Source organism: Mytilus californianus, unplaced genomic scaffold (assembly GCF_021869535.1).
Source record: "Mytilus californianus isolate M0D057914Y unplaced genomic scaffold, xbMytCali1.0.p SCAF_1, whole genome shotgun sequence".
Taxonomy (NCBI): Eukaryota; Metazoa; Mollusca; class Bivalvia; order Mytilida; family Mytilidae; genus Mytilus; species Mytilus californianus.
Window position 1 is genome coordinate 12,338,209 of NW_026262581.1, and position 105,932 is coordinate 12,444,140.

At 32.3% G+C, this 105,932-nt stretch overlaps 2 protein-coding genes across 3 annotated transcripts; one reads left to right on the plus strand and one right to left on the minus strand.

Annotated features, from left to right (window-relative positions):
* The first annotated feature begins 1,381 nt into the window (after positions 1-1,381).
* Positions 1,382-64,624, plus strand: LOC127700695 (prickle planar cell polarity protein 3-A-like). The gene is made up of 6 exons (XM_052204329.1): positions 1,382-1,734; positions 3,352-3,440; positions 35,652-35,835; positions 57,681-57,932; positions 58,796-58,999; positions 60,523-64,624. Exons 1-6 carry the CDS (start codon positions 1,660-1,662, stop codon positions 61,903-61,905), a joined length of 2,187 nt encoding a protein of 728 aa, XP_052060289.1. The 5' UTR covers positions 1,382-1,659; the 3' UTR covers positions 61,906-64,624.
* An 18,014-nt stretch (positions 64,625-82,638) lies between these two features.
* LOC127701940 (uncharacterized) lies at positions 82,639-100,964 on the minus strand. Of its 2 annotated transcripts, XM_052205949.1 has the most exons (8): positions 100,833-100,964; positions 95,821-95,944; positions 94,731-94,807; positions 90,492-90,578; positions 89,268-89,339; positions 87,993-88,122; positions 83,754-83,904; positions 82,639-83,269 (listed from the first exon to the last, which is right to left on the minus strand). In XM_052205949.1, the coding sequence occupies exons 1-8, from the start codon at positions 100,861-100,863 to the stop codon at positions 82,847-82,849; spliced, it is 1,095 nt and encodes a 364-aa protein (XP_052061909.1). In that variant the 5' UTR covers positions 100,864-100,964; the 3' UTR covers positions 82,639-82,846. The 2 variants fall into 2 exon arrangements, with proteins under 2 accessions (XP_052061909.1, XP_052061982.1); XM_052206022.1 differs by lacking the exon at positions 89,268-89,339.
* Positions 100,965-105,932: the final 4,968 nt, after the last annotated feature.

Genomic DNA, 105,932 nt, shown 5'->3' on the forward strand with positions numbered 1-105,932 from the left:
CATAAAATAGTAGGCTTCCCTAGAGTATAACCTGGGACTAATACATGCATATTAGTCCTAATTCTAACCCACGAATCAACAAACAATCAGAATACCAGATAATGGAAATACATACATACTGTATAATTTTTTAAAAACTTTATCTTTAGTGGCTGTACCTTAATTGATATATAAAATTCATATATGTACCCTTTTAAATTTGGAATAACAAAACAAATCATTATGAGATATTTCTTTGAAGATTTAGGCTACTGTGTGCTATTATGGAAGTTCTTTTTTTTCACTTAAGTATTTCTGCTGTAAAAAGATAAGACCCAATTCAGTGGTCTGTCAAATTGTTAAAATAATATTAACAACAGTTACTGTCAAAATCTAAAAGACGTAAATTCGGCATGTCCAGTCTGATTTGGTGGGAAAAGGGACATCTATCTTAACAGCAGGCATGTAATATTTTTGGGAGGTTAAATTTTTTTGTGTGGTCTTACGTGCTGTCATATATTTCCTTTGCACTTTTGAGAAAAAATTAATAACACAATATGATAATTGTTTGGTGCTTTAAAAATGTATTGACCAGGTGTGTGCGTGTGTTTGTTTGGGAAAATTTTAGATTTTATGGGACCAACAGTTTAATTTTCTGTGATTTGTATCGGCGAACGAGTTATAGGCTGCACCTTCTAATTGTTGGTACCACATAGGTCCCAGTTTAATCAGAGACATATACATGTGTATATATGTATCTGGTTTAATGTAACCGCGGCAAATTGGTCCAAAATGTAACATAAAATAGAAGCGAACACTCAATCGAACAAGAAATTTCATCCCAACCCGAGACATATAATATCTGAGATCAAAGTTAATATGTATTATACATCTGTGTTCGAACTTGAGACTACATAACACCTGAGACTACTATAACACATAATGTGTTGTAGTACTAAACCTACACATGTATGGGACTATTACCCTAACATACTAGCACAGGTACATGAAAAATGCTGGTGATATTTATGTTTGTGAAATCCTCAAAAGAAATAATAAACAAAACAACCTTTTCCGAAGAAAAAGACACCAACAGGTCGTCCTAATCCTTTTGTTAAGTCACTTTTTCTCACGGGTTGATTGGGGGAGATTACACCTTTTTAAATGGTAAAATTCTTTTTAATATAACTAATTAGACATCAAAGACGTTATACACTACTAAAACTCAAACGGATTAAAAATTTCACATTTCTTGTAACTTATAATCGGTTTTGCTTAATTAGTAATTAAGAACTGCAATCAAAGTGTAATCAAATGAAATCCGATAGTTCCCAACAGCTGGAGAACTCATCCTAATGTGACGTGCACCTTGTGGGCGGAGTCAATATTCATGAGCGTTTAAAATTATCAAAATCTTTTCCACTGTCAACGGACAACCATTGAAGACGAGGATATTTTATTCACGAAGGATTTTAATATTTAATTTGGAATTAATTATCAATTTTAATTAGTGAATTGCATTGTTTAAAATAACTTTTAGTTAGGAGTTTTCAAGTGTAAAAGGGGTGGGCTTGCTATTTGTGAATATAAGCGGCGTCCACATGTTGGACAAAACATTTGTTTGTGTTTAAAAATGTGAGTGCTATTTGACAACATCTTCCAAGAAAAGAGAAACTCAGGATGGCTGCTTGTGGTGGTCATTCCCCAAGTTTAAGTCCATCTTTCATGGTAGATGAAAAGGGATGTTACAATTCTGTAAGTAAAGTATTTTTTATGTTCATTGTACAGCAAAGTTTAAAAAAAAACAACAACGGGCACCTGCAACGATCTTTTATTCCTGAAATTACCATAATAGAAATTAGTTCATTATGTTGTGTAGATCTGATGAATTAAATTATTTACCTTTATTTTTCATAAAAATCCTTCGAACCCTTTTTCATAAGATTTAAATTTTAAACGGTTGTACACAAGTCAACAACTCATAAAACATGTAAAACCAACCATAGGAAAAAATATCCTTTTTTTTTATACTGACACTTAAAAGGATTCCACTTAAATGATTTATTAAGAGTTAAGGCATATTGACTCATTAAGGGAACTTTTCCCTAATCCAAATTGTTCAGCAATCATATATTTTTTTAATTTTGACTTTTCAATTAATGAGTTCATACATGTGTACACATACAAGATGCATATATTCATATTACAATATATTAATAGTTTCTGCTTTTTCATTGATATCTCAAAGAACATTATTTATATATTTTTAATTAGTTAATTAACTAACAAATGCAATTTTGAAATTCTGTCAAACTTCATTGATAACGTCGTGTGAGTTGAGATACCTTCAACGGCTTATATGAGTGTTTCACCGAAAAGCTAAAATGTAAGATTTAATATAATTTTGAAAACTTATCATAAAGTTGCCCAACTCTCTACTTTTCATATGTATTAAAACTATTAGCAGATAAATGAACAATATAGCTTTTCATACCAATTTTATGTTTTTAGCAAAGTTTTCTTTATCATATCATATTAAATATAATTGTAAGACTTACAACTCCTACACGTGCATTATTTGTCTATAGTTCTGCAATATCTACATACAGTTTTTGTACATGAAAGTATAAGTACATATTGGAGTTTTTTTCAACAGGATCAGGACCATTAATTCTATAGAATTTTATAACCACCCTGGATATTCCTGTAAATTTGCAGCCAAAACGTTGTTAGATATAAAGCAAGAACATGTACATATTGTGTTTCTATACAGAATCTTGTTTGATGTACTGCATATTATTGCAAGATTCAAGCAATGCAGTTGTTGTAATTTAATAGAAAGTCTGTTATATCGAGCGGATCTAGTAACAGCCCCACTTCACTCTTCTGTCCCTTCATCCATCCTGTTTGCAGATACACCATGTAGCTTGAAATTGTTCAACATTCATTGTACAAGGAAAACTTTCATTAAACTTTTCTTGTTGTCTATGGACGGGAAGGACTTTATATTTGGTATGCAGCATGATAATGTCCAGTTCTAGTGTGTAAGCAATTTTTACATTAGCTGTTACATGCGCAGCAGCATTGCAGCCACCAGTCCTGCTTGCTGATAGTTAAAAATTTTACAACACTCATTGTACAAGGAAAACTTTTGTCATATTTTTTGGTTTCTTTTTAAGGGAATACTTAATAATTTTAAGTTGTAGCAAATAAGCAATTTCTACTTGATTATCAATGAATAGGGTCAGATAGGTTTTAGGTAATAATTTTTAATTACAAACATGTTAAAACAATTCAGCACAGCAACAGTACATGTGTTAAGGAATTTCCAAATATAAAAGATTTTCACTCTACTTTTTTTTGTATTTACAGGGTCCCCCTTTAGCACATCGAATAAAAGCTGGGAGGCCTTGTTCTAACTGTCCAAATGTATGTCCTGGGTTTGAGCTGCATTATTGGAGGTAAGTCAGTTGTATTTTAGGCCAAGACTTTTATAGTTATTGCTTTGACTACTGTTGAGCTCCCCTGTGAAGATGTTCTATAACAGGTTTTTAGTTCTTGAACTTTGTAGAACTTTTCTAGAGCATCAATTGCAAAAACTGTTTTGAATAACTTAGAAAGTTCTTGACATTAGTTCTAGAACACAATTTGTTCTTGATTTCAGGTTCTAGAACGTCAATGTTAATGTTAACATTGTACATAAGGATGGAACTTTTTAGTTTTTTCATATTTATTGAAGTCATTTTGATGGGGAAGGGTTACAGCGTTGTAATAATTTCTTGTGAAGGCAGATTTCAGAGAAATGAGTCTCATGCATGACAAGTGGAATTCATAAAAACACAATGCATTATTAATTGAACATGCAATAAAGTGTAAGAATATGCCACTGTCTCAAACAGCATAGATTTGAAATGCACTTGAATGTAGAACTACAGGTATGTTAATTAATAGATTGCAGTTATAAGCTTAAGGTGCAAATTTATTAGATACATGTATGGTGTTTAATCAGTACAGTTTGTTAGTTTAGTTGTGGTTTTAACAGTTTATTCATTCATGTTATCAATGCTTTCTGACATTTAAATTTGGGTACAAATTTCATTGTCAAAAATCATTGTCAGATTTTTTTCTGAATAAACAATTCATTTAAGATAATATTCAAGGGTCTAGTTTCCAGTTCATAAAGTTTACTAAAGCCACAATGTAAATCAAATATTTTTTCTTTAAATTTGGGAAATGTTTAGTTAAATGTAACTAACTAAACATTTGTCCTTTTAGAATACAATATACAATAAGAAATGTTCAAGAATGGACCAGTTCTACTATTATATATTTCTAGAACAAAAGGAAGAAATTCACCAGATTGTGTGACCTCACTTCATTTTGCCATGAAAATAACTATTCAGTTTGACCACATTCATGTAGACATTTTCCATCAATTAATGCAACCGATTTCTTAAATGTTTAGTGATCAGCATTTTTTATACATTTAATTAAGCTACTTATGCAAAATAGTTGATAAAATGTTTAAATAGAGATTCACAAATATGATGAGCCTTTGCTCCATGTTGAAGGGATTATTATCTTTAAAGACAAAGAACAGCAATGAAAGGTCTGTTTCTTTGCCAGTTGTTTTTTTAAGTGTATACAAATTTGTATTTAAATGTGGCATTACATTTAGTATTTTGGTGGAAACGGGGTACCCCTCATGAGTGTAACGAATACTTTTTTTTTTATAAAATGTGAAACATTTTTCTCTGGGCAGTTTAACTAAAAAAATGGATTGACAAATTATGATAAGAACTTTATACAAAAATAAGAAGATGTGTTATGATTGCCAATGAGACAACTCCCCACAAGAGAACAAATGACACAAAAATTAACAACTATACATTATGTAGGTCACCGTACAGCTTCAACAATGAGTAAAACCCATACCGCATAGTCAGCTATAAAAGACCCTGAACTGACAAATTTGAAACAATTCAAACGAGAAAACTAACTATGCACATTTGATGCTACGAAGATCTCTTTCTTATATATATATCATTTCACTTCCTGTCCTTACACAAAAATCAAATCAAACATGCTCTGAAATGTCTGGAGTCGTTTAAAAACAAGACTTACGACTAAGATTGATCGTAAGTCATGAATAATTCAATATACTTACAATCAATCTTAGTCGTTTGGTTTTTTTGTGAAACCGACTCCTGATGCCTAACTGTAAGTTATATACAATACTGTAAAAAAAAAAAATAAAACCTGAATTTGAAATTCATAATTTGATTTAGAAAATTGAATCTCCATGTTTGACATGTCAACATGTATGTTTTAAGACCAATGCATACATGTAGATTTTTGATTTGTTTACATTTAAAGTATTGAATCAATGAATATCTCCAAACTACAGGGGTTCAGGGAAATTGTCATATATTTGTTTAATTTATTCAAGTAATGTCTCTTTCTTTGGCAGGATTCCATCTGTGTAAAATCAACAAATTTTGACTGAAGATTTATTAATATACCTGTTAATGTGTTGGCTTTTTCGCAGTCAATTTTTTTTAAATTCAAAAAGGTTTTAAACCCTGATCAATAGTTTTATTACACCCAACTATTTTCAGGGTAAATTAATACTTTGTAAGTGCAGTTTTGATAGCAAGGTTTTCAAGGTTTTTGAATTTGATCAATACATTTATATGGTTCTCTGATTGAAATTTATGTAACTTTTAAAAAACCGTATGTAATATCTTTTAAAAAAACCCTATGTAATGGTTATAATATTTCCTGATGTAACATAAATTAATTTTTCATTCATATACATACTGTTACAAAATGTATATATGTGGTAAAACACTATAAAGTTGAATGGAAAATATAGATACACAATTTTCCTTAAGTCCATTACATAGTGTAAAGGCAATCGCAAGATACTAAAAGTCCAGTCACAAAACACAATGCTTTTTATATTGCACAGTTGAAACGAAAACTAAAAATTTGCATTGTACTTGTAAAATTCTGGAAGGCAATCAGTGTATATATATATCACTTTATTTAGAAATACGATAAAATATAATTAAATCATAACATTATGTGAACCTTTGCCACTGGATTATCTTTGATTGCGTGACTGATGTTTGTGAGCAACAAGAAATCCAGCTCAATTGGTAATACTCTGAGAACCCGGTTCAGAGTTCAAACAGGCCTGGTCTCAATCATTTTGAATTCATGTGATTCCTTCTGTTTTTTGTTTGTTCGTGTTTTGATAACGATATATATAATTTGAACATCGGAAAAGTTAACTTCTGTTGTCTATAATCAATCTACTGTATATCAAATTTGTAAATTGACAAAGAAGTTGCAATGGCATTTTTAAAAGCAGTATAAGAAAGGGATAACAAGGATTTCTTCATATATATATAGACATGATGATGATGTGTTTTAAATGAATTCTTTATGCTTCAGAAATGTATACAAATATGCTTAAAAATTACAAATACACATTACTGATGGGAAATTTTACAATTTGTACATTTACATCTTTCAACAATGAAGTGTGAATGTCATAATACCTTGTATACATGTATGCTTTGACACTAAGTTTCGTTATTTATTGATTTACCTAATTTGGTGATGATTTATGAATATCATTATAAATCAATATAAAGTTGTCAATTACCACACAATACCTAAAGGAAATATCCAAAGTTGTCACTTTGTCATAACCAGATGTTTATTTTAATCTAAAGTTAAGGACATACACTCCAGGTATGGTCAATCTGTTTTGTTATGGGACAGGAATTAAAAACTGGTTTACTTTCTAAAAGAAATTATCATATTGATGTTTTAAACGTGGGATAATAGTCCCAGCTTTAGATAAGGAAACAACTGGTGTGTAAGTACAGTGATATTACATTGTAAATGATACTTGTGGCTTGATTTTTAGTCCAGACAACTAATTACAACAACTTAGAATATTTTAGGGAAGCATTTTCCACTCTAGAAACCACTAAAAGCTGCACATAACAAAATACTTTAATTAATTCTCATGCAACATGCAGCTAATTGTTTCTAAGGGCAGTTACAGTCAATTATAAAATGCAAGGAGAAAATTAAACAATAAAACACATGCTAAGTCTTAAACATGTTCATGTAAAAGTACTACAATATGATAAACCACATGTGGATTGTTGAAAAATAAATTCCATTTGATTATCCTCATTGATAGGGAACACTTAAATGAATTCCTACCAATCCATAATGTCCTTGGTAGGCTAGATGGGAAATTAATACCACAGTGGTACAATTAATGGAAAAATGTTAATGGTTTTATAATTGTTGTAGGTTACCACTGTTGATGGCTTGACAATTAACTTTCTACTGTTTGTACTAGGGTACCAAGAGTAATTTGTTTTCTACTGTTTGTACTAGGGTACCAAGAGTAATTTGTTTTGATAGTAGTCATTTTTAGGGATAAGAGTATTTTTATCACATTACATGATTAAACCTGGACATTCAGCATGTACTTGTTAAAGCAGCTTAGCTACAAAAAAGTTAGATATTATAATAGAAAGACAATTACCTTAATTTTAGTCTAACCAGTAAAATAATAACTGAATTGTTTTTTTGCCTCAGGATTTGATAAAAATTATCTGCAAGGCTTATTGTACTGCTTGTCTTTGTTTTTATTTACCCAGAGAAAAAAAACGTTGATTATATTAGCCTTAATGTTCAAATTATTTGTACTTTTAAAAATGACCAATGAAAAAGTAATACTAAAGTCTTTATTTTTATAAGAAGTCACTTATCAAGGATTAATATGTATATCTAATTCAAAATATTTTGAAAGTAGTAAAAATAGTGAAAATACACACAATGTCAAACTGACTTGTCCCTAGGCCAATTAAAGCCAAATCTTGGATGTTTAATGGTATTATTACTGGACTCAGGTGTGAGGTTGTTGGTCTATTAAGACATTTATAGGACATAATCATACTATTTTATGTCTGTAAATTGTATTATCTCTTACTTATGTCTTTATTTTCATTGTTGTCATACATATTGTGATGTTTATTGTCTGATAAAACTTTGACTTGGGGTCAGGACCAAAAGCCAGATTTCAAATGTGCAGTTGAGTTGTAGGTCTGTCCTTCAAAAACTTTAATGTTGAATGTAATAAAAAGATAATTTTGGCATTGAAAGGTCTCTTGTCCAGATCAGGCACTCAAGCCCAGAGATAGAATGCAACAAGATAAGTGGTTTCACATTTGGATATTATAAATTTACTACTAGACATCATTGGTCAAGATTTATTTTTCAACCATGTGTATAGAACACACAACACAAACTCTCAGATCTCATGGCAAATCTGGCATTTCTTGACAGACACATTCAAGGGAGTTGTGAATTAATAGGAAACAAATTACGGATAAAAGTTAAGTTTTTTTTCATTGAAAATGAGTTCATTTATGGCTGGACCTTTACAAATCCTGAAAAAAGTCATTGCTTGGTTTTGAAAGGCAATGCATGCTCATTCTCTGTTCACATGTCAGAAATGTGGCCAGATTTTCTGTTGAATTTATTCATAACAAGTCTACACCCAGGGTTATTGGGAGCTTGTCTAGATGTCTTTTTGAGGAAACATTTTGTTTTTTGGGTTGCTGTCTCATTTACATTTACCCCATATCACTGGCCAACATCTCATTTTATTCATTAAGGGATGGAATACAGAAAACAATATTCTTTTTTTTTAAAGAAGTATAATACATGGATAAATTGAGATGGTAAATTCCTTTAGGGATTGGAAACCAGAAGAAAAACAAGACTACAAATGTCAATCATGAAGATGCAGCAAACCAAATATAAAATATTTAAAACATATACTTTATTAATTCCCACAAGTAATATTCACAAAATGTATTACATAATATCATAATCTGAACAATCAAATGAAATTAAGCTTCCATCTCAAATGTAACATAATTAATAGCTTTGTTTGTATTCTTTGTGGAGTTTCATTAAGGATTATTTTGTCACTGGTCAATTTTTATCAGAAAACTCTTACATTTTGATTCTCTTGTCATTCAGAACATGCCCAAATGTAAAACATTTCATTGTGTATTTTTTTTTATAAATAAATGTCTTTTGGCCCAAGAGGAAAAACCCATTAAGACCATTTAAGTTAAGCACCATTCTCAGATTACCACTTATACCAATTCCAAGAAGGTTTAAAATGAAATTTTCCTGTTTTTTTGTTTAGAGAAGCTTGGATTATGGTAACAACATTTACATGATTGACAACTTGCTCAATAAATTGTCTTTGGTAACATTTATAAATCTTACATTTAACTAGGAGCAATTTTTCGACAGAAAAACATATACAGGAATGAATCTTTCAGAAGAATTAGACCACTTTAATAATCACAATTTAGGATTTGTAGCACAGATTCAGATTGACTTTTGTGTAGGCTTCAAAAAATCTTTGTACAAATATCATTACCATTCCTTAAAGCCTCTTTCACTCTGTTCTTAGTGCATTGTAGCATTTGTTCAGGTAATTATATAGAAGCAGCTGATTGTGTCTAATTACCAATATATTACATGAAAGGGTGGGCACTACCCAAATGTATCAACACAGATGTTATAAGGCATTAATCCTATGTATATTTATATACTTAACATCCAATTTAACTTTGCTTAATTTAAATATTTATAGTATACATCCTCTCAACCATACTTGAGAAGCCATTACACAAACATTTGTATACTTTTCTTAAAGACCCAGCAGTAGTCCCAAACAAGTAAACTGGTTGCTCATTTATCAATGATTTGGCTATCAATGGAGGACCTTTTGAAGTGTAGATTATAGAAAGAATATGCACATACATGAATATTCCATCTTGTATCTAACTATCCAATACTTAGATCACAACATTTTTTTGAATATTTGTTGTATTCAGAGAAAATTTTGAAGACTCAGATTAAATGACATGTAATGCAAAACAAAGTATCATTTTATACATACAAGAAGATCTCCGTTATTACCCTCTAAACTGTTTACCTGGAGAAAATTTTATTAAATTTGTGGATTGTGTCAAGATTCCCATTGTTAAAAAGTTTAATATTGACACTATCATGAATGGGAGTGTCAGTCATAAAAAGCACATTTTAATAGAATTTGGTCATAATGCAAAAGTTATGTAATGGGAAAACTATGTCTCTTCAAATAGTCTGACATTCCTTAATTTTAAGATTTTATGGTTTTGTAATTAGTAGAATATGAATTTGTTTGGAGTACAGGAAGTGCGATAAGAAAAGATATTTGGTATTTTTTAGACGTCAAGCTGTTCAACATGAATTGTCTCCTCCAAGAAAAGAAGTGAAGAATATACTTTTCTGTTAGAATTATCTAGAATTGTTAAAAAATGTACTGGTTTAATTGGTCCAGAGAGATCTCTGCTAATCCAGTACACTTTCATTCATCTTGAAGTATAAGAAATTCTGTTAATTTATTCATATTCTTAGATTTTGATTGTACCAGACTTAATACAAGTCATGCAAGCCAGATAGAGGATTGAACATGCAATTTCTTTAACAGTATACATGTTGCTTCACTGCTCCCCTGACCTGGTAGATATATAACCGCCCATTATTATCTGCACTAGTAGAATACTTCTTTAGTTCATTTGGTAGAGAATGTGCCAGGCGTCCTGGATTCCACTACTGGCTGGTACAGTGCTAAATTTAGGATTGAAGCTGACCTGCTTTACTGATACAATGTAATTTAAGGTCTAACACAGTGATAAACATGCACATTGTTGCTTACACTATTTTTTTAAAATGACTGTTAGTAGTATGTCAGATTTGAGTCGAAATTCTTAGGCTTCCAAATGGTCTTTTCTAAAATGTCATTGTTTTCACCAGACATAACTGCCTTATATGATCATCTAATAGAAGGAATTCACTGATACATGTACTTGTCAATACTTTTACACTGTTGTCTGTAAAAAAATTAATCTAAGATGTGCTTGCATGTGAAGTTTAGAGAGTTTTTACTTTTAGAACCATAGAAATTCTATAATCGCTCAACATTCTGCTGATGAAGTGGTAATTATTACTAGATACCTGTCCAGAAATTAGAGAAGATATTGTGGTTAAGCTGGTAACTAATTGGCACTTGTCTGTTCATTTGTTTGGTTATATTCAATTATTATCATTTTGTATTGTGGCTGACCAATGAAAGATGAGCTCTATCAGTAAACAATAACAACTGACCAATGATAATGTTGATAAACATTGTTAGGGTAATTGTTTCTGTGTCTAGGTGCAAATTACCTACATATTATAGATTACATATTTTGTTCAAGCTGTGGCACCGACAGCAAAAAAATATTTAACCTTGTGTTAAGGCTACACATTCCAGGGAATTGCCAATTTCACAATTTTTTTGCCTTGACTGTTTGTTTTTTGAGTAAAAAAATTAAAAAATATAAAGCCTTAAAACCAATGGCAAGTTTGATGTCACCTGACAGCAAAGGTGTGAAAACCAAATGACAAAATTCAACCAAACTGGCACACATTCTTCAACAGAACATGGAAGTTGTGCACCTATTATTTTGTGACTGCAGGCGACACACGTCTTCCCTGGAAGACATGCACATTTACTCTTATTTTCTGTCAAATTTTAGGAAAATGCAGAAAACCATTGGTTTACTTGTAGATGACTCTTTTTTGATGATATAAGGAGAAAAATGGTCCATTGTGGAGTATACATCAATCAGATTCATAGCAAATTCCAGTTACCCTCAAAATCTTGTTATATATTGTATTGTTTGGTTAAGTCATCAAATTGACATTTACCACAAATCCTATTTCAATCATCTGCTGGATATACTATGATACTTGTGAAAATAACATGTATTTTTTAAAAACATAAGCAAATACCAACATGACAGCTGACCATTAACACCAATAAATTGTATCTGCTTAACTGCAAGCTGAATTGGAAATTGCATTGGGACATTGAAACATGTACATGTATGTTTATAAAAAAAAGCTTAATCCAAATCATAAAATTAACCATTGGATCAAAAGAAAATACCATAAATGTTTATTTATTACAGCCCACAGGTTTGTCTTTTTTCTTTCAAAATAAGTTAATTCTGAATATATAAGGAGAAAATATACATTTTTTTTACCTGAAGAAAGGTTAGACAAGGTCGTATATCAAAGAATAAACAAATCAGACTAATGCCCTTCAGTTTACATACTGTAGAAAGGATTTAGTTTGATCTTTTTAAGTCTGGGGGTTGTTTTTTCAAGTAAGTTAAACATATTTGATGAGAAGTATTTCCTTAGATATTATTAATGCATATATATATTTATATATATGTTGTAATATATTGGGATATTAACCCTTCAAATCAAGTCCGTTATCTCAACCATACTGTGTTAATGTCCTAAAAAATTCTTGTGAATGAATATTTTATGATTCGGATAAACAGCTTCAATTGTGAATAAAATGCCATTAATAAATTCCATTTGAAAAAGTTGTTTCAAAAATTTTTAGGCAATTGGAAAAGATTTAGACATCTTCTATTAAAGAACATTAAGATTACTTAGGGCTTAGTGTCCTGCTGTGAATTAAGACTTTTCCCTTTACAATGTGGTAATAATCATTCTATTGGACACTGGATTTGTGAAATTGACAATTTTGTAAAGATTAAAGGTTGGGGAGTTTTGTAAAACTGTTACTCAACCAGCATACCACACACATTTACATCTTACTGCTTGTTTATATATGCTACACTGTTTAACTATAGTTTGGAGAGAAGTCCCACTGACTAGATTATCCAACTACATACCCGTCCAATGCCACAAGAATGTGTAGTCCTTTAGTTCTGTGTATGTTTATATTTTCATTGTTTCTTGTATTTACTGTAGTTATACATTTCACTCCATTTAAACCATTGCACAAGTAACTTTCTCTTGAAGTGTTGAACATTTTTATTTGTATGCAGGTTGTTGTTGGTACTCTATTTATTTTTTCATTTTTCTCCTGAATTTTGAAACAAAGACTTGAAAAAGAGGTATTTGCAGCTTCTTCTTAAAGTAAGTGGCATTTATGAGTTATAGAAAAGACAGGTTGACAGAATAATGTGTCCTTGTAATATTACATTTCTTCCTGTTACATCAGGCTTCTGATTGGCCAAGTGGTCTTAGTAGTTCATCTACTGTATCACTGAGCCTGTCAACACTGATAGTGAGTTTGAACCCAGCATGTGGCAGGTGCATTTGACTCCAGTCGGAATTGACTAGGATTGCCAGTTATCCTGCCACAGGTTGGTGGTTACCTCCATGTACTCTGCCTTCCTCTACCAATAACAGCTAGCAGCCTCAATCATAACCAATAGTGCAGAAAGAGGTGACACCAACAATCAATCAATCAGTCCTGTTACATGTCTTCTTGCAGACTGTTATCTTGAGAAATTATAACATGTTAAAATCTGCCTCAGCTTTTTGATATATTTACTCTAAATGACTTAAATATTTTATTTTAAACTTATCAATACACTGTCAGATCGTCAACGTAATTGTACTGATCTTTTGTCACCAGGTCTTTCAACCTTTGCACATCTGAATGGGGTTCCAGTATCATTGATATGTTTAAAATCTGCCGTAATCAGTTCTTAGAATCTGTTTCTTTTATCGTAGTATCTAAATAATGTGTGAAACTCAACATTGAATGTATTGTCATTTCTGTTATGATACTAATTTAACAGATTGTTCTAAGCTCTCGGTCTTTATTAAATATCAGAGTATCCAGGAGACGACATTACTGATGTTTTCCTTTAGTATTACTCTGTATTTGACTTTCCTTATGACTTTCCTGTGTATAAGGTTTATTATCAGCTAGTCAGTAATAAAAGATTCAATGAAACCTAAATATGCTCAAGCTCATCAAACAATTATTGTAATTTAAAGATATTTCATAAAGTATCAGTAAAACTATACAACACCCAAGTATAGTAAAGGTAAAATGACATTGACCCTTCTGAGTAAATATGTTGCATTGAGGTAGAGGATCAAATTACTTTACTGTGTATATATTCAAAAGATTTTGTCCTTTTACAATACCAATTGCTAAAAAGATTTACGCAATTGCAGTTTGAATTCACTTCTACAAACTCGGATCAGCTGGTAGATAGAGGTGAATTAATAATCAAACTGCAATTTTGTAAAACATATTGTGAAAGGACAAAACCTTTTGGATATGATTCTGTGCTGATAGCTTTGACTAAAATTTTGAAATATTGATATTTGGATAGATAACGAAAAATAAAAATATTGTGACAATTTTGTTGAGAAGTTTCTGGTAGCAGTTGAGTGTTGACCTTTTTTTGTTTGAAGAAAGGTTTATCTCCATACAATGATTATGTCATTAAAGGTGATAATCTCTGTTATAAGGTAAATCTAACCAGAGTAAATACATTTTATCTCTTTGTAAATATTGTGATGAATTTATCCAAACTTTCCCATTCTATAGTAAAGTTAGTGATTCAGTCGCCCCATCGATGTTTGAAGTGGTTTGGAATTTGATGAGAAATTCCCATTCCCTATTTTGTACAATAGACAAATCTTAGTTATAATATTTGTTTAGACAACACTGAAATATTGTGAAATACCATTATCTCAATATTTTTGTATGACAGTGACTGGTTCACATTTAGAATTCTGTATTTTTTTGGTCCAGGATTGTCTTGTTTATCTTTTTTTGGTCCTATTCTTTTGGTATTCAGTAGGTACATGTATATGTGTAGGCAAAGACAACAATCATCATGTGCTAAACAGTTCATTTCAAAAATTTTATGATAAAAAATAAATTCTAAAAAAAAGAGAAAAAATGAGAATTATTTTTTTTCAACTATTTGGTATCTGGTTGCATTATAGTATAAATGAGATACAATTGTAGCAAAATAGTTTTTAACATTATACAAATTAGGACAAGATATTCAATATAAAATAAATGTCATTTTAATGTCTCAATTATCATTAATTATTATATTATTATTACTAAAATAAAGTTAATTGTTATCCATCATGACATGCCAAGTTTGTTCCCAATCTTATCAGATTACAAAATCTGCAAATTTAAAGATTACCTTTAGTATCCTGAACTTATTTGTTGAAATTACCTTTCAGGCAATTAAAGATATAATCATGTCAGAACTAAATGTCCCCCTGTTACACTCAGAACCTGTTTTCATGAACTATTTTGACAATTTGTTTCTAATTAATTCTTTGATACTATCAAAACGTTTATATTGAATGGTCATTTTTCCCTTATAAGAAAAATCAGATTTGGCAGAAAATTGGATTTTTAATAGGTCAGGCAGATAGGTGAGGAATTAAATTGACATTGACTTAAATCAAGGTAAAGTACAATGATTTATAAACATAAGGATAATGGAATTGGGGTTTAGGGTGCCATCAATCAGTGATTTTATTTGATATTAGCTGTACTTATTTATTGTTTTTTTAACACATAGCTTTTTACCTTTTAACTTATTAAGACCAATGTAGCTAGCCTGGCCAAATGAGTTTGCTCAAATTCTATTTAATTATCCTTTAGTCATATATCAGTCCTTGTTGTGTACAATCCTTATAAAGTATGAGAATTTTGTACCCTGAAGTTTGAAAACAAGCCAGCCATGATGATGGTTACTATTTATTATAGTTTTGAAAATAGTAAATTTATAATAAACTGCAGTGGTAAAGTATTGAAAATTCTAAAATCTTTTGTTTATACTACAATAAAACAAGTCATAGACAGTTCTGAAGATTAGCACTTTACTTGTAAAATTGAAATCTTATCCTAATGATATTCCATCTTCTCAAGAAGATCCATTCATGTAACTCTGATTTGTTCAGATTCAATGCAGATAAGATTTAATAAGTTTATATACAAAGTTAAAGCTTGATTTCATTATATTTAATTAGACCCACAGCCATAATCCTTAGCGTTTCATGGAAAACACATGGATACAAGATGCTAATCTTTGAGTCTTATCTTCAGCTAGACTGTTTAGAAGTACATAGCCTCTGGATGGAATTTCATTGCTTCACTTCCTTTGATCAAAAATCAATCAACCTTATACATGGCTATAACCAGTACATAGGAATCCCCTTGTCTCTCAGGTCTGTGGTTTTATGACCAGCATTAAATTTCGTGTTAAATACAGGGGAGGTAATATTATGACTGGGTTTTGGTAATTTGAGGGTGTTGGGTTTCATATCAACCAAATGATTCAAGGCAGTAAGGTGGTCCGTTTTATGACCCTTAATAACAGGTTACAGTGCAGATTAAGGGTATATATGATCTTTATATTAATTTGAAAACAGTAGGGTTTTTGCTCATGTGAAATCTAACAAGAGTTTAAAGTAATAAATTGCAGAGGCCTTGTGTACTTTTTGTTAAAAATAAGTTCATGGTACATTTATTATATGTTATATACAGGTTTTATGATTATAAAATTTACTGTTGGTACATATACATATATAAAATGTTAAATTTCCAACTATTAAAATACTAGATTGTAGAATTACAGAATCAATGTGAACAAGAAATGCTGTACAAATGTAATCAATATTTAAACAGACATTTTAAGACTTGGGAACATTAAAACAAAGTAGTTTATTTGATTTTAAAAGCAGATAGACAGAATTTTTTTTCGTGTGGTTTAGATATGAAATTTACAGGTGTTCCAAGTTTTTTGGGATTTTCTTGCCAAATAAATGATTATAGGAAGCATGTACAACTATCTGTTCATAATCCTTCCTTTCTCCTGGAAATAATCCTCTTTTATCCTATCTGACACTTTAATGACAACTTGATTAGTAAAATTCCCAAAATAAATAAATTTAGTTATTTGGGAAGTTCATGCACCTACAAGTGAAAATATCCTAAATTATTTTTGAAAGCATTGCAAAAACTGTAAATTGTGAAGGATTTTACTATATGATGTTGTTTTTGTATAAATTCTCATTCATGTTTAAATCCAGTTGCTGTAACTCTTGCACTTTCTTCTGTGTTGATCAATGGGGATCTCCTCCTTAGGAGATAAGAAAGTATGAGGGTAACACCTATTATTAGTTTTTAGAAGGACATTTGTAGTATTATTACTGAAAGTGGTCATAAAATATTAGTACATGTACTGATATAATACTGTATACAAACAATCTATACATTGGCTATTTCATTTCAAGTGACCTTTATAAGAACACTAAATTAACCAGGTCAATTGTGGGCATAAAGTTTTATTAATACAAAAAAAAAGTGGCAAATAAGATCACAATACAAATACTGTTTTCCTTTTGTGTTAATATTTGATAAAAATAATTTGGCACTTTTACAGCGACTTTCTTTACATGTCATTATAATTATTGTCAAAGGTTTATTGGGCTAGGTTGGCTTTTCCAATTCTTTTTATAATTTATAATTCTTTTGTTGATTTTTTTAATGTAGCTTTATTCTGTCATATATTTTTCATTACACATTGAAAATTTAAGCTGAAGCTATGGAAATGTTAATTTAAACAGAATGCACTAAGCAGTTTCAGTTCACAATTGTTTTTGAAATAAATATGACCCAGTGGCGGATCCAGAAATTTTCATTAGGGGGGCCCATTGACTGCCACAAGAGGGGGCCTGCTTAGTCATGCTTCAGTGATTCCGTAAATAATCAACCAAATTTTACCCACAAAAGGGGGGCCCGTGCACCCTGGCCCGCACCCCCCTCTGTTACCAGTATGTTTTAAAACTTCTACCATATAATCAGTGATTTTGCTAGCGCTCGTCACTTTCGTCTTTTACGAAACGATTTTCGAAATGACGAAAGTATTTCAAATCAATTTCGTCACGTAAATTTGGAAAGTGTAAAAATTTTTTCGCATGAAAATACAATAATTCTACCTGTCTTCATGTTTCTGACAAGTTTATGACCCTCAGCTAATTAATGTTTATATGATATAATCACATTATACATGTAACATATTTTTCAGCCTTTCTTATGTGTTTTTGATAAAAGTTGATGAATAAAAAAAGAAATAACTAGATCTTCCATTCATTGTCATCAAAAAGATTTACGCATTATTTGAAGTCTCAAAGTTAGCTATAAGTAAGGAAATTACTTTTTCGTCTTTGATTATAATATATCACCATAGAATGATATGATGGCCAAAATACTAAAGGATGGTATAGTGTCAACATTTGACTGGACAATAGCTATAGATTTCTGTGAAGCAAAAAAAAAAACTATGAGTGCTCATTGTTACCATAATAGCTTTTTTATTATTTCAAAACTTCACCTTATAAAAAGTCCACCTGATAAAATAAACTGGTTTCAAGTTAATATTTACTTTTTAGATACTGGTTTGTTCATTTTAAAGTGGTTTAATAACATTACCCTTTGTAATTCAAGTGTCTTGAATTAAAAAGATTGACCTTTACAAAAATATTCAAAAGATGGCACTATTTCAATATTTTGAGTAGAAAATTCTTTACACAAAAAACACTTTTGTTGTTCACATTTTTAACTCAAAAACTGGTTGATATTATCTTTGCATTAAAATATGTTTACAAGATAAAAAAAGTCAAATAAATGCAAAGCGAAGGATCTTGGTGTAATGTTTAATTACTGTGGATTCATCATTACTTGTTGTATACCAATTTTCGTTGATTTTGAGAGTACAGGTAAACCACAAATTTGAATGTTCAACGGAGTACAAATTTTCTATAGGCTTCTAAGCAGACTTAGGAAAAACTACGAAATCAAGTATCCACGAAAATACAAATTTTCTTTAATCCATGAAAATACAAATTTTCTTTAATTCATGAAAATACAAATTTTCTTTAATCCACAAAAATACAAATTTTCTTTAATCCACGAAAATTGGTACCCACGAAAAATAAATGAATCGACAGTATGGTTAAAGACTTTAATGGCTGAGTTGCAAAACTTATGGAAATGTAACTTGAAATGCCATGATCTAATTATAAACTATAATGACAATCAATAGTCATTGATATACTTCAGGGATGATTTAAATGAAAATAAGTACTTTTCATCCAGAATGTTGGAGGGCCGTCAGTGGCCGAGTGGTCTAAATAGTCCCAACTACTGTATCACTTAAGCCTGTCAACACTGAGGTTGTAAGTTGATAACACAAATAGGAACCCTTTTTTGAGAACAGTGCTAAAAATGTACTTGTTCTGACTGTCAAAACCAAGTAAATTTTTGGAAAAAATGGTGATCGCATTTTGTTTGCCTCCCAATCAAAATATTATCATCATACATCCATGATGATCCTCTATACCATAAGGTTGATTTGCATTTCAAGTATTTTAACTTTGTCAAATATTGCTTAGAGGTGACATACTGTAAAGTGTTTGGGTTTTTTGGGGGGATATTAAGTTTTGTGATTTCATAGGACATAACTGTTCACAATTTACTATTTTCACTTTTTTCTAGTCCCGCCCTGGCTGTATATTTTTAGATCAAATCTACACGAGGGACAATTTTTTTTTATCATCAAAGCCCTTACGAAAATTTCCCACTTCACTGTATGCATCAAAAAGAAGCAGTGCAGATTGACTTTTCATGTTTATAAAGGGAATGGGCTAAAAATTGAGGCTGTCTCTTTGTCCACAATAAACCACTTTGAGTTCGTTGCATTTCCGTCAAAAACTTTGGTTTTAGTGAACATCATTCATGGGTTTAGGGGCATTGTCACTGTTATATCTGTATATTTATGTTATGTTTACTTTTATCTCCATAGGAGCTGGAGTTATAATATATTATCAACCAACCAAGTTTACAGTCACTTCCTTCCCATGTTGAGCAAGCAAAAATATAATGCTATATTGACTTTTCATGTATATAAAGGGAATGGGCTAAACATTGAGGCTGTCTCTTTGTCCACAATAGACCACTTTGAGTTCGTTGCATTTCCGTCAAAAACTTTGGTTTTAGTGAACATCATTCATGCATTTAGCGGCATTGTCACTTCCTTCCCATGTTGAGCAAGCAAAAATATGATGCTATATTGCACAAAAATATTTCAGCAAATTAAATTCTTATGACTGATAATCAGCACTGCTGTCATTAGGAAATTGTGATTAAGTACCTACGGAAGAAGCATTATTTCTTGTTTATCCTGTATAATGACGATCACTTGATGAACTTTAATAGTAAAGGGATACAGGGCCCTCTATCTGGTAAATGAAGTTATAAAGGCACACATAATTGACGAACTTTTTTTTTCCAGTGAAGGACATTACTGGAAAGAAGTCTATTGCTTTTGAAATTGAAGTTTCTTGCAGTGTGATTTTGATTGAAAATTCTTTATAGTCCTGACATGAAGATACAAGTGTAACATATAGATTTCCTGATACATGCTGCTGTACTATTTTCATCAACCGAAAGACATTCCTATAACTTGTATAAATAAACTGTCTGATAATAAGAAATTATTAATGCTCCAGACAGACTACTTTTTTAATGGACAGTTTGTCAAAGTCACATGCTAGTTTGATGTTTTCAACAACCAGAAAATTGTAGTTGCAAGGCACAATTCTCTGGCAAATTTTCACCCAATCCTTTCTATCAACAGATGTATTGTTCCCAGTCTCTGGTGAATATACAGTGAAAATTTTATGACAAAATGTTTTCAGGCTGTAAGCCAATGAAGTTCTGTAGGAGTTAGGATCTGTGAAAGACTTGGGACTGTATAGTACTGTATCAGTACCCAATAGCAGATGTTTCCTATATGAAGCAAATCTCTTAGTTGATATGATGTGCTGAAAAGCAACCCATTATTTTTAGTTTGAAGGTGATAAAAATGGGAGGTTTTGTTGATAATCTTCATTTTTTACTTGACATTTATCTGAAAAAGTAACAGAATTCAGTTACCTGTTTTAAAAAATAACATTTTTGACTATAAATCATTATTCTAAGTTTTATGTAATGTTATAAATAATTCAACATTTGAAGTTAAAAAAAAATTCAGACAGTTTTTAGGTTAAAATAATTTCACCCTTCTATTACTTTATAGGTCTTTAGTAGTATATGGAAAATGTAATTTTTATACCACTGAAAAAAAATTTTGGGTTCTAATAATGCTATGATGTCGGCGTCGTCGGCGTCGTCCGCAGACACATTTGGTTTCCAGACAATAACTTTAGTTTAAGTGAATGGATCTCTATGAAATTTTTACAAGAAGGTTCAATACATGAAAAGGAAGGTTGGGATTGATTTTGGGGGTTATGGTACCAACAGTTTAGGAATAAGGGGCCAAAAACAAGCAATGTTCTCCCCAGGGCCTTTTCACACGCTAATGTGATGCTATATTTCTTGAATGTGATGCTATCTGAATTGGTTTTCTTATAGATTATGTTATGGATGTGATGCTATAATTTTTAGAAACAAGATGGTATTTCCAATTTCCCTGATTGCCAGGATGCTAAATGAAATATCTAGGGAGAACACTGACAAGCATTTTTGTAGTTTCCCCACAACAAATTGTGTGTACGTGTATGGATCTCTCTGACATTATACCACAAGGTTTCATATCACAAAGGGAATGCTGGGATTGAGTTTGGGGGTAATTGCCGCAAACATGCAGGAATTAGGGGCAAAAAAGGGGCCAAAAACAAGCATTTTTCTAGTTTCAAGACAATAACTTGTGTTTAAGTGTATGGATCTCTCTAAAAAATTGTACTACAAGGTTCCATACTACAAAGGGAAGGCTTGGATTGAGTGTGGGGGTAATTGCTCCAAGGGGGGGTTCAAAAAGTTTGTGGGGGGATTTTTTTCCCAATTTTTTTAAGGAGTTCATATTTTTTTTCTTCAAAATTTTTCAAATTTCAAATTTTTGAAAAGTTTCAAGAAGAAATCTTCCATTGCACAGTATTGAGCAATAGATTTTTAAGATCTTTGACTACATTTATTTTTTTTGTCAGAAACGTATATCATGTCAAAAATTTGATCACAATCCAAATTCAAACAGTGTCAAGCATGAATATTGTGTCCAAAATTGCCCCAACTGTTCAGGGTTCGACCTGTGCGGTCGTATCAGGCTGCGCTCAGCGAAGCATTTTATTAATTTTTAAAGAAGTTTTATGTTGATATCCCCTCTCTTCATTGTTCATAATAGTGAGTTAGAATTCTGTTTTAGTCTGAGTGACATCAGCTTTAACTTGTCAGCTATAAGCCATTTGTCTAGTTTTCTCTGATATAAACATTAAGTCTATTATAAAACATATATAATTTACTGAAACATTGATACATAAATTGAAAACAGGGATTTTTCCAAACAGTATTTAATAAAAAGGTGAAATTGAAGTGAATATAGGAATCAAATTATTATAATTTTTTGTTTGCTTTGATGTATTTTGGTTTTACTGGCTGATTTTTGTTTTTTTGAAATGTACCTGTACCAATTTCCTAATTAAAACCTTGTTAAATCTTTGAAAACACATCAGTTTTTGTCAGAGTTTCTGTACAAGCCTAAATGTCTGACTTCTTAGGTTCAATAAGAATAATTAACCATCAGCGTCATTTGGTGATTCAGCATTGGAAATGTACATACTATTTTCACTTGAAAGAATAACTCTGAAAAACAACAGAACAGCTGCAGTGCTTTTTTTTCAAGAGTATATATGTAATGTGAAGTGTGCAGCAGCATTTATCTTAAGCATTTTGTTGGTACTTCTAAAGCAGTTAGTTTTAGGTAACTGCTAAAACATAAACTGACAGTGCCATTTGTCGGGTTTATACAGATGCAGGCAGATTTATAACTTATCTATTTCTGCTCATCAATTTGTATTTTAGCAGAACAGACAAAATCTGCAAAAATCATTTAAATTACTATCACTTCCTCATTACTATGGAAACAGATTGGGAAATCTTTTACTTTCAAAAGTGTTTGAATAAACCAAAGGGGATCGACAGACACACATTGACTAATTCTTGCACAATTACATATCTAATTCTGGCATAGAAATCTGATTGTTTCAGAAGAGATGTTTGTTTGGCAGTAGGACAAAGACCTGTCATCCATGTCTGTGCTTATACAATTAGGAATTGCACAGATTTGCCTTATGTCTGTCAGTCATCCACAACTTAGATAAATACAAGTCATTTGCTGTTTTTGATGTTGTGATTTACTATTCAGAATTTCCAAGTTCTCCTCTGTTTGTCCTTCTGGTCAACCTTTCATATCTGTCCATTTCTTTTAGACAAGATGGCTGTCCTTTAAGAAAAATGGCAAAGGTGTTTTCGTCTTAATAATAACAAATTATATGTATAATGAAATTTCATGAATGCATAAAGAAAGTTTGATACTTATGCACAAGGAACATTGTGTATAAAAAGATATGACTTAACTTTAAGAATGAATTAAAAAAAGTGTATTTGAAATCTTGAATGCATTTTATATTTATATATATATATTTTAAAATGAGGACTTATTTTTTTTGCCAATATATTAACCTTGGTATTTACTTTGAACTATTTATCAGAAATATTAGATCATTATCTATAAAAAATCTTTTTGATAGATTTCAAGGATATTTTTTAGATTGAAATTTAAACTTTTTACATCCACTGTTTATTAAGAATGTAAAATCTTGAATTTCCTGCATGTTACTTTGTTGGATGTGATGAAAAGATAGATGTTATTTTGATACATCTTCCCTTATCAAATAAAAACAACTCAATTTGTATTTAAAAAAGATTGTTGATAAGATTTTGTCAGCAGATACATGCTGTTGTGTATTACCCATTTATTATGGCAAACCCTTGAGAACATTCTTAATTACAAGAGACCCAGAGTCTGAAGGTTTTGGTGCAGTGCTTTTGTGTTTTTCCTCAGTTGTTGGACAAACAGTTTAATGTCTAAGATTCTATAAAATATATATTTACCTAGAGGCAGCATCTGTCTAACAAAAATAAACGATGATACTCTTTTTTTTGTGGCTTTCTGCTTTAAGTAACATGGGTGTGTTCATATTCATATTTAAAAGTACAATGATTCTGTGCCATTCATTTTGTGGTGTTCATTGAGAAGTATGTTAAAGCAGCTGGCATTGCAAGACTTCTCTTGAATAATAAAAGAAAAAGGATATTTCATTCATGAATAATAATTTTTTGGCATTGATATTTAGGTCTTTATACATATTTTATGCAAGAAGAAATGTCAGGATCCAGATCCAATCCAATGAAATAGGTAACACAGTTGAGTGGATTAGCTGTTATTTGGTAATATTTCTTAAATTTGATCAGTCTGATTATGTTGAAACTGCTTTGCCTGTTTTTTATACGACCGCGGTCGTATATTGGTATGACGTTGGCGTCGTTTCGTCGTCGTCATTGTCGTCCAAAGACACATTGGTTTTCGCACTCTAACTTAAGTTTAAGTGAATGGATCTCTATGAAATTTTACCATTAGGTTCAATACCACAAAAGGGAGGTTGGGATTGATTTTGGGGGTTATGGTACCAACAGTTAAGGAATTAGGGGCCAACAAGGGGCCAAAAATAAGCATTTTTGTAACTTCCAGACATAACTTGTGTGTTAGTGTATGGATCTGAGTGAGTCTCTGACATTGTACCACAAGGTTCCATATCACAAAGGGAATGCTGTGATTGATTTGGGGGGTAATTGCCTCAAAATTTTAGGAATAAGGGGCCAAAAAAGGGGCAAAAAACAAGCATTTTTCTAGTTTCATGACAATAACTTATGTGTAAGTGTATGGATCTTTTTAATATTGTACTACAAGGTTCCATATCACAAAGGGAAAGCTGGAATTGAGTTTGGGGGTAATTGCCTAAAACGTTTAGGAATAAGGGGCCAAAAATAAGCATTTTCTAGTTTCCAGACAATGACATGTGTTCAAGTGTATGGATCTCTCTAAAATTGTACTGCAAGGTACCATACCACAAAGGAAAGGCTGAGATTGATTTTGGGGGTAATTGTCTAAAAATTTTAGGAATTAGGGGCCAAAAAGGGGCAAAAAACAAGCATTTTTCTAGTTTCAGGACAATAACTTGTGTGTAAGTGTATGAATCTTTATGAAATTGTACTACAAGGTTCCATATCACAAAGGGAAAGCTGGGTTTGAGTTTGGGGGTAATTGCCCTAAACGTTTAGGAATTTGGGGCCAAAAAGGGGCCAAAAAACAAGCATTTTTAGCTCACCTGGCCCAAAGGGCCAAGTGAGCTTTTCTCATCACTTGGCGTCCGTCGTCCGTTGCCGTTATCGTCCGTCCTCGTTAGCTTTTTACAAAAATCTTCTCCTCTGAAACCACTGGGCCAAATTTAACCAAACTTGGCCACAATCATCATTAGGGTATCTAGTTTAAAAAATGTGTCCGATGACCCCGCCAACCAACCAAGATGGACGCCATGGCTAAAAATAGAACATAGGGGTCAAATGTAGATTTTGGCTTATATCTCTGAAACCAAAGCATTTAGAGTAAATCTGACATTTGGTAAAACTGATTATCAGGTCAAGATCTATCTGCCCTGAAATTTTCAGACAAATCTGACAAACTGTTGTTGGGTTGCTGCCCCTGAATTGGTAATTTTAAGGAAATTTTGCAGTTTTTGGTTATTATCTTGAATATTATTATAGATAGAGATAAACTGTAAACAGCAATAATGTTCAGCAAAGTAAGATCTACAAATAAGTTGTCATGACCAAAATTGTAAGTCGACCCCTTTAGGAGTTATTGCCCTTAATAGTCAATTTTTAACAATTTTTTGTAAATTTTTGTAATCTTTTTCAAAAATCTTTTTCTCTGAAACTACTCAGACAAATTTAACCATACTTGGCCATAATCATTATTAGGGTATCTAGTTTAAAAAATTCTTCCGATGACCCCGCCTTCCAACCATCATGGCCGACTTGGTTAGAAATAGAACATAGGGGTAAAATGCAGTTTTTGGTTTATATCTCTGAAACTAAAGCATTTAGAGCAAATCTGACAGGCGGCAAATATGTTCATCAGATTTAGATTTATCTGCCCTGAAATTTTCAGACGAATCCGACAACCCGTTGTTGGGTTGCTGCCCCTGAGTTATTAATTTTACAAAAATTTTGCAGTTTTTTGTTATTATCTTAGATATCATTATAAAATCTAATACTTTTAATTATGATTTTAACCTTATTTTACATGATTTCCAAAGCATCAGTAAATACAGGTGAGCGACACAGGCTCTTGAGAGCCTCTAGTTCTAGTTTCCAGACAATAACTTGTGTTCAAGTGTATGGATCTCTCTGAAATTGTACTGCAAGGTACCATACCACAAAGGGAAGGCTGGGATTGAGTTTGGGGGTGATGAATCATAAGGGGGTTCAAAAAATTTGGGGGGAGGGATTTTTTTTCTTCCTTTTTTTCCTTTTTTTTCTGTAAAATTTTCCAATTTAAATTGGTTATTTCTTATTTATATATAAAAGCAAATAATAATGATATGGTTTGAATAGGTAAATTAAAAAATTATAAGTTCTTACACCACATTCATTGTGTGTCAGAAACCTATGCTGTGTCAAATATTTAAACACAATCCAATTTCAGTGTGTATCAAGCTTGAATGTTGTGTCCATACTTGCCCCAACTGTTCAGGGTTCGACCTCTGCGGTTGTATCAAGATTCGCCCAGCGGAGCATTTTATTTTCTCTTATTGTGCTGATATACATGTATATTTTACACTTATAGAGTAAAGGAAAAGGCTAAATCCTGGTCATTAACCTCCCTTTCACCCGTCTCCTTTACTTAGTACCACAGTACTGTACAGCTGTGTACATTGATAACTTTACAGGTAACACAATTGACTGTAATTTATTATGATTAAACAAATGACTGCCATTAAATTACTATAATTTTAGAAAATTAGTAACATGTCTGATTGGTAGACAATCATTTATCAAATTGTCATAAAGTTTCATTGATCTTAGTGGTGTAAATGTGACACCTAGTAAATTCACACCTTTTAAAAGGTGTTACACCAGTTTAAAAAAAAGGCTATAATATGTAAGGGTATATCCTGTCACCTAATTCTATTCCATACTTGTAAATGATGATATATATATATCACCTGATTCATGGAAAGTTTGGATTGCTTTTAAGGATTTTGATAACAGGTAATTTGTAAGGTTTCTGAATTTCTTAGGAAATGTGGTTTTAAATACCCTTCATATAAATCTGCAGAATCTGGCATTGGAATCTGGATGTGAGGTAAGTCACTGAATAAATGTATAAGAGATTGTTTTCATTTAAAATTTGGATGGTAGGACATTCTGTTATTTCACTGAAAACAAGAAACATTTTAATTTTGTACATTTCTAAGTCTACCAGGTAGCCTTTCAAGTTTTTTCTCAAGGGTTCAAGTCTCAGCAGCTTTTTTTCTTCAGATATTTATTATTTGCTGTTGTTGTTATTGTTGTATGGTAGCATCCTATTTATAACTTTTATGTTTAATAAACAGAGAATTTGATTTTGGATTATGATTTTGACTAATGTAGGAAATGGAGAATTAACAGCAGCAGGAAATGACTACTTCTATATACCTTATTTCACCTGACTTATACAGGTGTAATCTCTGGTTATTTAGATAATCTTTGTACAATTGTTGCATTTTATAAGAAAAGGAAGCTGATATGAGATAACATGTTTTATTGTTATTCTGGAGAGATGATGGAATGCATCTTAAAGTACAAGAGGTGAAACAGTGATAGTACTGGCTATTTGTAAAAAACAGTTTTCAGTTAAGTGTATCAAGCAGTGAATCAGCCATGGTTATGGCTATTGGAACAACTATTCTAGAGTCTTTAGCTTTCAAAAAGTACAAAAGAGTTGAATCAGCTTTGACACAGGCTACTGATACATCAGTTTTGGCACCATTACCTTTAAGGTGGGTTTTAAGAAAAAGTCTGTATTTAAGCCACTGTGTTGCCAAATGATATGTAAGTTGGTATCAATTTCAATTGATTTTCTCTCCAGCATTACAGTAAAATGTTTGACTAATAGGTCTTATTGTACTCAAGATTCTGAAATGTACAGGAAACTAAGAAAAATAAAAAGGCTCAATTAGAAGAGCAATGGATACACCTTAGAAGTTTATGACCCTTTTTAGAGGTATATGACTGACAGAAACTATAATTTCAAATATAGCAAGAAGTAAATAGAAAATCGTGACTACTGCCATAGAGAATATATATATATTGCTGTATGGGTCTGCTTATTTCAAACTTTACTACGCAAATTCTAAAACCAACACATTAATTTACACAAATAAACCAATTAATGCACGTCTGGTTTCTGCAAAATATCATTGGTATGATAGACAAATTTGTTTATTAAATACCAGCATTTCCTGTAGAATGCAATGGAAAAGAACTTTGCAGAATGATAAAAATGCATGTTTGATTGAAATATATAAATATTGCATCTTACAAAAATAAATATTTTGATATTTTTTCTGGATTTTGTTCACCAGTGACAGATTCTTATAATAACAGATGTTCTGTAGCATTATTGGTCCATGTTTTTATATAGTGTTGTAATGCTATTGAGTTATTATGAAATGTAAACAGAAAAATAAAAACGACATGACACAGACTTAGAATCTCAACTAACTATTTAAACATTAGTGCTTTCTTAAAGTCAGATATTTTGTGCCTGGAGGCATTAGAGTTTGAATTACGCAACAATTTCTGTGATCTCCAGGAGTTTTGGAACAAAATTTTGAAAATTAATTTGAAATATTAGTATAATAAAATCATCAAGAATTTGTCAAATTGGATGATACCTGTCTAAAAAGAACCCATACTGGTAACATGATATCTTTATAAAACAAATTTAGTATAAGAAATTTTATTGGGAAATTGAGGGCTATAACTTTTAAAAAAAATTATGCTGGTACACTTGTGAAATTTTTTATTTTATGAACATGATTTAAGCTTCTAAATTACCCACATTATTTTAATTCTGTTTCACATGAATGTGTTTAAAGCATTGAGGAAACTGACTATTACAAAGAGTCAACACTGATATGCAGATTTATCAGAACACCCTTAAAGGTTTGGTTAAGGGAGAAGGCATCTTTGTACATTTTGTATTTGTATGCAGTACAGCTGTGTGTGTGAGAAAGAGAAGAATAATTATGGATGTAGTATGACATACCCCCAATTCAGTGATTTTGTTTGTCTCATGTGTCTGGTAAGTCTATGTATTTAGTTGACATAATGTTTAGTGAAAGGACTTGCTGGACAAACGAACTTACCCGCCAGTATCATATATGCTTATTTTTCTGCTCACTATAAGATTTTTAATAATTCCCATTCAATTTAGGAATGGGAAACTTTTTTGGAGATTAGATGAACTTCTAGTACATATCATTTCCAGAGGCCAAGAATTTTAAAGTGTAAAAGTGTGTTCAAACATAAATTTAAGAAATCATAGGAAGCAATAATCTGATCAAGCAGTAAACTTTAACTTTTCTTAATTACTGCTTTAAGAACTATAGCTTCATTCAGATGCAGTGTGCATATAATGTAAGGTTAATACATGATAAATTTTCGATAGAACAAGATAGCTTTGTATAAAGGAATTAGTTTCATTAAGCTGTTTGATTCAGGAACACCCTAGTAGATTTTAAGATACTGAGTTTAGATAAAGAGAATAGTGTCAAACTTGTTTTTGTAATTTAAGTCCAATTTGTAATATTTAGACAACAAAGGTTAGCAATCTGGGGTCAAATCTTAAATGGTGACAAATAGATAAAACGGAAGTGACAATGATGTTTACTGAGATAATAGCAAAAGGAACCTTGATGACTTCTAATTTAAGGGAAAGAAATGAGGAATTTGATCTCATTTGTGGCCTTTTATCCTCTGGCTGATAGGTAGAAAACAAAAAGTACATTTATTAAGAACACCTGAATGCCACTTTTCACCTGGTAATGAGCAGATAATTACATCAACACCTTTATGATTTATTAGATTGTACTTTGTCTTCATTTGTCTCTTATTAGGTAACCACTGAGTCCGCCTGGGTACTGTCAAATTATAAAGTTACAAACCATACTGTTGTTGTATTTCAGGATTGCTCACAGTCTTGTTGATGTAAATCATAAAAAACACCTCTACTAATTCATATTTCAACCTTTAACTTTTTATATAATCAAAGTACTGAAGTACTGAACATCGGATGACCACAAGTTCTTGAGGATGGTCAAAAGCACTTGTCTCAGAAAAAAAAACAACATATTTCTTTACCTGAAACTGAGGTTAATGTACAGAGATATATTTTTTTCTAGACAAGTGCGTGCGAGTATGATGAATAAATGACAGGAAATTCAACTTCACCGTAATAACTATTATATTGTAGTGATACAAATCAGTATACACTGATTTGTTGTTATATATTATATTAAAATAACAGTTACATATATATATGATTTGCATCCGTTTGTATATCATTCTATTCTACTGTTCTAATAATAGTGCAATGCAAGTGCATGGTGGACACTTTTCTGTAAAAATTCGATTTTTCTAAGATTGGATACGAGTAGGCATTCATATTTTCCCGCAAAAACAATTACAGAGTTACCGGTCCTGTCGCAAAACGTTCTTTGAGATATTCTTCCGCATGCTTTAACACAATTTTTCGGTACGTGTGCATTGATATTATCAATGATTTTTTACTTATATATATATATATCTTAACTACAAAACATTTTCACATTATTAATTTATGTTGTAAACAAAAATATTTTTATCAGTATTCATTGAAGAGATGTATTTATATCAAATGACAAGGAATGTTATTTTGCACTCGTTTATGTGCGCATATTTATCATGTTTATAGATCGGTTACAAACCCAAAACTAATTTACATAATGGAAATCTAGGCGATAGCAATACATCGGAATGACCTAAAGGTCATCGCGATGTAAAAATGCTTTAATTAAATGTGTAAAATACAAAAATATGTTGATGGAAAATAAAAAAATGGTTGATAATCAATAAATTTAACTGACGTGCAGTAATATATTTGACATTTTAAAATAACAATACTCTTTCATAACAGTTTACCCATTACATAAATTGATGTCATCATTTTATTTGGCAGCAGTTGGTTTTGTGTTTTGTAAACCAATATATGCTTTTAGTGGAAAGTTTTATCAGGACTTATTCTAGAAACCAATATCTGCAAGTTTCCATGCATGTTTGATAGCTTATTGAATATTCTTTCTTGTGTAAATGGAAAGACAGAAATTGTTTTCAGCCTTGTTAGTAGATCAAATCTCGGTTTAGATCGGACAGAGAACAAACTCTTTACATCACATAGTGTTTGTTTTACCATTAATTTCCCTGATAAGCCTATTTGTCATGGAAAATTGACGAATTTCCATTTATTTATGGAATTTGTAATTCCAATTTTCTTCACAGTTTTGATCTATATGGAAAATTAGATGAGGATGTATGAATCATACAGAGTTTATAATATTAAAGGAAGTTCCGTCTATTTTGTGTTCTAATTTCTATTTTTTTTTATAATTGTTTTACAGACAAGACTTCATTTTGACTCCTTCATGTATGTTGATGTTTATTCCATCAGCAGAGTGTTTCAAAAAAAAAATTTAGTCTTTTTTCTTATATTTGTTAATCGAAAAAACCCTTATAGTCTTATTTAATCTAATTGATTTATAAAACTATAAAAAAAAAAAAAATGAAGGCAACTGCTCATATTCATTGGAGTACAAGCACGAAATTGACTGAATACCTTTGCTTACAGAAACAAATGATTCATTTGTTCCAATTACCATTGACATTGAATTTCTAAACTCATTTGACTACATATAATGATATTCAAAGAACTAGAAAGATGAGATAATAAATCCTTGTATACAAAATTCATCTGTGAAATTTTCGGAAGCAGAAATTTAATTCAGCAAAATTTGTCAAGCAAAAGTTATGAAGCACTTTAATCAATGTTTTATTTGCATATTCTATGAGGAGTTTAGGTTTATTTCCCTGATTATAGATTCCAATCTTCTTAATGACAGAAATGACGCCTCAATTTTCTATGAATATTAGCCTTAAATCTTGGTTCCATTAACCCTCATTCAAAACAATGGTTATATGGTAAGACTGCATTAAGTGGCTTGATTGATGAATTTCATTGAAATCAAACACATTGTAGAATGATGAGACTTAGTCTGCTCTTAAAGCTGTTGGAATCAACAGTTGTATTTCTATTTGCCAACCCAAATTATCAAGTAACCAAAACAGAGATGATTTTTTAATTTAATAATCAGCAAAATGTAATATTAAATATAGTCAATTCCATATATGAAACTGTTTCTCTTGGGTTAATTTCTCAAATTTAGAAGTTGGCCTTTGTCCTTGTGTTACTGTGCAGTTAAAAGGAAGAAGTTGTTAGATGATTTTTCTGGAAAGCATGTTTAATGTTTGAAGTACATTTAAAGGCAAAAACTATGTACAAGGGTGTATTCGACTTAGCAGTGATTTTACATGTAATTAACGATTGGAAAAATTATAAAAATCTGTCTGAATTCATTGAAAACTGTACCACACCGGGATTCACATAATAGAAAAGATAAACAGAAGTTTGAGTACATCATATTTTCATATATTTATGACAGGTGGCGTTTTGTTTGGCAGAAAAGTAGACTTAAATCATTTATTCAATAATTGTTCAATTGAAAAGGATGGAAATGTTTAAAGAGCTCTTTGGAGAGTGAATTCTTTCATGAGAAACTTCAGTGTGGCATATTCTTATTTCTATTTGCCTGTAGCTTTTCATAAAACATTTGAGAGTAATACATCAAAATACATCAGACTTAATTAAATACAATGACTGCAGTATTTCATAATCTGTGTTTGTACGAGGTGTAAATCTGATGTGACTTTGAATTATAGCTAGAATAAAATTCCATTTTCAAGATGTATAACATTGATTCATCGTGACTTGGAGCTAGTTAATTTTTTGTTGGGTGATACAATATTCTCTTCATTTTCTAGACTATTTATTGCATATTTCTCAATAGACAAAAGCTTATAATTTCACGTAATTGCATAGATCACGAATTTAATGCAAAACAGAGAAACGTTTTATTGGTTCGATGAGTTTTTGGGTCTCATGAGACTTGGTAAATACTGATTCTATACTTACGTTGTGTTTTCTATGCATTATTCATTGCTCTTACATTACCAGTGGCTGATCTAACTATCCAGATCATTAGCCATAAGTTATTAAGTTAAAGCATAGAAACAAAGGGATGAGGGAGTTATTGGTTTACTGGTTCAGGGTCACAAAGGTCATTCTCAGTTTGAGATCTTCAATCCAATGAGCAGTTTGAAGTCTGAACTTGAGTAGTTCTTTAATTATGCTTTTATCAGTTTGATAAACCAAGAACACAACTTCTCCTTTTATTCATATTCCAATGACATGCTTTGAACACAGCAAGGACTGGTAGGGCCAGTTGCTCTGTGTTTGTTTCACAGTTCACAGGGTTAAAATCAAATCGATGTTAAAACGTTCCGGAAATGGAATGTTTAGAGTACCTATGATATACTTTTAAACATTTTTCACCAATTTTACATGTTTCCATAAATTAAAATATTAATAATTACATTTTGTATATAAACTTTTCATGTTGCTAGAGGTCGAGATACTGTCTTCAGTGAAATAGGTAAAGCTCTAAATGGCCAAGAGTCAAGAAGTTAAAAACAATTTTAACAGAGACTATCATAATCTGCCATCATCATGAAATTCTCCAAATGACAAAATACATTTAGATATAACCGAAGACAAACAGTTGAAAAGGTTCCAGAAGAAATTTGGATATCAGTGTATTAAAACATCAATATATAAATTACAAGATTTACAAGAGATGTACTGGTAGACAGTGGTGGATCCAGAAATGTTCAGTCCATATCCTCATTATTCATGCTGTTGAAGGTTGCATTTTATTTAAATTGAATTAAATTGATCATGAATTATCAGTTTTCTGAATTAAATTTCTGGGGTGGACCACTTCCTTAAAATTCTTAATTATTATTTCCATGGTTGTCATGCTTGTAAAAAGCTATTTTCTGTCCAGGCCAGTCATGTTTTGAGTGGATGAAATTTGCTATGTTTTCAATATTCTTGGAATTCTATCTGTAGCAAAGTGATTTTGTTCAATTAGTCCTGTAGACATTTGGCCTTCAGCAGCTACTCATCAGAATAAGATCTGAATTATCACTGGTATTGTAGATCATCAGTGTTGTCAGACAGAGAGCTATTAAGATTGAAGTGGCCAACTGTGTTGGTCAGACTATTACATCCAATGGGGGGTCAGAACATCTGATGAAGGAGAAGTGTCAAATAGACATTGAATGATATTGTACCATATTTCATTCTTGAAAATATCAGGTTCATTTTGTATACTAAACTTAAAAAGGGTCCTAGATCACATGTTTTTACTTTGTTTGCCATTGAATTTTTTCTGTGATTATAATTTGTGAAAGATTTATCATTTTATGAGAAGTTCCAGAATAAATGCACTGAAGGACTCATGGTTAATTTAAAACCTCAAAATAATGGTTCTTATGCATAACAAATATACTGTAGTCTTGGACATTCTTTGGCAGGTTTTTTATTAGATCTAAATGGTAAAATTTTATGATGAGTCTTTTCCGGCCTGCTGTATATCCTAGAAAATTAAGAGTCGGATTCAGATATTGAAATGCTAAAAATGTTCTAAAAACATTAGTGTAATGACAAAGTCTTTTTCAATTCATCAACAAAGGTAACCTTTTGCTGTTGTCCGTACATTTGAAACATTAAGACTTGATGGCATACACGATTTGAACAGAATGTTCACATTTCTTTTAAAAATGTCTTCTCAGTACTTTAAAGCTGTTTGTATCTATCAGATTAGACAAATAAGTAAACACTCTGGAGACTGAGAGACATGGAACCTCATCTATCTCTTTCTGAACCATTTTCTGCTGATGTTGCATTTAATCGATTATGGATATTTCAGTATATGAGATAAGATGAGGTTCATTTGCATTTTAAAAGTTTTTCCTTTCAGATAAAATGATTTTGTCTTTTGGTAAGTTAAAGGATCTTCTGTTTCCTGCCTTTCATTAAAGGGGGAAATCTCCAGGGTGTTATTGACTTACAGAAAACTCTATCTTTTTTTGGATTAAAGAAATATATGGATATTATGCCTTTTCATGTTACATAGGAACCTTTCCTGTAAAATATGAAATTACGTAATACAATATTGTTACATGGTAAAACAAATTATTATGTATTGATTGTTTCTGTGGAGAAACAAGAACTGTCATATATACTACTATTATAATTATGAAAAATTAAATGTTGGAAGAAGTTAGCATGTGAGGCGGATTTTAATATGTGTAAATTATTCTGATCCGTAGAAGCATTCACACGTTAAATTGCTGAAAATGCTGTAACTTGCATATGAAAACCATTTAGGGTATGGTTTATTCATGTTTATTACAAAATCTCTGTTCCGATGAATTTCAAACAGTTTTATCCTATTCTTGATTACAAAGATTTGTTCTCTTATTATTGTAGAAAGATTTGTAAACACTGCAAATGTCCACCAGAAACCCACGATATGACAACAGGATGTGAGCAGGATCAAACATTGAATCGGTTGATCCACCATGATGCCAAACGTAATTCTACCTCAGATGATGATAGTGGATGTCCTCTTGAGGAATATACATGGGTACCCCCAGGACTCAAGCCAGAACAGGTAATGTCTATGTAAATTTTAACTCTATCTTTTAATTTCTTAATTATGAGCTTTCAAAAATGATTATTTTGTATAGTAGTTTGACCTATTAAAATATGTGGTACGATTGCCAGTGAGACTGAACTCTCCTACAGAGACCAAATGACGTAGAAGTTAACAACCATAGGTACTGCCTTCACAAATGAGCAAAACCTGGACCGCATAGTAAGCTTGAAAAAGCTCCAAAATGACAAATGTAAAATATGATATACAGCAACAAATGATAACCACTGAAATACAGGCTCCTGACTTGGGACAGGGACAGACACATTCAGAATGTGGCAGGGTTAAACATGTTTGCTGGCGTCCATTTATGTCTAGAATGTAAGAAATACTTAGATTCGCCCAAATTGAAGAAAATATTACTTCAGTGGTTTGTAGAAAATTCCATGCCATGATCTTTTTGGTCAGTTTGTGTTAAGTCAATCGTCCAGTAAAACATGGTGTTTTAAATATTGAGCATAAGCATGCATGTATCTATTCGTTTGTCTTGGATGTTTAGGGAAAATCCCTTTTTTGACCAGTTAGAAAAATGATAGTATCAGAAACCTTTTGCAAACTGGACCATATGTTTAGTGTTTCTTTTAGGTTGTCAGGTTTCTGTAAAATTTATGTATACTGCCCATCTACTTTTATTGACATGCATGCCATATGTGTATATATAAATAATAATGTGTTTAGAAATTATAAAAGATGAAATAACTAAAATTTCCAATAGGTTGCCATTTCGTTTTGACATTTATGATTGTTATGACATTTCTCTTTTTGGAAAATTTACATATGATATGACTGGAATGGTTATTTTCAGTTTCCTCTGCAGAAAATTAATCTTTTATGCACATCTATAGTCATATCAGTAGAATAATAAACTAAAACAGAAACATCATTCTAATAATAGACTTAAACAAAGTGCTTTTAGAGATTCCAATAATAGACTTAAACTGAGTGTTTTAAGTATAGTTCCATTAAACTTTTAAACAAACTGCTTCAGTGGTATTGTGGTAGTGCATGTGCTCGCCTGAAGTGTGGAGATTGTTGGTGTGATACCAGCCTGTGTCAAACCAAAGACTTCCTTGCATGTTAATTTTTTCAGATCACCATATTAATTCAGTTTATTCCATTCTTCGTCTTTCTGTCTATGATTTGATCATTATATAGGTTTTTATTCCAGTCATGAAATTATACAGAACTCTTTATTGCTCAATTTTCTGACAGAAAAACATCTGTTTTTGGGAACTATAAAAGAAGTAATGACCAAAAAGAAAATCAGAATTCTTGTTTTTTCGAGGTTCATTTGATGCAAAATTAAATTTTATGTATACAGCTATAATAGAATAGCTTTTAATCTAGCGTTCTATCTTCAGGAATCTTAATTAATGTTTAAAATAAAAATACAATCAAGATTTAAAATTTGTTGAAGTGTGAAACTAGTTGATTCTTTAAAGTTATATATCATGCAATGTTTTTATAATTTCAAAGAGTTAAGTCCCCTGATGGTGATTTTGTAGATATTTTGATGAATATGACTTGACAGATATTATGGGTATTAAATTTTTCAATTAACTTTATATACACAAGATAGGTATTACATTTAGGCAGTCAAAATATAAACTCTTATATACAAGTGTGGTGCAAAGCTATTAAAGATGTATTTAGCTAGCATTTTTGGGACAGATTTGGAAAATTATCTGCTAGAAGGGGGTTCATGAATATGTCTACTAATAGTGTTAATATACTGGTTTAGAGGAAAGCCTTTACTTAGTGTAAATTCAGAAAATATTGTGTGCATTTATTATTGCGATTTGTGAAGAATGGACAAAAATGCTAGTTTAGAGGAAAGCCCATACTTAGTTGTCTGACTAAAACAAAAAAGATATCTCAAACCCATCCCTCTCCCAACAACATGCATACACGTCACCCCCTCTCCCAACCACAAGCATACACATAATAATTTAGTTCTTAGGACTTGTTGAGCATGGCAGTATGTAATTATATATTGAAAAGATGATTAGTTGGCAGAAAGTCATAATGCAGTCTGATATAATATTTATTGTCTGTGAAGATATAATATTAGAGAGAACCCTTTGAGTGTGATCAGGGAATTTTGGTTTTTGTCTCACCTCAACGAAGTCGAAAAAGTGGCCTCACCCATCTGAGTCCTGGTCTATTGACTTTGAAAATTTTCCTTAGTTTACATGTTAAAGTTTGTTACAGTTAAAGATGAACCACTTAGTCATTATATATGTATATGGTATGCAGTTTAAGCAGTTTTAAGTCTCATTTCCATGGAGATTGTATTGCATCACCACTCAGCATGATTTATTGATGAAACTTTTGCATAGTTCACATGTTAAGGTTTGTTTTTAGGTCAGTTTAAGGGGAACCACTTATAATAAGCCAATGGTAGTTGATATGCAATTGTATTAGCATTGGCATTTCTCATTTCCACGGATGTTTTTTGGTCCTCCACCTTCAGTCATTGTTCATTGACTTTTTATGTTTTGCATAGTTTGCATTCAAAGTCCATGAACCATATTCAAGTGTTGTCACTTTAATTTCAACAATTACATTATACTATCAAAATAACATAAAGGCGAGACATATCTCAGTGTCAATTTTATTTTGGTTCTGTTGGTACTTTGTCCCTTTTTTGATTTAAACTCACCAATAATGAGTCATTTATAGACGAAACACCAAACGCGTGTCTTGGGTTGAAAGTTTTAATCCTGGTATCTATTATGAGCTTATTTGCAAAGATGATGATCATCAACTTAGACTAAGCTATTTAGTTAAGCTTTCTAAGAGTTGTTTAAGCTATTTAGTTAAGCTTTCTAAGAGTCGTTTTCCTTTTAAGAATATAAATGGATGATTCTTGAATTGAACACAACAAGATTTTCTTCCTCTTTCATGTAAGCCATCATTAGCCCGATTATATGCTTTGTGGGCAAAGAGAATAATGATAAAAAATCTTTGAGAACTTATTGTATCTTTGATGCTTTCCGATCATAAACAAGTAAACTCTTAAAGCTGTTAAAGTTACTAATTCATTGCATTATAAACAGCACAGACAAAACATAATTTTACTTTTATTCTAAGCATCCATGTGTTGTGATGATAATGAATACCACATTCTCTCATCTTCAGTTTTGTGTATTGCAAAAAAATTAACTAACTCAGCGTGATCGTAATTAGAGGTGTGTTCGTTTAATCACATGTTGTAATTCCCAATGTATTCTTCTTATTATCTCCGTTTGTAAAGTAAGCAGATTTTATGAGTCTATAATTGAGGAATGAAGTTAGGGATTTTTTAGGTGTTAAAAGGAATCTTCTTAGCTCAATATTTCATGATAAATCAAGCAGCTTGTCACTCAGTTAGGAAATCAGTTGGATTTTTTCATAGTTTATTTGTTTTATTTATTTATTTATGGAGATAATATGAAATTTATTATAATTTTTATTAAATTTTATTTGCACCAAAGGGTCTATAAAAATGATTTGTATGCCATTTATAATGATTATGATTAACCATGATAAGGTCTTTATGTTTAAATTAGAAAATGCAGAGTAGTTTTTTGTAAATATTAAATCTACAACTGAATTAGAAGTAGAGAATATGAATTCTTGATTTTCTTGTAGCATTGATTTCTTTAAGTTACTTGGTAAAAGGAGTGGACATTATATTGGAAAGACGTCAGTTTTGAAAAATAAAACCTACATTGATGGATTATCTATATGGTCATGTTTTTGGGTGCATTTTAAATCACTGGTCATAGTGTACCTTGTTGTAATGGCCTCTTTAATTATATAATGCTCTGTATCTGCCTTCAGCAATTGTAATTTTGAAACAATAATTAACTCTGACTGTATATTGACCAGCACATACAGTAATGTGAAGATGATGTGCTTAGGATGGTATGATCAAGTATCTCAGTTTAATGTTTTCTCTGTCCTTGAACTTCAAACATAAGTCCTTTACCAACTGTTCTGACTGTATATCATACCATCTGATGATGTTGATGGTGTTAAAGAGGTTCTGATGCTGTATAATGATTACAGATCATCATCTATCTTTAAGTTCTTCTAAGGCAAGATACAGTATTTAAAAATTGATTTCATTTCAGATTATTTTGAATTAACCCCAAATTTAACTGGCTTTAATATAACTTTTTGGTATTATGGATTAAAGTATTAGGGATGTTTTATAGAACAGATACAGTATATGTATTTAATCATATAATCTGCAATACAGAGTTCAAACATGTTGTTTCCTAATAGTTGCTTAGGATGGGTAGGAACAGTACTATGGCAAATTTTGTTTCATTTCTATCATGGCACACTATTATAAAATGTAAAAAACCAAACAAATGGACATTAAGATAAAAATTTCAATGAAAATATCATGAAAATCTTTTGATTGTGGTCAAGATTTATGGATGGGTGATTGAACTGCAAACAATCAGGTTTTCATTTTAAGGACAGATGATGAATACACATCCACGTACTGATGCTATGCATGTAGTACATATTCAACATTGTACATGTATCATAAATGAGTAAATTGTCATGTACATGCTCTTATTAAAGCATTCACAAAATAACATTGACTTGTCAGATCTGCACACCTGGTTACTAATTAAAGATTGTTAGGATGCAGATTAGAAAGCTTTTGCTTAAGATGTAAGTGTGGTATGCCCTGCCTGTGTAAGTCAATCACAATGTCAGAAATGTACTCAACAGTTGTACAGATATCACATGACTTTGATCCTCCTTACTAACATGATCAGATTGATTAAAATCAGGACAAACAAGGTCAATGATGGGTTATACTGGGATATATGGATTTATAGCATTGGTACTTGGGAATCAGATAAAAGCATGAATTCCTCTATGGATTTGCAGAAATAGTCTTATTTTGAGGAGCCATTGATCTAAGTCATGTTTTGTGTTATGTATGTTTAAGTACCAAAAACATGGTTTTAAGACTATTATTTCACATTACAGATATTGTATCCTCTTTTTCTTAAGTTAGTTAAATTGGTTTAGAATGAAGTGTTCTTGTTGCTGCTAAAACTCTGTTCGTTATTTCTATAACATAGAAAACTTTTATTTAAATTGTTTGTTTAAGCATTGTAAAATCTAGTCTTGCAAGCAAATTCTATTAGCACTTGGATATATCTCTAAGTTAAAAAGTAAATGTATTGTATACTAAGTATAAGTGGAGCAGAAATTTTTACTTCTTTTGGAGGTGCTTGAAATGGCATCTCCAGTTTTTATACGACAGCAAAAAATTTTGCGGTCGTATGTTGCTATCACGTCGTCGTCCGAAGACATTTGGTTTCCGGACAATAACTTTAGTTTAAGTGTATGGATCTCTATGAAATTTAACCAAAAGGTTCAATACCACAAAAGGAAAGTTGGGATTGTTTTTTAGGGGTGATGGTCCTTACCGTTTAGGAATTTAATACTAAGGGGCCAAAAAGGGGCCCAAAACAGGCATTTTTCTAGTTTCAGGACAATAACTTGTGTATAAGTATTTTGATTGCTCTCAAATTGTACCACAAGGTTCAATACCACAAGTAGAAGGTTGGGATTCATTTTGGGGGTAATTGCCCAAACCGTTCAGGAATTAGGGGCCAAAAAGGGTCTAAAACAAGCATTTTTCCAGTTTTCAGACAATATTGTGTGTTTAAATTTTTTTTTCCTCAAGATTTAAGAAATTGTAAATTTTCCAAAGAAAATTTGGGGGTCACAATTTATTTTGCTAATTCTTTGTATATAGTCTGAAAACAGATTTACTGAGTATTGTGCAACAGCACAGTGTATTGCACAACACCAAGAAATCTTCAGTTGAATATAAATTCAAATTATATAAACAATTTCAAGTAATTTGACAACATTTGTTCTGTGTCATAAACCTATGATGTGTCAAATATTTAATTACAATCCAACTTCAGCCCTGTATCAAGCTTGAATATTGTGTCCATTTTTGCCCCAATTGTTCAGGGTTGGACCTCTGCGGTCGTATCCAGCTGTGCTCGGCGAAGCAGTTTATTGTGAGATTCAATTTATGCACAATTTAATTTTTATGCCCCCGCCGTGGCATAGGGGGCATTAAGTTTTACCCTTGTCCGTCTGTACGTATGTACGTACGTACGTACGTACATCCGTACATCCCAAAATTGGTTTCCGTTCTCTAACTTGAGTTTGCCTAAACCAAATTTTATGAAACTTATACACAATGCTTAACACCACAAAATATATATGTCAGTTTGGAATATTTCAAATTGCAAGTAGGAAAAAAGTAATGATTAAAATGATTGATTTTGACATATATATTGATGATTTAACTTAAAGGTGTTTCAGGTGTTACTTTATTAATAATGAATGTATTTTAATTGATTTATTAGTCTATTATTGCTAACCACATTTTTTTGTTACGTCAACAGATCATTTGATTTTTTTATCTGCAAAATCATTGAAAGACAGCTGTTAATAAAAAAGGATCTGTATACTTCACTTTAGTTGCATTGCAGCATGAATGTGAATCTTGTCTTGTATCATGGTAGTATGCCCTCCTCTAGTGCCCAGAGGTCAGAAGTTTGATCAGAGGTCATTAGTTTGAACCTTGATCTGATTAAACTAAAGACTTTAAAGTTGTGTTTTACTACCTAAGTTTCACCAAACTGTTGGCAGTTAACCCAAATAATTCAGTCCCTCCCCGTAATCGATCTCTCCTTGCGAGGGCCTGAATTCCTAACACGATAAAAACTCTTCACGAATCCTTGATTGTGATTGGTGCCCTGTAGAAGAGGTGACCAACCAGCAATCATCTCAATTTTATCGAGATAGGTAAATCCCGAGCTAATTCTGAATGATTGTTTGAAGATTTTCATTGTCTATGCATTCAGGCATTAATAAAGTAATCGAAGATCAGCGGAATATAACGACTAATTATTCGGGTTAGTTGGAAGTTAGGACTTTATCTAAAGTAAGGAAAGTAAATCTTTCTGAGGACAAGCACTGGTGGGCAATAAGTGTTACCTTGTTAGCTTACACTTAAGTCTTAGTATGTACTTCTAGTACAAAGCAGCATGTAATTGTCTTGAAAAACTAATGTATGTACATTTTTTTATGCCCCTGCCGTAGCAAAGGGCATTAAGTTTTACCCTTGTCCGTCTGTACATACGTCCGTCTGTACATCCCAATGTTTCCGTTCTCTAACTTCAGTTTGCTTCAACTAAATGTTATGAAACTTATACAAAATGCTTATTACCACAAAACACAGATCAAGTTTGAATTTTGTTGGTGTCACTTTAACCATTCTAGAGTTGTGCCCCTTTACAAATGGAATAAAATGCTTCGCTGGGCGCAGCTTGATACGACCGCAGAGGTCGAACCCTGAACAGTTGGGGCAAGTATGGACACAACATTCAAGCTTGATACAGCTCTGAATTTGGATTGTGATTAAATATTTGACACAGCATAGGTTTCTGACACAGAAAGAATGTGGTCTAAGAACTTCAATTTTTTTTAATTTACCTATTATGGTCCAATGTCCAAAATCAAAATACATGGTTAGATTCAGCATATCAAAGAACCCCATATATTCAATTTTTGTTGAAATCAAACAAAGTTTAATTTTGGACCCCAACTTGAACAAACTTGAAACCTGGTCCCATAATCAAAAATCTAAACACATGTTTAGATTCAGCATATCAAAGTACCCCAAGAATTCAATTTTTGTTAAAATCAAACTAAGTTTAATTTTGGACCCTTTGGACCTTAATGTAGACCAATTTAAAAAACGGGACCCAAAATTAAAAATCTAAAAACACGGTTAGATTTGGCATATCAAAGAACCCCAATAATTCAATTTTTTATGAAATCAAACAAAGTTTAATTTTGGACCCTTTTGACCTCAATATGAACCAATTTGATAGCGGGCCCACAAATAAAAAATCTAAATACATGGTAAGATTCAGCATATCAAAGAACCCCATATATTCAATTTTTGTTGAAATCAAACAAAGTTTAATTTTGGACCCCAATTTGGACCAACTTGAAAACTGGGCCAAAAATCCAAAATCTAAATACATGTTTAGATTCAGCATATCAAAGAACCTCATATATTCAATTTTTGCTAAAATCAAACAAAGTTTAATTTTGGACCCTTTGGACCTTAATGTAGACCAATTTGAAAACTGGACCCAAAATTAAAAATTAGATTCGGCATAATAAATAAATAAATGTGATCAAAGATTTTACAAATCTAATGCGCCATACTGTGCAATTAAAGATTACTTCTTGAAATTTTTCAATATTTGAAATTTGAAAAAAAAATAATATTTGAAGAATAATTCTTTTTAATTTCTGAAATCTGAAATGAGAAAAAATTTGTCCCCCACAATCTCTTTTTATCCCCCCCCCCCTTTTTCCCCCCAAATTTTTTTTCCCTCAAGATATGGTCATAATCTCAATTCAAATTTCCAATGGAGTTGGCAACCATAATTACCCATTTAAATTTACCATAGTGCTAACTTAATCTATTTTATAATAGAATTTAAAATATAGTGTCAAATCTTTCATATGGATTTTTTTGTAAAAAAAAAAGGTACAACATTTGAAGATATTTTTACTGGTCTTCCTTTATAAATATGCATTTTTTTAAACATAATTTAAAAGCAGTGTAAGGGAAGTAACCAAAATGTTGTATTTGGATTACCTCCCTTACACTGTTTTAAATTATCTTAATTGTTCATTTACCATTACTTTATACATAATTTAAAAGCAGTGTAAGGGAGATAATTTCAATGATGTATTTGATTTATCTCCCTTACACTGCTTTAAATTATGTTTTGTACTAAAGTATTTGTCCGTTAACCAGGACAACCTTGTTTTTCCCTCTTTTTTGCCCCTAATTCTTAAACGGTTTGAGCCTTAATCCCCCAAAGCAAATCCTAACCATCCCTTTGTGGTATGGAAACTTGTAGTATAATTTCAGAGAGATCCATACACCGTTCCACAGTTATTGTCTGGAAACTAGAAAATGCTTATTTTTGGCCCCTTTTTGGCCCCTAATTCCTTAACTGTTGGTACCATAATCCCCACCTTCCTTTTGTGGTATTGAACCTTATGGTAAAATTTCATAGAGATCCATTCACTTAAACTAAAGTTAGAGTGCGAAAACTCATGTGTCTTCGGACGCCGGACGACGACGACGCCAACGTCATACCAATATACGACCACAAAAATTTTTTTGCAGTCGTATAAAAATTGCAGAATTTCGTTTTTGTTCTCTAACTTATGTTTGCCTCAACCAAATGTTTTGAAACTTATACAGAATACTTATTACCACAAAACTCAGATCAAGTACAACATTGGGTAGCGTCACTTTTAACTTTCTTCAGTTTTGTCCCTTTATAACTTATTATGATATGCAAGCGGGGGCATCATCTGTGTCCCATGGATACATTCCCCATTTATTTACTTTTTACAACTGGAAATTAACCTGCAATCACAGTCAATAAAATATTACATGAATGTTAACTGCAGAAACCACATGTCCTTTAAGTTGATTTTATATTAATTAGAATAATTCTGATAAAAATTTCATGTAATTAAGAAGAAATAAAGTTAAAGTATATTTAAACATTTGAACAAGACTATAGTGTCCAAGAAGAAACTTTATAATGTAATTAAGATTCCTTATACAGATAATGTTTTAAAGAAATCCCTAGGGTAATACTTGCTCATTAAACTTGCATGCTATTCACAGCTTTTGTATGACAATTACTATGCATTAGTATACAATATGTTTTCCAAATTATTAATAGCTACTTAGGGAGCTCTTATCTGTAGGAAATAGGTTTCTGCAGCAACAGTTTATTAAAATGGATAAAAGATTGATTTAACTAATTAGATGATTGCCTGTCCCTGTGGATACAGGAAAGATTTTATTAATTTGATGGAGAACTTCTGAAAGATTCATAAAAATATTACGGATTCTATCATAATATCAGTTTTGCCAGGGAGACAGGAAGTTGCACCTTCTTGCATTTCTGGGTTTTCTAGATGTTTATTTGATTGCATTCGAATAGTTGGCAGAAGAATAATAAGTTTTGACATGCAGTCAGGGAAACAATGTGTTTTATCTCTGTTTTCACAGCTCCTAAGGGTATTCATAAACTATCATATATAAACAGATGATAGCCAAGAAATTGGCTTAAGTTTATTAATATAAATATTGTACAGGGATATACTTGTCTGTATGCTGCCAAAATATGTCTAATAGTTTGTATAAGAAGCATGGGTGTTATTAACATAAGGTACAGTACGTTTGGTGGGTCTTTTTCCAGTTTGTTTCATGTAGTCACGTTGAGTGCGAACATCAGCAAGAGGATTCTGACTCTATGTCTTCAAAAAGGAAAAAAAAAAAAAAAAATAAATTCATGTTCAATTACCTTATTATAAACTAATGCAGCACTCAGTATGACCACAGTACAGGAGGCTGCATGTTAAAGCCTTGGAGGAAACTGTTTGCACAAAACATATTTTTGCTATGGTATTGTCTATTTTACTTTTTCAAAATGTTTGACTTTGAAGTTGATATTGCTGAAGCATTCCCTCAGCTTATTGACATAGTTGATTCAATTTTGTAATATTAATCATAGATTTAGCCTTCATCTTAGCTTCATAACAGACAAACATAGAACTTTTTAATAACACTAAAACACATGTCCCTGAAAACAAAATTTCTAAATGAACATTTTATGGACTGTAATTGAGAATCTTGTTACCTTGATTATTTGACTTTTCATATTTAATATCTTTGTTTAAGATTATAATCAGCAAAAAGCTTGATTATTCCTTAATTTATGCAATGGTTTTACTTATTTTAATTACAGTTCAAATTGTTGCTTTCAGTGGTGGTTTAATTATTAACCAAATGTAATTATATTAGTTTTCAATTGATCAATTGCAAGGGAAAAGGTGCTAGGTTTATCAATTTTGCACAATTTATTTCTACTATAATGCATTTTATGAACTTTTCTCTCATAAATATCTTATTATTTGCATTAGTGTTAATGGAAAATTCACATTTTTCTTGCTGTATTGAAAATATAATGAAAAAAAACACAATTAAAGTAATTATATATAAGGTGACAAACACTTGAAGTTACATTGATTTTGTTGAATTTAAGAGTTGGATTTCCACATTGTAACCTTGATTTTAATTGAACAATATTGAAAATATAATAGCATCAATTCCTTGATATTCATGTTGTTCATATATTCTACTATATGAGAGTTTGGAATCACTTCTTGATATAAAAAAATCATTATTTTGTTGCCCCCGCAATCATTAAGGTTTACCCTTGTCCGTCTGTACGTCAGTCCCGAAATTGGTTTCAGTTGTTTAACTTTAGTTTGCCTCAACTAAATATTATGAAACTTTTTCACAACACTTAGTACCACAAAACTCAGATCAAATTAGAATTTGGGTGGTGTCACTTTTATCGTTCTGGAGCTATGCCCCTTCATAAATGGAAAAAATTCAGCATTTTTCGTTTCCGTTCTCTATCTTTAGTTTGCCTCAACCAAATGTTATGAAACTTATACACAATGCTAATTACTACAAAACACAGATCAAGTTCATTTTTTGGTGGCGTCACTTTAACAGTTCTCTAGTTATATCCCTTTATAACGTTATATGCAAGCAGGGCATCCGTGTTTTATGGACACTTATTTTAAGTTTTTCTTTACAATTTAGACAGCAGTATTGTTCTTTATTTTGTTTAAACATCAATCTACGATTTAAAGGTGAAAAGTAACATTTTATTGGATTTGCTGAGGTGTCAACAGAAAATTTTTGTTTGAAACTATCAAATCTTTGGTTGATGTCAACAAATGTCAAAAGAATGATTTATGATCATATTTTTGAAATTTGTAAATCATAAAGAATTATTTTGATAATGAATCCACATCATTTTAAATGTAGTAGATGTGCAAACCATCACAACTTGAAAGGTGGATAAAAAAGTTTATAAATTCCTGTTTATCATTCTATTGAGAAATTTATTAAGACAGGATAAATTTTGTCTGTTATTATTATCGTCAAACTTTGATAGAAATGTGAAAACTTCATTGCAAACTTCAACAAAAATTTGAAGCAATCTTATCCAATGAAAAATGTACTCCAGAATAAATAGTTATTTCTCTCTTTAACTTTGAAGGTGATGGAATTTGTATGTTTTTTTCAACACAGTAGGTCTTTTTAAGATTTGACAGAAAGCACATTTTTCTACTGGAAAGTGCATTACTGAGTCAGTAAATTTAAAAAAATACTGAGTATGATTCTTTAGGAATCATCTTTATGTTGACAATCCAAATAATGGTGTTCTATTTTATTTTTTTACCAGAGGACAATATATATCCCTGTACATTTGTCATTTAACTTCTATGGGGCCTGATGTAAAGCTGACACTTATGTTAATTTTCTAGGTATTCTAGCCATTCATTGTTTTCAGTGGGTAATATCAGGGTTTAGGATATGTGTTGGAGACTTTGGCCTGAATTGTATTTCCTTCTTAGCTTACGCACTGAGAAAAATAGCAATGCTTGTTTAGAATAAATTTGTTGTGTCACAGATGTGTAGCCTACTTTTGACTGTTGAGCTGGCTACTTTAGATCTTTCTTTAGCCAGCTCAACAGTGGAAAGTGTGGGTGAGTGGTCTAAGTAGCCCATCTACAGCGATCACTAGCCTGTCAACACTGAGGTTGTGAGTTTGACCCCGTTAATGGAAAGAGCATTCATCTATGATCTTTATTGACTAGGATTGCCAGTTTTCCTGCTGAAGGTCGGTGGTTCTCTCTCCGCACTGGCTTCTTCCACCCCAAAAAAACTGGCAGCCACATTATAGCCAAGAGTACTGACAGTGGCATTAAACACCACTAAGTGTGATTTCAACTTAATCTTAAATACATGTAATTAAAGGTGTTATTAATTTAAATTTATTTTTCATCCACTTACATCTGAATATTCAAATAGAAAATTAATTTATTGTTCATTGCATCTATGATATATTGGAGTTGCCAACTTTTCTTGCTTTCTAAAATGATAATCACAATTCAAGATGCATCAAACCATAAGACAATATCTTGTCAAAGATTTACTCACCTAATTTATTGTTAGGCAGCCAAAAAATTCTTTCACATGTGTGAGGATAACTATCAAAATAAACAAGACAAGAAAATTGCCTCTTGAAAGATTCAGCTTTGGCATACTCTAATGCATGGTCTGAATTTGTAAAATGGAGCTGTAGGTAATTGTTTTTTCAAAGATAACTATGGCCTACTTTGAAACATGGTCTGATCTAATTGATGGAACCATAAAAATGGTACTGTACATAGTCAGAACTTATGAAAATAAAATGTAGCTTCAAAGTCTGTTGTGTAAAATTGGAAAATTTCTAGTGTGACAAGAGGGGAGTCACATGATAGAAAACTTTTGAAATGTTAGAAAATATGCCATTACTAATTTTAAAGATCTATGGCAGGAGTACTTATTTATCATATTGAAAAATATGCTAAAATCTGTCTGCATCAATGAATAAATGCCTGATGATCTCATAGTGACAATATAAAAAATAGAGGAAATTTCATTGATTTAAGACACAGATTTGTAGACAGTTGAATCCCTTTGAATGATATACTTAAGTAAGCATTTGATTATTTTTGTGGATTAGTGAGTAGATTATCACATATTCCTTATAAAGTTTGAATCATCAGATTTTATACCCAATAACTGTGATTAAAGTTTCCATGGAAAACTTTTATGATATTTCTAATTACTCATTTCTGAATTCTGTCATTTTCAGCTTCATTCATCAGAAAATTTACGTAACAACTACCGTAACTTTTTACAGTTTTTTTATTATTTAAATTTATCATTTTTGTTAAAGTCTTTATTAAATTAATCTTTGCGAACAGAATTTGTTTTCTCATTTTCAATTTTCCTAATCAATATTTTTGCTTAAAATTGTAGGTAACATGGTTTTACTTGTAAAAAAAATATAATAATTGGTTTTACAAAGTGATGTTTTAATAGCAGTTTTTTTTGTATTTTATAACCTTTTAAAGCTTTAAATTCCTAGAAATTGTTTATGATATAATAAGTCATAAACAAAAATGGAAATTCCAGTATTGATTCTTTGGCACTTATTGGACAAATATTCTAACAAAAGGATAATATGGGTTAATTTATTTAAGCAATTAACCATACCAAATTTCATTAGAATGGTCGTTGGATTAATAGCATAGATGGATAAAAAAAAAAATCGAAAGATGGGTGGTGGAAAGGGTGTTTACCTTGGGAAGAGGACTTATTTTGACAAATAATCAATATGATTTTCATTGCAATTCTTTTGCAGCACATGTAAATTATATGTAACTTGATTAAATTGTTCCCTTTTCATAAAGTAAGTTATTTGTAATACAAAAAAGTCAGGAACTTCAACTCAACAAGAATTAATTTACCAGTGTCATGCAAAGGGTTGTTAGAAACTTGTTGGTAGATTCATTCAAACCATCGTAATTGAATCAATTTATCCCATTGTGGGGAGTAAAGAAATTAGTCATGTGACTCTAATGAAAGAAGTCACTTCTGGTAGAGATTTTGATTAATCGTAACTTGATTTTTATCCAACAAATTTGATATTTTTTGTATTGCTCACAATGGCCCCAAATGATTTCAGTTGCTAGTCTTTTAAAATCATTGAATTACATTTCCTTATCCTTGTTTGAGTGATGGATATGTGAATATTTTCCGTTCTAAAAGATTCATCAGAAATCAATTTTCACAAATGTTCTTTTTTGTCAAATCTTTGAACTATTATTATTGACTATTGATGAAAATCCTAGGGAGATGTTACAACAAATATTGGAAGCGTGTGAGAAAACAAACAAAATGTTTGATTCATCGAATGAAAACAAATGACCAACCACCTGACGCAGCTCTTATCTGCTAATTTTTAAATTGATCATATTATCTGATATCATTTGAATTTTTCTGCATTATCAGTTTTATAAAGAATCTGTCAGCCCCATTTAAGTTATCTGTTTTCAACAGCCTTGTAATAAAAATGGTTGTCTGAAATCCATTTTGTCACAATAATAGTAGTTTGATTGTGTGTCAATAAAATACAGATACTGACACATTTAATCATTGCAATAAATATGAATTGATAATCTTGTTATGTAATAGGAAAAAAGTGGTGTTTGTTCAGTAAATTTAGCTCAAATATTTTAATTCTTAATTCAGTTTTTTTTTGTTCTTTCAAAAAAATCAATTCTACATTTAAAAAATAGAATATTGCACTTTTACAAATAATTATATGCTTGTGCCAACTTTATTTATTTTGTTGTAACATCTTTCTTTAAATGGAACTAGTTTGAAATGAAAAGTTTCTAGTTTCTCTTGTAGTACATTCATAATGAACTAGTAGCTAGTATCTATGAAAATTTTATATGGAATGACACCAAATCAAGCTTTCTCAGTGTCATGTTACACATAAAACACAAAGATTTATTTGTTTTCAATATTTATACAGTATAATGTTCAGAACTATTGTTATTGATAGAAGGATAGATTGACAGTTAACTTGTTGTGTGCCATCAAATTTTCCATTTTCCAACAAGTGGCAAGACAATTTTCTGTCTTAGGCTGAAATACAGTTTTATTGTGAACTGTCAGATGCCATGATTAAATCTATCTCATTTGAATGTTTTAATGCTTGATACAAGATAATTGTCTGATCAAAAATATTCAGAATTATGATTTATGGCAATATTTTAAGTAAAAGAGTGGCAATATTTGATAAAAAAGACTCCAGAAGTTATGTTCATTATTTTAGTTTTAGCACATTGTATGTACTTTGATTGAAATTATAGATTACCAGCGGGAATTATTTTTGATATTCCAATTTTTAAATGATCTAACTCTGGAAAATTGAGTAATTAATTTTTTGTTGGTTATGAATTACAAAAATATCCTACATTAAGGTAAATTATAATCTGATAGTGGGAAAACTTGAAGACATTAACTATGATTGTCAGGAATTACAGGATGGTAGGCAGTCATTCTGCTAATTTAATGTAAAGGTAAACAATGCTTTCCTTCCCCACTTGATACTCAAATAGATGTTAGTTATTCAAGCAGGCAGCAACAATCCTTGAATGCATCAACTTTTTGTGGAGGACTACCATTAAGGTCATAAATTTAAGTCAAAATTGCTGACTGAAAATTATTGAAGGATTGAAGACTTTTTTTTTGAGATTAAATAATCATTCGTATTTTTATTTTAGTTTCTTATCAGTAAAGTGTTTAGATCCACAGTATTTTAAAATATTTTTAGTTTATTCTTTCTGATACTTCCTGTGTTTGTGAAAAATACACCCCTTTTCTTTGCTTTTAATGCACAGAGCACAGATATGGAGAGGGCTTACATAGGCTATGCCTTTTGCTTAATCCAATTCAATTTATTTGAATAAAATACTGTTTAAATTTAAATTAAGCACAGATATAAAACTTTTGTCTCATTTTTCTCTGGGACTACGAAGCATATTTTCTTGATATTTGGTACAAAGCTTCTTATAAGCCATATGTGTGTAAAGCATTTTCAGACTCTTGAATATCAATGTCCTGTTTAACTAAATGTAAATGAATAAAAGGAGCTCTTGGGTAAACAACAATGAAAAGGATCTCTTGGATAAACAATGAGACAGCAATCCTACAACACAAAAAAAAACAATTTATGTTGATTTCTTGATTGCTCTGAGGCATGAAAAGTTTTACATATGACAATGTAGGTCCTTAAATATAAGCGGAGAGGTATACATTTAGCAAGAAGTAGATCAAAGTACTGGTATCTCTTGTAAGACATATAAATATAAAGCTGTTAAAATTTTGTTATTTTGTCACTTATTGAAGAAAAAAATAACATAAAGATAAAAATGTTTAAATTCGCACTATTTACATTTTTTTGTGAAATTAAAAGCCATTATCCAGAAAACTTGTGGCATATTAAGAGATAAAAAATGTGTTAATGCATTTTATGCACTCTGAGCTCTCACCAGGTGCAATCATAGACAGGAACTTAGATTGGATACATAGTTTATGAGTTTAGCAGAATCCATAGGAAGTTGTAATAACTTTTATTACCATATAATATCACCACAGATAATCCATCATATCAGATATTAATAGGTTTTTTTTGAAGTTTTTGAGTGTTGATTTTGAAGAAATCTATAGTGAATCTTAATGAGATGATTTTATATGAAATCAGGTAAAACATTATAGACACAGATACAGTCAGTGCAGCCATGATTAGATAAACTTTTGGGATAAAAAAAAGTTCGTTTATTTGCAAGAAAACAAATTGTGCAATAATTGAAACTGAAAATGACATTCTTGGTTTTTTTTTGTGCTATTGGGTTGCTGTTTCATTTTATAACCATTCATTTAAAATGTTTAAAGGCTTTTTCGGTAAAGGCTAGGAAATAACAAATATCCAATCTCAAAATTAATCTGAAAAGTAGATAGTCTTTGATTTTTTCTTGCATTCCAAATGCTTTCATTACTTGAAAAAAAAAGGCACAGTATGTACTATTGTAAATTAAAAAAATGACGGAAACATGGTTTTATACCGATAATGAAGCTGAATGACATGATTTTTAAACACAACATGTAGCATCCTTTCATTAAAAGAAGTCAAAAGAAGTCTTGTCCTCAATTATCATGTACTAGATATCATATCTGACAGCTGCTAAAAATTGAATCAATGGGAGCTTTTAATGTATATCTCGTACACAATACTATACAGATATCTAATTCCAAAATAACTGTAATTTTTAATAAAAGATTCAAAAATTTTGTGTTTTCCAAAAAAAAAATATGAGAAGTGATGAAGCTCATTCCTAATTGCTGATAATTTATAATATTAAAGAAAAGTGAAATTGTTGGCATTACAGCCAGATGTATAGTTTATACTACACAGAAATACTATAACATCTTTGTAATTTATGGCACAGATGAAGCAACAGATTATATGTTCATCATCTTTACTACAAAAAGATAGCTAGCTGTTCAGACTACAGACATTCTGCAATTACATAGATATTATAAACTATCATAGTCACACTGGGGGTCAAGATAGGAAAGCATAGTGTTATAGGATGGTTGTGTTGTTGGTCTGTGTTGTATAGGTTACAGTGTCAGGATAGGAATGATAAAAGTGGTTAAATATAAGCATGCCATAATATGGTATTACATAGAATGCAAGAGCATACATTACAGCTCCAATGTAAGGATTGGTATGACAGTGTGTAGTATTAGGATGGTAACGTGTTATTGGTCTGCGTTGTAAAGGTTACAGTGTTAGGATGAGATATGATATATGCATGCCATGATTACAGCTTCAAAGGATACTGTAGGCCCAAGTTAGCCATGCTATTTTATATAGATTGTAAATACAAACTCATTGTTAGGATAGCATTGATATAGTTTGTCTGAAGATAGGAATCTTTAATAATGGCTGTAGTTTCAGTGTTGGGGGGGGGGGGGGGAGGGGATGGGATGGGTTGTGATGAAAGGTATCCAATACTTATACTTAGTATATAGTTCAGTGGGGGGAATATGATGAAAGTTATCCAATATTTATACTTAGAAGAGGCAGATTTGGTGGGAAGGGTTTCTGGGTCTCTCCTTATGGAGCTACTTAAACAGTTGATGCATAGATTTTTTTACAAGTCACACTTCCAACATTGCCCCCACCCCCCTTTCCCCCTTTCAGGCTGATAGAAATCCAATAATTGGGTCAAAGCTATTATATTCAGTTTTAGGGACAGTTTATCATACAATTGGGTCTATTTTAGAGTCCTTCATATATGGCGTACCTTTTAATGTCAGGTAGCTTTGATACAGTGTTAGTATGAGCAGTGGCACAGTCCATAAATCATTTGTTTGTCAAAAGTGGGAAAATTAAAGGGTACTGTACTAGTGTGGGAATACTTTTCAAGCCAGCATAGGTGGTTCAAGTGATTTTGTTATGGTTATAAAAAATATATGCAGATGAAGGGAATACAATGTACCACCCACCAAGATTTTGTCTCCCTACGTGGTGAGAAATCAATAACATTTTAAGCAATGATGCTTATCCCCCCTAACTTGTGAGTTTAAATGATGATATTAAAAAATTATTAGAAAAAAACATTCTAAGAAAACCCTAAACTACACCTCTGAATTGTAACAGTTAACCTAGTTCTTTATTCCCTGTGGTTAACTACTGGTATCATCTTTAGTATAAATATTCCAGTGATCAAAGCTAATCATTGGCACTGCCAATCAACAATTAGTAATTTATTTTTGTTTTTATTGTTGGGTATGTAACATATCAGTATTATATAATTATCTTTTACATCAAGTGCTTCCAATATAATTTACTCAATTAATTTAAATTGTGATTAATTTTGTAACTTTGCCCAGATTTAGCATCTTTGAGATGATTGAATAAATTGATGATATACTGTAACACTATTCATCTTAGACTTGCTTAATCAATGGAAACATAGGATCTCTTGCATCAAATAGACTTTCCTTAATTGTCTATCCAGTGGCTGGAGTTAGCATTCAAAGGATATCAGAGATAAATTAAGCCATAACTTGAATTATTCCTTAGTCGTCTATGTTCAGTTGTTAAGTTAATGAAGTTTATAGGAAGACCAGTTTACAACAGTCTCCTTACTAAGTATTGAATATTATGGGATGATTAATTAACTCATTCAGAAATCCTACTAACTTATTATGTCTTATTTACTACTGACCTGGGAGGTCGGATCAAGGCAGAGAATAAAATTGTTATATACTACTTGACCATTAAATTCAAGAACAAGACTGAGCAAACCCAAAAACATTTTGTTCAGATATCTTGAGTTTTTTTTTTTACAAAAGAATCACAATATAACTAAATCTTAGTCCAAATCCATATAAATCCCAAATGTTATTGTTTTAAGATAACAAAGGATCCATTTTAATACAGGGTAGATATTGGGGTATATATCAATGAGATAGTGACCCATCAACAAAAAACTCTTCTTGAGGTCAACATATAGTTTTCAGCAATTGACAGGTGCCAGTGTCTACATATAAGATATGTTGAGTTCTGAATGACCCTGAGTCTAAAAAGTTGGGAATAAATTGAAAAGAGCCTATCAAAGATCTGCCATGTGTATTCATATTAAGTTCCCTTGTAAGTTCAGAGTTTGTGGAGGGTACTTAAATGTTGAAAAATAGAAAAATAGATTAAAACATCTAAAGTTACTATGGATGGGGTGTAGATTTCTTGAGATTGATTATAATGTAAATTTTACATGCAATAGATGTCTAGATTAAGTACCAGATTAAAGAAAGATAGTGAAAATAAAACAAATGTAAAATATTGATGATTTGTATTCTGTTGGATAAGCAATGATAATTTTGTAGCCAGTATAGATAATATGACATGATTTCACATCAGAGTGTTAATTTCTTTCACTTTACAAGCATATTAGATGACAAAATTGTCCAAATTATCTGTTAACTGTTAGCTTTAATATGTTTTATGTCAAATAATATAACATTTTGAATTTGGTACTGATGTTATATCTAAGATCTTATTAAGGCTTACAATAGCATTCTGATAGAGGTAGTATTTTTAGGTTTTCTTGAGTGAGAAAGTGTCAATTCCAAAGGAAAAAATTCCAATGTTTGAGTCTGTCTGCAAAGTGTCAATTTTAGAAAAAAATTTAATTTGAGTCTGTCTGCTGTCAGACAAGATAATCTAATGCCAAGAATAAAACAAGGTAACATCAATCTAAATATTTTCTTTGGACTTTTCAAATTTGTTTATTTTCTTCTAAATGTTATGAATGAACATGTAACCTATATTCACTTGTCCTACATAGATATAATTTGGCCTCTCTTTAACAGAATACTTTACTTCATATAACATAACTTGGCCTCTGTAAACTTGCCATTCAGTCATTACAAGTATAAATACAGCCTAGTGGAAAATACAGAAAACAGTTGGCCTTCAATATTACGCACAGTAGAATAATGATAATATTTAAGTAGACGTTTAAATTAATACCTATGGTATAAAATTACGGCATATTTTACTATGCTATTAGATCAAATTATTTAAATAATAAAGAACAGACGCTATTTAAGGTATATTATTATCTGTGGTGGAATTAATTGTAACAGGATTGTGGACCAGTGAGTTGTATAAGAAGTTATATGGATGTAGATAATTATTAAAGGTTAGATGTTTTGAATAGTGGGTATTTTGAAAGGTAAATGTTCCATTGATCTTTATTATTGATTGGTAATATGTTAAAAAATAGCCTGTCTGACATGTACTTTCAATGTGTCCATGGAATGTGCACATGCTGGCTTTATTTGAAGTAGAAAGTTGCAAATAATAAAAAAAAAACTTAACGCTTTGTATCAAATTACCTTACCAATCCCCTTCCAAATATAATAAAACCACTTGTATAAAATCACCTCTACATAGGCCTTCCAAATATAAAAAAAAAAAATCAAATGTGACTTAGATGAAAATCCCATTGGTCTATTGTCTCTCTTGCAAGACTTTGGAGAGCTACTTGTTTCCAGTGCCAGCAACAACATTGTGAACAATTATTTGCTTAGTTGACAAGGTCACACAGGTTAAACATATCTCTTGTAAATGATAGTATTCTCCTAATTGTAGGTTCACCAGTATTTCAGTGGATTACCAGAAGATAAAGTACCTTATCTAAACAGTCTTGGTGAAAAGTACCGTGTGCGACAATTACTGCAGCAGTTACCTCCCCATGACAATGAAGTTCGATACTGTAATGTCCTTAGTGAGGAGGAAAAGAGGGAACTACGGATGTTTAGTTCTCAAAGAAAGAGGGAGGCCCTGGGGAGGGGAAGTGTACGACCATTACCGCTCACCATGCAGGGCAGTATATGTGCAAAGGTAAAACACTTAAAAATAATCTGTTAGAAGGATAATAGGTGAAAAAGTATTGATTGTGACCTTTAAGATATCAGTCATATCAAAAATGTTTATAGCCTTCATTAAAGAATAGATATGTAACAATTTTCATAAGGTTGTGTGATCATTTATTTTTAATGTCCGTGTTTAACATAATGATAACCTAATGCTTTAGGTCTGGGCTGGTTTAATAGTATAACAATATAATAATTCAGTCATGGTGTTTAGTAAATAACACTCAATCTTGAAAAATGTACTGATTTAAGATAAGGATGACTTTACTAAATGTGCTTTTCAGATTTATGGCCCTTATAATATACAAAGTTGCATATCATAAATGCATATTACCATTAAGTGCACTAGAAAATTGCAGCACAATAACTAGTTTTATAACTAAAGTAAATTACAGTCAAATGATAAATCTCTTTCAGAAAGGCTGTGGGTCATAGCTCAAAATAATGAGCTGCACAATTTTCAGATAGTTATCATTATGTGCAGTGGTCTTGCAATTCAGAGATTTTGTTCAAAGAGAGATAACTCAAAATTTTTACTTGATTTTTCTAAAGACATATATAATGCTAGTTGTGTTTTCATGATATAGCCATACTTTGGCTCATTATAAGAATTGCTTGTTGTAGTTTTAAATTCTCAGATGAAAAAAAAAGTTATATTTACAGGAACATCAAAGTTAACCATATTGCTTTTATGATTGGTATTTTCTTTTTTACATTAGACACAACAATCTGAAATAGAAAGAAATGTACAAAATCCAAATGTCAGTATTTGGAATAACAAATTACATGTATATTGCATGAAATATTACATTAATTTTACCAATTTTTCAGTGCCAAGAAATGATCCCAGGAGGTTGTATGGCAGTGTTTGCATCTCGTGCAGGACACGAGAAATGTTGGCATCCTAAATGTTTTACTTGTCTGAGTTGTGATGAATTATTGGTAGATTTAATCTATTTCTATAAAGATGGATTCCTGTATTGTGGCAGACATCATTCAGAACTGATCAAACCACGATGTGCAGCCTGTGATGAGGTAATTTGATAAACTGGTGACCCTTTTTATAGTCACCCTCAAAAGTTACATACATCATGTATATCAACAACAGAATATTTTTATGAAATATCTCTATAAGTAAAGTTACCAATTCTCCCCAAATAAATTTACTTTGTCTGTTGTTGTTTTGTTTACTTTGTCTGTGGTTGTTTTGTTTACTTTGTCTGAGGTTGTTTTGTTATGTCCTTTATGAAATTTGGTGTAAATGGCAGATCTTTGAAGGTCTCTATTATTTTTTCTTTCTTTGTGGTTATATAGAGCTTGACCTATTGTTTAGACACTGGTCAGTTGCTGATAAATGTGACCTCTAGATGTTGAATTTTGTTTTATCGTAGGGTTGCTGTCTCGCTTATGTTTACCCTGCATCTCTGTATTGATAACTGTGTATACCAAAAACAAAACAATCAAAAAAGCATGTCAGGTTCAGCTGGTACAACAGTAAGTGTAGACACCTGTACCATTTTGTATCATGAAATGGTTAAAACTTTTGGCAATAGTAAAAATACATTCCCTTGCCACTGACAGGCATCACATAAAAAGGTAAATGCTTGATAAAGTAGAGTATTATATCCAATTTACTGTAAAGAGCCATTTTTCTGGACTACAAAAACTTAGTGTACATGTATAATACATAGAAATGACTCTAATTTCAGATGAAATAAATAATGCACTTTAGTAGGTGTCAAATATTTCCCAATAAGATCAAAATACGACAATAGAAAAACCATATCCTATTTCATAAAAAGTACAAAGGATCAATTTGATAGAGACATTTAATAATATATTCCCTAAGTGACTATAACCATAATGAATTTAATCAGTCTATACACTGCTATTAGCCGATTGTAAATCAATAGCAGACCCATTATTATACATTAGATGTTGATGATGGAAAGTCCAAAGATCTCTAGACAAAAGTTCCATGAAGAAAATATCAAACAATTTTCCTAGTGTGAACTGTCTGGCTTTCTCTTTTATTATTCAGAAATCAAATGTTCTATCAATGCAGAAAAAGATAAAATACTGGTAGTATTATGTTTTATGAGTGGTATAATATGATTAAAAGCAAGACAGGAGACACATGAACACTCTTAAAATCCATTCCAACTCGGTTCAATTTCCTTTACATACTTTTATTTACATAATGTAGCTTTTATTATAAAAATATACTACGAACTTTTAATTGTCTGCATGTTATGTTCTAATTAAATTATAAGCAGCTTTTTAAATTATTACTTGAAAAGGCATGAAAGATTTAGATAGTAACATTTCTTATAAATGCAACAGAAACAGGTTAAACTTAAAGAGGGCTATGTATATTGTTTTATTTTGCCCTGATAGAGGTTTATATTTTGCCCTGATTGAGGTTTATATTTTGCCCTGATAGAGGTTTATATTTTTCAAATATTTTGGTAACACTACCAGTATTTACAAATCGATCAAGATGTTTTTTTCTTCATTTCATTCTGAATTTTGCTAATATAGTGATTTCTTTTTTTCAGATTATTTTTGCTGATGAATGTACTGAGGCGGAGGGAAGGAGTTGGCATATGAAACATTTCTGTTGTTTTGAATGTGATAAACAGTTAGGAGGACAGAGATATATTATGAAAAATGGACGACCATATTGCTGTGTATGTTTTGAACGAATGTTTGCTGAATATTGTGACACATGTGGTGATAATATAGGGGTTGATCATGGACAAATGACCCATGAAGGTCAACACTGGCATGCGACAGAACATTGTTTTAAATGTCATACGTGTCAGAAGTCGTTGCTAGGACAACCATTTTTACCAAAACATGGTGTAATATATTGTTCTGCATCCTGCAGTAGAGCAGGTTCCATGCAGACCCAAACACCTCGACGAGCAGAAGATTATTTATTACAAGATCAAAGTGATATAAGACTTGGTTCACCTATCAGTCATGCTTTACAAGATAACAGTGTGGCAAGCATACAGGAAGTTTTGCGACAACAATATTCATTGACGGACAGTCTCCCATCATCAGACCGTGACCAGGGCTATGCTACAAGTAGTAATAGTGAAGTATATGCCCCAGGAATATATGAACCAATATCTACGCAGATATCAATGATTAAAGATATGCATGATGATAGTTACAATTTTGAAGGATTTAAAGAATCATTACCAATACAGGAATCCAAAATGACAAATCGTCTTTCACAATTTTCTATGCCTGACTTGACAGTTGATCCTCCTATAATTCCTGCTATAGAAAGAAGACCTGCTTTTGATCCTAGAAATAGGAGTCGATCTGGCTCAGAAAAGAATTTGTCTGTGCATTTTCAAAATTATGAGGAATTAGGTGCTACCTATTATGATGTTCCTTATGTTCATAACAATAACCACCATGAATGCCATCGAAAAGTTCATAAAAGTGGGTCAAATAGTAATCAAGGTTCTTTCAGGTCACATCCTGAATTGAGAGATGTGAGAGAAAATTTTTCACTGCAGACTGCTGAAAATAATACTACACCTGTGAATGAAGAACAGAAAATGAACCCCATTACGCGTCCAAAAAATGTGCAATTTGAACCGAATCCTCAAGTATCTAGATATCCAAGAAGTAGAAGTTTTGAAGGAAAACCTCGAGGACATTATTATGATAGAAGTTTTCAACATGAAATGCCTCAAGGTTATGCTGAAGGTTATGATGATGACAGATGTAGTACATGTTCTAGTTCTAGTGACTCTGATGACTATCCTTATTACTATGAACCTCCTCGGCGTAGTAACGGGCCAAGAATTACTTATGTTGATGACATGGGCGTTGGACTGGGAGGTAATAATACCTACCAAACATTACCTCTTGGTAGAGGAAGACATAAAAATAAAAATAAACAATGTGTGATATCTTAGATAATTAAATAAACATATATAGTCAATAATTATGACCTAATATAAACTTCATGTGCTTTGTTGTGAATATAAAATATTTAGGATGTCAATAAGTGTACCACATATGAGAAGTTTAATGTACATGTACAACTTTACTTGATTGACTTACAATTGAAAACCAGATTTTCAGTGATGTTCCAATTTTGCAAAAACTCAGTTTAAATCAATGTTAGTTGAATCCACAATCAAATTTTAAGTTAGTGTTCATTGTACTGTACATTTCTTAGTTTATTTCAGAAAAAAAAATACTTAAATATTTATACACTAAGCATTAAAATTTATAAAACAATTTACCACATTTGCCATAGATATTATACTGATTGTTCAAAAATGTTGTTTTCTTAAGATATTTTATGTCCAGATTTGTGCCAAAATGTTTTTTATCTACATTTAGTCATTATAGTATTAAAGATGATGAATTTCAGCACTTTCTAATAGTGTAATCCCATAACACATTTTCATTTACACATGTATACACTGTATATGCATTGAAATTAGACCTCTATATATGAATCATTTTAATATATAATAATACAGGGTAGATTAAATTAATTAAAATCTAGTCATTTATTTACTGAGATACTCTATATATAGCAGATGCTGGATTTAGTTCCCTTCATAACTAATGTCACACATAATTATGCACCAGCTCCAGAATATCATCCATTAATAATGCACATTGCTTTCATGAATTAAATTTAGAGACTGGTAGTTTTCTGTTTTCGAGAGGGGGGCATATGTAATAAAAATGTTTGAAAATATTATACATTAAATAGAGTTTTTTTCAGGGTTTAAAGTGTCTTTGATACTTAATTGCTCTGTTTTCCAACTATTCCACTTTTAAAACACTTTGCAAAAAAATTTACTGGTCTCAATTTTTAACATGCCTAGGTCATTAAATAAAAGTCCTGGATATTTAAGAAGACAGGTACAAATATTGAGTTTGTGATCTTTGAAATTTTGTTCATTTTCAACTGTTTTTTTTTTTAATCTGCAATAGGGTTTTCAAAATGTGATAGAAGTGAACTCATCATGCTAATTAGTCATTCTGTAGTCTTTTTTGTTTACATGTTGCCCTACCTTACAGTAAGCTGTCTGTATGTTAAATTCTGGTTGTCTCCCTTTGCATTACCCCATAAATGTGTGTATATCAGCAATACTGACAAATGTTTCATAAAAGTTGTGTCTCACAGTACTTTTTATCAGGGTTATTGTTGTTAATACAAACATTCTGATGTCACCTGTTTAGAACAAAAACATTTTGATGTCACCAGTTTAGAACACACACATTTTGATGTCACATGATCATTACTGTGAACACAAATATTTTTATGTCACATGGTTGTTACTGTGAACACAAACTTTTTGATGTCGACTTTTTATTGCTGTGACATCACTCATTCATACAGATTTTAGTGAATTATTTGTATATAGTTTGAACCTGTATATAATGTTTTATGTACATTTTTGTTACTATAAGTATAGTGCTGACAATATATTGAAAATTTTATTTACCTGTGATTTTACATAGTGAAAATAATGTTATGTTGTATAATGGAAAGGTTTAGAAAGCTGATAAATATCATCTTTAAACCTAATGTATTTGTATGACAGTTTACAAAATAATTAAACATTCATGCAGTCTAGGCCAGTAAGTATTTATTAACAATTATCCCATATAGCAGAAATAGCTGTAGGTAAATGTATTGGTGCCTATTGGAAAAAACTTCTTGTTTTTTCAAAACCAATTCAAACATTTCTGTTATAAAATGTGTAAACAAAATGAATAGCCAGTATATTTGTGTGAAGCTAATCATTTTAACCAAGTATCAAAATTTATTTTATTATACATGCTGAATTTTAGTTTCTTGGGATCCATAGTTAAAAAAGTCAAATGATTTTTAATTTTGATAGGAGACATTTACCTTTGAAGTGGTCATTTGCTTTCAGTTATAATATTCGTTTCAAGGTATGGAATGTTTTATTTAAAAGAATCTCATTGATTTGTTTTCTTTAGAAGGATCTGAAATGTTATCCTTGTGTACAATCTTAGTGTTGGTTCCTATAATTTACACTTTATACCACTAACAAAAAAATGAATGACAAACTTTCCCTATAGGAAAATCTTTAGAATACCAAACTTATATTACAAATATCTGAGAGCTCAATACATGGTTTTTTCCTCTGTATAATTCACAATGTATATATCAGCATACATGTATGTGTACTGAAGTAAGCTTCATTTACATTGCCTCAATTAAAATAATTGCTTTTGTCATTAGAGGAAAATAGATCACAAAATCAGCTCACATTTTTTGGTTACAGTTATAAAGATGAGTATTGATAGTCAGTAGTGTATAACAGTTTTATTGAATTATAATTTCCTGTAAACAAGGAACACAAAATTGTTTGTGTAATTTCTCCTTGTTACTAAAGAGAAGGATGAGAATTTAGGTATCAATTTTTTTATAGCCTAAATGTAACATGAGGACATGTAATACAACAATTCAGACATTACTTTTTATTAATATTTAGTAAATTAGAGGGAAAACACTAGATATTCGGTTGTTAAAAACATGAGCAACAATTATAGTATTTGAGAATTTTATTTCATATCCATCTTGTTCTCAGATACTCCAGTGGTTTGCAGTATGAAAGACTTTTTATGGATTTTTTTTTTTTTGAAGAAATAAATTTAATCCTGTTTTCATTGAAATAAGTATCTATGAACATGGATGTTCTCTACTTTTTTACTTCAGGTTTTAGCTTCAAATAATATACACAAGCAGTCAATTTTAAAACATTGTTTACCAGGTTTTAGTAAAATCCTTTCAAATTTTGTTCGTTTCAACTTGGGAAAATATCAATTTTGATATCAAATCACATTTGCCAAAAATATGAATTTGAATAGTATTTATGATGTTGTAATAGTTTATTGTCAGTAGAAGAAATTTTCAGTGGAAAAGTCTACTAATGTTGTACTTTTGAACAATCAAAACATTTTTTTTACACAAAAGAAATTTTGTTTTTGAAGTGAATATTTGTTATAAATTCACCTGTATTGTGTTCAAACTCTTATTGCTGCTTTTGTGCCTTTGTAAAACAGTTATGCAACATTTGTTTTGAGTAGGCATATGTAAATAAATATATCTTGATACATGAACATTAAAAAATCAACTGTTAATATTGTTTATAGTTGTAACTTAGCATTTTAAGGTAAATTGCTCTATATCTATTAAACAAATATAAAAAAGAAGATGTGGTATGATTGCCAATGAGACAACTCTCCACAAGAGACCAAATGGCACAGAAATTAACAACTATAGGTCACCGTACGGCCTTCAACAATGAGCAAAGCCCATACCGCACATTCAGCTATACAAGGCCCCGAAATGAAAATGTAAAACAATTCAAACAAGAAAACGAACGGCCTAATTTATGTACAAAAAATGAACGAAAAACAAATATGTAACACATAAACAAACGACAACCACTGAATTACAGGCTCCTGACTTGGGACAGGCACATACATACAGAATGTGGCGGGGTTAAACATGTTAGCAGGATCCCAACCCTCCCCTAACCTGGGACAGTGGTATAACAGTACAACATAAGAACGAACTTTAAAAGCACAACATAAGAACGAACTTTTAAAACAAACTTTAAAATTACTGATACTACATTAGTAAAGAAAAAAGACAATGGAAAACTATATACAATGAGAGACTATATAAAGTAAGATTAAAAATAGACACTATATAAAGCAAGATTGTAAAATCATGACGACTTTTATTGCATTGCACAACACCAGAAAAAGCTATACAAAGAGAGAACCTAGTTAAAGGAGGCCTCAAGTTTCTTCCAATATCAGGAAGCTCGACAGTTGTCTTAATTTTTTTGGTCATTTTTGAAATTTGGTGTGTAAGGCAGATCTTACATTGCTCATGTGCATCATCTTCATACAAATAGAGTCTCGCTGGTCATGTTATAACTTTATACCTTGGCATCGAAAATAATAAAGAATGAATAATATAGCTGAACAATAATATAGCTGGGTCATCTAGATGTTCGACTTAACATCTTTGTAAAGTTTTTACCACAATTCTTTCGACAGTAAAAGATTGCATTCAGATTTATTTTGATGAGGTTAATTCAACCAGCGGTGTCAATCAGATGTGGAATCTTAAAAAATTGAAAGATCTACTCCAAAATCTTCAATCACAATCGTTTCAATTTTGCAGTAAAATCAAAATCTTTGATTTTTCTATGCTTTACACTAATATTTCCCCATGCTGCATTGAAAGATCATCTACATTGTCTCATTAAACAGCTTTTTCTACAAAAATTGGATACATATATGCAAATTCCTTGTTTTAGGTCATGAAAAATATAACTTAGTGAAGAAAAACACTGATTCCCACAACAAATACACATAATATGATATCATCAAAATTTTAGACTTTTTTATCGACTACATACTTGTTGTGTTTGGTGGATTGACTTAATTTCAGCAGACTTGATATTCCAATCAGTACTTATAATTAACTACTACTTGTTTTTATACGACCGCAAAAAGTTTTTGCAGTCGTATATTGGTATGACGTTGGCGTCTTCATCGTCCGAAGACACATTGGTTTTCGCACAATAACTTTAGTTTAAGTGAATGGATCTCTATGAAATTTTACCATAAGGTTCAATACCACAAAAGGAAAGTTGGGGTTGATTTTGGGGGTTATGGTACCAACAGTTAAGGAATTAGGGGCAAAAAAAAAGCATTTTTGTAACTTCCAGACAATAACTTGTGTGTTAGTGTATGGATCTCTCTGACATTGTACCACAAGGTTCCATATCACAAAGGGAATGCTGGGATTGATTTTGGGGGTAATTGCCTCAAAATTTTAGGAATTAGGGGCCAAAAAAGGGGCAAAAACAAGCATTTTTCTAGTTTCAGGCCAATAACTTGTGTGTAAGTGTGTGGATCTTTCTGAAATTGTACTACAAGGTTCCATATCACAAAGGGAAAGCAAAAATTGAGTATGGGGGTAATTGCCCAAAACATTTAGGAATTAGGGACCAAAAAGGGCCCAAAAATAAGCATTTTTCTAGTTACCAGACAATAACTTGTGTGTAAGTGTATGGATCTTTCTGAAATTGTACTGCAAGGTTCCATATCACAAAGGGAAGGCTGTGATTGATTTCGGGGTTAATTGCCACAAAATTTTAGGAATTAGGGGCCAAAAAAGGGGCAAAAAACAAGCATTTTTCTAGTTTCATGACAATAACTTGTGTGTAAGTGTATGGATCTTTCTGAAATTGTACTACAAGGTTCCATATTTTTTTTTCCTTTTTTCCCTTTTTTTTTTCTTTAAAATTTTCCATTTTAAGTTGGTTATTTTTGTTTATATATAAAAGCAAATAATAATGATATGATTTGATTTCATCAAAAATTGAAATATTGGGGTTCTTTAATGAGGGGCCTGATGGGTTATTTTCGTTCTTCGTGATCGGCGCATTTTCGCTATCGTGATCCGTTTTTCTACAGATTTATTTTATTTTGATATTTTCGTGATCCGTGATCATGGAAATTTATTTTCTGTGAATCGTGATTGACAAAAAAATCAACACGTGAATCGTGATGAGACCCCCCCATCAGGCCCCTCTTTAATATGCTGAATCTAACCGTGTATTTAGATTCTTAATTTTTGGTCCCGTTTTCAAATAGGTCTACATTAAGGTCCAATGAATCCAAAATTAAACTTAGTTTGAGTTAACAAAAATTGAATTCTTGCGGTTCTTTGATACGCTGAATCTAACCGTGTATGTATTTAGATTTTGGATATTGGACCATAATACACCTTATCGCTAATCCCACTTGACCCGAGAATCAGTCCCACTCGAACTTTTGACGTCATACAACAATCACTTTTCCATTGTGGCGTCAAATGTTTTCTATTATGACGTCAAAATTTTACGGGAACTTGTGTGATGTCCAGTAATGGCGGACAATTAGCGATAAGGTGTATAATTTTTAAGTTCTTAGACCACATTCATTCTGTGTCAGAAACCTATGCTGTGTCAAATATTTAATCACAATCCAAATTCAGAGCTGTATCGAGCTTAAATGTTGTGTCCATACTTGCCCCAACTGTTCAGGGTTCGACCTCTGCGGTCGTATCAAGCTGCGCCCAGCCGAGCATTTTATTGTATTCATGAAGCAGAACTCATTAAGAATCTTCTCAAAAACCAAAAGAAAAAAACTATTTGCAAAATTCTTAAATTTCACTTTCAGATATATTTCACCCAAAAACCCACATTTCAATCGGTGCTTTCATCTCATATGTCATTGTGAACTTGTGATTAAGGGGAAGTAGGACAAATCGCCCCACATGCAAATCGCCCCACACTAAACCGCCCCACTTTTTCACCAACTCGCCCCAAACTGGTTTACCAACTCGCCCCACTTTTAGAAAAATCGCCTCACTTGTGAAAAGGGTTAAATCCCGTTAATTTTTCTCCTGCCAACTCGCCCCACTTAATGAAATAATGTAAACCTAGATGAATATATAATTTCAGGTCTGCCAACTCGCCTCACTTAACTAAAAAAATCTTATACACAGAATACAAAAAACGAAAATTGACTAAATCATTATTATTGACATTGAGTTGGCATGACTCAACTTGATTCATCAGGTATTTTCTATTTTTCATAAGTGGGTCGAGTTGGCATTAATCAATTTATCAGGATTTTTCACTGGTTGGGCTAGTTGACATTACTCAATTCATCAGGATTTTTCTATTTTTCACTGGTTGGGCTAGTTGGCATTCACATCACAGAAAATACTGATACTCATTTCTTTATGCTTTATTTCAACAAAAAGAAAATAACTACAAGATAGATATAAGAAGATGTGGTATGAGTGCCAATGAGACAACTCTCCATCCAAGTCACAATTTGTAAAAGAAAAACCATTATGTATAATAGGTCAAAGTACTGTCTTCAACAAGGAGCCTAGCTTGGCTCACATCGAACAGGAACTTCTATAAAGGGCTCCAAAAATAACTAGTGTAAAACCATTCAAACGGGAAAAACATGTGTATCTAAGGTTTTAATAGGTATTGATTTTACTTATAAGTGGGGAAGGAACATAGATATACAACGGGATTGCATCTTTTTTCATAAGTGGAGCGAGTTGGCATTACTAAATTCATCAGGATTTATCTATTTTTCACAAGGGGGGCGAGTTGGCAGACCTTATATCAGAGGGATTTTTTTCCCTTTTCATAAATGGAGCAATATATCCAACCTATTTTCAATGGGATTTTATCCTTTTCATAAGTAGGGCGAGTTGGTAAACAAAAGTGGGGCGATTTTTAAGAAAGTGGGGCGAGTTGGTGAAAAAGTGGGGCGATTATGTGTGGGGCGATTTGCCAGTGGGGCGATATGTCATGGATTCCTAGAATTTAGGACAAACGTGATGATTTCAACTGTCCAATTGTCAACTTCCCATTTCTCAGTAGTAACATACCCTCTGGTTCATCGTATGTGCTTACATATCTCAGTTAATACGTTACGCTCGTGCATGTTCACACTTTACAGGTTTCATTAACAGTGGTATGCTCCTTACACAAAACTGCTCCAACAGAGTTATGAGGAAGAACAAATAAAACCGTCAATACAACAGTTTAACAGTGACCATCATTCACAAATTGCTTGACCGGTACGATGTGTTGGTTTCTCAACTCACTAGCGACATGTTTTCCCGGTCCTAGATCTTTGGATACTAGTAAAGTCGTTTGATCTATAATTTTACCGATTGAATATCCCCAAGGGTCGATTGTGACATTATGACAGTGTGATATTGCAAGATGGGTAATGCATACATACAGGAGACGCTTACCCTGTCGACGCATACGGTCTTGCTCCTTTTGGAGTTCATACAAGTCCCTCAGTTTTTGTTTTTCACCTTGATTCGTCTCTCCCTAATCGATTAACGATATTTGAACATCGGTAAACTACTGCCGCCTTCATTTTTGATAGTCTGTTAATTTTTATTCGCAATTATTCAAGAATACAGTCGATTTTTAAAAATTTTGACATATTGTAAAGACACTTGTTCATTGTTAACCTCTTGGTGTCCTTTGGGTTGTTGTCTAACTTCTGACTATTTACAGACATTTACTGATTTACATTTAGTGCGGCTGATAGGTACCAAAAACTCGAATTTATAATAACAGTTAGGTGGGCACAAAGTCTAAAAACTTGCATTGGGGACATTAAAAAAACCCATATGTCCATGCAAATTTATAAAAAATAAAAAAAACTATTCTTTTGTAATCTTTTAAACAATTTCCACCTAATGCAACAGATTCGTTACTAAACTCATAAATATGCCCTGAAATTAATTTGAACTTTGAAAGATTACAGATTTAAAATGGTGCTAAAATATAAAAGAAAGAAAAATCAAATTATGGGCGGAAAGAATAAAGATAAATATCTGAATACCCGCATTCAGACCCTAATATATAACCGGTAACGTCTAAAATTGAAACATCGTTGTATGTTGACATATTCCCCTACGCGTAGTACTTCAACTGCACAGAGTTTCATTGACTTTGATACCAATCAAAATACAATATAGCGGTTCTTCAGTTTTATTTTCGCTATTTTAAATTGATCGTTTTTCACTTGCAGGAAATTTTAATAATTTAAAGGAGTCATTAATTCAAGAGACTTATATACATTATTTGTCTGTTAGATCATACATAATGTCAGTTTATATATAAAAATTTCAACCACATACTGTTTTCATTTATCACGAACACTTCAGAATAACGTAAATGTTTCCGTTAATACTTCGCCGGTTTTCATTTTCACATTGGGAAAAAGTTCAAAACCATTTAAGAATTTGAAGACCTTTTAAGAAATACCAGGACGAAACACAACCAATACAAGTGCCGTGGTGCACTTTTCGTGCAGCATTTGTTTATTTCCTAGTTTATTAAAAATTCTGCTGTTAAATCCGTTCGTCGTTTTGTGATGACTAAACGAGTCAATAATCATCACAAAAGTTATTTTAAATAAATCTTAATCGTTTTGTTTGCTTTTCTGCATTGACAATTCAATGTTTGTACAAGTTTCTTCTGGCCATCAAACAAGGTCCTGTCTCCCTTCTGGTATGACGTTAAAGCTAATGTCACATTAAGGTACAGCCACCGACAGTAGAGTGTACGACAGTTTGGAAAAATATCGGCAATTTACTCATATTACAATGTGGTGATGTACAACTACACCCAGGTCCCATAAAGGTTCCCTGTGGCATATGCAGTAAAAGAGTAGCATGGAACGCAAACGCCATCCAATGCGATTGATGTGACATCTGGTATCATAGTAAATATGCGAACATTGGTCCCAACTCTTTTAGTCTTCTCCGAAGAACAAGTTTAAATTGGATATGTACCAACTGCGGAATACCAAATACTTCTTCGCACCATCGCACAGACCTTGATGACTTTTCCTGTATAAATGTATACTCTCCTCTCTCACAATTAAGTAGTGAAATTAACAATGCAGATTCACTGACCAACAACACAGACAATATAGCAGGTGCTAGCAAAAATATTCCATCATCATCAACTCCTTGTAAAAGTGACTGTCCAAAACTTAACATTGATATGCCATCTATCACTCACCATAGTTTATCATCGTCACATGGCAATAGTATTATTTCTGAGCCAGAGTCGTCTTTAACTTCAGAAAATGATCAAGTAACTTCTAAATACACTTAGAGTGGATCCAACTGCTCAGAAAGTGATAACACCATTAATTATCCTAATAATTCATTCAGTTGTTTGGTAATTAACTTTCAGAGTATATGTAATAAAAAAAACTGACTTGTACAACATAATATCTAGCATGGAACCAGACGTTATAATATGTAACGAAACCCATCTAAATTCAGACCACTTAGATTCAGAAATCCTTCAAATGTGATATCCCAAATGAACATAAATACAAAATCTATCGAAAGGACAGGAAAACCTTAGTTGACAAAGGAGGGGGTGGGGTAGTAATCATGGTAAAGCCAAATTATGATTGTGAAGAATGCCAAGATCTGGATGCCGCATGCGAAATAAAGTGGATCAAATTAACAACACCAAAGAAAGAATCCATACTATTAGGAACCTTTTATAGGGAGCCAAAATCACCTATAGAGGCATTAGATCAGTTAGAACTGTCGATTTCACGGATTTTTACATCAAAGAAATATAGGAAATGTAAAATATTCCTTGGTGGAGATTTCAATCTCGGAGATATTGACTGGGACAGTGGTTGTGTACCAACAGGAGCTAGAGATAAGGCACATTGTGAAAAACTTGTCACAATACTAAATCAACATTGCCTTGAACAAATTAACACCTTACCAACACGGCAAGACAGGATAATAGACCTTTTCATAACATCTCAACCTAGTCTTGTTCAAAAGTACTTCACTTGTGCCCCAATCGGAATGAGTGACCATGACATGCTAGCTGTACGGACACATGTCATGCCATCTATCCCAACCAAGATAACAAGAACTGTCTATAACTATAAGAAAGCTAACTGGGCTGAAAAGCAAAAGAGCAAATGTCGGAGATCAGCATTTTTTTTTCTCTCAGACGAAAGTAGATCATCATCTGTGAAGAGAATTGGACGTTTTTTAAGACATCCGTTTTTGAAGTTATGGACAAATGGATCCCTAAGAAGTCATTAAAGAAGAAACAAGATGTACTATGGATGTCAAAAGAAATTAAAAGAATGATCCGAAAGAAAGAACGACTGTATAAACAAGCACTTAAGAAAGAACGACTGTATAAACAAGCACTTAAGAAAGGAAAAACCAGCAAAGAAGCAGAAAATTTCAAACAATTCAGAAAGACTCTTCGTAACAAACTTCATACATCTTACCATAAATACCTGAATAACCTGTTATATCCCGAAAAAGATACAACATAGAAAACCTTTTGGAAATACATAAAATCCAGGAAGCAGGATACAATGAGCATCGGAACACTCAAAGCTGAAGATAAAATAGCCGAAACACCAAACGAGAAGGCAGATATGTTAAACAACCTACTGGAGATATACCGAAAGACTGGAAAAATGCAAACATTGTTCCAATTTTCAAGACAGGCGACAGATCTAAGCCTGCAAACTACCGACCAGTGTCTCTAGCAGCAGTCATATCAAAAATGCTAGAACACATCATAGTATCCCAGATAATGGACCACCTAGATGGACAGAATATCCTACATAACAACCAACATGGTTTCCGTGCAAAAAGATCATGTGAAACACAGCTACTAGTAACAACAGACGACATAGCAAAACACCTAAACCAAGGAAAACAAGTGGATATGAGAATATTAGACATCTCAAAAGCGTTTGATAAAGTTCCTCACACCAGATTGTCAAACAAACTCCATCATTACGGGATACAAGTTAATACACGTAGATGGATAGACAGTTTCCTGAAAGACAGACAACAACAGGTTGTAGTAGATAACGCAACATCCTATACGGCGCCAGTAACATCAGGTGTTCCACAGAGGACTGTGCTTGGACCCACACTTTTCTTGATTTACATCAACGACCTCCCTGATGGTTTTACATCAACTATCAGACTGTTCGCTGATGACTGTGTCATCTATAGACCCATAGAGTCGTCCAATGAAGGTCACATACTACCTCAGAAAGACCTGGACACACTAGTGCAATGGAGCGAAACATGGCAGATGGAATTTAACGTCAAGAAATGTGCCATCATGCAGTTTACAACATCAACAAAGAAAAAACTGTACCAGTACACCATGAAAGATGAGCCATTAGAAAATGTACACCACCATCCGTACCTAGGTGTTGAGCTCAGTGACACCTTAAAGTATCATCTGCACATTGACAATATCTGCAAAAAAACGGAACCTAAGACATTGTCCACCAAAGGTAAAGGAAAGAGCATATCAAAGTCTAGTCCGGCCGAAAGTGGAATATGCAACACCTATTTGGAATCCACAACAAAAAACTCAGATTAAACAGATAGAACAGGTACAGCGGAATGCTGCCAAATTTATAACAAACCAACCATACAATCCAGGGAAGCCAACCAGTGTAACATCAATTGTTCAAAGCCCCAACTGGAACACAATGAAACAAAGAAGAACCATGGCAGATGTCACCCTCATGTACAAGGTAGTCCACCAACTAATAGCTATACCAGTACTCTACATTCCAATACCAGCTACTGTAGTAAGAACTAGAAACAGTCACAGTTTGAAATTCTTGCCTTATCACTTAGAATCAACATCTATCAACACTAATTTTTTCCAAGAACAGTTACCGTCTGGAACACTCTGTCAGAATCGGTTGTGCTCGCACCATCACTGGTGGCTTTCAAATCATCCCTCCAGGAGCACCAACCAAGGAGAACCAACATCAACTAATGAGCTTGAGCCTTTGTATAGTGTACATACTTATTATATTTTTAATCACCGGAGCTACATTTTTATTTGATTGTTTGCGCACATCACACTACTACACACAAGTCCTCGTTATTAGATGTCCAGTATGGATTTTGACGAGTAATGAAGTTGAAGTTGAAGTTCAGTTGAACATTTTTTGATTATGTAACTCAAACAGAATCTGATATCTGCATGTATATACACAAGAAGATTTAAATGAAAAAGGCCAAGAACAGACAAAAATGCATATATATTTTTTTTTAATTGTATGACGTTCAAGAGTAAATCTTTACAAAATAACTTTATAAATCCTTCTTCAGTTCAGTTCTTGTAAATTTAGTATGTGTGAATCATTATAAGTCAGTCATATGAACATTGTGTTTAGTATTTCTTTTTATGTTAATGCTTAATAGCACCAGAATATACTGTTTCAATTACTTTCAATTGGTTCAATTATTTTACACCAGTGTTTCCTACATACTGCCTGATTGACAATTGCCCGACAAAAATATTTTGGCCAGAAGAAGTTTTAACATCTTGTAGTTATACAAAACATGTATAGGTCAGACAAACTCTAAAACATTTTCCTGCAGGCTGTTCCATTGGTTTTTTAGCGGTGCCAGGGAGAGCATTTTATTATATATACTGAAAACATGCGACCAATATCTTAAAACTGACAATAATTGATAGAATAAAACATATAACAGCTTATTGCCTGCAAACAGTTTCCTCGATTTACCTTCATCAGTTAAGCTATATTTTAAAGTTTGGAACTATTAACATATAAAACCCTAAATTTTTTGTCACTCCTGGAGGCAAAATATTCATAAACATGTCACAAACACTGAAATAAGTCAAATTCTGAATTTATTTATATTAGGATTATTTTTTTGTAATTCATATATATATATATAAAATATATATGAGTATTTTATCATGTTTAGATATTTTAATAGTTTAATAATTTGATTTGAAGTGACTAGAGTATACATCTGATGTATAAATCCAGTGGCAGATCCGGGGTAGAGTCCTGTGGCTAGATCCTTTTTGTATGGGGAACATGTGGCTGGAACCCACGCTTTAATTGCTTGTTTAATTTTTTTTTGCAGGGATGCTCGAAAAGGAAGATAGACAGCAATTTTATCAAGAAGTTATGGAGATGGTTTCTGAACAGATTCCTCAACATCAGGGTTTATAAGAGACTCGTCTAGTGCAAGCTGCTGCCATGTCCTACCTGTTACGCTGGCAGAAAAGTCCCCAGTTGGAAAGCACGTCAAAATGTTGTGTGGAAAAGAGGGACGAAAGATACCAGAGGGACAGTCAAACTCATAGATCAAAAACAAACTGACATCGCCATGGCCAAAAATGAAAAGACAAACAGACAAATAATACTAGTAGTACAGATGACACAACATAGAAAACTAAAGACTAAGCAACACGAACCCCACCAAAAAAAGTTCTGCTAGACGTCTTGGAATTATTCTCAAGTACATATACCGATCAAAGGCATAGAACAGAAGGGAGAGGCTTTTGAGTGATGCTAATCTGAGATTCCAATTTGAACTACGGAAAGCAATATATAAAGATTGGAGCCCTGTTCAAGAACAGTTAAAAGACCATCTTCTTTGTGTTTAATTTTCGCTATCTCTTTAAGACCAGCATCAACATAAATTTTAAATAAAACAGGTTGTACATTCTTCAAAATATGCCAGTCCCCCGGAAATACTCAAGAAAGCTCTTCAGTATAGTCATTTTTCAACGTACAAAATATGTCACAGGTTTGAGCATCCCCAACAATTACCCTGTGACTTTTTGATTTGTCAATATCAAACAAATTGTGGATATTTTCCAATACATGATAATAGTTTCCTTTTTCTTGTTAACAACAAAGGACTTACTCTTGTATGAGTGAAACTCTAACAGATTATCAAAGACATCTCCAAGAACAATTTTAATCCAAGCTGCTGTTCTTTTAAGCACTGTTTTAGTGACGGCTTGGTTGCTTGTGCTGTGCTCGGTGCAGAGACTAAAATATTTGTCTTTAAAATAACCAAAGATTTGAGACAATAACATGGGTTTATCAGATACCAACTGGTCCAGTACAAAGAGGTAAGTATGTGTAATGGCAACGTTTTCAAGATTGGTTTGAACAGTGCGTCGTCTTGGAATGTAGAAAAAAGAGAATGAATGTCGATGTGCTGGTTATTTACACAAGGGAACGATCATTTAACTTCAAGGGGGTGGGGGTTATGTTTTTTTCCTAAAATAAATATTATGATCCCCAATTTGATGAAAAAAAATATTGTTATCAAGCAGATGACAAAAAAAAATATTCTGATTCTAGATATTCCCCATACCTTATATTGTTAAATTTTGAAAAAAACAATTTGATTGATAGCGTCGAAAAACAAAACAAAAAACGTTCGCGCTCAGACAAAAAGCCATACCCCAACCCCCCTTGAAGTTAAATGGTTGCTCCCTAATTGAAGGATTGTTTCCTGGCGAGCTTTGATAGAGTATTGTTGCATGTTTCACAGACGTAGCTTTCTTTGGATAATGAAAGGTCTTCCTCTTGATTGGCAAGGAAATAATTAAGTATAACGTCAAAGTCGGGAATTTGGCGAAGATCGCGTTGGCGGGCGATTTTCTCAGAGTAATGTGGCAAACTACATGTTATTGACACGAAATGTCTCGTGTCCTGTCATCTCTTATAATGCGATTCGCAAAGAAAAACTTTGTTGTAATTAGTTGGCGACTCCCATAACTTCCAAAAACTTAGAGCATATCATGTATTTCAAGGTTATGTTGTCCGATGTTTCCACATAGATGACAAAGATCTGTTTTTTGTCTCTTACATGGTGGCTTTCCTGAAAATAATATCGCCATTTTTATATTGCATGCATTGCAGATACAATCATCCGACCGACCGTATGTTAAACATACGGTTCAACCACTGAAGATAATCTGAGGGTTTGCATGTGTTATGGTACCACCGCCCAGAATTGGTTGAGCCGCATTTCGTGTACTGTAGGCATTTGTGTTTAGATTTGAAGTTTATCAATACTTTGGGTTAATACGTAAAATATTTTCGTTGATGACTTAATGAACCACAAATGCAATTGCAAAATTTGATTTTTAAATTATCTTTAAAATAACCCTAGCAAAACAACACTAATTATAGGGCACTAGCAGCGACATTGTAAGCTCTAAATAGGACCCAAAAAATTCAAACATTTATGAAAATACACTAGAGTAATATATACGTATATATAGTACGTAAGTATGAAGAACTTCGTGTACTAGTAAGTGGGTCCTTATTTGAAGAACTTCGTGTACTAGTTAGTGGGTCCTTATGTGAAGAACTTCGTGTACTAGTAAGTGGGTCCTTATTTGAAGAACTTCGTGTACTAGTTAGTGGGTCCTTATGTGAAGAACTTCGTGTACTAGTAAGTGGGTCCTTATTTGAAGAACTTCGTGTACTAGTTAGTGGGTCCTTATGTTAAGAACTTCGTGGACTAGTTAGTGGGTCCTTATGTGAAGAACTTCGTGTACTAGTTAGTGGGTCCTTATTTGAAGAACTTCGTGTACTAGTTAGTGGGTCCTTATGTGAAGAACTTCGTGTACTAGTTAGTGGGTCCTTATTTGAAGAACTTCGTGTACTAGTTAGTGGGTCCTTATGTGAAGAACTTCGTGTACTAGTTAGTGGGTCCTTATTTGAAGAACTTCGTGTACTAGTTAGTGGGTCCTTATTTGAAGAACTTCGTGTACTAGTTAGTGGGTCCTTATTTGAAGAACTTCGTGTACTAGTTAGTGGGTCCTTATTTGAAGAATTGTTATGATAGTGAGTTCTTATTGGAACTTTAATTAATATAAGTCATAATTGAAGATCTCTTATATACGCGAGTCCTAATGTACAGAACTAATACTAATGGGTCATTGTGTGAAGAACTGTAATACTATAGCGATTCCTAATGTACAGAACTACTACTAATGGGTCATTGTGTGAAGATCTCTTATATACGCGAGTCCTAATGTACAGAACTAATACTAATGGGTCATTGTGTGAAGAACTGTAATACTATAGCGAGTCCTAATGTAAAAAACTCTAATAATAATGAGTAAATATGTGAATTTCTGTTGTAATAGTGAGCATGTACGAGAAAAACTGAAATTATAATAAGCCCGTATGAGGTAAAAACTAATAATAGTGGGTCCTTATGTGAAGAACTTTAATATTAAGTGAATCTGTTTCTGAGTTGTGAAGAACTAACACAACTGACATTAGGACGGTTATTTAAGTAAAGAACTATAATACAGGCGAGTTCTTATGCGAAGTACTATTATAAAATTGAGTCTCATGTAAAACTGTTAATTTAGTCAAGATCTCGTATGCACGATTCTAAATGTCTCACAACTTTTCGGCTGTGGGTAAACTATTAAAAAAAGAAAAAGATATAAATAATAATAATAATATAATATAATAATAAATCTTATGAATAATATCCGCGATCAAAGAAAAAAAATATCATATCATGTCGGCGGGCAATTGTAAGATGTTATAGGATCGAGAACAAATATAACACAAAAGAAATCAATGTATGAAACAACTGCAATCCCAATTTAACACGCAAACACATCTCAAGAAAACTCAAGATCACACCATGTCGGCGGGCAACTGTCGACTTTTAAAACGTTGTACGATCGACACATATGACACAAAAGAAACAATTGCAATCCACAAATAAGACGCAAAGAGTCACAAGAAATAACAAGATCACACCATGTTGGCGGGCAACTTTCGACTCGGGCAATATTGTACGACCGAACGCAACCATAACCAAAAGTTAAACATGACACCAAAGAAATTAGACACAAACAAAATTACAAGAAATTACAAGATCAGTGTTAGATGTATCTAATTTTTTTCCGAAAATACAATTGTTAACACAGACAAGAGGAATACAACGATATAAATCTATGCTACCCCAAGAATTCAACTTGACAAATGTTCAACCAATCCGGGTTACCGCATAACCGAGGTCAAACACAATGTGTAACAAAACTTTAAATAATACAGAAAATATGACTGTCAGAGTTATTGTATTTGTTTTATTAAAAACACATATCCAATATGCAAATACCATTATAAATAATAGTTTTAATCACTAAACAGTCAGGTGATGTTACATATATATATATATGACGGGGTATGTTCGATGCGTTAATCAATTGGAAAACCCCGCCAGATAACATCCAACTTTGAAATTGCGTACAAATGTCAAATTAAGGTGTGCCACTTTGGGAATGGTCTTAACCGATTGATAATTCATTTCTCAATATTCGTAATTTTCCCCAGATTTTTTCTATGTCGGGCAAAAAAAAGTAGCAGTTTATAAGGAGACCCCTAATTGACGTAACAGCTGGACTTCTGGACGTTATAAAAACGATTGTTTGCAAGTTGCATTGTTAACGGTTTAACACTATGGATCAACGTCAATGCAAATAATCATAGTGTTTTGACGGTAAGTAACTTTTGTGCCATCTTGGCAACCGTATACAAAGTTCATTTCACTTTCTACCTTCTAAACACAGGAGTTCAAATTCTTTTGTTCCATTTAAACCGCATACCGGACTGCATAATGTTGGTGGACTATATTTTAAAGATCTATTTGATGGAAATTATTTAACTGAAATGGATAAGACAATTTGTTATTGTGATCGTTTAAGTTACTGTTTAATTACAGACACATATCTTTTTCGACAAAATTTAATTGTTACACCCATAATTTTTCAGCAAATACTTTTTTTTCTAGGAAAGACTTAGTATCGTGCATCGTGCTTTGTCATAAATTCGTTGATATGTTATAATAATTACCGAATAAAGTTCATATTCAATTTGAAAGATATGGTTAGTCAACTAGATATCAGCTTACAAAAATACACGATTAAACATATATTAAGGAAGTTAGAATACATATGATGCGCGGTAGTGACCCCATTTATTTCTAAAATAGCCTTGAATGTTTGTCAAGGAAACATTTAGGGAACCAGGTTAATGCAAATGAAAAATCGACCTTTGATTATTACAAAATAGTGCGTCACCTTATTTTCATAAAATAAATTTAAAAAATAAGGAAGGAATTAGAATCGAGATAGAGTAAATATTTCTGAACGTAATATTGTTTGTCTTTGTCAATTTTCCTAACATGTATAAAGTTTTTATCTCTTTATTAAAATTGAGAATGGAAATGGGGAATGTGTCAAAGAGACAACAACCCGACCATAGAACAGATAACAGCAGAAGGTCACCAACAGGTCTTCAATGCAGCGAGAAATTCCCGCACCCGGAGGCGTCCTTCAGCTGGCCCCTAAACAAATATATATACTAGTTCAGTGATAATGAACGCCATACTAAACTCCAAATTGTACACAAGAAACTAAAATTAAAAATAATACAAGACTAACAAAGGCTAGAGGCTCCTGACTTGGGACAGGCGCAAAAATGCGGCGGGGTTAAACATGTTTATGAGATCTCAACCCTCCCCCTATACCTCTAGCCAATGTAGAAAAGTAAACGCATAACAATACGCACATTAAAATTCAGTTCAAGAGAAGTCCGAGTCTGATGTCAGAAGATGTAACCAAAGAAAATAAACAAAATGACAATAATACATAGATAACAACAGACTACTAGCAGTTAACTGACATGCCAGCAAACCTTGTTTCTCCTTATTCATTGTTTGCTTATAACCCTAACATCGGTATTCTTTCAGATTTGTGTTTACATATAAAAATAAGGAGATGTGGTATAATTGCCAATGAGACAACTATCCACCAAAGTTCAAATGAAGTGGATGTAAGCAATTATAGGCAACTGTACGGCATTCAACAACGAGAAAAACCCATACCGTATCGTTGGCTATAACAGGCCCCGAAATGAAAAATATGAAACAATTCAATTGAGAAAAGTAACGGCCTGATTTATAACAAAACAATTTACGAAAAACAAATATGGCAGACATGAACCAATGATAACTACTGAACCACAGGCTCCTGACTTTGGACAGGCACATAAAGAATGTGGCGGGATTAAACATGTTTGAAGGCGCCAACCGTCCACCTAACCCGGGACTATAAAAATCAGTTGAAAAGGGCTTAACTCATCAGATCGGTACAAAGCAGAAACATATCTAAGAAAAAAACAGACCGGACGTGGCAGGGTATTTCTACATCCCTCACTGCAAAAAGACACAAAGTACAGATCTTAGAGTACTCGCAGTTGCTGACCGCTAGTTCAAAGCCAATAACTAATACAAATTCATATATCTAAGTCTAAAATATCAATCAGTACACACCCACCATCCAATGGATGTAGTGTAAAGACGTCATTAACAGTCAGAGAAAAACATGACCTTGTGCAATGCCAAAATATAGGTATCGGCAGATTGTAGTACCGCGAATGTGCATATGTGTATCACTAATATTTAGTATGGTTTTAATCTACTGATAACAAAATCAACATTTATACCGATAAAAACAATATTCAAAGACCTAATTACAGTGTTGAATTAGTAACCTTTTAGAATAAGTTTATTTCAATGATTGATAAGTTTACCCGTATCGTATCTAAAATTCCGGGCTTGGTGAACAACATCACCGTGAAATCTAGAATGTGCTATTCCATTTAAAATAAGTTTTCTACAGGTACAGCCAAACTTCCAAACCGAGTATGTGTATCTATGGAAAAATTTAGTTGAGGTTTTAAGTAAGTTGTGGTAACGAAATCCCGGACTTAATAATTTACCAGTAATACATAGATTACTCTCATTGAAATCCAAATCATCACTACAGACACGGGCATAGCGAACGCATTGAGATATATAAATACCGTAAGACGGTGCCAAAGGAACATCACCGTCCAAAAAAGGAAAATTGACAATAGGGAAAGAAAAATCGTCCCTTTTGTCGTAAATGTTTGTGTAGAGTTTCTCGTGTAAAACTGAAATGATTGAATCTAAGTCATTGCGGTTAATGTTCATTTTGTTTTCAAATTTGTATTTGATTTTACCTTTAACTGTTTTATTTTGAGCGCCACTGACGAGTCTTGTGTAAACAAAACGCATGTCTGGTGTACTAGCTGATAATTCTGGTATCTTTGGTGAGGTTTTTATCAGATGGCAAGATAAAACCATAATATTTCTTTCCTTAGATTTATATTTCAGTCTAGAACTAAAGGACGGATATAGGCAAATGCTTGAAGAAATAGTATATGATCTATTATTTCACATTTTGTATTGATTTAGAATTTTCAGAATTTGTTCCTAACTAAGATTAAATATTGGAACAGTTCTGAAACTTGATGTAAAACTTGCTTTGAAAAACTGTATGTTATTTGAAATCATCGTCAAATTTGGTCGGTCGTTTTCTGTTTATTATCACTGTAAGGATTTTCAGTCTTGCTATGCAATTCGTCTGTTGTTGCATAATTGTGAATTGATTTTTCAGTCTGGTTTTCTAGCACATTCAATGGATTTTTTGTTTGATCCTCATCTGCATCAATGAATGTAATTGGATTACTTTTGTTTTTATGTTCAGTATTCTCGTTTTCATAATCCAACTTTTGCGTTGAGGTAGTTGGAGAATCTAGGTCCACATAATCGTTGCCTTCTTCAGGAACTGGTTGTTCATAGGAGAACATTTGTTTTGCTGCAGATTTACTGTTATGTGGTATTTTATTCAGGCTTGATTTTCTGTCAGTAAAAGATTTTCTCGACTTTGATGAGGACCATGAAAATATTCGACTTCTTACCGATGACGAAGAACGATCCTGTAAACATACAAAATTTTAATTAACAATGAGATGTTATAAATCAGGTAAAAGTCAACAAAAATTCATCCTCCATATGGAATACGTCTCATAAGTTGCTATAAGATCAATATAAAATTCTTGAATAAAGTCTTTTTAATAATCTATTAATCTTTCTTTCAAAACATAAACCCTTTACAGTTTTGTTATAAGCTCAGTCGGCAATTCTTGTTCAAGTTTTGCTTCATATAGAAACTTTTGAGAATATTTAAATGATTTCATAAAAACAATTTAACCCCTAAACAAGTTTAAAACATGTCATCTTCAACAATCGTTTCACTCATCATTAGGTATTGCGATATGTTTGTTTAGGATGAACACTTTCTGAAGAAAAAAAACATCGTCATTTTCCCTCTATTCGACGCTCTTTGTCTTTACTTTCACATTGAATCATTATCTAACCATTTCAACATTTTTGTTCCATATTTATCTGCTACATACTTACTTTTGGTGATTCCTCTCCAACATTGACTGGTTGACTATAGTAAACAGACGCTATCTCTCTGACAAAAGCTACAGAACCCCTTTGCGTACGCTCTGGCTGTTTCTCTTCATTGTCAACGCTCAGGTCTAAATCTAAGTACGTATTTTCCTGTCTATATAAAAACATGTAAAGTTAAATACTTAGGCATAATGGAAGGTCACGTTTGAATAGTTGAACCACAACAACTAAAAGAAAAAAAATTTACAAACGGACGATACCTGCGTGACACACGAATTTGTGGAGTTATTACTTTATTAACGTATTAACGACACAAAGTCTGAAAACGGTTTGAGACATAAGATCGGTACTAAGCACAAAACAACTATCAAAAAGACAAAGTCACGCAGAATCTACCTAAGAGGTCTCACAGTTACTGAAAGCTACTTCAAAGCCCAATTTCAACTTATACATACATCATGTTTCCCAGACTAAGATAACAATCAGTACACTTCCAACGGATTTAGTGTTAAAACATCAGAAGCAGTGTGAGAAAATAATGATTTTTTTGTAATGTCAAAATATATGTTTCGACAGGATACAAATGTTAATATCTGCAGCCGGTTGTACGAACGTGTCATTAGTCTAATGAGTCATTAAGTCTTCATTAGCCTAGTGCATCATAAAGGCTTAATGAAGACTTAATGACCCATTAGGCTAATGTCACGTTCGTACAACCGGCTGCTGGATAGCAATATCCGTTTAAATATCTACACTAAACTAATAATAATACAATTAATCTAATACGAAAATTACCTAGTAGAAATTATCAAAAAATTTGACTGCAATGCATAATGAATAAGTTTATTGAAATGAACAATTCGCTGATTTGGCTCGTATCTTATGTTACAATGCCTATAGAAACAACATCTCTGCAAAAATTAGGATCTGACATCGCTATTGTAATAAGATTTCTACATGTAACAGTATGTGTCTATGAAAGAATTTAGTAAAGGTATAACAAACCTTTCTTAAATTGTCCGTTTATGAATTTAGAAATTATTAAGAAACTTAGGTTTCAACTCCCTCAGGCAAAGTTGACCTTAGATGGATTTGGCTATTATACTAAGATCCTTTTTGGTCATATTACCCTTCAACTGCTTCGGTTCTTATGAATCCTTGGCTTTTACAATATTTGATTTTGAGCGTTCCTGATGAAGATAAATCTAGAAAAGTGCTTCGGATGCATGAAATTTATAAAGCGTTGTTTTCATTTTTTTCATGTTATTTGCTTTAACAACATACCTGATATAATAACAATAGGGGGTCTCATTGTAAAAGGGGGGGGGGGTGTTGTGATCCCGGATCCCGCTTATTGTTTTGTCAGAATCCCGTATCCCGCTTATCTTTGTTAAACTAGCGCTTTTAATTTCACGTGTCCCGCCCGAATGCGTTTCCCGTTTTAACGCAAAATAATTTGACTTTCACGTGTCACGCTTACAAAAAAATCGGCCAATCCCGCGTCACGCTTAGACCCCAATAAGACCCACACAATAGAGAAAGAAAAGTAGTCTCTTTTAGTGTGTCATTTATTTTAATTTAGAGTGTCACGTGTAAAACTAAAATAATTAAAATCATGAAAAAGACAATTATTGCTGTTGATTATAGATTTATTTAAAGTCATATCCCTGTGGTTAATTTCAATAGTATGATTATCAGAGAATTATTGGTTATTTAAAGCAATAAGGTAACGGTAAGTTTATTGCATTTTTCTATTAAATATAATTAAGACGGATCTTCACTAAGTTTGACAATTAACTTTAATTCATAACAATACAGGAACAAATCTGTGTCTGAAAGGGCACAATTTTGCAAATAGTTATACATAAACCTGTCGATAAACTGTATTACCGAAACGTACACATGGATGTTAAAAAAGTAGAAACTATCTGCTTTATTCATCTCAGTCCCAGTAAGTATATATTGCATATTTATCTGTTTAGTACAGAAGGCGTCTTAAAAATGAGTTGCAGCAAATAAATAAGAAATCAGATGTTCGGATGACCATTTAATTGAATTAAAAGACTTTTTCGAAGATCTTTCTGACATTTCTTTCGGTAATGGTGTGGTCATATTTTCTTTAACTTCTGATTTTTTAATGCCTTCTTAGTATCTTCCTCCCTCATTTTTAAGTTGCCTTTTGCTAGTACATGCATGTGTAAAAATGCATGCTCAACAATGACTCAAAAGGAAAGATGATGATGATGGATGACTGTTTAACATCTAGTGGCAAATTAAATCTATGTTTCGGAAGAAATATGTTAATATGATACTCCGGTTTTACCCGGCCGGGAAAGCATGTATCCCTTCCCGGATACATTATTCTGACCGGAGTGATCATTTTTTGCTCTTACTCCTAAATGCCGTATGCTTAGCGAAGAAGCAACAATTATCAACTTTTTAAGTCTTTGGTTTTACTGGGCCGGGGATCGATTCAACAACCCCCAGCACTCGAAACGAGATCGCCAACAAGACCACTGACCAGTTCAAAATGAAAGAGACGTATCAAACTATTATTTTGATTTATAACAGACGTAGACTGAATGGTGATATCAACTTCCCTTATGGCTGACTTCCAGGAAATCAGTTTTGTATAGCAAGTCCTAGTTATTCAACACAGGAAACTATCTGATAATACAATGCGGTTCCTGGTAACTCGACACAGTTATTTGTTGTACTTTGGTTTTTGTTTGTTCAGTACCTCCATTTAACGAGGAAGATTGAAACAGGTGTCTAGTTTTTTATTCATAAAAAAAAGAATATAGATAGAGACATGTATAACGGATATTTCTACAAAAGTATATAATGCATAGTCCCGAGTCTAAAAAGTTTTGATTTTATTACAGAAAATGGCTGTCACAACATGAACGCATGTCTGAAATATCAAAATCTAGAAAAGGATGACACTAATAAAAAAGACTATTTGTTTTATTGATCTTCCGATATTGTAGCATAACATTCCAATTATAACTGTGCTAACTGTCTTTAAATTGTCTTCGATATTTGAACAAATAGATGTGACAATATAGTTTTTAAGTTTTTAGTTTTGTCCAAGGTTATGGTTGTCTTTTTGATATTGTTTTACATCTAACCCCTTGTTTTATGAATTTTGTATTTACATTGTGTCATAGATCAATTTTATTCGTTCAGTGTATGTTCACATGTTTTTGTTAATATTTGATTGAGTTAAGCCATTTCAATTGATATTTTATAGTGTGTCTTTCTATGTTGTGATGTTACACTATTGTTTCGGGTAGGGTGAAGGTTGGCGCCTATTAAAACGTTTAAACCCGCTGCATTTGTTTGCACCTGTCCTAAGTCAGGAACCTGATGTTCAGTGGTTGTCGTTTGTTGATGTGGATCATAAGTGTTTCTCGTTTTTTGTTTTTTATATAGATTAGACCGTTGGTTTTCCTGTTTGAATGGTTTTACACTAGTCATTTTTGGGGCCCTTTATAGCTTGCTGTTCGGTGTGAGCCAAGGCTCCGTATTGAAGGCCGTACTTTGACCTATAATGGTTTATTTTTACAAATTGTGACTTGGATGGAGAGTTGTCTCATTTGCACTCATACCACATCTTCTTATATCTATTTAACCCAGGCAATGGAAATGTCCGTGTTGTAACAAAGAGAAAACGACCGTAACAAAGAGAAAACGACCGTCAGTCAAATCTAAGATTAGTTCAAACAACTTATTATTTAATAAGTTGTTAGCAGTCATTTTGTATTACCGGTGTCTCTACTTCGCAGTCGTTCACAACAACAAAAATAACTTGGTGTATAGTATACACTCGTTTCTAACTGTCAAATTTGTCTTCAATATACAAACAGGAAGATGTGGTATGATTGTCAATGAGATTTCTCTTCACCAAAGACCAGGTGACGTAGACGTTAGCAACTATAGATCACCATACGGCCTTCAACAAAGGGCAAAACCCATATCGCATAGCTAGCTATATAAAACGCCCCGAAATGACAAATGTGAAACCGTTCAAAAGAGAAAACTAACTGCCATCAAGTATTAGTGATCATTAGTACACTGTATACATTTATTGCTCTGAAACTTTACTCTCTTCGACAAATCCTGGTTATCTGGTGCTTTTATAACAATTAATATTTGAACAGAACAAAACTTAAACAATACAGAAGAGAAGACAGAGAGTTTTATTTTACGATACAAATGTATTTTTTTTCAAATACTCACTTTGAAGTCTGGTCTTTCATCCATCTAATATACCCAATAAAGATAACAGATGTAACAAGAACTCCTGTTAAAATTCCTCCAAGGAACATAATTACGAGGCCAGCTGGCGACATAAGAAAAGTCTCATCATCTGTCAATCAAATAAAAGTGCTGAAGTACTTTAAGGTACAGCTGGTGTTTATTTTTTACACACAAAACATAAAACAAATTAAATGATTGAATTTTGATTTTTGGATTAAACAGAGTAGACATGTTAATCGGATATTTGTCCTCAATATATCAACATACAGAAACATGTCCACATAATTAACCGAATTGTATTGTTTTAATTCATTATCAGTTAAAACTACAAATGTCGTTAATCCAGTTATTACTTTATCACAACTTGAGTTTGCTATTGGATATTTCTATATACAGCATATAAATATTTTGTAATTATAAGCAAGTTCAGGGAATAGAAAGGCGTGTATGAATATACAGAAATAGGTGAAAGTAGGATCATAATAAGATACTTTTTAGTGGTTCTGTATATAAGTATATTTGTAGATATGTATATATTATCTCTGAATCCTTATAATATATACACAGGTATATAGAAGTGCAACATTCGTGTGATCACATAGCAAAAATTTTATATAAGTAAGATATGCATTTATGTATACTTTTTGTTTAAATTAGTGTAATCATTTTAAAGATATAAAAATCATTTCTTATCCTATCAATAAGAATGTCAATCTTTTCAGAATCGAAATAATAAGTGTTTGGTCAAATACCTAATGTATTGCTGAAACTAATCCAACATGGATCTAAGAGTCCATACAAAACTAAATTTTGGTCGTCTGGGTTCATTTGAATGTGACTACGTTATGTCAAATTTTTGGATCAGTCAGCTTGTCATACATAGTACAGTTTTTGCAAATCATTGTAAATATATAGAACAAATCTTAAAAATCATTGTAAATATATAGAACAAATCTTAAAAATCATTGTAAATATATAGAACAAATCTTAAAAATCATTGTAAATATATAGAACAAATCTTAAAAATCATTAAGAAGCTTTGACATCTATTTCCATATTTCATAAGTTTCTTTAGAAAGTTAAAGTTTGATTAATATATTTCTTCTTGCAACTACATTTCCAACTTAATATTTTATTATACAAAAGCGTTATACAACATAAATTCGTAAATAAAGGCGAACTAAAAACAATTGAAAGGAGTTCAAATGTCTCCCGGGAACCGTTAATGTAGTAAAGGTAACATGCGACTATTACCTGTTAAGTGTATGCTTGTAGATGTTAGCTTATTAGAGATGTTTCCACAATCTGATGCATTAATACCACAGCCTACTCAAAAGGTATGAAAATATATCAATATTGAAAACAAATCGGTTAACATTTCTGAACTCATCACGCATTTCATAAGCATATTAAGCTTTGGTTTAAAAATTAGTTATCAAACATACGACAGCATGTATCGACGACACTTTTAATTACTAGTATAACGTAACCTTTGCTAGTGCACTGTTTTTACAAAAAACAACCTTTATTTAAGTCTCAATCATTGAAGTGTTATAAAAATGCATTTCTTTTTTTTTTGTTTGTTATTCCTTGTTGTCACCAATGCAATATTGTATGTTATGTCTTTAACCTCTTGAACATTGGATGTGTTAGAGGCTAATAAAGTGTTCAGTCTTCTCTTGATATCCTTTTTTATTTGGAATACATCATATTTTGAAATAAATGCTATCTACACGTGATTTATAGAGATATCTATTTCATTCCTAGATGTTAAACATAAACCTTCCAAAGTACTATAGTAATTTCCTTACAATAAGAAATAAACTATGGCAAAGTTCTTCAAATGAATTTCACTATCCTGATAATAAATATTGATGATGTTGTTTACTCAATTATCCTATATATATCCAAATTAATTAGAAATTAAGAATAATAAAGAGACAGGATATTCTACTATCTACCTAGATTTACGATGACGAACAACTCGAAACTATAAGAAAAACTTATAGCTGAAACGACTATATGCCATGTAACATATCATTCCCATTATACCAACTTCATTACTGGTTTAATCATGTTCGTGACTTTGATGCATCCGCTGAAGGAGAATTTGATAATGTAGGCGCACCAAGTGGTATTCCGTTTCGACTATTTAGCAGACATTTCATCTGACAAGGCCATACAAATTTTATATTTGATTACGTCACCAGACATACCACTATGCGTAAATGAACTCGACGTTATTATTTCAGATGCATGTGAAACGTACGGTTAGTATTTTAACTTCTGTAAACAGAAATGAAGGGTAAATGTAGTTTAGGAGACAACAACCAAGCAACATAAATTAAAAAAAACTCAAGAGATAAGAGTATGTACTAAAAAATTTGCAGGCATCAATTTAATTGGTGGTCGAAAATTGAGTGTATTGGACATGCGGTAGCAAACAGGAAAGACAGGAAAAATTACACTATACGTTACCTTTTGACATACATGGGTAGTCTAATATGTAGTCCCCAGAGATACCAACATACTTGGATGCTTTTCTGAGTTCTTTCAGACAGCTTACTAAATGGAAATTGAACATTTATGAATAACAGAAATACGATTAACACTAACCATTGTCTACTAAACTGTAGTGTTCCTTCCTATTTATGTGTTTTATAAAAAGAAGATGTGGTATGATTGCCAATGAGACAACCCTCCACAAGAGACCAAATGACGCAGAAATAAACAGCTATAGGTTCTTCAACAATTATCAAAAAGCCCATATCGCATAGTCAGCTATAAAAGGCCCCGAAATGACAAATGTAAAACAATTCAAATGAGAAAACTAACGGCCTAATTTATGTACAAAATAATGAACAAAAAACAAATATGTTACACAGCAACACGACAACCACTGAATTACAGGCTCTTGATTTGGGACAGGCACATACAGAATGTGGCGGGGTTAAACTCGTTTGAAATCGCCAACCCTCCCCTAACCTGGGACAGTGGTGTAACAGTACAACATAAGAACAAACTATAAAAATCAGTTGAAAAAGGCTTAACTCATCAGATGGATATAAATAGAAATACATATAACAAAAACACAGAGTGGACGTGGTCGGGTACTTATACATCCCCACAACAAAAAGACACCAAGTACAGATCTGAGAGTACTCGAAGTTACTGACAGCTAGTTCAAAGCCAATAACAACTAATAAAACAAATCATGCATCTAAGACTAAAATATCAATCAGTACACATCCAACATCCAATGGATTTAGTGTAAAGACGTCATTAACAGTCCGAGAAACCTTACCTTGTGCAATGCCAAGATACAGGTATCGACAGATTGTAGAGCCATGAATGTGCATATGTATATAAAAATAATATTTTGTTTGATTTCAATTTACTGATAACAAAATCAATATTAATACCAACTAGAGGCTCTAAAGAGCCTGTGTCGCTCACCTTGGTCTATGTGCATGTCAAACAAAGGACACTCTCCAACATTGTAGACGAGAATAGACTTCAAGACAAAAATCTCTATTTTGTTGATCTTGTTTTACTGATCTTTTAGTCTGTTTAGTTTCTCTCTATCTTCTTTAGTGTTTGCTCAAAACACAAAAGAGGGTAAAAAAAATCCTCATTTAAGGGCAATCACTCCTATGAAGAGTAACAGTCTACTAACTATATCGGCAAAATTTGACTTTTTAATAGATCTTGCCTTGCTGATCATTTTTGTGATTTAAAGTGTTTATTTATCTATTATAATTTAAATCATATAAGGCATAACGGAAAAAAAATGTTTCTCTCTAAATATCATAGTTTTTGTGATAATAGGCAAAAATGAAAAACAAAATGGTAAAATTTGTCATTTATGGGCAATACCTCCTATAAGAATTTGTCTAACAGTTTTCACGTATATGAACAATTGGTAGAGCTCATTATTCTTAACATTTTTGCTCCTTTCAGATTTTCTCTATTTATAACGGTTCAAAAAATAATAGACAAAACTTGCATTTCTACCCTATGTTCTATTTTTAGACATGTCGGCTATGTTGGTTGGTAAGCGGGGTCATCAGACACATTTTTTAAACTAAATACCCTAATGATGATTGTGGCCAAGTTTGGTTAAATTTGTCTCAGTAGTTTCGGAGGAGAAGATTTTTGTAAAAGATTACAAAAAATTACAAAAAATTGTTAAATATTGACTATAAAGGGCAATAACTCCTTAAGGGGTCAATTGACCATTTTGGTCATGTTAACTTATTTGTAGATCTTACTTTGCTGAACATTATTGCTGTTTACAGTTTATCTCTATCTATAATAATATTCAAGATAATAACCAAAAACTGCAAAATTGCCTTAATTTTACCAATTCAGGGGCAGCAACCCTACTACAGGTTGTCTGATTTGTCTGAACATTTCAGGGCAGATAGATCTTAACCTGATGAACATTTACCCCGTCAGATTTGCTCTTAATGCTTTAGTTTCAGAGATATAAGCCAAAATCTGCATTTTACCCCTATGTTCTAATTTTAGCCATGTCGGCCATGTTGGTTGGAAGGCGGGGCCATCTGACACATTTTTATGCCCCGCCGTCGAGGAGGGGGCATTAAGTTTTACCCTTGTCCGTCTGTATGTACGTACGTACGTATGTCCCAAAATTGGTTTCCGTTCTCTAACTTTAGTTTGCCTCAACCAAATGTTATGAAACTTATACCAAAATGCTTATTACCACAAAACACAGATCAAGTTTGAATTTTGGTGGCGTCACTTTTACCGTTCTAGAGTTATACCCCTTTACAAATGGAAAAATTCCTGAAATATTTGTTTCTGTTCTCAAACTTTAGTTTGCCAAAACCAAATGCTATGAAACTTATGCACAATGCTTCTTACCACAAAACTCAGATCAAGTACAAATTTGGGTAGCGTCACTTTTAAAGTTCCTGAGTTATACCCCTTTATAACGTTATATACAAGCGGGGGCATCATCTGTGTCCCATGGACACATTCACCATTTATTTAAACTAAATACTCTAATGATGATTGTGGCCAAGATTGGTTAAATTTGTATCAGTAGTTTTAGAGGAGAAGATTTTTGTAAAAGATTACAAAAATTGACAAAAAAAGTTAAAAATTGACTATAAAGGGCAATAACTCCTTAAGGGGTCAATTGATCATTTTGGTCATGTCGACTTATTTGTAGATCTTACTTTGCCGTACATTATTGCTGTTTACAGTTTATCTCTATCTATAATAATATTCAAAATAATAACCAAAAACTGCGTAAAAATAAGGATGTGCTATCCCGTTTGAAATAAGTTTTCTAAAGGTACAACCAAATTTCAAAACCAAATCTTTATATCTATGGAAGAAGGTTTTAAGTAATTTGTGGTAACGAAATCCCTGATTTCATAATTTACCAGTAATACATAGATTACGTTCATTGAAATCCAAAACGTCACAACAGACACGGGCATAGAGAACTAGTTGTGATATATCAACACCGTAAGATGGTGTCAAAGGAACATCACCGTCCAAAAAAGGAAAATTAACAATAGGGAACGAAAAATCGTCCCTTTTGTCGTAAATTTTAGTGAAGAGTTTCCCGTGTTAAACTGTAATATCTAAATCTAGGAAAGGACAGTTATTACCGTTTATATTTGATTTACTTAAAGAAAGTTCCTTTGGGTAAATTTCGGCATTATATTTAGAAATTACTTGATTATTTAACAAAAAAATATCATCAAGATAACGGTAAGTGTTGTTGAAATTATCAATTAAATGCAATTTAGACGGGTCTTTACTGAGTTTGGTCAAAAACTGTGATTAATACAGTAGAAGAACAAGTCTGCTATTAAATTTGTTTGCTCTCGGTTCGTCTCGTGTGTTTTTCCTTTCATGTCGGCTATAATATTTTTGATTTATTTGATTTTAACCGGTCAAAAGTGATATTTTGTTCTTCCTTTTTTTAATAGAAAGTATGCAGTAAATCAATAGAAACTCATAAAAGATTCCAGGCTTATCAAGCGCGTTTCGTCCACATAACACTTATCAGTGGATCTCGAATCAAAACAGCTGAAGAGCCGAATTGAATACGAGTCGGAGAGCCTTAAAAATACAAAATTTCGAAAAGTTGTGACAAATACGGCTACGGCTATCTATGATTAGGGGTAAAAAATCCTTAGTATTTCAAATAATTCAACATCTTATACACAGTAAATTTACAGAAAATGAACGTATCAAAGATATTTCATGTCAACACAGAAGTGCTGGCTACTGGGCTAGTGATATTGTCGGAAACGAAACGACAGACAAAATAGCTGATCTGAAAGGTACACCATCTACTTGCCACTATACGTCATGTACTGTGTTACAACCCTAGATAAAGCCGACGAGGAAAGGCATTACATCGACCACCGAAAGATATATTTTTATGTAGCCTAGGTGGTTGAGTGGTCTAGGGCTCTGGACACAGTGTAGGCGGGGTTGCCACGATTTCACAGTAGTAAGGGTTCGAATCCCGCTGAGGGAAGAACAAAATTTTGCTAACGTAAATTTGAAGATCTAACATTGTTGGGCTAAATTTGAGACGAGTATATATATACACACACACACACACACAGATAAAAACTAACAACAGTTTGAATAAAAGAATGTATTTACAAAAACATAATTTGATCCACACTTTCTCTCTCTCCTTTTCTCTTGTACTTACTAACTTACTATAAGGACTGAGGTCAAGTTTTTCACAATCACTTTTGGTACCATACAGAGCCATTGTAACGACAAAATCATCTATCCTAATAAAAATAAATAAATACCTCATTATATAAACAAAACAGTCATCACAGTATGGTAAAAACAAAGTCCATCCAAGATGTACATATTTAAAACCGAGTATAGATGAGAAATAGACATATATATAAGGCTATATAGAAAAAAATATGCGAAATTTAACAACTTACTGCATAAGTTAGTATTTCTATCGTAACATCTGTATGAAAAATGTGTATTAATTTGAATGTACAAACTAGTATAACGTTAAAATGTGGTCAGCTGGTGTAGGACGCAGCATATCATTTATATAAAAACAATAGTTGATTATTTAATTGTTTCCTTATCGCCCAGTTTGTCGGAAAAATGAAGATATAGTGTCGTTACCAATGAGACATCTATCCACATTCAACAATGGAAAAGTAAATAGTTTTACATCTACAAGTCACCATCAAATGTTATGATATGTTTTCGGCTGGTAGTCGAGAATTTGTTACTTATTACGTGAATTTCACGTAAAAATCGATGTTTTTGTAACGTGTGAATTGCATGAACTCTTTGGATGAAAATAGTTTCATCTTGAACTAAGTAGATATATTAAGATTATAATATAAGTGATTTTTTATATATTGATATTTTGCAAGAGAAATTCGCACTCATCGAAACTTTCAGGTGAATTAGTTTCAGTTTATATTATACTGTAAATTCAGAAATTATTGCGAGTTTATACTTATGCGAATAATACGACTGGGTGAGTATCGCAATAATAAGAACTCGCATTTTGATATCCAATCCATGTATCTGTATGCAAATTTTCCTGAAATCGTAATAACCAATCTTGCATGTTTGTCCTTTCTTTAAAAATTGCTATAAAAAATGCATGCAATAATTTCTGAATTAACAGTAGTTCATTCGACTTGAAATTCATGTAAAAAAATTCGCGTGTACAATTTAATTCGTTCGTGAAATTCAAGAGCGCGAAAATATCACGATTATGGTATGGATATTCGTAACTGTATTCTATTAAAACATATCATACCTTTTTACACAGCTATCATCAGGTATGGTTAAACCACATGTTGCTCTCTGCATTAACAAACACGCAGGAGTCGAAACAACTGATGCGTTTCCCTTCGAATGGTTGGCCATAAGAGCAAACAGATCTGTAATATTATTAAGCACCTACATAATAAATGTCATATGGAATACGGAAATGACACTCAGTCAATCCCAACGAGTTATGTTTGTCAGGAGCAATGGATACTCCAAATAAAAAGAACAAGAACATAGCCCTAACTAATTTGTTTCCCATTAACAATTCTAAAACGATTCTTGAAAAAGACGAAAACTCTCAGGCAATCCAGAAACTAGTTGGACCTGATACTTAATTCTTAGATACATGATTCTTTTGTTAGTTGTTATTGACTTTGAACTAGCTGTCAGTAATTGCAAGAACTGTCAGTAATTGCAAGAACTGTCAGACCTCATTATTCTGTACTTTGTGTATTTTTTGTTGTGGGAGATGCATAAATACCATGTCACGTCAGGTCTGTGTTATTATATTTTTCTGCTTTGTATCGATCTAATGAGTTCAGCCCTTTTCAACTGGTTTTGATAGTTTGTTCTTATGTTGTACTGTTACAATACTGTCACATGTTAGGAGAGGGTTGGCGCCTTCAAACATGTTTAACCCCGCCACATTATTTATGTGCCTGTCCAAAGTCAGGAACCTGTAGTTCAGTTGTTGTCGTTGTTTCATGTCTGTCATATTTGTTTTTAGTAATTTTTTGTTATAAATTATGTCGTCAGTTTTCTCAATTAAATTGGTTCATATTTTTCATGTCGGGGCCTTTTATAGCCGACAATACGACATGGGTTTTTCTCATTGTTGAAGGCCGTACGGTTACCTATAATTGCTTACATCCACTTCATTTGAACTTTGGTGGATAGTTGTCTCATTGGCAATCATCCAACATGTCCTTATTTTTATACTGAGTTGAGGCCAAATCTGAAACACATTTGCTAAACTACCAGTAATTTGATGATTGTCTCTGAAAAATACAATCGGAATTATCCGTGTCGCTCTACCATTGAACTATACTGAATTGGGATGTGGTTTTCCCGTGTATTACAAACATGTATATAAACTGATTTAAATTGTTGCTCCTACGTGCATTGCTTTCATGGCATTTTTTGCGAATATGCTAGAATACATTTTCAGGCTTTTTAACATATAAGCGATAGGTAATAATATAAACGTTTATGGCTATTCAACTGTACTATCTATAATGAAGTACTGTATTTTTTCTAGGTGTCGAAACGTTATTCAAAAATGTACTTTGTGAACAATCAAGTCGGTATATAGTAGCTATAGTGCACAACTCGGCTCTAAGGATGAAATTCTTCATTCAGATTCAAGATGTCAGTAACAGCTATATTTTATTTCGAAAATCTGTAAATATCAGAATTAAATGCTGTTTTTCCAATTTATCCGAAATGAAAGAAAATGACAAATCACATATTAGAAAGAAGCGCTTCATGCAAAATATGATTCGGTACTTGCTATCCAAAAAGAAAACAGCATTCAATTGAATATTATATTTCAAAACAATGAAGTTTGGACATAGTTGTTAATTGATCAAGCATGTCGCAATTTTTAGGTAAGTACATTGGTACATTTGTATTAGTATATCTGTGTTAGTTAATGTTCACCTTAAGATCAAAGAGATTTCGCCTTTGCCATGTGCTTAGTCTTATCCATGCTTTTCTACCTGCTCTCAGTGTTATGGGTAAACATGTTGAAACAATTGATTTTAACTATATCCTTGTGTTGATTTTTAGTATGATATTTCACAAACTAGATTCAGAGTTCAGTTTAAAACACGCAAATAAATGTTTAATAAGTTCTATCCAATAATTGAGCGGTATCTAAAATACTTTTACTGTGTCTATATAGGTATAATATTATATGAACATAGTTTGTTTATTGTTTTGTACATAAATCAGGCTGGTAATTTTCTCTTTTAAATCGTTGTGTGTCATTGTATAGCTTGCTATGTGGTATGGTTTGCTCAATGTTGAAGTCCGTACGGTAATCTTCATACTACATCTTCTTATCTTTATATTTATATAGTGTCTGACACTAAAGAAGTAGACAATTTTAGCAACCAGGAAATGGTTTATAGACCAAATTATAAACACAAGTTTTAATATAAGCATGATAACGTTATACTTTATTATGGTTAATAATCTAAATTGAAGTAATTCGACCCGGAATGAAGTCAAAATAGGTGATAAGGCAAATTTGGCAGATGTCTCTTACATAACACTTACACATAATAAATAAAATTAAATCATCCCTAAATTCTTAACCTCCATCTTAACTGTAATGAAAAAAAACCAAGCAGTTTGTCTATACCATAGGCAATGAAATAGCACATATAGGTTGAAAAATCGCAAAAACCCTCACAGAAACCACAAGAATCTCATTTAAAATTTGGGGCGAATTCGGAGCACCTGTAAGGGATAAGCTCCTGATCCATCATGCAGTGGCCATCCGTCCTTTTTTCATGACATGCAAAATCCTGTGATGAATCGTATTGCGTTGTATGTTAGAACTTCGACAAATGGAACATATGCATGACCATGTGTGATGCATTTATTTTCCATAAAGGTTTAAAATATCACTTGGCGTCCGGCGTCCGTCGTCCGTCGTCGTCGTCCGTCGTCGTTAACTTTTACAAAAATCTTCTCCTATGAAACTGCTAGACCAAATTTAACCAAACTTGGCCACAATCATCATTGAGGTATTTAGTTTAAAAAATGTGTCCGATGACCCGGCCCGCCAACCAAGATGGCGGCCATGGCTAAAAATAGAACATAGGGGTAAAATGTAGATTTTGCCTTATATCTCTGAAAACCAAAGCATTTATAGCAAATCTGACATGCATAAAATTGTTCATCAGGTCAAGATCTAGCTGCCCTGAAATTTTCAGACAAATCAGATAACCCATTGTTGGGTTGCTGCCCATAAATTGGTAATTTTAAGAAAACTTTGCAGTTTTTTGTTATTATCTTCAATATTATTATAGATAGAGATAAACTGTAAACAGGAATAATGTACAGCAAAGTAAGATCTACAAATAAGTCAACATGACCAAAATGGTCAATTGACCCCTCAAGGAGTTATTGCCCTTCATAGTAATTTTTTAACAATTTTTTTGTAATTTTTTGTAATCTTTTACAAAAATCTTCTTCTGTGAAACTACTGAGATAAATTTAACCAAACTTAGTCACAATCATCATTAGGGTATCTAGTTTAAAACATGTGTCCGATGATCCCGCCTGCCAACCAACATGGCCGCCATGGCTAAAAAATTAGTAAAAATAGAACATAGGAGTAAAATTCAGATTTTGGCTTATATCTCTTAAACTAAAGCATTTAGGGCAAATCTGACAAGAGGTAAAAATGTTCATCAGGTTAAGATCTATCTGCCCTGAAATTTTCAGACAAATCAGACAAGCCGTAGTTGGGTTGCTGTCCCTGAATTGGTAATTTTATGGAAATTTTGCAGTTTTTGGTTATTATCTTACAGATAGAGATAAACTGTAAAAAGCAGAGTCTTACAATGTTGGAGATTGTCCTTTGTTTGATATGCACATAGACCAAGGTGAGCGACACAGGCTCTTTAGAGCCTCTAGTTTTAAATAGTCTTATCAATAATATTATGAATTAAAGTAATTGTTTACCGATGTTCAAATTTCATCGAATACCGGGACTAGGGACTAAATTTTGTACATATTAGACATAGCAAAACAAATCAATCTTTCCTGAGATCGATCTTTGATCAAATGTAAACGGGAAAGATCGATCTTCAATCGGACTTTAAAAAGTCCACCTCCAGAGGTGGTTTTAAAAAAATCTTTTTTTAATCGATCTTTCTTCAAGTGTAAACGCTTAGATCGATCGCTATAGATCCTTTAAGAAGTGAAAGTGTTATATTTAGATATGAAAATATTTATACGCATGTCCAGTTTTGGATATCCTAGCTTATAAATGCCCGTCTCTCGAGGTTTCAACCACATTTCCCGATTGACAGAACGTGAGGATAAGACAAGTAAACAAAGATCTGTATTCCACCAGTTTTGCATCTAACAGTAGAGACACACAGACAACTTCAAACCGACTGACCCGACTCACTCCAATCCAATCCTTGAATGTTTTATCAAAATGGATATTATCCCACCAAAAAGAATCATTCAAAGACAATTCCACAAAGATTGAAAGCCGCTTGCAAATGACTTTTTTTTGGAAATTTTTTAAGGCCTTAATGCAACTATAGTTTTACAATATGCAACATTCTGAACAGCTAATATTTTAGTCATCAAAACGGGTTAGAAAACCATTAAAAGGACACATATACATGTTTGTAAAGGCCGAAAGGGTACATCTCCATCTAATTTTAGTGTCCGAGATGATTTATTTTACACATGAAATAATTTTACAATTAAACAATGTAGTATGTATAAAATATGAATTACCTTCCTACATGAATTTGCACACTATATAGGTCAAAACGGCTAGGTAAAAATAACTTTTGTTTGTAAAACTAAGATATCTTCTTTGATCAATGCTAAATAAAGTTAATATGGAATTTGTTGCTTGAAAGCTTCAGGTATGAATGGCATATCCTTTCTCTATTCTGGCTGTGTTTTGTCATTCGCAATATGTACAGTTATATAGAGACAAATATAAAATACGCACGATCCCGTTTCCTCTTTAAAATTATGTGTACTCCCAATTTTTTGGTATTGTTTATTATAAGGGGCATGCGACTATTCATTTATGTTTTCGTCTCTGCTAAGTCTAAATGAAAAACGGACTTGAAAAAACTGACAAAAGCTATTGTCACAAACAAGCAAAAAAAAAAAAAAAATTGGTTAATTGATAAAATGTTGTAAACCTCTAAAACTGCCTAATGTCAACAAAATCTATGTAGTAAAATATACACAAAATCAAAAGATTCTTAAATAGAAGACCGTCATACTTACAAAAATAAATCCAACTTTCACTAAACTCCATTTTGTCCAAAATATGAAAGCGGAAGAGGCACTTTCGTAACGAGACTGTAACAAAGTGTCAAGTTCGAGGGGTTTCAATAATTACAATTTTTCCGTTTTGAATCTATTGATCATAATAGGGAAGTTGATCAAAGTTTAACGACATTTTACGCTCTGTGATATACTGAAAAAAATGATGAAATAGAAAATACCTGATTTGAATCTTTAATCAAGAGTATATTTTTCACCTCATTAAACAAAAGGATGCTTATATAACATTGTCGTTTATCAAGGACATCTTAATAAATATTTTTAGCCGAACACCCAAAAATGTAGCAATAAAACTTACGATATAATTAAGATGTGATGATGAAAACAAGAGTTGGTACATGAACATGTAACGCCTGTAATATTTGTAATATTTGAGTTATTTTAAAAGGTTATTATCTCGGAAGCAGAGATCTAATGAATTCACATACCAAGTATTTTCAATCTGTCATGTGTAATTTTTAAAGAAAGATTCAAACACTTACACCTGACCATTGGAGCAGAAAAATTAGGTCAAGGTCATGTATCGTATGTATAATACAGGCACATATCCCCCAAAAATCCACATACCCAAATTACCAAAAAAATCAAACGCATTATATTAAAAAAGCTCAACCCGGACACAAGAACGTAAAAATGATGTCAATATAAAATAAGAAGATGTGGTATGATTGCCAATGAGACAATTTTCCACCAGAGACCAAATGATGTAAAAGTTAAAAACTATAGGTCACCGTTCGGTCTTCAACAATGAGCAAAACCCACACCGCATAGTAAGCTATAAAAGGCCCCGAACTGACAAATGTACAACAATTCAAACGAGAAAACTAATGATGTATGTTCAAAACAATAAACGAAAAACAAATATGATATACAGTAACTAACGACAACCGCGGCACTGAATTACAGGCTCCTGACTTTGGACAGGCACATACAGAATGTTGCGGAGTTTAACATGTTTGCTAGCACCAAACTCTACCCCTAACCTGGGACAGTGGTGTAACAGTACAACAGGGTTTAACTCATCAGATCAGTACTCGCAGTCAGTACTGAAAGCTAGTTCAAAGTCAATAACAACTAATGAAAAAAACATGTATCTAAGATAAAATATCAATCAGTACACACCCAACATCCAATGGATTTAGTGTAAGGACGTCATTAACAAACAGAAAAAAACATGACCTTGTGCAATGCCATAATATAGTATATAATTTTATCGTAAGTCAATCGGGGATATGATATATAGAATTACTAAATGGGAATTATACTGGATTTCAATCTTAAATGTGAAAATTTAACGAAATCTTAAAAGCTTTTAGAGCACCTTTTTCAATAGTATACATTTTGTGGTTTGAAGGATTATTGGTTGTAAGTGGCAATAAAAACAATCATTTCTATCATATTTATATATAGTTAAATCAGAGACATATAATGTATAATATGTCTCTGGTTAAACCATTCAATAACGACACAACATAATTCTATAACAAAACAAGAGCCTCCTAGGAATTTGATTCGCTCACCTGGCAAATGTGCACTGTTTATTGTTTCTAAATATCTATAAAAATAATTTCTCAAGATAAAAGGTAAAAACTGGAAATATTTAAAAACACCCCTATTTACAGCCAATGACTTCTAAAGGAATGATTTCCTTCATTTTTGAATTTGTGGATCATGTATTTCTGATAATTTTTGCTGTTTACAGTTTCTATCTATCAAAAGTTTTCGAGATTATAGGCAAAGGCCACTTAACTCCTATAAGGGGTTATATCACAATTTCGGCCATGTTCACTTATTTATAGATCTGTTGTATTTTCTGCAATTACCACAAATAAAAATTGATAAATAATTGTCTTCGACGGGAAATAACTCCTATATATAAGGGATCAACTGACGATTTCGACTCATTTGTAAATCTAATTTTGCGGATCATTTTTACTAATAAAAATGCTCTATACCTGCTCAAGTTTCTTCAAAAAATAAAGGGGTAAAAATTATCCTTCAAGGACAATAACTCCTTTAAGGGGCCAATTGAAGATTGATGTCATTTGAATAATTCACCGGAAAGATGTTATTTTGCTGAACAATTTTACTATCCCAAAGATTCTCTCTATCTACTATAATTTCTGAAAAAAAAAAAAAAAAAAAAAAGGTAAATTGATGATTTCGGCTATGTTGACTAAATTGTAGATCTGTTGATATAAAATTCACCTGCTCTACAACGAAACATCAGGTTTGTACTTCCGAGTAAATTTCATAAATCAACATAATAAACAAGAATGTGTCCATAGTACACGGATGCCTCACTCGCACTATCATTTTCTACGTTCAATGGACCGTGATTGGGGTCAAAACTCTAATTTGGCATTAAGATTAGAAAGATCATAGCATAGGGAACATGTGTACTAAGTTTCAAGTTGATTGGACTTCATCTTCATCAAACACTACCTTGACCAAAATCTTTAACCTGTCTACTCGCATTATCATTTTCTATGTTCAGTGGACCGTGAAATTTGGGTCAAATCTCTAATTTGGCATTTAAATAAGAAAGATCATATCATAGGGAACATGTGTACTAAGTTTCAAGTTGATTGGACTTCAACTTCATCAAAAACTACCTTGACCAAAAATTTTAACCTGAAGCGGAAAAGACGGACGGACGGACGGACGAACGAACGGACGGACGCACAGACCGAAAAACATAATGCCCCTAGGTATGGCATTAAAAGAGGCGCCTAAGAGCCTGTATCGCTAATCTGGAGTTTTTTGTGTAGATCTTGCATCAATGACTATTTTGATGTTGAATGGTCAGATGGAAGATCATCCGCAAATGTGTTGAAAAGACGGCCCACAACCTGTACAGAGCAACTCTATAATTTTGACGGAATCAAATACTGCGCTACAAACCTGTCTTCTTTTTTTATTAACCTATCTCTTAGTTCCTGAAGTAGATGATTAATAAACGGGACGAATAACGCCCGTTTCCAATACTCCTTCGGTCCAGCAGCTGAACCATTTATCCGATGCTGTTGTCTTGTTGTCCCTCGTGGCATCGAAGATACTACATCAACACCATTAGCAACAGTTACGGCACTTGTACAATTGATCCAAATCGTCGTCGGATTCGCGTTTTCTTTGCAGCATTTCGACAACCTGAATTGAATCAAAGTCTTTAGCTTGCAAAAGCACAGACAGCGGGCCATAGGTTGTAAAATAGCCTGAGCGACACTGAAGACCAACAATGAAATCAAATTTAGTTATTGAACATCGATAACTTCTGGCTTTTGCATCCCCATCTTGCTCGAGATCCTCAAGAGAATCACATACCACAGAGTATGCATGAAGAAAAGTGAATAAAGAATCAGACCTACTAGCCCACCCTGTCTCGCACTAGGTCTTCAACTTCTGTCGTCTACCCATTTCTTCCATAACCTCATTTGGGGCAGTACCTTTTCCTGGAATGAGGTCAAACGCTTCGCTGAATAATCAAAAGCAAACGCGATCGCCTGCAAGGTGTCCATAAGATTACGAACGAGTGCTTTCTTACAAGCATGCACTATGGCCAAATTAAGATTGTGTGCTGTTGCATCGGGCAACCCTGTCAGATTGTATTTGATCCGCACACAGCATAAGAGTTCGTTTTGTATGTAGGGAGACGTATATTTAGTTCTTGGGTCCGGTAATGCGCTAAATAGTAAGCCAGAACTTCGTTACTCTTTGCCTTGTCGTGAAGAATTGCAATGAAATCGCTGTCCTTTTCCGTATAAACCCAGAGCGCTAAATTCTGTTTTGCACATAGTAAGATGACTTCAATGATACTCTTTAAAATATTTCGATTTCTTAAAACTACTTGGTTATTGCTTGTAGAAAATGACTGCAAAATATCATCTGATTTTCCACTTCTTATGCGAATAAATCTAGGTTAAAGTGACCTTTTTAGTAGGGAACACTATTGTACTACCCAAGCGTAAGTGAAAAATTGACATACAGCCGACTATAAACGGTATGGTTTTTCTCATTGTTGAAGGCCGTACGGTTGCCTATAATTGCTTACATCCACTTCATTTGAACTTTGGTGGATAGTTGTCTCAATGGCAATCATACCACATCTCCTTATTTTTATCATAAATGCAAAAACTTAACCAAGTTCGCAACGGATGGACGGACGTACGTTCGGGTGGACGATGTTAATCGTCATGTCCCTGTCACTATATAAATTTTATTCAAATAGTATTATCGCACATATACGACATGTTGGAAACACTGCATGAGTCGCAAAGCATTTCTAGGCGCGGTTTTATTATTTGCTCTTGATCTAAATACTAAAACACGGAATATGAATTTTTGTTTCAGGGAATTAATGCCGAAGCAGAGAGACAATACTGAATATTACCTAGTTGGAAAATGGAATTGAGGATCTTCTTACCTTGTTGTTAGTTACTTTAATCTAACGTCATCATCCTTTCTCAAGTCTTTTTGGTAAGAGTACCAATGTCTGGGTATGAAGGACCATATACATTAGGGGACGGGTATCAGGTCGGTGCGGCCCCAAACCGATCCGGCCCCAAGTCGATCCAGCCCAAAGTCGATCCGTCCCACGTCGATCCGGCCCCATAATAAAATAATAAATAATCTATATTAACTTCGGATGATTTGGTGACATATTTGAATCGTCAATCCGGCCCCATAATGAAATAATGAATAATTTATATTAAATTCGGATGATTTGGTGAAATATTTGAATCAGGATAAATGGAATTTGTAAAAAGTATCGATGCTTAATGACAGCAGGTAAGTGTAGTATGCCATATATTTGAGTAACATTCAGATGAATTATTTTAAATCGATACGAAAATGAGTATGATTGGTTCTGTTGGTAAAGCAGCATCAGTATATAAATATGAAGTTATTTTCCATGATAACTTGGAATATCACGGGGGAAAAGTTTTTATTTAATTCACACATAGAAGAGATAAATAGATATTTACAATCCAATGTAACATATAATTATGTAATCATCATAATGACTTGTTTAAATCAAAT

What these genes read in the sequence shown, in the direction of transcription:
- LOC127700695 (XM_052204329.1), top strand. Translation starts at nt 1,660, where the DNA reads ATGGCTGCTTGTGGTGGTCATTCCCCAAGTTTAAGTCCATCTTTCATG. An exon ending in TTTGAGCTGCATTATTGGAG is followed by an intron (nt 3,441 to 35,651) that starts GTAAGTCAGTTG and finishes TTATTATTGTAG; the next exon opens with AAAGATTTGTAAACACTGCA. An exon ending in AGGGCAGTATATGTGCAAAG is followed by an intron (nt 57,933 to 58,795) that starts GTAAAACACTTA and finishes CCAATTTTTCAG; the next exon opens with TGCCAAGAAATGATCCCAGG.
- LOC127701940 (XM_052205949.1), bottom strand. Translation starts at nt 100,863, where the DNA reads ATGGAGTTTAGTGAAAGTTGGATTTATTTTT. An exon ending in GATGATAGCTGTGTAAAAAG is followed by an intron (nt 94,808 to 95,820) that starts GTATGATATGTT and finishes TATTTTTATTAG; the next exon opens with GATAGATGATTTTGTCGTTA. An exon ending in ATGAAAGACCAGACTTCAAA is followed by an intron (nt 83,905 to 87,992) that starts GTGAGTATTTGA and finishes GTTTTTATATAG; the next exon opens with ACAGGAAAATACGTACTTAG.